This window comes from Trematomus bernacchii, unplaced genomic scaffold (genome assembly GCF_902827165.1).
Source record: "Trematomus bernacchii unplaced genomic scaffold, fTreBer1.1, whole genome shotgun sequence".
NCBI classification, from domain to species: domain Eukaryota; kingdom Metazoa; phylum Chordata; class Actinopteri; order Perciformes; family Nototheniidae; genus Trematomus; species Trematomus bernacchii.
The window spans coordinates 4,218,734-4,362,912 of record NW_022987409.1 but is presented as its reverse complement, the minus strand read 5'-3'; the positions used below and the strand labels follow the sequence as shown (position 1 = coordinate 4,362,912).

At 39.2% G+C, this 144,179-nt stretch overlaps 1 protein-coding gene across 1 annotated transcript; it reads left to right on the top strand.

Annotated features, from left to right (window-relative positions):
• Positions 1 to 95,015: 95,015 nt before the first annotated feature.
• On the top strand, positions 95,016 to 142,649 carry tnmd (tenomodulin). Its single transcript, XM_034138671.1, has 7 exons — positions 95,016 to 95,130; positions 97,950 to 98,084; positions 121,486 to 121,626; positions 127,850 to 127,957; positions 135,063 to 135,222; positions 137,011 to 137,105; positions 141,161 to 142,649. The coding sequence occupies exons 1-7, from the start codon at positions 95,083 to 95,085 to the stop codon at positions 141,368 to 141,370; spliced, it is 897 nt and encodes a 298-aa protein (XP_033994562.1). The 5' UTR covers positions 95,016 to 95,082; the 3' UTR covers positions 141,371 to 142,649.
• The last annotated feature ends 1,530 nt before the right edge of the window (positions 142,650 to 144,179 follow it).

Genomic DNA, 144,179 nt, shown 5'->3' with positions numbered 1-144,179 from the left:
CATGTGCAGCGGAATATTCCACTGCAGTTTTTGAAGCTTTACAAAAACTTTGACACAAGAATATAAGTTACCAAATACATTAAACATTATGTTTATCTGCTCTTCAAAGGGGCACAAACTTTGCATGTCCAGCTTAGTACTTTACTACCTACAATGGTTACTACACAATCAGTCCCTGAAGGGGTCTTTTTTTGTGACAGTGGTTGGCATTGCTGTCCATACTGTTGACATTTTGAGAATAGTATAAAATCATATACAATTGTTGTTGCACTACTTTGTTGATAAACAAAAATATGCATTCATTTAGGCTGTGTCTACTTTAGGTATCACTATGTGCCAATGTTTCCCTTAAATATTCATCAGGAAGTTGCTATACCTCTTAAGAAAGCTCACTGGGGATCCCTCTGACCCGGGATACCCCCCTTCATAATGTATTCTTTTGATTGATGTCTCTGTAAATAAGCAGGGACACATTGTATCCTTCAGGGAAAGTGCCTTTGACTACAATGAGTTTTTCTTATTTGAAATTGATAGGGACGGCGTGAAAGGAACAAAGTTATGAAAAGTTTAAGGAAGTGGAGGAACAAAAAGTGAGCACAGCTGCCCTTCAATTGGCCATTGTTAGATCATATCGCTGCTCATTTGCATAAAGTTGAACTCAAGTCAACTTTCTGCTGCCGACAAGTCACGGAGATGTTTCTGCCGCCTGTCTGTCGCTGCACTCTCTGTTGCTCCTTGTTCTCCAGCACTCATTTAAAATGAATGGGTCCCCCTGTATATGTCTTCAGTTGTGTCTCTGAGTGTAAGCATCAAGTGAGACAGACTAAGAGAGATCCATAAATATGAAATGTTGTTTGACTCACTGTAAACATGTGCCGGTTTGTTCTTTTTTATCAGTAAAATCAACCATAATGCACTTCTGTTATCTCATACAGTAGGTGTCTGTATCGCTCCCATTGTACATGGTTGTTTTTGTTCTGTCACTGTTGCGTCTTATTGAGGGTGTAATTGCATTAGGGATTTCTTGAATTTCAACTGTTGTTTCTCAGCACTCTGCTGAGTGTAGACCTATAACTGTAATCTCAGTAGGAATTTGGAACAGGCGTGCAGTGGTTAATAATTCAGCTCGGAGCTGGAGGCTTGCATTGAGGTGAACTATGCAGCAGTCTTGTTAAACATTCATGTTCTCAGCTGTGCCTCGCCCCTGGAAGGCATTTGACCGCTAGAGCGATAACTCAAAAGGTAAAGGCTTCTCATAGATATTAATATCAATTTGATGTCTGCGGTGTCAGATCTGCCCCTACTCAACAATAAGGCCACTGTTGGTTGCTTTTTTTTTGCTCTCCCTGTTGCAGAGAAAGTGGCTGTTTGTACATTTACATTTGTTTGTGTTGTATGTTGTTAGTATGTGACAATGCCCATGTGTCCTGATAGTTTGCCAATACATTGTTGAAGAACTGTGGGACATTTGCCAAATCACTACAAAGCACACACATCAAATATAACAGTGTAGATAATAATAACAACGTTTGACACCACAAGCTAATGCACTTCAAGCACAGCATGATTTGTACAATATCTCAGCTGGTGAGGCGGGGTTCAGCAGGTAATATTTTAAAAAGCAGATGCCCCTCACTCATGTGTGAAGAAACATAAATGGGGAATAGAGAAGTTTAGCTCTCATCTTGGTCAAATACAATGAGAAATCAGCAGGGTGGCAATACAGACACTGTTTGACTGGAATAAATGCAGACTGCATATTCACCAGTGACAGCTGCTGCACATAATTTCAAGGTGGAGCGTTTGTCAAACGTTTGTTTCTAAACAAAAACAACAGAACAATTTATTCTTTTGGTTTATACAAGGGAGAACTTATGTTAATACATTAAAGTACGGGTACATCTATTTTAATAATGGATGCCAGTTGAAGAGATTAAAGACCATTTTTTTCTTCAGCCTTTTAGATATAGTGCAGAATTGTTGAACTGTGTCTCCTTCACTGCAACCCAGAGCATGCTCATCAATCATGCTCACAGTACAACAACACAAATTAGTTCTTTTTGGGTGGCAGTGATTTATTAGAACGGCAGCTGGATATGCAAGACTAAATAGTTTTTCTGCACTTTCATAATTCATTTAATTCTCCAAACAATAATTTGTTGGCAGGTCAGGGTTGTGCTAAGGGTTTGAATTTTTCAAAGTGGTAGCTGATGTGATGGTTTTTTCACTCCCAGACTAAAGAAACTGAGCCTGTGGCTACTGGTCACAACTGGTGGACAATTTGAAAAAGTACAGACAATACGTACAGACAAATAATTATGTCCCAAAACAACAGCTATGTCTGCACACCAGCATGCAGCGACCACATTTTGATCTTTTGTCACACGTACATCAGATAGGTTTTTGACACATACAGCGTCTGCTCCCGGAACAGATATGTATAAATAATGTATGAAACAAGATACAAAGCATGTATCTGTTAGACATTTGCACTTCCTAAAATTAGTGTTGTTATTCGCCAGAATCAAAAGCCCTATTAGTAGCTCTACCCTTCCTGAGCTTTGGTTTAATTTGCTGTTGTTTAGATCAATGATTTGTATAACAATTATAGTTTAATACTTTTTTCAGCTAAATATGTTTAAGGGAAACCTAATTGGTGCCCAGATACTTTTCAGTGGCAACTTATTTCTGTAACGAAGTAAGTGCTGCATTCGCACAGAAGCTGTAGGGAGGAGTTTGGGTGGATGGTGGGTGTAGAAAGCGATGGATTTTAACACCAGAGGACAGGGTTTGCAACTTAAGCCTCACATGTGATTATGAGTGAGCAACAAAAGCACATAAGTTAGGGATTCAGTTTAATATAAATAAAATAAACAGGTTGTCTCGAATGATTAAGGCCACTTTTCCAATTTTTCACATTATATGTTTCTGCACACAACTAAAAACCTTTTGCAGGTTGTATCAGGCGTTATTTCATCCACATGGCCAACCATGAACTGTTATGTCTCCATTTTGTGTGCCACTAGAGACCTTTTTTTTACCTCCTCTTCCTCTTCCTCCTCTCCTGTCTTTATTTAATAAAAATGTCCCAAAATAAATAGGTATAATAGAGGAAAACATATTTCTTCATTATGTTATTAAAACATATATAGCATTGAATCCCTCTCATGTTGTATTTTCTGCTGCAAGTAATACATTTAATTTCTCAAAGACATGGTTGTGTTAGGGAGAAAAGGGTCTCTCTCTCTGGTTTCTTCAGATTAACAACAAACAACAGACAGAGCCACTTCTTCAGATGACCCTCCAAGTTCAGACCCAGTCTCCAACTCCTTGTTCTAACCCCAGCTGACCCTCCAGTATGGATCTCCATCTCCGTGGCAGGCACTACAGATGGCAATGTGTGCTCATATGGTAAGCTTACATCTGAAATGCACTCATATGAAGGTTATTTTGAGTGTGGGATTTGAGGTAAAATAAGATATATGACAGATATTCTCTAGTAATAGTATATATTTTTCTTCCCGGTCTGAAAAATATACAAAAGTACAAAGCACAGTGAATAATCCTACTCACTATTACCAATATTTAGTCTATGTAAAACTATGTTTGGAGCAGATGTATGTCTCCAGTAGGAGCAAACGGGCACAGTGGGGAAGTACTGAGAGATGGGACTAATGTTGTGTTGCTTTTTCTTTTCATGGGACTTATTGCCAATTTGAGGATAATATACACCATCACCAGCCTTTTCCTTTAAATGCATTAGATATCTGGCAGCACAGAAAATACTAATAGATTTGATATAAAGTATGGAAAAATTCAGAATGCTGCATATATTCTGCACGAGCTGTGCCTTGTTCCAGCTCCCTGTGTCTAGAAATACTTTACTAGGACTTTCAGCACCAGGGACAATTGGAATTTGTTTTATTATAATAGACGTTATTATCATTAAACCGTATAATGGCCCATAGTTAGTCATTAACTTTATTCGCAATCCTTTTAGAAAAGGGTTTATAGAGGGAAGGAATATGATTGAATCTATAATAGAGAATATAAAACCACAACCACTCATCATCATCGTTATGAACGTAGACCGTAGAGCTACGTTTACCTGTTATAAAGTTATTAATATATGAACCTTTTATCATATGGGGATACAACATAAATGAATGACGCTGTTGCAGCATAAATGCCTTTGATATATAATTCAACATGTTCACTCTCCCATCTCAAACGCATAGTCCTGACGTGCTGGTTCACTATAAGTCTTGGCCTTATAGCAGAATCAAAGCATTTCATCACCAATCTATACTTTAAACATAGAAATATGTTACATGTCTCGAAATAAGTGCATATTTGCATGTTTGATGAATGTAAGTGGTAGAAGTTTCACCATCTTTCTTGTAAAGACGCGTTTAGGTGTGGGTGGAACCATGTGATGCAATTGCCCAGAAGCCTGCATTTTTACCAAGGCTGTCAAATCCAGATATGTAAACATATAAGACTTCACGCAGCGACAAGGGCACAAGGGGAGAGATCTATCATGTAGATGACACCCAAGGATTGTCTTTAAGCTTTCCTGTTGTTGCACACATAAATTAACACAAGCCAAACTGGGATCAGTCAATTATGCTGGGGGCGGTGATTAGTGTTTGAACACAAACGTTTTGGAGGGCGGATTACCAGCCTGTCAGCCCAGAGACCCCAACCTTCAACTCTACAAGGTGAAATTCTTGACTTGAGGAAAAGGTTCAATTGAAACTCTGTGCATGTCTTAAGATCAATACATTCAATCTAGATTCCTTTTAAAATGACTTTCCTGTTGTCAAATTGAATCATCTAATATTATGATCACATTTCGTGGTGAGGCCTGGGATTTAAAAGGTGAAGTACCGTTGACATTTGTTAAAAACGAAATGTTCCACATGGAATTGGGTATTGTTTCTGTAACGCCATATCATGTCCGTTAAGAACATCTTCTGTGAAGTTGTTTTTAAAGCTGAAACAATATGTTATATGTTGGTTGAATTACTTAAAGGTCCCCTATTATACTGTTTTTCATCAATATATAATAGGTCTCAGATATATACAAAACATGTCTCTGAAGTGTCGGCTCAAAATACCAAACAGATCATTGCAGCATCCCATAATCCCCTCTGTTTCAGACCCGTTTCAAAAGTGCTGATTCTCTGTCTGTTACTTTAGATGAAAATAAGGAGCCCCTCCCCACGCCCCTCTGAGAGATAATTGGTTAAAAAAGAAGACAATGGTGCTCTAGGAGGAGATTCAGGTGATAAGGTGGGGGGGCTTACCTTGGTTGGTGATTGGCTAATGGTTACACAAGCCAAAAAAACATTGTGACATCATAAAGTGGCCAAAATCTGATCAGCTCATTTTCTGATCAGATTTTTAATTTTCAGATATAAATGGATCAGGATAAAAAGTGAATATTTTTACCTGAAACTTTTGGAATCTCTTTACACAGAGGGGACACATGTTTATGGATAAAAGACAAGAAAAAGTGGATTTTGCACAATAGGTGACCTTTAAAACTAATGGCAACAACATTGAAAATCTGAGAAATTCAATTGTTATCTGGTTTCAGATTCTCAAATGTGAGGATTTCCTGCTTTTTCCTGTTTTTTATATCATTATAAACTTAACACTTTGGAATTTGAATTAATGGTTGAACAAAGCTAATCATTGAAGAGGTTACATTCAGGTGTTGTAATGATCGTTCCTCACTGTTTTCTGATGTTCTCAATATTCAACTAATACAGTAATCAACTAATCAGAAACAGTGGATATAGTATTTAGGTACAGCCGTAATAGTAACATTAAGTAAGGACCATCATTATTATTTCTACTATAATGACCCTCTGAATTTAATCCAAATATTTGGTCAGTATTTTAAAGGATTATACAATTGACGATACTAATGAAGGTATTGCAAAAACAAGGTAAGGAAATTAAGCCATTCACCATATTTTTGCTACGTTTTTTAGTTTATATAATCTTATCCTAATACTAATAATACTTGATATTGATGACATGTGTGTTCAACTTCTAACATATTCATCTGACTGTGTCCATTTCATTTTCTTAAAAACCTGAAATATGGCTTGTATTCTATCATGGTACTTATCAGTGATTGGTAAGCTTGGCAGGCTTTAAATAAGACTTGCTGTTGTGAAACTGAGGGACTATTGGGTTTACACATCCTCTGCATGGTGTCATTTTTGCCATTTGGTGAATGTGGGCAGTGTAATTTTCACACTCCCTCATGTCTTAGCTTTACTTTATAGAAGTGGCTATAAGTGGAAGCTGTCCACATACAGTATGCTAATGATTTCCTTTGTTTCATTCAAGTCATGGATAAGCATTGATTATGATAAAGGTTAGTTTCTGTGGCAGATGGTGCAATAAAACACATTTATTTGCCGATACAGAACACCATCATGCCTTCTCTCTTTCATGTATGTGCTCTCTCTCCTAATTTTATCCCCCTTCTCACCCTTCCTCTTCCTCTTCATCCCTCTACAGTCATCTAAAGCTGTTTATCTTTCTTTAATCTACTGTATCTGTTCTTCAATTGCCTTGCTCATTCCCCCTCTCCCACTAACTGATGCAAGGCGAGGTAACTCATGAGGGAATTAACAGGTAAAATGTATGCTCTTTATGCCAAGCACTGCACTGCTGCATCACGCCCTTCCCTGCAAAAAACCCGCCCAATATCTATTTCACAGTGTGCAAACAGGAAGTTTATATAATTAACTTTCAAAGACACTGCTGAACCAACCCTACATTATAGAGGAGATGGGGAGCTAAGCGCCTTTCCCCCATAACTCCAGGGGATTAAGGTAATGACACAGAAAGACAGGAGTAGACAGGTGGCCTGCAAGAAGTCTCCTCCTATTTCATACAGTAATGAAATTGAATTATAAAGCTCTACTAATCTCTTCCACAAAGGTTCAGAAGATATTCCCTCACCTGCAGGTGTGCCGGAGCCCCACAATCAGCACAAGTTATAAAGTCAGATTTACATTTCTTGTTACAGACTCACTCCCGACATCAGTGCATGAGACTGCCGTAGCACAAACCGTGATTATGTGTGATTTTCTCTTTAAATATATATTCTACATCTAATGAAACGTTCTCTTGGATAGAACTAGATTTGTATAGAAATAAAAAGGCTCCATCAATACTCGAGTAGCATTAAATTGCTCCATTTTGTACATGGGTTTAGATTACAAATGCTGGGCAGAACTAAACCAACATTTCTAAGTAGATCGTGATAGCTCGACATGGCAGTTGCGCCATGATTATATCCCCTAGCAACAGGTGATGGGGGCTTTGAACAGCCTTTACACGATAGCCTTCTGTGCAGTAAATCATAACCATTACATTCACAAACACAGAGCTGCATTTTGTACATTTCACACTTTCACCTTTATATTTCCCTACGGTGAGTATCAGCTGCAAGCTCTATATTTAGATCAATGCGATGGCACTCAATGATGGGAGCTGATTACTATCAAAACCTGTGGAAGAGAGGTGGAAAGAGACAGGAGTGCACACACACACAGTACACACACACACACACACACACCAGCCTGTGGATGCGGGCTGCATTATTTGGTATGGAGGAGCCCCTCAGCATGTGTATGCTCATCCAGTGAGACAGCTATGGGCATCTCCAGCCTGCCTATGCCTACGTTCCTCCTAGGCTCTCTAAGCCTGCCCCATTCATCATCCTCCAACAGCCCTGCTCTAATTGGGCTGCATCCCCACCTGCTGTCACTCACCACCTCCTCCACATCGAGCCGGAAGAGATACAGATGTACCTGGTCCGGCTCAACCCTGTCGCAGCCTCTGCATTTGAATTGCATATGTGGGCAGCTGAGCCCCAGCAGCTTCACCGAGCTGATCCCAGGCGCTGCTCTGTCCTTTTCTCCCTGCTGGTACCTGCCTGTCCCTCTCTCCACAGTGGAAGCCTGGTAATGATGTGGCCCATCAGTTTAACTGGAGACGAGGCTACAGCGCTCTGGGCCTCGAGTTAACTCTGTGCCACAATATTGCAGTGACATTAAACATTCCTCTCCTCCGTGGGTTCATGTCTCTTAAAAGTTTTGTGCGGCCTAATTTCATAATATATCACGTCTTATCCGAGTGGAGCCTGCCACTTCAGATAAGAATTGCAGATACCCTTTAGCTGCCAAGCAGAGCCAGAAGACATCTAATGAGCCTTTGAGATTTCCCTGCTAAACCTACCATAAAATGCCTGGCGCGCATGGAGACAAGGCTTCAATTTGTCTGAAAGGAATTCCACGGTTTCAAGTTCCAGCATAATAGACAAGACAGCAACCCAAAGTCTCATTTGCTCAATTTGATTTTATTAATAAATAAAGGATTACCACTTTTGTTCAACGGAAGATTGGGTTAAGATTTGTAAGGGCTTGGCTTCGTCTAGTTGGGCTAACCAAGAGGGAGATTTGCATTTGTTCACTCGGTTCCTTTAAGTAATTCTGCATTCTGTATACTTTAAGTCCTTTGTCAAACATTGCAAATACCCTTGTCTAACCCCATTAGTGGCTGACAGAAGCAAGGGGGGGAATTTTATGAGTACAGTCCATATGGTCCATTGTAAAAACGACTGGCAGATGCCAAATGCTTGAGTTGGCTCAATAACTTTTCAACATGTATTTCTAGGTGTTCTGAAAACTGTCAAGATATTGTTTCCTGCTCAGGGTTACCACGAAAAACTCAATGACAAAAGAGACCTCTCCAACACTGTCTCTTTGAATAACAGACTTATTCATGACCTTTTTTCAATGGCGTTGTTACGGAAAATATAATTACTGCCTGGATAACGTTCACAGGCAAAAATCTTGTTTAGAGATTCAACTGGAATAATGTATGTGGTTAAGTTTAAGCAAAAAAGTATATATTCTGTGATTGGTTTGTAAGCGCATTCAAAATTGGCACATACAGTAAAAAGAAACAAAATGTAATGGCTAAAAAGGAAAACATATAATGGAAACTGATACATACTTGTGTATAGCTTGATTACCAGTGTCTATGTGTAGGGTTACAACTTACGTTCCTCAAATAATACGTGAAACAAACATTTTCCACATGCCACATTTTCATAAAATGTTCTACATGGATTTACATATGTTTGAGTTCTGGCTGTGGCTACTTTTAAAAACTTTAACTTTTAATGGTTTAATTGCACCCAACTGATGAACCAACTCCTCGAGCACTTGACTAATTGCTGTGAGTGTCATAAACAGATATCATGAGGAAAACAAATTAAATTCGTAGGCGAACATTCTACTGATATGTTCAGTATAAATATTTTGCAACTAGGCAGATATAATTAAAGTTAATTAAAAATGTTTATTAATTACAAAAATGGTGATAGTGTGTGACATTTCCATCAAAACATATTTGCTGATTAGTACTTTATAAACATATTTGTTATTATATTAAACAGGATTGCACAGGCTGTTTCTGAATTCTACTTTCAACATCCACTTCTGACAACCATCCAACAAAAAGGAGAGATGCTCCACTAATGAAGTGTTACTCAAGAGTGGAGGCTTGAGCAGATGGGGCCAGAACTTGTATTCCTCTCTGAATAGTATACCAACTAACAGGTATGTTTGTTCTTTTTCAAAACTACGAGCTTACATGTTGACTATCAAATGAGAACCAATTAAATGTGATGTGAAATATGTTGGTGACAATCACATCTATCCAAGAATTCAGCTTTTTTTGAATAAATACAAAGCAAATTGACAGGCTTTAAAAAAAAAAGTTCACTGAAAAAGCTGAAATATCGCTCCTATATTCAAACAACACACACTTTGTCATGCAACCATATGCTGCTGCCAGATCCTGTCCTGTAACTTTTGAGACGGGGAAAGTTTGAAATGTCAATTTTTATGTTTCAGACTACATAAACAAGAATACTTGGCTGCTTCCTGGAGACAACATTACGGTTTAAGTGATCTAACCATAATGAGGCGTCAGCTGTGCAGACAAAACACAGGATGTTGACTTTGATTGTAAAAACAGGAGCAGTCACTTGGAGTTGCTTTGTCTTGATGGAGAGCGCTCTGTGCACCGGGTACATGATGAATCAAACAGTAAACTGAGTGTCTGTACCGAAGTTGTGGTATTTCCAATTAGTTTAGTGTCTACTTGCGTGACGTAGTTTAGTTGAAATTCAGATACAAGTGTGCAAGTACCTTTTAAGATTATGTGGAAGATATTCAAGGCATATGTCGATGAATATTCTTATTTAATAACACAAGCTTGTTTTTATTTTATTTTCTCATAAAAAAACAAAGGCAGTAATTAATTAGGAGCTGTGTATTAACTAACAAACAACAGAAAAACACTTTCTGTGTGGGGAGGGAGTAGAACAATTAAGTAATTAATTTGAGAGCTTTATAGAAGCTATTAAAACAAAATAGACTATACAAAAATATGATATTATTTGACAGACTGCTTATATATATATAGAGTATATTTCGAAATGACTTCTTCAACAATAGTTTTTCTGTTGAAAACATCCTTTCATTCTCATAAAAGAAATCATGAATTTGTTAAATAAAATAAGATTTTCCATTATAAAGGAAGTGACAACCATCTGTCAAGGTCCTGCCAAATCTGACGGGTGTTTGGATGAGAATAAAACAGATTTGTAAATGTTTCTGTCTTTCCCTAACACAGAATACTAAGCTTGACCTCAAAATTAAACATTTCTCTTGGCCAGTTTATATATTTAAAATAAGCTTTATTATGCTTCTTCTTCATTGTTGCTCTTTAAATATCACGACAGGTCTTTCATGACCATAGCATTGTAATTATCATTGCACTTTTCACATGGGAAATGGAATCCATTAATTGTGATCCTTTATTCCTCCTGTCTGAACCCTAAACTACTCCTAATTATATAGTACCATATGTGATGAATGTGTGCATCAGAAAGAAAGACATAACATGAAGTTGTATTCAGACTGACCCCAACACATCATGAACCTACTGTTTTATCTGTAAGTTGGCAATTGTTGGTTAGACTAGCGTAATGGTGCGTTTCAACCGGCAGCTCGACTGGCGTCTGCGTTCTTATGTACATTTATCTGAAACTATGCCTTCCAGAGTAATAGTGTGGGATAAGTGTACTGTTTGCCATTTAGATGATTACAGAGTGGCACGTAAATACACATGTATATTTACTGTGTATAATGTCAAAATGCTCACATTTACATCATTTGATGTCATTACTGGTTCAACTAAAGCTGCCTATGTGTGAAAGGTATTTCTTTCTGATATTTCTCATTTCACTTTGTACTGCCACCCTCTGTTTTTGGTTTTTTTTATAAAGGAAAAATCACACCTTTTCCTTTTTTTTAATTCTCATAATGCCTCTGCTGCAGCACCTCTTTTCACCCTCTGTCTGAAAGCAGAGCTTGCAGTCTTGCTCTGATTGGTCAACCGCTAAGAGATGTCCAGCCCCTTAGCCTATTAGGTATTGAATATTCACCAAGACCATGGTATAGTATAATTGACCACATCTATGTACCTTTGCGTGTCTGTGTATTATTATTATTACAGATCATATATAATCAAGTCATGCCTAGATTAACTTAATTATGCCTGTAGGAAACTCATTTGGTCAGTAGTGTAAACATGTAAACAAAGACGGTAAACAGTATACACAAAATCAGCAAACACGAAGCAAAACAACATCTCTAGATGATCAATTGTTCGATGATGCATCCTCATCATCTGCCTCTCCCCCTACCCATACACATGAAAGATAAACAGCTGTGCAAGTCTACCCCCGCACATACACACACACACACAGATAAAGCAGTAGTGCAAACTAAAACCATAATCATATGAATAAATTAATGTGTAACAATTACACATGAGACAGTAATACAAAATACCAACATCACACATGACGCAGATTCAGAGCCAGCTGTCAAACACATTACCAGGAAGAAAGGATTGGTAAACCTTGCTTTGGTTTTGTGTTGCAGGATTCAGTACCTTTGACTCAGCTCAAATGTTTGATGTTGGGGATGAGTGGGTCACTGGAGCAGATGTATTAGACCAAAACACTTGCTGCTACCTTACCCTCCCACTGCTTGCTTTGAAGCCAAAAGCTGGAAGTACTTTGTTGCAGCATGTGATAAAACATCTGCTTTGATATTCCCTCAGTCATAATTCAATGATTATTTTTAATATAATCAGTTTTGGTTGTCTCTTTTTTTTCCCCGCTTTAATTATGATGTTTGGTTTGGTGCTGTCCCCTGAGGAATAAAATACTACCGTGTCAGTTCTGAGTTATTATGCAATGCAAAAATGAGTAGGGGTCAGCCACCACTGGGAAATTGGACCCTAGAATAAACTCTTCTATTTGAAGGGCCGGTCACTCTGAGGGCTAGGGTTGAATGTGCGGAGATATGCTAATGAGGACATGCTTTGATTGGGCCACCCACGTCAGTGACTCCAGCTGACAAAGGTGCACAAGCCTGCATCCGCCAGCCTCATTAAAGCCCTGTCCAATTATAGAATAATAATTGATCGTCTGCTTTGTGTGTTTCTGCCCTCTCTCCTTGTCTCCAAAGTATGCTCGAGGTCAATTTAAAATGCATCAAAGCTGTTACATGGTTAAATCCCCACAGACAGTTGCTGGCCTTCCTTGGCTTTTTGTTTAGCTCATACCAGCACCTGCGTACTAAGTGTTGTCCCTGTTTTCCAGATTATCACGGCTTCCCCTCACGAATCATGATGCTCGTGGGATTTCTTAGGATATAATATGGAGGACATCTATTTGAATACATGTGTAATGCAGAGCAGGTGAACCATTACAATTCCGTTCCTGTAAATAGAGCTGTAGAATTAATAGGGTTTCCCATTTACTATAAATTATTATACAGAATGAACCTATAAATTCACTCATATAATGAGTATACTTTGTGTTTTCAAAGTATGTTAGCGCATTTGTTTAAACACAGAGACCTGTATGAGCGGTTCTCAGACAGTCAACCATGCTGAAATCATTATTAAAGCAAATATTTCCTTCCCGAAACACCCCTCTGCAGGTCTGTTGTTTCAAACTGGGAGATATGATTTGTTGTTTTCTTTCAGATGAGACAGGGTGGCATGGGATCCTGAACTCTCCAGCGCAGATATAGAGGAATAAACATCGAGGCGTGCTTGTCACAGCCACCGACAACCATCAGGACGTCGAAACAACACGGGCACAAACACGCCGATGCCTTCAGATCTCCGTATTTAGATATGTGCAGAGTGTGTGCGAGCGCAGGAGGCGCAGACTTCCAACACACTCACAGAACCCAGGCTCCCACATCAACAGGGACCGAGTTCAACCGATTTTTGAGTCAATCAGTAGCAGAGGTCTAATTTGTCTCTCAATTCGATCTCTCCTGCTGCATTGCCCCCGCCGTCATGATTTGTATGCCAACTAGGATGGCTCCGCTGCTGCCCCATTATGAATAGAGACACTGCCTTGTGTGGTCTCATTATTAAATAAGTAAGGGGATGGAGGAGACAGACAAACGTTTTTAAGCCTTGGCGGAGAAGACGCCATGGCCATTAGAGGTTGAGCATTAACAACAGCAAGAAACAACATAAACCGGAGGGGGAGGGGCAGAGGAAGCGAGGGAAGGAGCTGGAAGAGGAAGAAGATCTGTAATTATGGTAATATTGCCACCTTGTTATTATAGCCTGTACTGCATGAGGTCTGGCATTAAGAATGGCTCTATCAAATACACAGAGTCAATGATACAGTCAGATATTTTTGTAGGCTTTATGTAGCTCTCTTTTTTGTTTCGGCAGCCTTTTAATCAGACTTTGTCATTGGGTATTATTGTAATTGATTGCTGCATCAAAACAAAAGAATGATAAATGTGAGTGGAAATATCATAACTGGACTTCATAACAGCCTGGGCCTCCTCAGTGGCAGGCCTGACTGCATTAAATGCAATATGAATTGTCCCTTTATTGATGTCATTCATTACAGTGATGAAAGCTCTTGGTAATTATCAATTTTGTTTAAGCACATCTGAGAGCTTTGTGTGGCACACTAATGGATGCCACCGGTGAAGCCAGTCATTCAGATATGTGTCAACGAGTCATTAAGCCGCCTTTGAGGGAAGTCAGCAATCTGATCCATCATGACAATAATGAGATGAAGATGAACCCATTAATTTCACTCTCCTAAGCACTGTGCATGGCTCATGGATAACAGTCACTTTCTGCTTCTCTTTGACTTGCCACCGTCTTTGTTACATCTTCACATGGGTCTTTTCAATGACCTTTTTTGAAGTCCAAGCACATCATCAAACCACTTTGTTTTTACAACCCTCTCCATTTCTTGTTTCTTTTTGCCCCTCCCTTGCAGGACAAACAAATGGATACATCTCCAGCCAACGTGGCACCAAAGCTTATCCCCTCTTAGAGCAGCAGACAAGTCATGTCAGAGCTTATTCGTAAAGCACATTTGCACACAGTTCATTCATTATGCTTCACAAAAACAATTGCATTCAAAGAAATTGAACTAGTAAGGAAACAAATGCGTTTGTCAATAAATAAAAACATTTACCGTCTCTGGTTTTGCAATTTTTGTTGAATAAATAAATGTTTGAAATCTGACACTGCGGTTCTCGCTCCCCTGCATAAGCGTAGGACACGAGAGAATGAGAGTGGTTTGACAAAGGTAATTTGTTTTTCTGTGTTCATCTTTATCTCAAGGGATTTCAAGCATCTAAAATGAAATAAACTGCCTTAAATTGCTTTGTTTTGATATGAAAATTCTTTCTAGGGTTTGACGGTTCTTGATTTTGCATACTTCACAAACTACCTGACCTTAAACGCTACCTTAATATGCCATTGTTCATTTAGCCTTAAAAATACTGTATCCACCTGTGACCTCAAGCAGCTCCAGCAGTTTCCATTTCCTCAATCTGCACTTCATCATGAAACTGGCTGATCATAACCAGCACTTAATGATTCATGAACAGAGAAGACTAATGGAGTACTTTACACGTTGTAATCGAACGAGGCCATTATGGTGGAACTAGCTGCTTACTGGGGACTTTGATCAAAAAGGGACTTGGATAGGATCATGCGATGCCTCCAATGGTGAGAGATGGCACAGACATCAAGCTTTTGGACTGCGACTCACATTAGCATGTCTTTGAAAAGAGGGTGCATGCTGGTACACAATTACTCCCAGGACCCAAGGTCATACAACTGATGAGGTTTTTTTCCAAAGGAGACTCTTCAACATGCCAAAGGCTTTTTAAAAAGCACAAACATACTCGTTTCACAAGATAAGAGCTCTCTGAAATTCTGTAGCTTTGGTCAAGGTATGGATGTGTTTAGGGATGGCATAAAGAAACAAACGTGGTCACAACTGATTTTTTCTGCCCTAGCATCCACGCTGTCCTCCTTGCTTTTTCAGCCCACACAATTACACAACTTTACCTTTGCATTGAAAAAACAGAAACGTGTGATTTCAACACCCAATGCTATCATGTCCTCTTATGGAGGACAGTCATTATTTGCTCTATAACAATAAAATCATTTTGGGAATTACAATGTGTTTAACTGCTGTCTTAAAAAAACTGTCAAAAATAATTATTACCAGTGACATTTTTAAGATTAGCCATATTTAATAGCGTAAATATTTAATTCATTTGTTTTTTCTAATTTCACATATCGATCATGATCACCGACTGCAGTAATGAAAGCTAGATTTAGTTGGATGAGCTATCAAATCATTACCAAATGACAATTTTATATGAATTAAACTATTTGTAATTTGCATCAAAATCTGAAATAGCAATGGTAAAAAAAAAGCTGCTTCTCTGCAATTCTCTCCTGACAGATATATTGTACTGTACACAGTGTAGTCACATAACCACTCTTTACTAGCATGCCATGTATTCCCTTCAGTCTAGTTGACTAACAAGTGTGGGAGGAAATACTAGAAAACAATGCAAACTTCGCACATGCCATGCATCTTGCATATATGTAGTTCCAAAGAGGCACAGCGGCTCCTATAAATCTATAATAATGCCATCATACAGACACAAACAAACACACAAAAATTGCTTCACCTCTCCCTGTATCTCACACTGTCTCGTACTTATTCTAGCTTTGCAGCCACTTCTTAGTTGCCAGCATTTGTTGGAAGGGAAGAAGTGTTGACAATTGTCTTCTCCTGCCTTGTCACCAAATAACTTTGTAACACTTCACTGCCAGCTTAATTCTCAGACATCCCTGTCAAGGAATGACATTTAATTTTCACACCTCTTCTCCTGCTATTCTTTCTTTCATGAATTGTATCTTCGAGTACATCCCCCGGTGCATTGGCTGTCTTGCAGTATCGATATGTCTGACAGTATGGGAGTCTTTAACTCAGATGAAAACTCCTAATATCTTTGCTTTCTTCTGCCTGCAATGTTTTATTACAAAGGTAAGTTATCAACTAAATACAAGGTAACATCTACAAAGCTACAGTATATCATCAAACCCATATATATCTAGCTACATCGGTTTCTCTCTCAGGATATTATTAAATCACAAACTAATGCCTGTGTCTTATTGGTTTTGGACTATCTAAAAAAATCCACCTTTTTTTATTTCTATCGGCTTTAAAACATAATATATTTTTGCTTTATCGCAATTACTGTCATGCTTTACTATGACAACATTTGACCCATCAAAATCTTATAAAATGTGTAAAATCTAAAGCCTAATTTACCAGTTTTTGCTCTGTTACATAATTTTAAATGTTTTGAGTGAAAGAACTTTATCCCATTTTCTGGCTGTGTCACATAGCATGAGACGCACACTTCCCCATTTCTTCCTTAGCCCAGTAAATTAAAATGCTGCTCCACTTCTTAGTTTTCATAAGATTAGAGAGAGTGCATGTCCTGGTCTGCCGTTTTATCCTCCCCATTACATGTACGATGAGAGCTTAACTTCCTAAGGGTTTCCATTTTAGCTGGGGATCAATAGCCAAGTGCTCGTTGGCTGAAGTGACTTTGGTCCTCAGTATTCAGTCTTCGGAGTAAGCCGTAGTCAGAAAACACAGAAAAATGAGCTTAGAAAAACTGTACCCGTCTACCTCAACTCCAGTTCCTTCCTGCAACTTTCACGCTGTTATGACAGGTCCTTTTCATGGTTTAAGTAGGTGACTGACCGAAACTGCCCCTGGTTCATTATCAAGAGGCCTAGAATTTGAGATTATAGGTGATTACACTCATCCATCCCCTTTCCTGCAAAAAAACTGAAATCTGTTTAATCCCCCTCTCTGGTGCAGCTTCGCAGGGCTCTCAGGGACGGCTGGCATGCATCACAGGCCTAAAAAAAGCCCCGAACATACGGAACCAGGAGGAGCCCTGGCCCTGGCTGGCGGGGATGAAGGCCAGTTGGCCGGTGAACAAGAGGTGCTGGGTCTGATCGGGCAGAGGGAGACGCCACTTGGCCGCAGATCACAGCTGTCAGTGGGGACATCGTTGGCCCGCCGGCCTGCGTGGGGAGCTCTCATGGAAAGTGTGAGGGGGGGGGAAGCTGGGAGTTCAGTGCTGACCTAAGACTTTGAGCTGCAGTCACTACACAGCGGCCCTCTACATCCTGCCACATCCTCTGCATCTCCGACAGCTTTGACTGACAGCTCACAGCGCTGCGTGTTCACTGCACTCTCACTCTCCTACGCTTTCCGATGGATTATCAATGCCAACACGCTGATTTGCAGGCAGGGTCATTCACAGATAATTTGAAACCTATTATCTTTTTATTCAAACAATGTTTTCCAACGTTTTTTTGTAATAAAACTGTATACACATATCCCTTTTGTGTAGACCTGTTAGAGAGGCTAACAGAGGGAATCCACCCACATCACAAGTTTTTTGATACTCGTTTTTTAACCAGTCCTTTCAATCCATGTGTGAATTTATGGAATGGGAGCCTGGTGAGTCGACTCCCATTTAAAGTTTGAATTGATGGACCATATTGATCACCTAGAGAGTTTTGTCCTCATTAAAGGCTCCCGCTTAGGTCAAGTTCACACCTCTCTCTTCAGAGTTCTAACAATTCTAACAGGACGTTCATTTCTTTCACAGAGCTTTTTAAGAGCCATGAGACACAAAGTTGTTCTTGTTTTTCCAATTTCATAGATGCCTGTAGACACAGAAATCAGAAGCATAAGAGGACACTATGGAAGAGTGGTGTAATACAAATCATTGCCAGCGGTGTTAGGTTCCCGTAAATAAGATTGAAGTTGTTTTTATGTCATTTTAAAGAAATAAGTAAGGGGTGTAAGACTATGACATTTTAAATCTTCATCTTATTGGGACTTGCCTTTGTCCTGGCTTAGTAGAAAGAGCTGCAAGTATATTTATTATATTATATTAATTTCCACTCTTATTCTGTAACATAACCTTTGTATAATTTTGGAAAAGCATTTTGAGAGCAAAATTAGGAGGTTAGACATATGAGGACTTTGTCTTCTTGTAATCAATGTAAGTTTAATAATAGGTGCTCTGTGAACAATTTCCTCATAAACACATCAGGTTTGTAGATAAGATATACAAATCTTATCCATTGCCACCGCCAAAAAACAATAGAGCCTATCTGCCAACTCGGTGCCGGTTACACCACATCGTGATATCGCTGAGGAAACTATGTTATGTTTAAGTTTCATTTTTAAACTGTGGCAGGGTAAAAACGATTATTGTGTGTCCCTATAGTATAGGTAATTAATGTGAAACAATTATTAAATACTGGTTAGAGTCCTTACGAGCTCAAACATGTGTTCTTTACAAGAAAAAATAAATAAAACTTTTTGCAGCACAGCTCTCTTTCCTATTCCATTAATAATCCAGCAACCCCTCAGATTTATAGTGTAACCCCTCGGAGGAGTCCTAAACTTCAGGTTTGGTGCCAATTTAGCCAATTTAAAAAGTAACCATAACTTTCTCTGGTTTAATTCAAGTGATGATACCACAACTACAGCCATGTGTACATGTTTAGAGGAATACCACAGAATTCTGTTATGTTGCATTGGCATATAGACAGAAAAGCTTACACCCATTGTTTTCGCCAAGAGAGCAACAGTAAATCCACAAAGTATCACCTGCTCTGAAGACAGAACTGAAGCTGAATCATCCCAGCCTATACCCTCTAAAGAACACAGTACAAGACAAAAGGGAAATAAATCTGACAAAACAAATAAAGACATATTTGTGTTTGTGCAACAGCTCTACTTGTTTTGTCCTCCTGCATAGGCAAAAGCTTGCTCCATTTTATTTCCATTCTAGCTTTAAAGCAAAGTTTCAGCTGGGTAGATCATCTAATATCCAAATACTACCTAATCAATTAAATGAAATCATCAGATTTTTTTCCCTTGTATTAATCTGCATCAGTGTTCAAAGTGCCTGTTTAACAAACTCTTTCACAGGAATCAATGTTGAGATGTTTCATGCTGCTGTTCTCTTAGTCACGCTCCAGACAGCAATCATCCATGAGTTCACAGGTGTTATTAATGAAATGATACAGTGCATATCAGTGTATTTGATACTAAGATACGTGCAGTCTGCTTACTAAGACTCTGGAGAAGTGCTTCATAGATAACAAAGGGACTTAATGATCTTCCCTGATCTGCAGCGCTGAAGACAAAGATTAACACGACGTTTGTCCTCACCTAATTGTCTTGTTTTTCTGGCACGACAGCAGATGATCAAGAAATAGAGGTGACCGACAAAAGTCCCTTTGTACCTCAGCGTCTGAAACAACGTCTGAACAACTTCTCTCCTCTCAGTGCTGTCCCCACCTGTCAGTGCGACACAGAGTTAAAGTCAGGTAAGGACTCTTGCTGCAGGGTGTCACAAACACAACACGACGAGGCCAGACCACACCGCCGGGAGGAGGAACAGCCCTCTGACCAAAAGCGGTGCTCATGATTCATTCATTACATCGTTAACAGTTTCCAGAGTGTCAACAGCTTGTCTTTGAAGTGATAATCTTAACATTGAGGGTGTCCTTGAATTTCTTCTCTCCATTAAAATGCTTAATGGGGAATGATTTCTATAATTCAGCAAGGCGGAGTTTCCCTGAGCCTCCTGTTAGTTAAACCACGTCTAATAAATCTTTGGGGAAAAGACAGAAAATATGGGAAGCTCCCAGAGAGCTTTGGGCATTTCTCCCTCAATTTGCATTTGATAGTTGTCTCACACTGTTTCCCAGGAACTTGTGTTTTGATAGTTGAAGCTAATTATCTACTGCCTCTAATAGTACTGAATATGATAGGCTATTTTATTATCATAAAACAAAGTATATGGAGTATATAAATAATTCATGTTTTGTTTTTATCCATTTGTCATCATTACACAGTGTTGCAAAACAATCCATAATTTCCATTGCTTGCTTTTTTTTTTAAACAGTTTGTGCAATAATGCTTTGCATCAGTTTAAAGAAAACTGATCCACTCAACAATATAAGATACATAGGAAAGATGCATACTGTCCAACCCAAAAAAACAAAGCATTTATTGTTTAGTTTTAAAGTGTTTTTGATTGAAGAAAACATAATGTTTGTTAGCTTTAAAGGTGGGGTAGGTAAGTTTGAGAAACCGGCTCGAGATACACTTTTTGTTATATTCCATGGAATGCTCTTAACATCCCGATAGCAATGAATATCTTAAGTGCTTTGACAAAAAATACATAAAAAAATGTCATCTGTGGAAGCCGTAGTACTGTAAAAAGCACACCAATCATTTGAGCCGGCCCGGCTAAAATAACTGGATGGCCTACCTGCCTGTCAGCCTTCCATCTGTGCACAAACTTATCTCGTGCCCTCATTGGTCATGTGCGCGTTCGTGTGTGTTGGAGGAGGGGCTCTGTAAGGAAGTGGCAGATTTTCTCCGGTTGTGTATTTTCAAATTCTAGCGATCTCGAGCCGGTTTCTCAAACTTACCTACCCTACCTTTAAGGGGTATCAGAATATACTGACAGTTTTTCTAATCACATGATATCACCTTGCTAACAGTATTGCAATATATGAAATGTAAAACCCCCATGGTTCTCAACTGGTTAGGCCTCGGGACCCACTTTTTACTTGGTCAATACATCGTGACCCAACATTTTGAAGCACTCAAATCTATTCAACAAAAAATCGTGCTGTAATATATACGCTTTTCAGAATACAATATTAATAAAAGTGAAGTACAGTGCATATATCCCTTCACAGAACTAAAGTATGCTTTTAAAAAAGGTTTAATGAGATAATGGAATCAAAGCTGAACTATATAAAAAGGCACACATGCTGAAAACCCAACCCCAGCAGGGGGGTCTGGGGGGATTCCAGGAGATTTTTAGAAATACTAACATAAACTACGCATTCTGGTACACTCTGAGAAGAAAATAAATAAATCTATTACTACCCGACATATTAATAATATTTTATGCCATTGTTTGTTTTTCACTTAGTTCTGACAGCTTGCTGAGAGAAGAGTAAAGAGGAGATTGTGTGTGACTTACTTTAAATTGTGGGTAAGGGTAGATAGCTCCCATTGTTCTGTGACCTGTCAATCATCAAACCGGGGGTCATATTTCATTATGTGTTCATTTTTATCTGAAGTTGTACCCATGGATGTATAAAGAATAGTTCTACCTCAGTTATTCTCCGTAGGGACTTCCGGCAACAATCTTGATTCTGATTGGCCAGAAGACTCGAAAAAACATCAGCAGAGATGTTTTATTGAGAAGATGATCACTACGTGACAGAAGTTTTCAAAACCATTTATGGTCTCCGGTACTTCCAGTCCAACGCCTACTGCATGCACAGCGTTAGAAAATCGGTCCTTCAAAATAAAAGTTTGCATTTTTTCTCAAAAAAAAAAAAAAATCCAATTTTTTTTTCCAACTTCTTTTTCTTCAATCACACATCCGCGACCCACTTGAAACGGGTCCGCGACCCACTTTTGGGTCGCGACCCACCAGTTGAGAACTACTGCGTTAGATGATGCATCATGTTATATACAGTATGTCATAAATCTTGTAAAATGTTTCCAGATGTTTGCTAATACCACTAGGAGCAACGGAGGAAACAATATCATGTGATTTACCAAGAACTAGAGAGTGGGTGGATCAACCAAACATTATACTTGACATTTTACAGCTGTTTGCCTTCTATTTCCTGTACTGGCAGTCAACATTGGTTTATATTCACAATAACCTTAACAATAGAATACATATATTGGCATTTTCCTAGTCAGAAAAAAGCTGTCTTTGTGCTTAAACCAATAAAACGTTAACCATTGCTTTGTTACACTACATTTTTCTCTTTTCTTTTTCATTTAATCGTTTATTTGAACCGGGACAGTGCACATTGATGAACACTTTAAAACAAAATAATGCTTACAAGTGTAAATGACCCGGATTTTAGCTTTGAGCTAATTTCCATCCGTAGTCCCGTCACATACAACATATAAGAACATGACATTTATATACATAGCAAAAATAAATACATGATATGCAGGAAGAGCATGAGCAGCATACAAGCATTTACCACATGGCAGTACAATGTAGCAGCTATGATATATAAAGTGCAAGAGAAGATAAAAGTGCTACATCAAGTGCAAGAGGAGATACCCCTGTGTTAAAGTGCATTTAGCGGTGATTACACGTCTGTTTGTTTCTCAACCATTCTTTAAGTTGTCCTTTAAAACTATTGAGAGTGGGACAATCCCGTATCTCAGTTGGAAGGCTATTCCAGAACGAGCTGCCTTTAATGGAGAGGACATTTTGTCCAAAAGTTGTCCGTCTACGGTGGACTTCACAGTCTCCTCTGGTTTCTGACCTAGTGCAGCATCCAGTGTGTTTACTGTGGATGAATTCCCCTAAGGGAGGGGGGGCATTCCATGTCAACATTTATAAAAAGAAGACGTATTTTTAAAAGACTTGAAATTGTCAAAACTCAAGGAATTGTGTTTTTCAAGGATGGTACAGTGGTGGTATGAATGCGGCTTTCTGTCAAACACCTTGATAGCTCTCTTGTACAGCTGTTCTATTGGCTTAAGGTTTGTGGCACAAGCAAACGACCAGTTTGTCAAACAGTATTCAATGTGGAATAGAATCATACAGAGGAGGTATGACTTTGCAGCATTGACAGTTAAGAAAGGTCTAATTTGTTTAAAATGTTGCAAGTTGAATTTAATGGTATTACTTACTTTCTTAATATGTTTCTTAAAAGTCAAGTTCGAGTCCAGTATGACTCCAAGATACTTGAAGTGGGGGACTAGTTCTATTTCTACTCCGTTTAAAAACACATTGGATCCTTCGATTTTGACTGGTCGTTTACTGAACATCATGCATACTGTTTTCTTTGCATTTAACTGTAAGCAAATGTTGTTCAGCCAGTGTTGAACTTTGTCCAAAGCATTTGAGAGACAGGATGAGATCATTTCAGTGTTTTTCCCCATGTACAAAGATGACCGCATCATCGGCATACATTTGCACATTCATCTCACAAACTATTTTTCATGTAATTACGATTTGTAAGGATTTCGTACCTATTTTCTTTCACACTGACAAAGGATGTTTTTCTGCAGATAAGGGGTGTCAGTTCAGAAAACACTTATAATACTTGTTGTTCTGGAGCACAAGGACAAACAACAGATTTTGTCTTTTTTTGGAGAGAAAGAAAAGACATAAAACCAAAATTAAGTTTTTTTTAAAGTACAAATTGGCCGATCAAATGAGGTGTGAGAGCAGGGAAACAATGTGCCAGAACTATTCTAATTAATAAATCTCTCTCTAATTAGATCAAGTTTCAGGACAGAAAAAGTATTACACAACTGTTATATTTCTAGCAAAAAGATGAAGACAAAGGACAGAAAACACTATATCGCTTCCAACTAATGAACAGTCAACAGCAATTAATGTTTAACCAGCCCTTTCCAGTCTGAGAAGAACAACCACACACAACAAGATCAAGTTAAACCTGTTTACAACGACAAGTACACAGAGCTTAGTTATTTATTATCAAAGTCGATAGTGTGCGCCTTACAGTGAGAGGATGTGAATAAAAACAGGAACATATCAGATCAGTGTTGATTCAACTCTGGTAATGAATTTGTTTTGCAGTTTATCTGTAGTTGTGGTGTTGTTGAGTATCACTTAATCATAATGATAGGCTATAGTTTGTCAGCACAGCATATATGAGGTCTAAAAAATACTTCAATTGTAGCACTCCTATACAATAACAGATCTATAGCATTTTTCAGCAAATATGGAAATTCGGTTCAAGAATAAAACCATCACAGAGCAGTGGTGAGACCAGACACCAGAACAAATCCCAGAAGAAACAGAGCTACTACTACAATGAACCGTCGACTGATAATCATGTTTTAAACAAAGGAAATATTAAACAAGTCATGTTACTAAATATTATTGTTAATTTCAGAACAAAGCCTGTTAGCCGAATCAAAAGAAGATGAATACAATGGGAACATCCAGCTTAAAATATACCACATCAAGGACATCTTTTAATACCAGCACAGTTTATTTCAACTCTTCACCCTAAAATACTAATATAACACACTGTTGTTTGTCGAATGATTAAAGGCATCCAAGAGCAGTGGCAACGATCCCCCACTGAAAGCGTAATCCAAGCTCATTTCAAGCTTATGTTCTAAGAGGGGACTTTAAACACAGGCATATGGTGATGGCTTTATATCATATTTAGTGATCCCAGCAGGGGGTATAATCAATAGAAGGACATGATCTGTACAAGTCTGTTTCTGCATGAAATCCAAAAATACAGCTGTTCTGCTCGTAGAAGAGTCAACTCTGCTGTCCCTGCTTTGAATTATTGAGAATAAAGCACATTAAGCAACTGTCATACTATAGCTTTTAATCATTTTGTTTGGGTTTGTGCTCAGATCAGTAAGAATACAAAAACTGCCCTGCATGAAATATATAGTATTGAATGCATTTCTAAGTGACATGATGAAGGGGAAGGCTGATAGTGATCTTTTATTGTCCCCAGTTTTCTCAGAGAGATGGTCCCCACAGGACATGGTGTATGTTTAGTTTAGCTGGAGGTAGGCGTTGATTCAGAGAGCGAGATAAGCTCTGCTCTTCATAACTGGGCCATTTAGTCCCTGGTGACCCAGCCTCTCTGCCTTTGGCAAACACATAATTTTATTGTGACCCCAGCCGGCAGCCAAACAGTCAGCCTATAAGCCATCAGTAATGAAAAGCACTAATTCCAGCCTAGTGAGCACAAACGGAGAAGCCAAATTCAAATTCATGTGCTGTACTTCTTCCTTGCACTCCATGTAAACCCATCCATCCATTCATTGCAGCCAGACCACCCCTAGCTTATAGCATCCTCAATTTACTCAACAAGCACCGCAGCCCCTCAAGGTTTGTCTCAGCTAAAACAATTAAATGGCTCCGACTGTCGTAGCAAAAAGGGGGTTAAAATGATTCAGGCGTTTTCTCTCCTGTCCAACAAAATGATTTCCTTAATAAACATATGCAAAGTTTGGAACTTTTTTCCGTTGACAGCGCATGATGCTTCAACGGTTCTTACACACCAAACATGTCATTCAAATATTGTATGTGACAATTTGATCAATTACTCTGCATCTCATTGAACCGAGAAATTCTGCATTTGGATTTTGGCCCACAGCTGGAGATTAAAAAGTGAATCTGCAATTCCCCTGTTTAGCGATGACACGTTTAAAAAGGTATTATGCACCCCCAGGAGTCGCTGCATGTATTAAAGTGTGTATTCTCAGACGGCTGCGTTTGTGGAGGCTAGACACGCCGGCAGGGCTTCACAGCGCACGTCTTGGTGATTCCAACAGCTGTTTCTATGAGCCCAGGGAGAGAGTGTGTCAAGTAGGATGCCTTCTGCTGTCACAAGTTCCTCAAGGTGTTTATTAAAAAAATGTTAATGCCTTCAGCATAACACACACATCCCAGCTCGACCCTTGTGACAAGGATCTGGCAGTACCCAACTGTTTCCACTTGTGGACCAGTTTTTGTACGCGGACACAGCAGGAGGTGTTGGTGGGCAGCGTGCTTCACTGAGGTCCCCGAGGCCACAGGGGATTCACTTTAGATGTCTTAGTAGCTATATCGCTCGGAAATATTGATTAGGCTTTTTCTAAATTAAAAGGGAGGGCACATCCAATATTCCCTTTGACATTAGTGGACACACACACATGCTGTCTACAAACACAGACTCCCTAGCTTCTGTCCCGCGTGTTTCTTCACATTCCAGTATATAATGTTTTAGTTATTGCAAAGTTATTGTGTTTAATTCATGTTGACTATAAAAGTCAAAATAAATCTTGAAATGATATCTCAGCCTGCTGAGCCCACGGACAGACACTAAATTAGCCATGTCAAGTGGAAGGCCAAGTTAAAGGGTATTTTAGTAATTTATGAATTTTATGGACCTCTATAGGCAACCTAGGAATTGCATCAGCATCGTTGGTCTTTTCCTGAGCTTAAAAGTCACATTTTCCTTTAGAAAACTCCTCTGACCAAAATGTCAAGGCAGGAGGCAATACATCACTTTCTTTTCTCTCATACAGACTTCTTGAAATAAATCTCAGCTTGAAATAAATAACAACATTATTTCCAAATGTTTTATAATGCTAAATGAGTTATTATTGAAGTTGATTGACGGATCTCAGAAAGAGGTTAATCTTTCAAATCCCCAGGCTTCTCTACACAAGCAACATTTTGTCTGTAGCTTTATTTTAGGGTGTAAATTACCTTTAAAGTGGACCTATCATGCTATATTTGAATAATATATTGTAGGACCATACCTATATAAAACATGTCTGTGAAGTTTTTTTTTCAAAATACCAAACAGATCATGCATTTTAGCCATGCCTCATTTCGCTCTATTTGCTCTTTTCCAGCCCTGTTTTTTGCAAGGGCTGATTCTGTGAGAAGTCTTCTTCGCTGCTTTTGTGGCAGACTACATCGCCACTTACAGGCCTGGCATATGTACTACAGCGTCTCCAGCGCTTTCACGGCAATGGTCGTGGCCCAACCCCCCATTCCCCTGATAGGTGGAGAGTTGCCGATATAGGCGGAGCTCCCTGTTTCTGACGTCAGAACAATTTCAAATCTGTATCAGCTCCGTTGCAGCCCCGTTTTTAGAGATTTGGGTATGGAGGAAAAGAGTGAGGGTTGTGTTTTCTGACACTTGGTGAGTTCCCTGACACACCGGGGACACATATTCATGTCTAAAAGACGTACAAAAGTGCATTTTGCATGATAGGTCCCCTTTAAGTAACAGAAAATAGCAAGCGTTTACGATTGTTTATCCCTCCACTGCAATTCTTAGCCACAGTGTTAGTTGTCTTTAATCTTTTGCAAATATTGCTCATACTTTGCTCCCTTTCATGCAGTAGATTGGCGTGAAAATGGTGTGTTCAGGTTATGATGGTGAGAGGAGGATTTTGCTTTGAGTAAGGCTGAGGGCAAGTGGTGAATACGACTTCCTGCTAATGACCAGCGACCATACAAAATGTAAAGAAGCTGCGTTTGAACAGAGAGGAGGTTTGAGGTGTTAGACTCAGTTCTTTCTTGAAAAGTAGTCCAAATCTAAAATGAAACCGTTTTGAAGTCCTTTTCTCTGAACACTAAAGTCACTCACATTAACACAAATTAAGTGTTTGTGTATGAGGTTTTATAATCATTACACAAAGCCTTCCACCTAAGATTGGCAGTCTCTTTAGTAATTATGATGAAAATGTTAATAACGTGTGAAAATGTATGTTCCTTAATCTATCTTCCAACTCTTTGGGTGAAATCTGACTCTGATCTGAGTATAGTTAAAACCACATATTCTACCACTATATGCACGAGATTGAACCTACGATTCAATATTAAATATTATGCAGATGAACATGAGGCATCGCCACAAGCAAAATCACATCATCTAATTCGAAGGGCTGGGTGACAAGGTACTTGACATGATCTTGTCCCCGTAGGCTCTGTAACAGCTTACCTGAGGGCAAGAAAAAAAACTGTTTCCGACAGACAAAATTAAACTGCTTCTCTCTGACTTATATTATTGCATCGCATGAAAACTGCTTCCAAAGATTTCGTTTCTGACTGACAGACAGCACCTAGAGCCTTATTGTGCCAATTATGGTTGCTTAAAGAACCGTTTTGTTACGACCTTTTCACTATTTGACAATGTCTTTGCTCTAAATTAAATCAAATTGGTGTTGTGACTGTTGTGTTTCCATATAAACGTAATAATATGAATGAAAACTATTTTGATTAGCTGATTAGCCCTCAAAGAGAAGAATATATCCTCCTCCATATAATGGCAAGGCTTTCTTTGGGTTAATACTATATTATTGAGAGGAAGAAACAAAAACACACCCACGCCACACAGACTATAAAGAGGCTCAGCGATGCCAACCCCCAGCCGTCACCTGCTTTAACGGTGTCATTACTGTGACATCTGTAAATGCACAACATTTCAACTAATGAGGCCAGAGAAGAGGCTACTGTGTTGTCAGTCTCACCATGGTTGCCATGATAGGCTCTATAGTGCACGGCATGTTCACAAAGTAGCAAACATCATGTCACAGGAAACATGGATGCCTCATTCAACACTGTCTGACTATCAGCGGCGGGCTGAGAGCTATATTCATCAACCCTCCGTTAATTAATGCCTGCTTGATTGAATGCGAGAAGGGGCGCGCGGGAGAGATAATGCTCACCTACAGGTACAACGCTGGCTCCACTCAAAGATATGATGATTAATTCATTCTCGTCTTCCGCTGTTGAAATTCAAATCAGACACGCTGTATTTTTTGTGTCAAATGCTTGGCGAACAAAACAGTCATTTTAATAGCAATTAGAACCCCGTCACATTTACGTCATTTGGACAGCGGGAAGATGCAACCTCCCGCAAAAAGGATTGGAAATAGACAAACACGTTCATATGATGTCCCTGACTTTGGGCACTTTGATTGTAACAGATTGGTGAGGAAAGGGGCTATATGAAACTGGGTCTCTGGAACACCGGCTTTGAGGTTAGGGTTAAATGGGATTGCTCCCTTTGAATCATTTTGATGACCCACCGCAGCTGAGTCTGCAGGTTGTCCTGCTCACTTTGAAGCGTATTATGTGCCTGAGATTGAGCAGAACTCGGGGCTTATCGCACACGCGCGCACACACACACGCATATACAGCACAAACACGTACACACACACTGCATCTCAGGCACAGGCTGGATGATGGGTGTCGGTTTAGGCAGCTCTCTAGAGGAAGGAGGAACTATGTTAAACAAATTAAGTCCTTTAGGGGTTGAGGTTACTGGAAAACAAGTGACATTTCTATTTAAAGAATACAAATAACAGTTCCCCCCTTTTCTAAAGAAGAAAACATATTAATTGACTAGGATTGTTTAATCTAATGTGTCTGCAGATCTGCAGTATATGACTAGTAGCACCTTAGTAACTAGTAAATCTCTGATTCAGCAGGATTCCTTTTTATACATTTTTCATCAGTTTTTCAAGATTTGTTGTGCAGTGCAGAATACAGGAGGACCAATGGCACTTGACATGAGACAGAATATGATGAGCGGAGTATAAATCTTCTCAAAAGTGCCTGCAAAATAGCCAAGAGAGCTTTTCTGTTTGTTATCAATACCTTTCTTATGTCTTGATATAAAAAAAACTCAATATACCTTTTTTTCATTTGGTCCTATTTCTGTTTTCTCAGTCTCTTTTCATTCAAGTCATATAGCAAAAAAATAGTTATTAGCCATTTTTTTATTAACAGAAATACATCAAACAAACTTGTCCATCTATCCTTTTTAACCAGAACTTTTATTCTCTTTTTCAATGTTACAGACATTCATTGAATTCTCCACTTCATGAGTTTGACATTTCCAAAGCACCAGCCATTACACTGTTAAACACAAGAAAAAACAAGTCACACTATCAGCCTGCCAGACACACACATACACACACCACCCATGTTTGTAGCTGTTTAGCACCACATGAGCTCCATCTGCACTCAAAGCCTGCATTGGTGACATGTGGCCTGTCCATTATTGCTCTATTAAAAGCTGTGTGCATGTCAATGGGTCTCACGCTGTTCCATAGCAAATATGCATCTTGTACTCCGGCAGAGAGATTAAAAACATCAAGCACAGCGACTTCTTTTAATGTCAGTCTCCCTTTGATACTTGGCACATGCATTTGGGGCGTGATTGAGATAAGATCTTACACAAAGTAAGTGTAAGATGATACTGTATAAAGAGATTGGTGCCCCTGACATTTAACTGTGTTGGCGTAATAATTATTTATAAAGAAGTTTGCACTTACTGCCTGTCCTCGTTATTATTTGTATTCATGTCTGGATGTCAACAACATCCCCCGAATGTCTTTACAAAGATTTAGTTTCATCTTTTGTTTCGATTCCACCCAACCCTGACCTATGTGTTATGCTCCAAAACTAATCTACCTACCTGCATTCACTTGTGGATTAAAAAACGCGGTACAACTTTACAATAAGACTACCCTTATAAAGGGTTTACCAATAGTTTGTAATTCATTTATTAACTAGGTTGTGAACACTTTATAAATCATTAATAAGCTTTTATAAGACATGAGATAAACAGGGCACCTGTGACCGGTTGCTTGCCAAATAGTGAACCCACATTAACTGTACTGCTAAGTATTATATTGGCTACTTAGCTTACTTTGTTTACTTCGTCTTCTTCATCAGACAGCATTCTTGGTATCTGTTGTTCACTGAGTTGATTCTCGCTAAGTAGCCAATATAAGGCTTAGTCATCTTGCCAAATAGTGAGCCTGTGTTGATGTATGAAAACTATGTTAGAACTGGTTTATAAATGGTTCTTAATGAGTAATAAAGTGTTTACAACCTAATTCATGACCTAATTATAAACCCTTTATGAATCCTTTATAAGGGTAGTCTTATTGTGAAGTGGTACCAAAAACTCAGACATAAGCGTGCAGTCTGCCACATACTGCCACATTCTTACATAAACGGCCACATAGAATAACAGACATGCAGCACCTTTATTTTCTCTCTCTCTGTTTACTACCCCCCCCCCCCCCCCCGGGATGTCCATCTATTTTTTGCTTAGCCTACTGCTACCTGAGGTGCGGCTGAAAGGTGGTAATGGAGGGCTGACTGAGGCCTGTCACTTCATGCTCTTTCACCCCGGGGACTGTGAGTGGGAAAGTAATGGCCAAGCCTGCCAGATGTAGCAGTCACTTTTAATCAAGTGCACGGCTGTCACTCTGGCTGTATTGATCCCTGTGAAGTCCCCAGGCAGCCTGCAATCGGACCAGTTTCTACACCACAACAACTTTCCCCTCGCCTTTCAAACAACTCCCCATGTGGTGGCATCTTGGCCAAGTTAATCATAACCCAGCTCCGCCGTGAAAAACAGAGAGCAAAGATAACTAGATGAGGCAGGGTCATTGCCCTCACCATTTTACTGTGTGTCCCTTGCACACCATCTCCCAGTGCATGTTGGGATTTCATGTGAGACCGATATTTGCATGTAGTTCGGTGACTCTCACTATGTTGGCGCATCCATGCGTGGTTTCTGTATCTAAAGACAGCATGCATATTACTATTGGAGGCATTACGCATCAGGGTGCTTGAGTAAATCCACCATCATATTGTTTGGATGCGAGGTATGCCTGAAACATCACCAAGGTTAAGTAGCAAGTGAAGCCATATTTGTCTCATCTTCACCTCACTCAACAGGACTATTGTGGGACTCTGCACATGTTGGGATGTGGCACCTGGCTCTCTCCCTGCTTTTTTTCCCCAGAGATCTGTTGCAAGGCTCTGGTTTTATTGTTCATTTGCTGAGGCCACAGGGGCTGACTATTACTGGGTCATAACTCGGCAGGATGATGAGGGATGAATTCTAATGTGGATCCATCACCAATAGGGATGGGAGGGAGGTGGAAGGAATGAGAGTTGGAGGACTCATGGAGGATATGGGAATAAAGTATGTCATGATCACACACTTGTATGCAAACACAGAAACACACATAAACTCAGAGGTATGCAGATGCATGCACTGTCCTGTCTGCTGGAAATGTAAGCCATGTTTGTGCATAATAACTGTTCAAATTTATATTACAGTCACATTTTCTCACTTTTCAGTTTCTATCTTCTTCTTTTCTTGCTACATTGAATTGAATCTAACTTTTATACTATCACACAATGAAGGTGCACACAGAGGATGGAGGTCACTTTTCTTATCTGTGCAACACTTTGCTGTTTTTCACTCTTCACCAAAACTCCATTTGTGTGCAAGGATAAAGACTGGCTGAAAAAGAGAGGAGGGAAAGCAGTGGCAGAATAATCTGCTTCACCATCCAGACACATGGTTGACTCCATGTGGTAAACCTCACTGACAGATGCTTAGAGTAAGAGTAAAAGGAAAGGTGTTAGGCAATGACATGTGAAATAGAGGGCAGACTGTGGAGCCCCCTGCATTGCAGATGTACTCCACTGCACCATAGTGGACAGACAACACTGAACAAGGCAGGCAGCAAAGTGAAGACCCACTGTTTGAGAGAATTGGTAAAGGAGGAATTTTTTGTACACTTTTCAAGCTTTCCGCATGGAGAAACATGTAAGTATAACGGAAAATGTACGGTAGATGTTGAATAGCAGAAAAAGGCTAATAGTTATGTTAAATAAAGCTGGAGTCAAATAAATCTGAGTAGTAGCTGCCTTAAAGCATTTCTCATACTGATGTAAATGTTCTCTGCTGCTGCCAAAGAGTTTATAGTGACCAAATTATGATTATTTCATTTCTGTCATATAATAGGTTTCTGCAACAGTATCAGTTATTCCCTGACTTGTAAAGGATTCAGGTTGTAGATGTTTGGTTCAGTTTAGATTAAACTTTAATGATTCCTTTGAGAAAACTGGGTTGCTGCAACTGAGGGAGATCAAGATATATCTAATAATAATAATGCAAATAATACAACGGAGAGTACTGGGGATAATTAAAGAAGTTGCCACCAGTGAAACATGCTGATTATAACACAGTAAAAACCGTAGATTGTTTACTATGACAGGTTTACAGGTTGAAGTGGACGTTAAAGTGTGTACTGATACTTATTCTCTTTGTTGGAGAATAAAAGCCCTAAGGTACAGTATGTCCAAGTGTACAAATATGCATATGCAATATTCCCTTAGTCGCTGTCATCACATTCGAGATAGAGGAGCAAAGAGTAAGTCTGACTAGACATCTGTTATTCCATCTATACAGTTTGTAGCCAATGTTTTCAGCCATCAGATTTGTTCCCCTTTCTTTCCTTTATCAGAACATCTTGTTATGTAAAGCACATCGCAGGAAAATGCTATCGTCTGCAAGCGCGGGCATAATGCGAGCCATCATGGGTGACATAGGGAGAATGCAGGAGGAGTGGGGTCTGTCTTTGGGATTTGCAACCGAAGTATCAACCCTTGCTTTCTTACAGGACATTGGTGCAGAATCCCTCTCAATCCCCTTCACTATGGAAAAAAAGATTTTGCACTGCGGCTCGCATCAAGTCTGCAGGAAAAACCAAGACAAAGACATTGCTCCTCCAGTCCCTTCTGTCTTTTCTGCAGGAAACAGACCGATGGCTCTATTAAAGCAGCGGCACCATACATCCTGGGTAAAAAAGCTGTCAGATTTGTAACTTTCAAATGACATATCTATTAGAAGCTAATAAAACCCCTGAGCTAAGTTGAGCCAGTCGGCACATATGAAGGCTACAATTCAGCAGAAGGATAAGATGTTGAGGTAAAAGAGAGAAGGATATTTCTCTGCTTTTGTTTGCCTGTTCGGCCCCTGTCAAGTTAGACAATGCAGTTCCCTGAGAGCCTAATCGATGCTGCAAATGTCAAAGACTAGCTATGGTTGCATGAGGCCAAAACATGACTCTCAGAGTGGTGTTGTTATCTGCTGGCCAAAGACTTTGACAGCTGATGCCCAGTCCTGGGGTAAGAGCCAACATCTACAGAGGCTTTATCTTGTGTAGTCTTCTCATCCACTCAATGCCAATGATCCACCCTAATCTAAGAGGTGTTGTTAATCAGGACAATCTCTCTGTGCCGCTGCCTCTCTGTGAGCCGCTTGTATGATAAGAGCTTTGTCAACAAGTAGCAGGTATGTTAACTTAGCATGTTGTTGGGCAAGTATCAGATTTACAGTTTTAAAGCCTGTAATTACTGCTTAGACACAATTACTTTCATCTAATGTGTTTGCTCTTTGAAACATTCATCATATTGATTCGTTTACATGTGATGGAATGTGCACACACACACACACACACCCACGCACCAAGAGCCATTGTAATTCAGGGAGCATCTACAGTGGAGATTGCAGTGTTATGTCATTAAGACAGCCCCCCCAAGGGTACCATTATTCTACAGATGCACAGTAAAATACGCCACACACCGACATACACACACAAAACACACACACACATTCAGTATACCTTAATTGGCCGTAGTCTCACAGGAGAGTTGTATTTTCTTTTTAATGCATTGTGTATTGAAGACCAAAACTGAACTCCCAAGGCTTCACTGTTGTGACGTATTTTTCGATATATCAAGGCAGATTTTATCACTGCAATAAAAGTAGATTGGTCACAGTACTCTGTCTTACCCAAAGCAAATAAAATTTGAGTAGTCTTGAAATTATAACGGGACTATATAAATTAAAACAATCAATGTATTGATTAGCCATTATACAATGGCGGCAGACATGGGCATAAAACGTTTAATGTGCTAAAGAACGAGCACATGACTGAAATGAACATGGACAATTTTCTGTGAATCCGCCAGACAAGTTTTTATGCATTAGATCTAAGTTTGCAATTTAGTTTTCCTATTTAAAATGAGCCTCAATGGGCTCTATCCTTAGACGCTCTGTCTAATAAATAAAGCAAATTTCAAAAAAGGTTACCACTACTATGTTGAAAAAGACACCGCTTGGGTGACCACTGGGTCAACAAAATATTTGAGAGTGTTTCAGATTAGGCTGAAGTTGTGCTTACATTTCTCCACTTATCTGACAATGAACTTGGCAGAGTAAGACATGGTATGACACACATTCGAAAGCCATTCGTCATTTAACATGCAAATGCCAGGAAATATACCTTAAACCTTGAGCACAGATCAATCGTCTCAGTACAGAGAGAACGTTTTGATAAGCATAGTGAACGTTTAGAGAGCAATGGTGGAGTGTACAGTTTTTATGATGTACACCAGACCCTGGAGCTTTCATTCACTGTCTACCAAAGAATGAACTTTGCTGTGTCCACAGCACACACCACATCCAGTTACAAGCTAAGACACAGAATAAATAAATAAAGATGCCAACTTCCCTTAATCACCGAATGCGTCTTATTAACTTGTGGCTCAAACATGTACATTGTGCTAGAATTTCTCCAAGGTTCCCTATAAGACTAGCCACCTTGATGCACACTGCTCTTTCTTCTGTAAACGTACCCTAGGTAGCGTTGGTAGGCGTTGTGCAAGGTCTGTGATATTTACATATTCATAACTTCCAGCTCCAGGGTTTATTTTTACTTTAATGTGTAAAACGTATGTTATTTGAGTACATGGATATATTTTAACATATATTTATTTATTACAAAATGAAAAGGACCTCATACCGTATCTTCCTGCATGTGAAAAATGTATTTCCAGGTAGCGTTCAGCAACCACGCCTCAGGATTACCAAATACAACAAAACAACATCCATTCTCTTCTATCTATCCCAGACTCAGTGCCGAGTGGAGAAACAACCAGACCATTGCTATCCATCTCTTCCTGTACTGGAGGGCCTCTAGGTGATAAATTCAACTCTTACCATAGCCCATTGGCAAGACACCAAGCACATGTTGTCCCAGAACAAATGCTTTTAAAGTGTATATTGTTCAGATTTCACTGCCATGTTCCGTTATTGATACGTGCTTCAATCAGTCGAGAGCTGCATTACCATCTGTCATTTCTTCCCGCCACAACGTTTCTTTCCTTAGGCTGGCTGACTGTTCCCAGAAACTGAACATTTCCAAGGACGCTAAATTATCCAAGTCTAATTTGTCCCTTTAAGAAATAGTTAGGCCCAGTACTACTCCAGTAACACTTCCAAACTTGTAGTTTTACATTTCAGTTTTGTGTTGAAGATCCCAACAAGAGATAACATTACATTTGTCCAGCTTTGCTTGCTGATAGGTGGGTTTAACTGCCTTTGGACAGAGCAAGGCTATTTGTTTCCCCATGTTCACAATCTTTATGCTAGGCTAATTGGCTGCAGCTTTATATGGATCATACCAATGATAAAGAATTATATATTTAGTCATCTAACGCTTGGAAAGAAAGCAGATAGGCTACCTTTATTTCTTTAAGAAGTATTCCTTTAAATGTGGGGGAATCCACCGGGGGCAGTACAAAAACTCAATTCAAGGTTACTGTGTTGGATTTTGACCAGTCTTTTTTATGGCAAACATACATAAACTATACAATCATATTATTATCAGGGCTTTTTCTACACAGTTTTTGTTGATGCTTGTCATAAATGCCACTGGGTCCAATTGCGGTAAAATCTCAGGAAATCATGAAGGTTCAACAGAAACTCTTCAGCTCGGCCTCCAGCAACCAGCCTATTGTCAATAGACTCAGCTTTACTGCTGCCCTCGACCTGCAGATGGCGGCTCCTTCTCCGGCTCGTGTGCTACTGATACACAAGCTCCTACTGCAGGTCAAACCATCAAGATTTCTCTTGATTTAATTTAAATCAGAGGTGCCAATAACAAGCCTTAAGAAAACTGAAAAAAACAGCCAGTCTTCCCGCTGGTCGTCTTGTATATTATGTAGGTCATAGAGACATCAGTATTAAATGGGGGTTGTTTTATTCCAAGAAAATGTATTTAACACATATTTCTTGGATTGGTGAGCCTTATTTTGGAAACCACAGGATAACTTAAATCTCCCTATCAAAACTATCATTATATATAAATATAATGGCACTGTTCTAGCGGTAAACACTTAAGAAAGAACATGTCAAGCTATGTGCTGCATCAGAAACAATGCGCGGCGTGTTTTGGGAGTAATATGCTGTGTGTTTACATTAGCAAGCATGCTAACACTCAAGAGCTAGCCATGGAGCTAACGCTGTAGGCTACTGGAGAGAATATGTGTAACGTAATGTCCTTGTGGTAAACCCTGCGAGAGAGAAAGGTTTGAGCTCCACACTGTTTCAGAAATCAAGCTTGGTTAGTGGTTAGGAGCATAACATGGCATTTAATCACTGCAGTGTTTAGCTGAGCTTCTCCCGGTAGCAGGGGAAAGCTGCGTGACGCTACAAAGGGGCGTGGTTAGCAGCAGAATCAGACTGTTTGCAACAGGGCTGCAAAAGAGGGGTATGAGCAGTATGAGGCATGGCTACAATGGGTGATCTGTTTGGTATTTCAAGCATAAAACTTCACAGACATGTTTTGTATAGGTATGGTCCGACAATATATATTTCCAATATAGCATAATAGGTCCACTTTAAGTATGCTCAACCACCCATACACCTTAACAAATAAGTGTGTCTAGCTGTGAATGCACTAAATGCACCTAACATCTGCCTCATGTCTTTACGAACAGACAATCCCCCTTGTCCATCATACATCAACCTCTCAGGAGACCTGTGGCCACCTGTGACACACACAGACACACACACACACACAAAGAGACACACACTCTTCCTGCTGCACCCTTCCACCACATGAATAATGCATCCTCAGACAGTCGGCAGTGAGCTAATGAGTCAATTGCTTAGAGAGCCTGGAGAGACACCGGTGTGCTGTGATGGTTATACCAAGCCCTCCCCTCGCTTGGGTTGTACGCAACACCAGATGTCCAAGGTGCGGGTTGATGAATTATGGGTCATCCCCCTCGCCCCTCTTCTGCAGTGTCACCACATTAGGAGGCAAGAGCATGTAGTTTGGCCCAAGTGGTTGTGTGTGTGTGTGTGTGTGTGTGTGTGTGTGTGTGTGTGTGTGTGTGTGTGTGTGTGTGTGTGTGTGTGTGTGTGTATGTGTGTGTGTGTGTGTGTGTGTGTGTGTGTGTGTGTGTGTGTCTTTGCTCAAGGATGGAGAACCGTTTATATGCACTGTCTACGGAAAGGTTGGGATCATTTAACTTTGATGCTTTCTCTCTGCAGAGGGGAGATTTCCCTCTGCAACCACAGCTTATGTTCTGTAAGCATTTGTACTGCAAAGCATCTGAGGCAAACACAGTTGTGCTGGTGATATAATACGGACTGAAGTACAATGTGCGTCTGAGCATGCAAAGGAGGGGGATACAAGTATGAAACATGCTTATGAAAGCATATTTAAATGAGTGTTTACGCATGCATGTGCGAACAACCGCTTGACTGTGAATATGTGATCATCTTAATGTTGTGCTTTGGTGCAATGCATTTTTCTCTCATGTTTGATGAATTTATCTTTTCATTTTGCATAAAGCATTAGCAGTTTTTTCACATCATTATCATGTGTGAAAGCAAGTATGACCTTACATTGGGCCTGTGATACTGACAGCTACACTGTGACTCATTCTGTCTTCAAATAGAATTTGAAAAGCAATATCATCCATCTATGATCCCATGATGAGCATGCCAAAAAACAAAGTGCAGTGCAGCGAACAGTGAGGGGATTTAAAGTGTGACCAAAGCTTCCCAAGCGACACTATTGAAGTCACAAGCTCTAGTGACAATTCTAGCCAATTCAATCCCCAAGTCCACTCAGCCACTTTACCAGTCTCTCAGAGTAGAGAGAACTTCTTCCAATGTCAGAGTGAAACACTGTGTAAAGAGCAAGATTTCATTAATAATCCTTTCAAAGTGAAATGTCTGCCTTTGCAGTTTTCGTGTGATCCGGCTGACAGTTAGGGCAGACTGCGAGGCCAAGTTGTAATTGGGGTTTCTTGAGCCAGCACATAATGCTGCAAGAAACTGTTTAACATGCTTAAACTTAGTCAAGTACTGTTATCATTCTGCAGGGAAAATATATAGCCATTCAATACATGCTTCATTGGCCAACTACCGTGGGTTTCCGTCAAGATTTGTATTCATTGTGTTGCTTGCGTGGTTTTTGTTCATACTTACTGTAGCTGTACAACAACAACAAGGCAGAGCTTCAATATAAAAAGAGTCCAGAATGTGCAGGTCTTTGGATTTATTCTAAATGTATTTGTGATTTGTCAAATCTGCATTGTTTAGAAAGCATGGGCAATAAATCCAATTACATTGTAAAAGCACCAGTAAATGGCATTGACGGGGGTGCTTTGAGCCTAAGCACGACCAGTATGTCTAATGGGAATACCACACTCTAACAATTAGTGGATAATCTCGCCTGTAAATATGCTTTGCGCCAAACTGTCTGGCTCCTCCTGACAGATCGTTATTAGCATGAGTTGCCAGGAAGATGTGCATGTTGATTACCAACTGCTGCATCTATCTCGCTCAAAACATTTACATCAGCTGATCACAATTCAGAGCAGTCACTTACATTTAGATGAGCCTTGACACATTTTAAATATTTCTTGATGGATAACGCTACTAATATTAGCACTGCTACCAAAATAATCAAGCACAGGCCTTGGTTTTCCATAAGTAATATAAATGTGCTTACAGAGATCCCCTTGTGTACCCTCTACAATGCCAAAGTGGCACAAATTAATTTACAAAACTCTAAGGGTTTTCTACATCCCACAGACTCAGTATTTGAAGTGATAGTTCCTCGTCAATAGAGATTTACTATCACTCATGATTTCATTATGTATGCAACAGTCATTCACAACTCTCACAATCAGCCTGGCCTTTATCTGTCTGTTTACTTTGATTTTTGTAAATGGAGTTCTTGATGCTCCACCACCCTTCACTCAGAGCCAAATCAATAGTAGTTAACATCATGTGATTCATAGCTCCACTCAGGGGCGTCGCCAGGGATTTTGGGCCCCATGAAAAGATACCACATTGGTTACTTAAACATTTTTTTCTTAATGTTCTAAAATAGTTTGGGCCCCTGTCAGTCACGGGCCCTTAGAATCGTCCTAACTTTTCACCCCCTTACGGCGCCCCTGGCTCCACTGTTGAAATGTTTAACAGAGATAATTAATAATTTTGAGCTTTTTATTTGTACTCAAACCAGTACAGAGGGTCTGCCAGTTTGCACACAGTCAGATACAAGTATTGCTAATAATCATTATGACTAATCACTTTAATGCTGCTCCAATTAAAAGCAAAATACCAATGCAAGTTGCAAGTAATTTTTTCAAACATGAACCAGGTATTCTGGACAGGAAAATGTAAACTGTTAGATATAGAATATAGTAATTAAAGTAACACTCACTGAAGGGCTTATACTCCTTGGCAATAATGTGAGAATATGAGAAGTATATAATAATATGACCAGACTTATCCTTACAGTACATGTCAAGGTCAGTTGTGCAAGGATCACTGTCCTGTATTTGGCACACTAATCCAATGGAGGCTGTTCCTCTGCTCTTCTCCTCATCGTCACTCCTCGTACAGTAGTAATAGTACCTTTTGCTCCAGTTCTGACAACTACTGAACTGGTATTAAAAAATCATCCCACCACACTAGAACTACTCTGGATACAAGTGCAGATGGAGAATTATGTATTTATTTGTATGCTCCATTTACCTTTCCAGGTTGGTTATTCTCCATCCTGCCAAAACTATTTTTTTTATCCAAAGCTTGTTACTCAAACCAGACATTTACACTTACTATATGTGTAACATATTATTTGTTTGTGCAAAAATGCGGTTCAGAATCTAGTTCATTTATTTTAAGGAGTAAAGCAGGTAATAATGAAAAAATATATAGTAATGTAAAATTATAATAATGTTTTCCAAATTGTACGTTGCACAGATTGATCAACCACCGGGCAACAATGTATCTTGGAACAGCTATGACCACATTTTTTACCAGTTAAATTAACAAACTTGCTCTATGATGGTTTAACTTTGCAGAAACAGCTGCACTATGAATAAAGTCACAGCCACACACTCACACACAACAGGCTGGAAAGGAACAGCTGGATCATCCAGTACAGCTACAAACACAAACATCATGTTGGTGGCATAGAAGTTCCTCAGCGTGAGAGAAGAAGAGATAAAGCTTTCAATCGGTACCAAATTCAAGAACAAGGGTTTGACAACAAGTAGGTACTGTAACTGGTGCAGTTTTGGAGACAAAAAAAAAATAAGTTATTGTTTAGTGTATGAACGGTTACAAAATAATATTTGCGTATGCTGTCAATTCTACTTCTTCAAAAGACAATGGCTATTGGTGCATCTCTACATCTTAGTTTAGCAGGAAAGCTCAGTTACATTTGCCAAATACAGAGTACAACTGAGGCTGATGTAGGAATGTCATTAGTGTTACAGGTGTTCGTTTATAATCTAATGTTTTGGACACATTCAAATTTGGACCTGATGAAAGTGCCAGATAAAAAATCAGGGGATCACCAAAGTAATGACAGTTCACCCAGAGGGGAGATAAATGCTTGTGCAAAATGTAATGTTTGTGCATCAAATACTTATCAGGACAATTCACACAAAGCCACAGATGTCAACCTCATGGTGGCGCTAGAGCAGGGACGCGGGAAGGGGGGGTGCTGAGGGGGCTGCAGCACCCCCATCTGTTGGCGGAGAGTTGTAACTGCAACGCCAAAAAGTTCACTAAACAAATCAATACAAAGGTTTTATTTTGAGTTACTATTTTTGAGTTAGCATTTTAGTGTAAGCAGTCTATACAAAGCCTCACTTTATAAGAGAAAGTGATAATGCGGTGCGCTTCTTCTGTTGCTCTGCTATAGAAAAGTAGCTCGTCAGTGCAGACAAGATCAGGGATGGGAGTTTTGTGAAAGCAACTGGCGAAAGGCAGGCGAAACATTTAGGGAGCATGAGAAGTCCCAGGCCGTCAACAAACTGGCAGCATTAAAACGAACACCGATGAATGCGCTGCTCTCACAAGCTGTTGCTAAAGACCAAATGACTGCATTTAATATGACGTTATTATACAGGGCCGCCCCTCCCTACACGCAGATCATGCAGAGCCCTCGCGGATGGGGCCTCATTTTGCAGAGGGAGCCTCCTCTGAAGCGCAAACGCGACGCACCTAGTGTAGCGCGCCACAGTTTTCACAGAGGCTCCACTAGCCCCCCCCCCCCCCCCCCGGACCCGCACGTCGCACCCCCAACTCTGGCTTAACTCGAGCGCAGGGAAGTCAGACGATCACTGAAGTCAGAAGGCACATTCCTTTGAGGGTTATTAATGTTTAAACAAAAGACGACACCTTTGTAAATACTGTTATGGCATCACAGCAATCCAAACAGATCCTTCTATGAACAAGCAACTGAGAAATTGACTGTCATGTTTGTTGCACTATATGAATACGAGCAATACTCACACTGGAATACAGTGGAAATGTTCAGGGAGAATCAAGTGGAAATGTTTTGCAATAAATGTGCACAATACCACAAAGAAAGAGAGGTTTATAAGGATGATTGCAGTAGCTCTATCATGATGCCACTGGAACTACAGTGACAGAGTTAAAAGGTTATTTAAATGAGGGGTTCATAAATGTTAAAATGGAAAACTATCCTTCAGTCAGTAAATGTTTAATTCAACTTCCTGAACAGCCTTTTCTTGTAGGATTCAGAGTCATCAGATGATTCTGGTTCAATACTTTTGCCTCTTGCAGTAGAGTTTTTGTCATATTTAATGACATGAAAAACGGCTTTAACCAGAAAAGGGGTGAGTGTTCCAAAACTCCCAGCAGATTTCTCTCTGATATGCCCACATGCTGTGGCAGCCAGCTGAATCATTCATGATCAAATACAGTTTTTTTTGTAAACAAATGCACATTGCGATTCTATTTGTCATGTTGTCAGTACATTTCTTGAATAACCATCTATTCATTCATATTCCACGATAAGCATTCATTGTCGCCGTGTTTTTTTATTGGACTTCAAAGCAGTCGCTTCACCACAGTGTTGCTGCACTTTGATGTGAATCACCACGTTCACAAACAGACCAACAGAGGTTTATTGCCAAAGTCCAGAGAAGCAACCAAAAATTATTATTTAAAAAAATAACACAGAATTTATGCCAGTGGCAAAGCCTATGGAGATTATAATATCTACATCATAATTAAATATCAAACATGTCATCGTCAAAACCAATGTAAACCGCTTTAGATTTACTGTATCTCAAATATTTTACTCAAAAATGTTTGGGTTTTAAAGACGCAACCATTTCATATTAAAAGTCTCTCTTGTATTACTTTTATAACTACAAGACTGAGTGTAATTTCTTTCAGCACATTCAAAAACATAAATCTTCAAAATAAAAATAAAAATAAAGTTGGTTTTAGTGTCGTGCTTTAGACGACTACTTCATGTTTGATCAAAAGGTTTAATCTCTAAAATATGTACAAGTAAAGTAAACTAAAACACACACTACCTGATGTTTTGCAGAGTTTACATATGATCTAGCAATACACATTAAATATTTATATTATTTTTGAGAAAAGATCAAAAGAGATCAAAATGAGTTCCTTTTATTTCTCAGTCTCTGTCTGTTTGATCAAGTTGTGAGTTGCCACAGCCATCACACACACACAGTTGGTGATGATAGAGAAAAGTGTCTCAGATGAAAGGGGAAGTTTGCTAATGTTTTATTGCTTAACATTTTATTTAGCTTTCCCTGAAAAGCACAATGTAATTTGGTAATAATAGAGGACATGTTCCAACACCACTAAACATGGTCTCAAAGCAGTGTTTCAGGGGAATTTCTTTGAAATAACTGCTACTATTTTAATGTCAAGAAAAACTGCAATTAAGTAAATAATGGATTGTCAGAAGATTCCTTCTCACAAGTAATATAAAAATGCAATAAAAGACAAATTATTCATGTCTGCATGTTCAGCCGACCTGCTAACTAAAAGACGTATTATATTAAGAGGAAATTACTGTTATTGGAAATATTAATGATAGCTATACTGTTTAAACACGGTGTTAAATTCCAATTAACATATTTCATTGTCCTTTCCATAATTTATCAGTAACTATAGGAAATTAATAGGAAATAATTGCACAAGTATAAAGTGTTACACATATCATTCTTGTATTTATAAGAAGGATGCACATTTAAAAACAGGTGAACCAGCCTCCTAATATGTCTTTGCTTCTCTGTCGGGTTTTATTGTCTGCCCAGCAACGCCTTAACTGAGTGCAGAAGTACTCTCTTCACACTGAAAATCTTTAACAATTTCATATGAATGCATTTTCTGTGTGCTACTCAGAAGTGCCGGTTGATATAACACTGCTGAATCCAGCCAATGTGAAAGCTTTCACTCATTTTTTTCCTGTCCATTATGGCCCACTAAATCCTGAGGTATGCAGCAGGCATGTTCTTTTAGAAAGCAACAGCAGCATGTGGTGAAGGTCTTCTTTTCAGTGAGCATGACGCACAATACATTGCTTAACAGACAAACAAAACACTGGCATTTAAACCCAAACTTTATCAACAGAAACTCAGAAATGATCATCGCCAACCCTTTTTAATTAGGACTCTATGCTCTGGAAAGTAAAAAGCATAAACAAAAGAAAAACAACAAATTAACAAATTGGTAATGCAAAAAAAGTTTGAAGGAGAAGTTTTTTCACCCTGTATTACTTGTGCTTGAATAATTTGTATTCATGTTTATTCAAAAGCAATTATTCCAAGCAATGGAAATGATTTGTTCGAACAAGTATGGTTTTAGTAGCCTTTATCTATATATATATATATATATATATATAATTGCTAAACAAACAATATGCCCTCTTAATAACAGAGCAAATATGTATCATTTATTTAACTCTAGCCATCATCATTTAAATCCAGATCTGCTCCTGCGGTGTTCACCTTCTGAACTTGTTTTCCCTCTCAGCACCCTTTACCTCCAGTTATATGATTGGCCTCAATCCAAGATCTCAAACATATTCACTACAAGATTTACACCTCACTTTACTGTGCCTTATTTCCTGACAGGAAGCAGTTTATAAACCGTTAGAAATGTCTGTAAATCAAATTATAAGCCATACTACCTGCCTGCCATCACTCGCAGTGATTATTATCAGCAAGGTTAGACGGACATCAAACTACCCAAGGACTGAAAACAGGCTGATGTTGTTGGCCCATCAGGTGCTGTCATGGTATGGAAAGCACTGATACTGAAGGACTTGTCAATAGTGCACAAAGCATGGACAGCCACAGCCACATACAGATACATTGCCTATCATCTTCTTAGCTGGTTCTCCAATAAAATGATCATAACCCATATTTTTTATAAGTGATAATGTCTATGAAGTGTTCAATGCTGTCAACTGCAAGTTTAGTACATGTGGAGAAAACTCAGGGTTAGACGATTGGACGAATACAATGGCTATCACGAATTGGTGTACATTGGTTGTTATATTTGTGAGATCTTTTGGGCAATTTGTGTCATTATATTTCTTCAACTTTAATGAGCAGCAGCCACAAATATCAGCAATTGCTGCCTATTTGCCTGACAGTTGCTGATTTGGAAAATGTTAACATATCGCCTAGTCCTATAATGTTTCCAGCAATTATATATTAAAGCCTTTGTCATCTCAGGATTTTCTCATACTCCTCCACAAGTCTCTGTACCTCCAGGTAACCTGCAGTTTCCCCTGGTGGGAGCAGCACATCTGAGGCCATAGGAACATGGACACAGGATGACCCTCAACATAGCACGGTTACTGTTTCAGACCTGTACTGTACGCCTCAGCAGTCTCTGCCACATCTGTAGAGTCAATTTGCAGAGCCTTTGTTTGGATAGGGCATGATCCATGATACAAACACCGAGACTCTCAGACTGGCAAAACCAGGTCTTTTCCTCCTCATATTGAGCCAGACCACACTGGGCGAAGTCCTTTTGATATCTCATCAAGGTCATATGCTGCCAACTCACTGGCCTGATTGGCCTGGAAGGCAGGCAGTCTTTTGGGGGGGAATGAGGAGTTCCTGCACATGCACACTTGGCTCATGAACAAGGTGTGGAGCTTACCCACATTCTTTGCTGTGGCTTTAGCGAGAAGAAAGACCAATTTTGGCAGAAGGCCCCTTTGACTAAGTCTTCCCAGAGGGTTCAAAAGGGAGCAGACAAAGCGCTTCTAGCACTCAAAATGTGGCTTCAGTACAAATCCCGCAGAGGAACGCATAAGGCTTCTAACACCAAGTCCCCTTTAGAAACCAGATAAGAAGTCTGAAAGACCTTACAGTTCGGTTTCACACTCAACCATGTGGTCCATGATGGTGGCCACATGTACCTTGGAGGCACAGGCTGATCTATTGCCATCCAACAGAGTGCAGAAACTGCAATATGATTATCAAACTCTCAGGAGCAGGTCCAGCTATTTAGAGGCAACAGGCACCGCCATGGAGAGTCTGGGTCTGGATGAGAGGTGGCCGCCTTTGTGTGGGAGCAGGTTTTTTTCTTTTGGGGATGTACAGTTCTGAGGCAACAAGCATGTGTAATATAGGAAATCCTCCCTGGCCAGCAACAGTCACTGCGTCAGTCTGTAATGTAATCAGGAAGCTATACGGCCTCTTACAGACCATTGCAAGCATAAACACTTTGATCCGGTTAGCAAGACGTACAACTGCGCCGGCACAATGTGTCACTCTTAAAATGATTTTTTTTTTTTAAACGTACAGAGTAGCCGAGTTGCTAATTACTCTGAGGCACAAATCAAAGTTCAAGCATCACTCATTATCTTCTAAGAAAACTTTAAGAAATGCATCTCATATCTATAGTGTTATAAAGATCACTATGACTACGAAATGCAGTCGTATTGTTGATGCTTCTTTTCTGCTGCAGCAAACAAAGCCCACTGAATACGGCCTGCATACATACATTCAGCAAACTCTGCTTGATGACAGTAAATATTGTTTAATGTAATGCCCTGTCTTCAGCTTTCTTTTTGGACATCTTTAGAGAAACTATCCTTATCACCGCTAGATGACATTGAATATTACACACTAGACCTTTAATGTCTAGTTTAGAGTAACTCTAGATCTACAGGAAAGATAATGTGTGATGTCAAAGTAAAATAGGATGATTTATTATTGCACCTATAATACTGTACATGAAAAAGCAATTAGCCTACTTATAAAATACTCATAATTAGCTGTAGCTGCCTCTGGTTGATGCAACTTGACCCCAGATTCTGTATTAAGGTGCAGAGAAGACAATGTACACTATACTGTACAGGAAGTATTAACAGACATGTGTAAAAAGCATTACATGTGCATGCACAGATTGTATTCAGAGATGGGAGTGCAGTAATGGAATAGTATACCATTAAATAGTGATGCTGAGTACTGGCAATGCGTGCGGGTAGAATAGCCAAAGTATAAGGTATGAGCAAACACTGCAGTAGTGTAGGAATGTGTAACAACACTGATTAATAATAAATCAAGTAGAATACACACAAACTAAAGAGCAATTACTCCATACTTTCTTTTAACTTTTTAAAGAATTATTATATTTCTTTTCAATCTTTCCCTTTTATTCTTAGTTTTCAGCATTCTTTGTTTTTGTTTCACTGTACAAAAGGCACTCAGCTACCGGGAGTGAAGCTCTCCAACACGCAGGGTCAAGGCTGACTCAACGACTGAACCCAAAAAGCTATTAAACCAAACCTTTTCAACATCATCAGATTCAAAGCTGATTTAACTGCTGTGTAAACGGAGAGGGAGTGAGACTGCAAGAGTGTCTCCAACACAACAGCACGACATTGTACAAATTATTTATATTGATGTACATTCTGTCCTTTTATGGACATGTATTTCTTTAACATGTGATATTTTTCTATTTATGAACCCCCACATAATCAGAGCTGTGTTCTCAGTTGTTGTTGTTGATGTTAACAAGCCATCAAACTGTCACCTTTGACAGTGATTTGATGAAACGGTTACTTATTTCGAGTATCAGTGCAGCAAAAAGCATGATGTAGGTTTTGTTCCAAGGAGTAACTTCTTTTTAAATGCCGTTATACAACTTTGTGATAGGAGATTTACTGCCACATGATCTAATTTAGTACAGAGGAACATTATGTGCAGTTTTTGCTCATGTTGTGCCTGCTTTCCTTTTCTACCAGCAGGGTGAAAACACTTGAGATATATTTCTGGCTTTTAAGCTATCAGTGTTAGCCAACAAAATGAGAAGTAATCACAACTTTGAAAAAGACGATGATGGTTTTGTGATAACATTTAATCATCTGTAGAGCTATATATTGCTTCATTTTAGAACATGACATCAATGGGCTAAAACACATTTACAGATGATTAAGGCAATATTAGTTTTGATGTATCAACAATACTTTGCTCCAAACCTCTTTTTGGTTTTATGAAGTCCATTCAACATTGCAAAACAAATATCTTCACAGTATGAGCACAGAATAATAAAATGAAACTGTTTTTGGTGTATTTTATGAATATGATTGTCTCAAAAACACCAACAGTGAAGTACAGTAAATGCACAACATTACCATTTTATATATTTAACAAGGGCCACCCTTAAAGTCAGCTAAACTATTTTTGAGGCATACACCACTACAACCTACTCTTACCGCAGTCCAGAGTGATTGATTATTCGCCTGACAGCGCTGTCAGGCAGGAGAGATGCTCCATGGAGCACTAGATTTTATAATTGCACTATGACCAAAATGAACAGGTACAATCTAAAACCTGAGCCTTACAGGACAAATATGAAACTCAGGTTGGTTGTTATAGGAGTTTAGAGTTAGGTTGTGCTAAGATGTAATGTAGCTGGACAACAGAATAATATAGGAAACATAATCAAAGAGTATTGTGTTAAAATCTTAGTGACAATTTGTGAATTAGTAAGTATTTAATGTACCACAAGGACATGACAAAACTTAAATTACCTCACTGTTGGAGATACTCATATTTGTAATAATTGCTGTTTTGTTTATAGTAAGTTGTTCATTTTTTGGTCATTATTTTATATAATTTAAGTAGTTGTTAATGCTTTTATTTTCGAGGTGACATCAGGCATTGGACGCCAAGGTATATATTTGGTGAAGGAGTGATTGGGCGCTGAAAAGGTAAATGGGAGAGGACGTAAAAGCAGTTGTTCTTTGTACAGTTTGAAAAAAAATACATAAAATGATTGCCTGGACAATGGATGTATGATTCGCCACCTTGTGCCTTGGCGGCAGTTTGATTGGAGTCTTTCTTTAGTTCGAGGACAAATAGCTGCTATAATTCACTTCACCTAGGCTTAGTATTTGTGTAGTGCCATGTTGTGTGGCTTCATTTCGCTGTCAATACAATTCAGAACACAGCAAGTATACATGGACAGAAATGTACCTAATCACACCATCTACTTTGGGTAATACACTGGCTAGGGGTAAGTACAGTACTTCAAAGTGCCCCACTTTAAAGTATCTGAACTATTGGTTTAACTTCCAGGCACCCAGAGCAAAGTCTCCAAATCAGAAAGAGCAAATCACTTTTAAAAAGGTCTCAAACTTTAGTTCACTTTTGTGAATATGTACAGCTAACAAGAAGGAATGCTACACAGAGTCATGTACCGTGAAGCTGCATAAGTTTAAAAACGACTGTCTGCAACTACTTGGGTAGAGAGGTCGTCACAAGATATTAGTTCTTGAGCCTGACTCCCCCACTTCTCTTAGCATTTCTCTCCAAGGACTAAATCCTTTTTTGCCTTGGTCTAATTTATTACTGCACTAACTCTGTCCCAATGCATCACCCAAATGAGAGTTTTATTTTTTATTTTCCCTGCATTTAAAAAACGAGAGCTGTGATGCAGCGTGGCAGAACCTTTTATGGAGCCAGCAGAGGTGACATGTTTCTCCTCGAGCAAAGAGCAAGATTTTTCAAGTTGGCTGTAAACATTCGGCACATTATAACGCTTTAATGTATGCTAAGCCGTGTCTTTATGAAGGCGGTATTAATGGGTGGGGTCGGTGTAACTGCCTTAAACAAGGGATTAGCCTGTCGCTGATGAGTCGGGGCTATGTGATGGGATTATTTACATTGCTCTGGTGGCAGGGCGCAGGTGTCATTAGAAATACAAATCCCCTAATACATTTCTGAAATGGGGAGAGTTGTTCAGAAGTAAGGGGTGGATTGCAGGGAGCGTTGCCTGGAACAATGCTTGTGTCATCTGCAGCCTCACAGCATTTGCAGCATTAATCTGGCTGTGTTGAAGTTGAGAATCAAAAAGTGTTTGCTTCACCTTGTCACCAGAGTGTTTCTTGATTGGCTCAAAGAGTGAATTAACAATGCCTTAATCAGAGGAAATAACAGCCTAGGCTTCAGATGCTGAGACTGGCTGAAGCACCTGAGTTACAAACACTCGCTGGATGTAAATAGAGTAATCCGATCAAAGGACCCCGAGTTCCTTTCCTGTTCTCATAATTCCTTCCTTTTAGCCAGGCGCTGGCTTAGCATCACCTCCCTTGGTAAATGCATATATTAACATTCCTTTAATCCTCACAGAGGGGTGAAGATAACACATGGACACTTTACAGAGTGCACTCATCCCTTCCTCAAGATTAGACATCATTGCATTGACTAATTATTTCCTGTCCATCCAGTAATTAGATATAATTGAGTAACCTTTAGGAGATAAGCATATTTATTGGGTGCATTATCAGCTCATATTACACCAATTAACTAATCCGTTACCGCTGCTCTCAGATGGTGCTTTCATTATTCTCTATTAACATCAACATCCCTCTTAAAACAGTTTTTTTGTAAGTGAAAAATAGAAATACTCTACTTTTTAAAACATCTATGTATACTGTACATGTATGACAAGTCTATTCAAAATGGCAATCTGTATAACTAAAGTGATGTCTTAAATGTTGACCAATAAACAAAAACTATATCCAGTCAAAAATTATAATCAAGAATATGCAGTTTACAATTATATATATACAACAATTATTTATATATTTAAACAAATGTCAACTACTCAGTGAATTGTCTAAATAGTTGGGCCTTCATTATCCGTCAACAATATGGATTCATTAAGAATTTCAGCTCTGAACATGTATTCTGCATAATATAATTTATTAATTCCTTCATAATCATTATTATTATTAATCATTACTTATATTCAGCTTAAATTGTACTATTAGTAAATGCTATCAATACATTGGGTATCACAAATGCTCATAAAAAGTAATTACATATTCATTAAGACTGTTTATTTAGTGAAATAACACATTTCCCTCTAGAATGTTTTTATTTGTACATATCTTTGACCAGCTTTAATTTGAGTGGAGAAGGCTTTGGGACATGATGGTGACTTTCCGTCATCTTTAAAACGCAGCTGTTTCATGTTGACATTAAGTGCTCTTAGTTTCCTCTTAAGGAAATCATGGATTATTAAACTGTGACTAACTAAATGGTTATGGCATGCAGAAAATCATCATGGGGCGAAAAAAGTGTCTTTCAAAAAAAGTGATTTAGTGAGCACACAAACTCCAGCAACAACTCCGGGCTCTTGTTGTCTTTCTGCTCGAGGTTCTGCTGCATTTCTTCACTGCTCTCAGAGCGATGGGGCTCATAACTCAGAAAGGCACAGAAGGAAAATAAATACACTTCGCAGGGGTGAATGGTACCTCATGTACTGTGGAAAATAGAAGGTGGGAAATCAGGGTGTTTGGCAGGTAATTTAGCACTTTGTATACAGTGTCAAACTTCACTGTGAGAATGGCTCAGATGTCAGAGTTGTGAGGATGTTTCCTCTGCAGCTCATGTCTTATTAACTTCGACTCTGCAGCTTCGGGACATTTTTGTCATTTGCACCAGTTGATTTAGATCAAGCCATCGCTGATCAGAGCAACAACATTTACCCATTAGAGTCTCGATGATCAGACTGAGCTGCAAATCCTGCAGACCCAGCTCAGAGATCTTTCAGAATTCCAGATTCATGTTTCGGAGAATAAATGTGATTTCTCCTTTCTCGTAGCAAATATCAACTAAATTATCCGCAAAAGCTTCTATTAATCAAAGGTCCACTGAGCGCTAATGCAAATGAGGGGTTTAATTAAGCTCTACTTTGATAAGTGGGACAACCTGCTAATTAATCAAAACTGACAGAGGGTCTTTCACCGTCCACGAAAATAATGTGGTACAAGTCGACATGTATTGTTGAATTGCACAATTAATGTATTACATGTCCTGGTTAACTGTGATTAGATTTACCTGGTAAACATTTAGCAAACTGAATACGGCAATTAAAATAAGATGAATAATGAATGAAAAAGGTGATTTAGTTAAAACCTGCAAAGACATTTTGATGGATCATAAAATTGCAGAGATAATGGTAATATGATACATTTCACGTCATTAGTAATCAACACAAAGTAGCTGCAGGATAATTAGCATTAAATCGAACCAATTTAAAATGATAATTGCAAAGGGATCATTGAGGACAAGGAAATCTACAATACCATGTTGCCATGCCGTTAAATCGGGAGATGCTTACTTCACATATTGCTCTAAATCGCTCAGACAGGAATAGCTACTTTCACTGACACACTGATTCGAGAATATATCCAAATCTCAGTTGTCATCATTTCGTCAATTACAGTAAGAGTAGCAGAGGAAAATCGTTTTGTGCTGTCAGACTATATAGAGGGATGGTTCCTGTTATTTATATGAATGAAATCCGACTTGCAAAAGATACACCACAACTGGAAAATCATCCATGCAGAACTGTGGTCAAATCGACAAAGTGTATATTCAGCAGTCACAAAAAACATGGAGCTTCACCGCCTTCTTCAGTTCAACAGCAGCAGAAACATGCTTGTTGTGCTCGTTTGTTTATAATTGTGTTTTCCTAATCAAGAATCGTAATTCTCGAGTGCTTTTAGTTTTTTGCTCATTATAAGCTTTTCATTTGTCTTCAGCTTCCATTTGTTAGCATATGCCCCTTAGGGCATAAAGGCATTATATTGTGTGTCAGAATTTTGTCTCAACCCCTAACATAACAGTTTTCTTTACAAATAAGTATTGGCTGTAATGCGTGTTTTCTCACCTGAGACAAAGTGACATCATGAAGCACTTATCATGCAGCGTTTTACTGTGAAGCTGTATTTTTCTTTTCATTATCCTAGCAAATCAAGTGTTGATTCAATATGATGGCAGCAGAATAATACGATAAAATAAACACAGAGGGAATCTACATGTGTTTGTTTGGTTTAATCAGAAAAAGAATACGATTTATATCAGCCATCTGATCAAGCTATAGCGAGGTAATACAGGCGACAGAAAGCTACTGATCCTGTGCATTTCTACAAAAGCTGCTGACTGAAAAGAGGTGGGTTGAAATAATCTGAATAGTCTGAATGACTTTCAAAATGTAAACCAAGGTGTATGTCTGTCAGTGTGGTAATCAGCAGTCCAACTAAATATGATATCCTCATTAATGTGCAAATAATCATAATGCAGTGTGGCATTCATCTTCTCTGTAGGTTTATTATGTGTGAGTCAGTCATTGCAAATAGCACTCAAGATCAAATAACACCTGATAATGCTTGGAGGGAGGCACAATTCAAGACCATGAACATCAACAGCAACACTAGACTGGTAAACTTTTTTCTCATCTCATCACTGAGTTTCAAATTAGATCTTTCCTGTAATACATGAACTCCGCTATTCAGAGAAGATTGTTTTCAAAGTTGCGTAAAGCAGGACTTAATGGCCTTCCTACCTTGTGAGTGAAAGTAGTAATGTAAGACGGAGGTGTGGTGCAGTGGGTTGTCCGTAGGTGTTCGGATCAGATGGTCACAGGTTCAAAACCCCCTGCAGTCAGCATGTTGTTGTGTCCCTGGCCAAGACACTTCACCCCAAATTGCTCCTGTGGGGATTCTCCACAGTATTGAGTATGTAAGTCACTTTGGATAAAAGCGTCTAACAAGTGTCAAGTGTCTTTGGGTTTTAGAAAAGCGCTATAAAAATAAAATGTATTATTATTATTATTACATATAAAACATCTCAGATTTAACAATACAAAAAGACTCAATTAAAATAAAAGTTGTTCAGTGCAGTCGCATTGTTATTAACCAATAAGATAGCTTTAGAATAATTACGTTTTATCTATGCAAACACAAAACGTATAGATACAAACAGAAAGAAGGGTTTTTCCTGGCTTCAAATCAGATGGAAAACCTCAAAGGGATAGTTTGTTGGTAAATAGTGTTTTTTCATGAAAGTTTCAGAGCTGGAGTTGTGACCAAAATGTACCGCAGCCTAGTGATTCTCTTTTTGAAATACTGCTGGATAGTTTAGAGAAACAGTCAAGCAAAATAAATTATAATTATTTAGCATTTAGAAAGGTAAAAGGTTTACAATCTGTAGTAAGATGTGATAGAAAAGTCATCCAAGTCATTGACCTACAGTTATTATTGTCTTTTGTTCAATTATTAACATTCTTGTGATTTGCCCTTTAGTGCTAACTGTTCAAAAGATCATTTGATGCATTTTCCAATCTTACATTTAACGACGACACAACAGATGTTGTTAATGATGGCAGACAGGTATTTCGGAAGTGAGCTGAACTTTTGACCACAGTTTGATGGAGGCACTCTTTCAAGCTTTTATCTTATAAGTTTCAATTCAGGCTTCTTGTGTTGCTGTTAGATGTTCACTAATAAATAAGAAAATATACTTGCAAGATCACCCTTTAGCAGCTAAATGCATGGCAGAGTATCATGATGCTTCAAGATGTTGTTTTGTTGACCATTTATAATTGGTTTTCAATATGACCATAACGAAAAGTATTAAAATGCACGTGTTTGTGTGTGCCACCAATTACCCTTTAAAAAAAAGACCAAAGAAAAGTGGTTACCTTTGAGGGCCGGTGTTTGAACTGCATTAGAGAAAGAAAAACCGTCTGCAGTTGCTTTGATAAAAAGCTTTTGACTGCAGTCTCAGCTTTTGATGAGAAAAGGTAAGTACACATGTTGTTTGATAAATTGCAATGCCAGAGAGGGGTTTGCTTCATAAAAGGTTTCGAGTAAAGTGTGTCTGACCCGAGACAATGGCAATGGCAAAGATTCACCAAGTAAAAGGATTATAATATATATGACTATAAAAAACTGCAGTGTGTAACGCCTGGCCACATGCTACACCGATACTGCTCTCTAGTTAAATCCATCATTAGCTGCCGTCCTAATTTATGGAACAGCATATTAAATATCTATTCAAAATTCCCCTTATCACAACTAGGAATGTAACTCGGCTCTGTTTCTTATGTAAGTGTACTGAATATATTTAGTAAATACCCTATAGAGACGCTTTTGGCAGGTCATGAGACAACAGTCTACAGAAAGATAGACACCTGCACAGTGTGGCTGTAACATCTATGAATAGATTCACACAGGGAAATATCTGGTCTAAAAACAAATGTCTTTGCAGAAGGGACCGCAATGTATTTACAGGATGTTACCTTCAATATTGTAGCTTACTTACATTTGCATTTAGCTATAATTTCCTCAAATTAAATCGCCAAACATACATATCAACACTTTGTAATAAATATATGCCTCACCAAAGCTGATAAAGACAATTCTTGTGTATATTATAATCCTTTGTATACATAGATGTCAAACTAAACAATTAACCACCACAGTAACACTACACACTGTACCCATTTGTCATATTTATCTGTATCTAGAAATAAATTGAGATTTCCTCTTTTTTGGGCACTTTTTTGCTATCAACTCGACCCTCATTCAATTCATCTGATATCTAAAAGGCTGTATAGACACGGACAGACAGCATATGTGCTCAGTGGACCTTTGAGATTAACAACATTTTTAGAGAAAGGAGACAGGCACACTCATGAATTCGTCCTTCCCCTCCTCTGCTCTTCACTCTTCTTGATATTGTAGCTGTGCGAGGCAGTTGCCATAGAAACCTAACTTTATTATCTACCCTTTATAACTACCATTTACTACCTTGTGGGAAATATCTTTGTCGACTTATATTCCAATTATTTTTGTATGAATACTAAGTTGGCGCTTGAATAACAAGTTGTTAGAGAGCAGTATCACAAATTCTCATAAAACTACAAATTAAAAAAGGTGTGTGTAAGGGGAAAGATGCGTGTTTCTTCGTCTCCTATTCCCTTGAGAGTTTATCATTTTGATTCTACCATATTGTACCTTTTTTGTAATTTGATTGAGCTTCTCGCTTCACTGAGCACTGAAGAGCCTTTCCTTGCTTTCCGAACAATGCAACCATCCTTCACCTGTAGCAACACATAGGAAAGTGTGAAGAAACAACATCAAGATAAATCCACCAACTACAGTATGCTGGTGAAATGTGTTATTTCTTTCTCATAATCCAACTGGCTCAATCAGCAGCTACACGTTTATCTATCGAGAACGGTGGCCATGAAGGACAACAAAATCCTATACAGCATTGAAAGCAGCGGAGTATGGCGCAGTGGGTTGTGCGTAGGTGTTCGGATCAGGGGGTCACAGGTTCAAACCCCACTGCATGTCGTTGTGTACCTGGGCAAGACACTTCACCCCAAATTGCTCCTGTGGGGATTGTCCACAGTATTTGAGTATGTAAGTTGCTTTGGATAAAAGCGTCTAACAAGTAACATGTAATGAAAGCACAGTGATAAGAATGCATTCCAATCTAGAAATACTGCAAATAATCAAAACACAAACAGCATTAGTGTGCAGAGAGGGATAAAAATAATCTGACCTAGCAGCAGCAGCAGAAATGTTTCCCATTAAGGCTCATTGACAGGCAGTGAGGAGAAGGAAGAGAGGGGAGACAGTTGTGGACGTCCCAAGAGGGCAGCAGAAGGCTTCCGACTTCTGAAATGTAACAGCTGCCATGTTATCTCCAGGCAGCACCGCTCAACTATTTTCCATCTACTAACTACAACACTGTGACCTAGGACTGGGTGAAAAAGCCAAAAAAAGCTGTCACCATAAAAGGGATTCTTTTATATCGTGATATAATTTATCTCAACATGGCATGTGTTGGGTGAATAGTTCAAAAAACACGATGGAGCCTATTTCTGTATACTCCAGTTTGAATTAAAAACGTCATTAATGAAAAAAGTTAGTATTTTCTCATTTATTTAGGAACTAGTGCAAACAGAACTTAAGAGTTAAGTCAAATTTGAGAAATAATGTATAGATATTGTTGTCTTCTTAAAGCGTGAAAAAAATCTAAATATTTAAGATCAGATTTTTGGACAAATTTTAGTTAGTATGTGCTTGTTATTATCAATTTAGACAAGGTAAGTCTCAACATCTCAATATATGATTAATTTTGATATGAAGGGAGGATAAATGATCATATGGAATTATTTCCCATCCCCATTGTTATTATGATGATAATATTTAAGTGCTGGGAACCACGGGAGAATATTGAGTTCATCATCTCAGGAGTATTGTGCGAGGGAACATGAGGGAGATCTCCGAGCAGGTGTGTGTTGGGAGTCCAAATACTTTCATTGGAAATTGATGGCTCAGCGAGAGACAGGCTGGGTTTTGATCAAAGAGCAGCTACTGACATCTCAACATATGCCGGATGAATTATTAAAAGTACAAGTGACCCCTTGTGAAGAAATAAATTGCTGCTCCTCCCGCATCAGCATATGCAATATGTCAGCTCTGGAAGCAAAGTGGAGGATATTTTTTATTACCCTAAATCAAAATGGCAGCCTGTCACTCCAAGTGGATGTGCCATGGAAGGCTGCAGCTTGGCTCTACATCTGTAAAGACCGTGCTCACTTTCCAGGAGAAGAGAAGCGTTTCAGCAGAGAGCGTTAGTGTTGGAGCATCAAACACATCAGTATTAGAGACGGGACGCACAAAACTTAAGTGATTGAAACAAAGTAAATTATTAAATGATGGTTGGATTGATAAACTGTGAATCAAATAACAAGGCTGATGAAAAAATAATTGAAATTATAAGTGTGTTCTTAAATGTGTCTGGTTTTAATAAAGACGGCAAAACTAACAGATTCAACCAGACAAAAACAGACGTGATTTGATAAACATCATTCATCACAACTGAAGACTTTATTGCTCAAGTTTGCACTGAGATTGTTTATCGTTTCTGAAATCAGATCTGATTTAAAATATTATTGGTGAGCCCACCTGTAGACTAGTCATTCTGTTTAAATGACTAACCTGAAGCAACATTAATCAACACAAATACATTTCTCTAGTTTGTGCTCCACTTTTATTGTGTTTTTCAAAGAACATGGAGCCTGGCAGCAAATCACAAAGGGGAATGAGACGGTGATAGCTATAATAAAGTATGAAGTCACAGGTCACTGAGGTGATATACATGTACAGTATGGTCTACGTTTTAGTGAAGGCCTTGAATGATAAATGCTCTGCAGAGTTATAATGAATGTATACTTTGATAGAGCTTTTTTTTTAAATTAACTCATTCCTGACTTTCTCAAAACACATTACCGGCCAGCTCTATTTTGTTAAGAAGCTTATATATGTAATCATAACTTTACTAACTTTTTTTATCATTTAATTTGTGAGCTACACTCTTCATACGTTCTGCCAAGTTTCACGAGAAGAGAGAAAATAAATGCTGCAAGTGATAAATACATAAAGGGACCCTATTATGCTCGTTTAAAGGTTCACATTTGTAAATGTGTGTGGGAGAGAATGTCCCTCTGGTGTGAACTTTCGGATTTTAGCCTTTGCAGACCATTAACATGCACAGAAACCTAAATAACACACAACAGGAAAGACAAAACCCCAAAAAGCCGAATAGATTCATCTTTTTGTTCACAAACATTTAGATTCCTGAACTTGTAAGTCACACTTGGTAATTCTGCATATTCAACTTTACTCTGTTCTTTTGTAGCAATTATCTTACAGACGGTTTATTCAATTTGTATGGTTTAGAATATAAATTACATCCACCTTAAAACATGAAACTGTAGTTAAATGAGATGTGGTGTAGAAGATACTCATGCCTTGTTCTGCATATCTGCATGCTCCTCACAGCAATGTGCATAATGAAAGCGGAAAATGGCAAACAAACCTAATTATTTAGGAGCAGTGGGAAGTCACAGCTCAACACAGGGGACCACCTCCAGATCTCAGGCCAGTTTCTTGGCAAGAGTATTCCCAAATACCAACCATGCACGTCTTAGGGGTGGGAGGAGGACACAGTTTGAGTGGAGCACGAGTTACACACTCAACACACACACACACACTCAGGATCTTCTTGCTGTGCGGCGACAGTGAGCTCTGTGCCGCCCGAACCACGTCTGTTTATTTATACCCTCGCCCTGTGAGTGTGACTTCATGTGGAGTGAAGTTCAGGAAGGGGAGGACTGGTTTGGACAAGGGCCAGAGATAGAAACACAGGAGAGGAGAGGAGTGAGAGAGAGAGAGAGACTTGGCAATTTCACAGTGATCATTTAAACGTTCAGACAATCAGAGCTTTAATTCTGGAATGGAAGAGGTGTGTGTGCTGCTGATTAGCTTTCACATTCACACCTGAGGGTGTCCTCAACAGCCGCAGTGTCCACAATTAGTCAGTGGGCAGGTCCACTGGAACACCTCGCAGTGGCTGTTGTGGGGGGGTTAAGTAGCACTGTTGACTTTTCCCACTCATTTAGCATTTTCTCAGCCTGTGTGAAAATACAAATTCACAACCTTTAGTTATAAATCCACTTCAAATAAGTGCTTGACTAACTATTCAGGTATGATTCATGCTACAGAATGTATTGTTTTTCTGGGATTAGTTCTCTCTGAAGGGTATTGCAGGTCAATGATGATTATTTATCTTGATGAGATTGGCGTGTAATCGTTGCATTTTCTCTGATTTGCTCAGTAAATAAATGTCTGAAACTTGATGCTGAGCTTTAACACACTGTGACAACTCTAGCAGTAGACCTCCAGCACAGGCACAGAAGTGCACTAGACAATAATTTATGCTAAATGAAAAAATTACCATATGTCTGCCATAAGAGCAGTGGTGAATCCTGAGCTTGCTCACAGAGGGAATTGATTGGCCTTCTGTTGTTAATCAGCAGTTGTTTTAGAGGTTGTGTCAGATGGCACGGATTCTGGCTTCCTGCTGGATAAAATATGGGCGGTTGCATTTAAAGATGGCTTCATAATCCAAACCAAGTGATCCTAGCAAGTAGATCAAAGGCAGCAGCTGGTACGGGGTGTGCAGGATCACCCACTCCCTGTCTCTGGAGCTGCTTCTGATTGGGGCGGAACAACTAAAAGATGCCTGACAATACTTCAGAGGGAGCTGCCAGGAGCGCACCTGTCTCTGTGGAGTCAGGCCGACTGCTCTTAGGCTCAGACAGTAGACTTACCAAGATATGAGTTTAAGTGGGTGCAATTTGTAGCCTTGACTGCCATTAGTCTATCTGAAGACTCCATCACAAACGATGTGACTCCACTCATCAAATCAGTTTCACTGGTTTTGAAACCGGTGTGAGAATTGTTCACTTCTGCAACCTCTCCCTAGGCCTCTGTGGGAGGGAGGGCACTTCAACAAATAGACGTGCCATAAATTGCGAAGAGAAAAGGTCTGACAGATGAACAGATGGGTTCAGTTTATTACTCTCTCTGCCGTCCACCTTCAGCTGATGAAGTGAGGTGAGGAGTGAGAAAAGAGGTGCAGGGAAATGATCTGTGTCGATGCATTAGACCAAATTGCTCCTTCACCTGAACATACCAATGAGAAACAATGGCGTGGACAATGTCAGAGCAATTAGAAATCCTGTGTTTAGAGGTTATATCTATTCCTGCATCTTATCTCTCCTGAGTGCAGCACCCAGCAGCAGAGGCTCAGACACAAGGCAATATTCAGTGTAATTGATATTAGCAGTCTTATTAAACCAAAGGACTGAAAAACAAACAAATATCTTTGCACGGTCCAAAATACAAAAAAAAATTGACACAGAAGTGCAAATAGCACTCGGGGTTATGGAGCGCAAATTATTTGGATAAATAGCAGCTGTTTGCAGTTTAATTATATCATTCCCTCAATTTCCAGCCTGTGCCAGTTTGCCTTTTCAGAAAAAAATGTAAGAAGTTTTATATTTAAACATGAAAGTAATGTTATTGTTGGTGCAGTTTATTTATATTGGATAATTGGGTACTTTCTATTAAGCACTGGTTCTTAAGTAACACAATGCTGCTTGTGCACAGTGTCAAGACTTATGGTAAATATATTTAATAGATATGTTCACTATCGTCAAGCATTTCTTTAAAAATGAAAATAAACCTGCATACAAATAACAACAACCAATTAATTGATGCTATTTGTCTTTCTAAAAAAGTGATGTTTTGTGTTTCATTTCTCTGGAGCTCACAAATGCAGTATAACAAAATTGGCAATTTTTTCACCATTGCATTTCAGAAAAATGATTGGCCCAACAATGGGAAAATAGATCAGTGTTAGTGATAGCTCAATGAAATGAAATTGAAGTATTGCATGCAATCTAAAAGAGGACACTGATCATCGCGAATATGGTAAGCACCTTAGGTTAAAACTCCAGAGCAACGTCAATGTTGTAAAGTTTGCATACAATGGTTAGCAGAGGCTGTTATAAAAAAGGACATGATGCTAATGATAATAAACGTGATTGACGGCGAGAGATTCTCTGAACTACTGAACTACGTTGAGCCAGGCTATTGTATCCCATCAAAATGTACTATTACTGGCCACATTAAGAAAATGAACAACACGGGAAAGACGAGCCCAGGGCACAGTTACTTTTAGCAGACAAGTTGGTTAGCTAGAGAGAGTTACATTAAAGCCATCTAATGACGTACATTCCCATCAGGGAGCTGAGACCAGCCCGTGAGTCATTTGAGTTGAGTGCATACCGTAGTAGTTGATTGCCTTGCTCAAGGGCACCTCAACATTAGCTGGTGAAAAAGGGAGAGCACTACTTGCTCATTATCCCTTTCAAGGTGCTGGGGGTGTCGGGGTATTTAAACCAATAACCTTCCAATCATGGGTCTATTTTCTATTTGCTTTAGGGTACTACTGCAACCAGAAATCTCAGTGCAATTATCAGGTCATGAAGACGTGTCTCGGAGAGTTTTGAATGAGAACAAAATACGGTTAATTTCTCTACTTTGTCAGATCATTCAAGGAGGCTATCAGGCGGTGAAGGCAATATGCTTGTCTCAGAGAACAGCTGATCGCTTTTGACAAGGGGAACGTCTTCTCTGAAGCTGAAGAAAAGGGTCATCATTAGTCTTAATGGATCGTAAAAAACAGGAGGTGCTAAAAGGACCGTTTAACTTAGCAACAGGTTGAAGATTTTCTACCTGTTTGAAGTCGCTAAACTGCCTCTGGGGGATATTAAGATGAAACGTAAACAGAGTGGAATACAAAATGTGCCTGTGGACTGAGAGAAAAATGTATCATCATCGGTTATCTTACACACAGTTTGATTTAATTCACCATTATATATGTTTTCCAATGCATACATGTTTTTCACTAAGGAAGAATGCAATAGTGTATAAGGTAGATCAAGGTAAATGTCCCAACATCATGTCAAGAAAAATGAATTCGGAAAAAAGTCCATTATCTTCCTCACTTCAAAATAGAAACATGTAGTTTATTCTCAACAAAGATCAATGCAGTCATGTGAAAATGTGTCTGTGAGTGATGAAGGTGGTTATGGGAAGATGAAACAGAAGGTGTTAATGTCAAGTGTAAACAAAGAAGGGTGAATATCTGAAGGTGTCCACAACAACATTGTCTGTCGTAGCTCAGCAGTTGGTTATGACTGATTTATAGCAGACTGATAAGAGGGATCCAGAGCGGCGGAGCGGAGTCCCACATTCAGCGTGCTTTGTGTTTTCTCCACTCTATCAGCAAACATGTCAATTCTCCTCGCCACTTATCACCTTCACAGTGAATTAAAAGCTTGTTTGTCGAATTCAAGACTTCAACAGCATTTTATAATTTCTATAGCAAGCTGTCACTTCCACAAACAAGGTCAACAACTACGATAACGCTCAGTATAAGTAACAGGACAATGAAACAGTCTGCTGGCACAGTGTGTCAGTCGCAGAGCGGCTCCATGTAACAGCTAAAGCCCCTGTTGTAGTGAATATTTAATATGAATAATCTTCGCCTCTTGTATAATTATACCATAAGACCTTTCCAAACAGTGGGAACACGCATGATCTTCCCGTTGAAGCATTTCAAGCCTTGAATTATTTCTCTCTCATTACCACGGCAGATTGATATAATCACATGCTCTTCTTAATATTCAGTTTACTGCCGTATATATCTGCATGTCGTTGGGTAATGTAATAAGAGTCCTTGGATTCACTTAGCTGGGAGGATAACTCAATTTTGTAACTTAATATTGTCTCTGCGCTCACGCACAGCAGGGTCTCATAAAAAAAACCTACTTTTTCTACATTAAAAGCGCACATTTTCTTCGAGCACACGTATAATGAGCCTGTTATTAAATTTGTTGGTTTAATGACAAGACTAGGCAATGACGTAGTATCTTCAAATTCACATGTGGCACGTATAATGGTAATTGCTACATTACATCCCGCATTGCCATCATTAAACACAAGATTCCTGGTGCCAAAGATCATTTATTGGCATTTATTTGTGGCTTTGTTGAGTTAAAAATATTGTTTGATCCAACTGCAGGGTATGTCACTCAGCACTAATGAATAATGGTCTATGGATATTAAATGAAACTCATAAGATTGTTTATTCATTTGGGTGACATTTACCTAAATGCCACATATCTGCGCAGTCCCTTCTCTGAGACGTGCTGTATGTAAATGTAATTTCCGTATCACTGTACAATTGTCTGGAAAATATCACTAAACAGAAGACTTTCTCAATTACCAGGGTTTTCTCTTGCCACCGTGGAATTCTTCATGAGCAGGCATTGTGTTTATTTTCTTTTGTGAGAATATTTATCTGTGTATGACAAGCTCAAAATGTAGTTTTTAACAATATGTTGCTTGTACAAACACTAACACTTAACTTTCACTCTTCTTATAGCAAAAAATAAACATTTAATTAACATTTCTCTGCTCTGTGCATTTCAGTTGTAAGCTGAAGCTAAAAGGACATTAATATTTATTTTTGGTACAGTGTTGTACAGTGTAACAATTATAATATCTAATTTGTATTCCTTATTATTACTAACTAAACTATGTTTTACCATATTTCACAGATTATTTGTTTGTACATCAGCTTCCTTAGTTTAGGAATACAATAAATGCTTATCTGCCCTACACCTTATAGTTTGTACAGATGACCTATTAATGATAATTTTACCGTTTCAGAATTGTGTGACCTAAAGAAGCAAAACTAGAAAGAAAATAATGTTTTTTTGACCACTTATGATGAGCCACCAACAGAAATCAACAAAAGAGGCACACAAACAGCTCTATATTGAGCATATATATAAAAATATTGATCACCTTACACTAACATTTTCTTACTAACATTAACTCATTTATTTTCCCCAAATTGTCGCATTTGAGGCAATCACACAAACACTCAGCGGGCTCAGCTGATGTGCTGTGCTTCACCACCCGACGGCTTAATACATTTTTATTTTGCTCCAACCCCTAGCCAAGCGAATAATGCGTGGTTAAATGAAGTAATCATTTTTACTGGAGACATCACTCACGGGAAGATAGCAGGTAGGTATATCACTTCCCACCATATGGTCATGGCTGTCAAGCGCCGGCCAATCAGAGAGCAACAATTTGCCACAGAGTTCCATGTTGTGATTAAATAGTTCCAAGGACGGCTCCGGCACACAGGAAGCGCTTTGACCAAACTGATACTCATCTCCGGCTACAGATTGGAAGTGGTGGTGGCACAGCTATGTGGCTCTCTCTGTCTGAATTTGTTATGTTATTCTTTTCCATTTTCCCCCACAGGCTCACTGTGCAATAGACTTATTTTGGTCTCATGAATATAGAAAAGTTCAACTTGACTCTCAACTCAAATCATGAAAAATACAGAAAGGAGCGAGGTATGAATATATTTCTGAGATGGTAAATTACAGAGAAGTGGGCTGTGAATAATGAAGTCCTAGAAAATATAGGCTATTATACAAGCTCAGTTACAGGTCTTTAATGTAATAAAAATAGATCAAATCAGTGACCGTTTCTTACATGTCTTATATGTTGCTTGTATAATACTGGTTGTGTTGGTGTTCCATGCAACTGCATTGCATGTTATGAAAAAAATAATGGCATGAATAGAGAAAAGCTGTATCTTTTATCTTCAGACTGGCAAGAAACTAGTCTCTTTTCTTGTTGTAATATTCAAACGAAAAAGTTACAGAAATGATGTAGCCCCCACACACTTCATAGAGAGAATTCAATGCACTGGTATTAAAAGAAAGAATACAGATTAGTTGAAAAAGCAGTGACATTGAAAAAGTTATTTTGAAAAGAGAATGCTTTTAAGTATTTACCTTGATAGCCTTACATAATGCCTTGAAAAAGAAAAACATAGTTTGGTGGGCTTTCAGTTATTTCTACTCTTTCCAGCTTATTTTTACCAATTTCAATTTTTTTAAATATGTGTTGGTAGTCTATACTAGATAAATACAATTTAATCAAATGTTATTCGCAAGAAACCATTGTACCTTATTAGCAAACAAAACGCATGTCCAAATATATACTTTTTAAATATGTCTACCCTACACTGAAATAGACCCTAAATTATCAATACTATTGTAGAATTCTCTGTTATGTAAAATCGGTGCATTTAAAATTATCCTTGAGCCAAAGTACATAAGAATAACCAGCAAAATGAACCAAAAGAGTACAATGCCCCCTTTCAGAGTATGACATTTGTTTTAAGGGTCCTCAAAAAGTTTTTGTTTTATCTTATTCACAGCATATAATAGTTTGTACACACAAGTTGTTATTGTTATGTGCCACTATAGTCAGGATTTATTTCCTGGGACTCCGGGGGTTTTGTATGTAAACTTTAAAAAGGTAAAAAGAACCAATAGCAGCTAAATACTGTAAATGCAGTAATGTAAAAAGTACAACCTTTACCCTCAAATGTAATCGAGAGAAGTCTAAAGTAGCATAAATTGTGTTAATTACAAGTATCTCTATATTGCCCTTCTGTTCAGTAGAAGGGTAAATTGCTTACAGTTTCATCTACATTTTTAGCATAAGCAGCACAGTTGTTACTCAACAACTCTCATAACTCTTTGCACAACACAGCTTGAAAGCAAAGCAAGGACGAAGACATTCTCATAAGGCCTGGCACACAGGCCCGAATCACAAATCACAGACCCTCAACAGCTGACTAAACAAGCAATAATGTATTATTGGGGACATTTTTTATTTTAATAAAAGTCGTGGCAGACTCTGTCCCCCAAGTCACAGCATGCAACATATTAACCAGACAAACAAAGTGCAAAGAAAGTGCACATAATGTAACATCAACGACCACACTTCAAGGAGATCAATACAGCCACAAAGAGAAATTCAACAAGCCAGAGCAGCAAACTGACAGACATTCAGAGGGTGTACTCTACTCACTTTGTTTGACATTGACGCTGTTTCTCCATTCTTTTTATGGAGGTCGAGTGGTCGATCTATGTCTTATAATATCCATCTGCACATGTTGACAGAAGAAGAACTCATCTCCTCCCTCCATGCTGCTGCTAGCTGCTAACTATTCTTACAACACTGTTGGGATTATTTCATAGCAACACTGGGAAAAAAGCTAACTCTCTTCTTAAGTGATGTTGTTACCGGCTTATTGTATGTTTTAAAGTCAAGTATGATTTGACTGGTTTCACAATTCAATTTGTTTGATACTTCGCTCCTACAGTACTTCCTTTAATCAACTGGTGACGTGGACGTGACTGCAGTACCGTGTTTGACCACAGGGTTCGTTATAGCACTGTATACACTATTTTTAATAAATGACAAAATAAAGAATGTTGAGAGTTTATTCATCCTGGCTTGTCACTTATTTGTTTTTTTGGTGCATATCATAAGTGGTAGTTTTATGCAGAAATGTGCAAACTTGTCCAAAGAAAGAGTAAAGTATGAAGAATAAAAATACATGCAAAGGACAAGAGATATAGACTCATAGATGTGCCATTTTTATAACATTTATTTTAACATGAAGTGTCTTGAATTGGGCTTAACACTAAATGGATACTTTCAATGGTGGAAGGTGGATTCAGATTTAGTGATACAAGCATTAGCAAAAACAGTGTACTCCAGTCAGGCATTTACATTTTACTTGAAAATGTATTAATAGTACCAAAAAATGTAATAACTCACAAAACACAATGATTATTTAACACTAAATAATATATCTTAAAGCTGGTTAAGCTGATACAACTACTTAATATACGGCCATGTATCTTAATAAAAAATAACATGTCATCATTTATTTGTTAATTATATTTTATATTAATAATCGGAACCGGCAAAGTAAAAAGAGATTAAAGCTGTAAATGCAGTGCAGTAAAAAGTATGATAGTAGCCTCAGAAATATAGTGGGAGCAGGTATAAAGTCATAGAAAATAAAAATATTCATGGTCAAATATGCTACCTCCAAATTGCAATCAGTTACTTTCACTACTGGATACTGTAGACCCCTCAGGTTTTATGTATATTTCCAAGATGTATTATAAACCAGACACCTTATTTCTCATGCTAGATAATGATTGGTTGCTTTATGCAAATGTGTTTTATTGTTTGCAACGTGCAATAGCAATTATTTTTAAATGGATGCACTTGTTTTTGTGTTACTGAAGTGCCATCTGCACGGCATATCTGACACTGATGAATGCTGGACCTTTCTCCTGTCATCTTTCTTTTTACCACCCATGCACAGTTAATAAAATGGTTCATGTATGCTTTCATGTTTTAACATTTCTCAAGTCCACATTGAAATGTCAGAGTCATGAAGCAAACCTACAGTAAGTACACTTGTCGAAGGAGAAGGGCACTGCAGCCACAATATTAATACTTGGAAATATCTCTTTCCCCGAATACAACATTAATAGTGTCAAGGTTTCCTGTTTTTGAAAAACATGTTTATTAAATATTTTTGTGTTATAAAGCTTAACTATTGCTTTTAGAGACATCAAAAGTTTCAAAACATCGGCTCGGATTGGTTATCTTGATGACCTGTAGTTGCCTGAGACTATTTGATGCTAGCAATGTGATTTTATTCTCAAGCTTTAACAACAAAGTAACTCTGGGTAGCATACTGATGGTGGCCTCGTAAGTACTTCATCTTGAAAGGCATTCCAGGTATTTCATTTGAAATTATAAAAATGGAAATTATATCCATATTTTCCAGCAGCCGCTGTCTTTATGTCAAGCTATAAATGATGTGAGGTCAGTCCCAAGAACGATTTAGTGCGATGCTACGCACAGTAAATGATAATCATTGAGTTAGTGCACGATTTACATTATAAGAGCACATCAAATACGACAGAATGAAAAACACTGGCTGGTATTATCATTCTGTGAAATCCAGGGCTGAGATAAGTGATGTATACTAAACTGTACCCACAATGTGTGCTTGTTACCCCCCCCCCCCTCCCCAAATCCATCTACTGGATTTAGATAAACGCCTCTGACACTAAGTGAAATGATTAAAGCATTATTGGGGTATCCAGAGTGATTTTAACCTCAGAAAATACCTTGTTAATGTTTTGGACCAGATAAGTAGCATTAGCCTGAGACAGCTTAAGAGTTCACACCCATGCATATTATTGGAAATCAGTTTCAAGATTATAGTGGCCGAGAGGGAAAATAGGGATACTGTATATCTTATCTATGAACCTCGGGTGTTTAATGGGCTGCCTATAGGATTATCGCTAGCTTCAGCAGATGTTCATTTCCAAAACATATGTCAAGGCTTAAGCCTGATGTAAACACAACCAGTGGACAGAGTTTATCAGTTTTGGAACAGGCTCCATATTTACAGCCCCTAAGCAGTTAGGCCTCTCCAACCACTGCCCCCTCACTGAGGCAGAGCAGTGGTGAGGGTGTCAATACTGATGTCAAATGCATTTTAACAAACAAACCTTGTCCATAGGGGTGTCAATGTATGCCAGTTTGATGATAAGTGTGATATTTTTTTTAATTGAATATAAATAACACACAAATGAATACAACGTGTTGAAATCAAGCAACGGGTGCTGAGAAATTGGGCTAATGCCGAACTGGTTAAAGCTGCAGTTCCTCGCATGGCCTATTTTCAGAAACCTATTAGTGGCATAACAGATACGAGTCCATCATTTTAGCTGTTAGCAGAAAAAAAGCATGGCTTTTTCTTTATCAGTTAATCTGGTTGCTTTTCCAGTATCTACAGGTGTAATTGATTGTGTTCTTTTTTGTACACACTTTTTCTCTTCCCCTCATATTTGGAGGGACATTTTTAGCCCAAACAAAAGCGCAAAACACATTTTCCACTTTTACAATCTATTGAAAATCTGATTTTGTCAAAAAGCCCAGTTCATACTCCTGATTTAAAGATAACATTGATTTAAGGATGTGAAAAAGTATTTGTGGCTCTGCATTGAATGGGTAAACCGTTGTCACGCAACAGCCTACTCCATTTCAATCAGGAGAGACGGTTTTGATGTAAGAATACATATTTATTGCAAAGATACACAAATTAATGTAATGGTGATTTTGGCGATTAGGCCCCGTTGTGCAGGAAGTATAATTCGGGAGGGTAGAACCGATTCGATGAAACCCCCCTGGCGTCTAGACACTGGTGGTGGTGAATAGACGGGAGGCGTGTGGCGCAGTGGATAGAGCCTTGGTATGGGGATCAGATGGTCACAGGTTCAAACCCCACTGCAGTCAGCATGTCGTTGTGTCCCTGGGCAAGACACTTCACCCCAAATTGCTCCTGTGGGGATTGTCCACAGCATTGAGTATGTAAGTCGCTTTGGATAAAAGCATCTAACAAGTAACATAATAGTAATGTAATGTAATGGTTGGGTTTGGTCTGAAGAGGAGTGGTTTAGCTTAACCTATTTGTGCTTTTTACAAATAGAAAGATCATAATTTCAATAGTGGAAAATCTGGCTTGATAATAAAACATAAAAAATAAAAAATTATAGTTGATGCAGGCACAATAGACAGTGGCAATATGTGAGTAAAGCTCATGAAAATACACCCAAGTGAGGTTTAATGAGATGTCTCTGTGGCTAAAATAATATTTATTTTGAAAACAAATTATTCTCTCACTGTCTGCTTTTAACTGAGACTTTCCTATGATGTTGTCTCTTTAGCTGCGCAAGGTTCATTGACTTTGCTAACAGTGTAAGTTCAAGCAACATGTTAACCACAATTTTCATACAATGAGCTACAGTAACACTAGTAACAAGCTGGTACTATTCACACTGAAATGCATCGGAAATAAATAATTTTCACAAAGGCTTTTTCGCTTAAGACTGTTGTTGATGTAGCTTTAGATTATACTCTGTCGATGCCACTTTTGTTACTTTCTCTATCAGCCTGGAGACATAGTTCTCTATATATATTATTTCACCTGATAAACTCAGGCAATGATTATACTATAGTTTAACAACAGTTCAAGGGTGTTTCCTTTTTTAGACAACTGCATGCTTCCGACATAACCACTTTATCATAATAAGTGCAGATGTACATACAAACAAACAGACATTTTAACCATCAAAATGACATTGCCCCTCTACATACTGTACGTGTATATTAGCGTCTGCAACACCAAGGTCAATAGTACTGCAGCCTTTCAAGCAAAATAAAAGCACTGTTCAGCTGATTGAGAGATGAAAAATGTGTGCTGTGGTGTAGCTAACTTCTTTACAGAAATGCCTTCCAGCTCCATTTTCCATCATGATATTTTTCACCTGTTGTGTATTATACAGTGACATTGGCACTGAGTTTCTCAATGGACTAAGTGGGTAGGTTTTATTAAAGGCACAAAAAGTATGAACAAATTCAATGCAACACAGCATGCCCTATTTCGCATCAGATCAAGGCCTTTATATTTATTTTTGTGAGTCGTGATATTTTTCGTTTTTCATGATCAGAAGTTTTAATTGTTTGTCTTTCCGAAAAGGACTGGACATCACATCAGATTCTTTACAAGGCTGAGAAACAGAAATACACATGGAATACAAACAAGGTTTCACAATTATAAGTCTAAGCTGTGTTTAGACAACACTGAGACTGAGACTAACAAAAACAAAATTCAAAAAGGATAAAAAAACTAATTATTAAAGGTGATGTTATTTGGCTACTTGGTATTATATTTGTCCATGGACCTGGATGGTGAGTCCTAAAGAAAGGCCACAATATCCAGTGAAAGGATTCCACCTTGGCCAGGGTGCCTTCAATTCTGTGAAAATAATCTTCCTCCCCATAAAGAGATGTCTGAACCCGGTCAAACATTGTGATATCATAAACTTTTCTTATCGCCAGTCCCAAATCAACAATGAGTTGATCCCAATAACGAGTATTGCTTGTGCAGCCAAAGCCTGATACAGCTCCTCTGTGCCATCGAGCCCCATTCTTGTCCATGTACTATAAAAAAAACAAACATCAACGAGCCACAGTGTTACACAGGGTGACATGTTCCTTCATTACACTCAACATGGCCGCTGTAGTTTATTTAGAGTCAGTCGTGGCTGCAAGAAATACTCACTAGAGCGCCAACTGTGTAATACTGTTATTTATTGGCCAATAAAAGTCCCCTATTCAGGCTGCATTGGACAAACAATGTTAGGAAATTAGCCTTTTTCTCTCTTGGTTTTTCAAGAATGACATCTTCAGTAGTAACCAAAGCACTAAGAGACACAGAAAAGCTCATCATTAAGTATTATTCTAGTATTTGAATGCACACTTTCCTTCCAAACACATTGCATAGGAATGAATTTGAACTTAACACTATTCCCAAGCATGTCAAATATTGAGAGCCTGGTGGCCTGACTGATAAATAATATAAACAGAAAAAAAGTCCTCGGAGAGTATTCAGGTGCATATTGAGAGATATGAGTCAGGTCAATTTCAATTCAGAGATTTTGAGAAGCATGCAAAGGTCCTGAAGTTGTCAGGGCCAATGTAAAATGATCGGTACCACTTTACAATAAGACTACCCTTATAAAGGATTCATAAAAGGTTTATCATTATTAGGTTATGAATTAGGTTGTAAACATTTTATTAATCATTAAGAACCATTTATAAACCAGTTTTAACATAGTTTTCATACATCAACACAGGCTCACTATTTGGCAAGATGACTAAGCCTTATATTGGCTACTTAGCGAGAATCAACTCAGTGAACAACAGATACCAAGGACGCTGGCTGATGAAGAAGACGAAGTAGCCAATATAAGACGTAGCAGTACAGATAAATGTGGCCTCACTATTTGGCAAGCAACCGGTCACAGGTGCCCTGTTTATCTCATGTCTTATAAAAGCTTATTAATGATTTATAAAGTGTTCACAACCTAATTAATAAATGAATTATAAACTATTCGTAAACCCTTTATAAGGGTATAATCTTATTGTAAAGTGGTACCAAATGATCCCACACTGAGGAGATAAAAAAAACTCAATAACGGCAGTATGATCGTGAAAGAGATCTTTTGTCCAATAGAGTTTACTTCAGATCACGGCTCCAACACAAAGCAAGGAGGATATCTTTTAGTCACTTGTCTTCTTGGTGTTATCACAGAGCTTCATCCAGCCCTTTTTCAATCTGTCCGTTAGCAGAGCATATGTCTCTGTCAGGTTCTTACACATCATACAATTATTTCTCAACACCTTCAAGATTCTGCTACTTTGTGGATTTTGTGTCATTAAGACCCATGGGGCTGCAGGTTTTCATTCTACCTAAATGCTTCGTCACCTGACTCACTAATTAGTATTTATTATCCTGACAAGATGTGCAGCCTTGAGTTTGGAGGGAAAACCTGTGAACAGATTGTATACGGTGAAACACAGACTGACGGATAAAGAATACATAATATTACTTTCTTTTCTTCGTCTCATTTCTCTTTCTTCTATGTTCTTGCCTTAGAAAAATTGTTAAGCTAACTTAAGTGTACAGTATTACCAGCTAACACTTTGACTAGAACAAAGGTAGTTTCTCATTTACATCCATAACAGTGTTGTGATATACAATTAAGAAACATGAATATTTAAGATGAGATAAGCACATTTCAAATGAGATATTTAAATATTCTATATAAGAGAGACAGAGAGCAAGGTCAACAAACAGAGTAGATAGAAATGCGTTTTTCTTCATAAACAGGTCTTTGTTCTTAAGGACACTTGGATTATAATGTAATTTCTATGTCTGAGTTAAGTAAGGATGAAAAGACATTACAAATAGCATGGTGTTGCAATTCAATACCAGCTGCTGTTCAGAGCCAATCAGCAAGTATAGCTGGATGATTACTCAAATCCACGGAAGTGTGGAATTGGACAAATTGGAGTGCCTTTTCACCCGGCTCAGTGCTTCTTATAGTGTCAGGCTAAAATTGAACTACTCCAAGGCTAATTGCGTAACAACTTTGAGTGCCTGCAACTAAGAGTTATGCAGAGAATATAATGTTACTATGGACAAAGACACATAATGACAATCAATTCCAGAGCGAAAAGTAATATGGAGCTGCTTTCGAATTCAAATCAAAAGGAGCTCTTGAGGAGGCCGTGGCTGAGGACTTCCATATGAGCCCTTTTAGCTATTTTCTATTACAACATTTCATTAGCAAATGAAAATCCTTCATCAAGATCTATTGTTTGTCAAATATGACCTTACAATATAAAAAGAAGTCCTCATTGTCGGTTTAAGGAGGGAGAAAGATACAGAACAGTACACATTTGTATATATTTTATTCTGAAGAACAGTTTAGAAATGGGGATGGCAGTAGCACAAATCATTTATCACACAAGTAACAAGGTTCTGAAATCTGACATGACCATTAAGCATTCACTCAGATCAGACTAATGAAAGGTTGCCGATATTTAAACAAAAAGTTACCCTCTGTTTAACCTCTGTGAATCTATTTTCTTTTGGATGTAATATATTTGTTTATCTCTTCAGTGAAACATTGGACAATTTACGCAATTTCTAGCAGTGTGGAAAGAGCGGTGTCCTAAGCTTTATCCAGGTGTCCTTCATTTAGCATTGTGCAGTACCTTACCTACCGTAGCTCCTTATTTAAAAATACATTTAGAAATCACCACAAACATTTCGTAACCCATAACATTTTAAGAATATCTTAATCGGATATGAGAGCACAAATGATCTACAGATCAACTTAGACACAATATTAGTTTTCCTTTTAAGCTAAAATTGACTTTTATGATTTCAAATGTCAACTGTATGCTTTGATTAAAGTATCATATCCAAATACTACAGCAATATAACAAGACAATGCATCATTAAACCCATTGTGTTTTACCTTCAGTCCATATTTTTTAGAAAAACAAAACAAACAATAACATAGCTGTCTCCCCAATGTGGAGGCAGCCATGTTATCAGTCACCTAATGAAACAAATCAGCGGTTAAACATGTAAAAAAACAATGCTTCAACTACACATTTGAAAAGATCTACGAATCAAGCTAATGAAAATAATTGCAGACAGGTTGAAAGGTGCCCAATTATTTGCATTGAGATATCTGTGAGGATAAAGGCCTGAAGATATGAATCATTTCAATCTGACACTCTTCATTTGTGTGTCAGTTGCCCTGCAGGGTAATGGCCTGATAATCCGTTTTCTGAACTCTGCTGTAAAAGAGTTAAATATGCATTTGATAATAATTGTAATCAGATTTTAAAAATACATTTGTACATGGTTGGGAATGCATGCAAAAACATACACACAACACACTGCTGGTTGCCAAGCAATACCAACTTCATGTCTTGCAGCTGTAATTTTCTTATGTGAATTTGCAGTAATGGGACACACTGGTTGTAGGACCTATTTGCATCATCTTAAGGTTAATGTACTGCAGGTAATATGACTTTGCTTTTCACCTGTGGGTATTTTCCTTCAAACCCCAGCAGGCAATTGCTTTTTACCAGACCTTATACATCCAGCCCCTCAAAAGCGATGCAGTCATATCTAATCATTGACTGGCATTTCTATAGAGTGATATTATATTTGCCTTCTCTGCTTGGCCAGTATATTATTAAAGCAAGTCTCCCAGAAGACCACTTCGGCCACAAGGTTTCTATGGTAACCACCATTGTACCGATACCTTTTATGAGTTCTGCGGACATCACCCCCTAATTACTTTGAGAGAACAAATCCTCATTGCAAATATATCCAGCTTTGTTTCTGGTCATTAGAGGGAAGGTAAAAAAAAAAAGCAGCGAACAGTCAAAGGTGTAAGTATCACAAAACGCAGTGTGCCCTGTGGTTGTGCTCCAGAGTGAGATCAGAAGTGATGCAACTAGAAAGAAAACTTCTCGGGATAACAAGTGTTGGGCTTTAAACCCCCCCTCAGATAGTCAATATTACATGAAGGATCATCGCAATGATGCAGCAGAGATGATGAGTGTCCTGTGCGACAACCTCATGAAGCAGAGGCCAAAGTCTGCTCCAGTTCAGTTTATATAGCTTCTGCTTCACATAAAACCCTGCTGCACTTCGGGGGGAAAATATTTCCTCATCTTCGTCACACCCTGACCTAGAAAACCAAACGGATGGCCATGATTGATTCCACCAGGCACCTGTTCCACATTCAAACATGACGCTTACACACACTCCACATTATTTTGCCACCTGAACTGATCATTTGGACGTTGCATTCATACTTCACATGTGTCTTAGTGACAATAACATGTGCAATGTTATTCATTAAAAGTCTGCTGGCCTGGTGGTTTATGAATTAGTCTGATGATCTTCTTCTGTATTATTCTATATTTTGCAACAAGTCCCATGAAAAGACCAAGAAATACAATTAGATTAACTAAGAAATATGTTAGTCCTACTTTGCTTCTAAAGCTTGATGTAGCTTTATCTTCTGTGCTACATTATTTTAGTTTTTTACATAAGCATTAAATGCACCTGTTTGAGTAACAGTTGACGATTCAATGGCATGGTGCAAACTGTGTTTTTTACATTTGCTTTATAACTCTTGTTTGTCTAGATGGACGCTGTGTCTTTCAATTGTAATCCACCATTCCCAGGACTACAATTCCCTTGATGCTTGACACAAGCTCAACTGATTGACACAAGTGTTCTGTATTGAGCTAATCAAGTGATGTGCCTTAAACCTTTTGTACTGCTGCATTCACTTATTTCCCGTTTTTAAATTGAAGAAGTTCCCTGGTGGCTTAACCAATAAACAAGGTCTTTTACCAGATTTGAGTGTGTTTCTCCATTAATTATGAGTGACAGCTTACTACAAAAACTACAACGGTAAGCTGCTTTAGGAAATTATCTTTGCATCTTGTGAGATTCCAAGCACAGGTGTTTTACCGGTTTTAAAAAAGCATGATGTCTTCAATGAGGATGGGATCTTCTGGGTTATGCTAACAATAGTGTGATAAAAGAATAATAGGGTGAGTCCAATCGCCAAAGCAGATGCATACTGTAGGACCTCAATATCTCCTTGATTCTAGTTTTTTGTCATACCTATATCTCTCTCCCTTCCTTTAATATCTGTCTCATCTACTGTCACTATAAAGTGATTTAACAAGGTCAAATGCAAAATCTAAATGGTGTAGTATCAGAACAAGAACGAACGTAATAAAAACTATGGGTGTGAAAAAAAGATAGTAAAACATAATAATACTTAAAGTCCATCCTAGAACGAGACATTCATGTATGGCCAGCTACGTTTTCCCAGAACCTGAAGTCCCAAAAGGAAAAAACTGAACCTGAGCTGTGACAGGACTGAACTGTGATGCTAATTTCCAATATAAGCTGTTGTATGTTATATCCAGGACAGCAGAGGTCACAACTCTCCACATTTTTCTGTTAGCAAGGGAAGCCAATGGTTAACCTCCGCTGAGTCTCAATTTGGCTGCCGACAGCGGGCTACAAAGTTCTGCTGAAATCTGCTGACTGTGCTGAACTCAGTAATGACTATTTTGCAGGACTTCCGAGTGTGAGACGATGGCCTGTCCCATTGGAAGATGTCTCTGACTGGTTCTCAACTGTTCACAGAAATTACCTCACAGTCCCACAGACCCACATAAAAAGAGGTGCCAATCTCACCATCAGAGCATGTTTTTAATTAAGATTTTCATGACGGTGGAGCAATTGATCCTCATGGTGTTAAACCCAGCATTTCTTCAGTTCTTCCAGAATGTGAGAAACCCAACAATCGGCATCTTTTAATTAACTCCAAATCAGTCTGAACTGTTAACGTTTGCAGGTGTTTTCATGTTTATTTACTGTGACACACTGAAGTTTGGTTGGGAGCTGAGATCAAGCTGAGATCAGGTCTGACGAGCGATATCTCCTGTCCCTCCTCCGGCAGGTGTTGACGTACGCACAGCTGTCTCTGCAGCTGGGCCTTGGTGGTTGTAATGAGGGAAGACAACACTCTCGATGTTCCCATCACGCGGAAAGTCAATCACAAACCATCATTGCTACTTAGACTTTCTGAACACATGTACAGCATGTAAAACCTGAGACAGGAGAATAAAGAGGGAGGTGTGAACGTATGGCTGCATGAATAATCAAGGTGTATGCTGTTACAGAAATGTAAGAAATAACAGTGGTAGCGGGATCATTTTGAATGTACTCTCAGATATATATGTTGATGTGTTTTCCTGATTCACTCTCAGCACTCAAGGCTGACACTCGCAGATACCAGCCTCTCTAATGCTCTGCTTTTTTACATCAAAAAGCAGCAAATGCAAAAATGTGACTCACTGCTTAAATCTTTATGTTGTCAAAGCCAGATAAAGCGCATGTACAGAAAAAAAATACCTGACCTTGGAAGATCCGGTGTGTAGAAGGGGGATCTATCAGCAGAAATGAAAAATACTATTCATAATCATTTTTGGGATTTGAAAAGGTTTTTAGGTTTTGTTTGAATGAGCCCTTCATATCTAAATAAGGAGCAGAGTGTGCCATGTTGCACCCTTAAACTGTGAACAAACTTCACCGCTGGATGCAACTAAATCCTCACACCTTTAGCAGAGTCCAATTTAACATTTTTACCATATCTATATCTATGAACATATATGACATTAGCACTTCCTTTTTACAACCTCCCCCTGACATCACAGCAGTAACTACTGTTTAAAAATACCTGTCAGTACTTTGTGTCATACAAACCAATCGAGAATCACTGTCAATTCAGAGGAAGTAGGCAGTAATGAGCCACAATCAGTAACTGATGCAATCAGTCAGCTTTCTGAAGGCTGATTCACTTGGATAAAGGATTTTTTTGTGAATTGATTGGACAGTTCTTTCTGTTTGAACCATGCAGAAATGTGCTGTACATTTTTTATGTACATTATTTCTCCATCTGTATCCAGCACCTTTGAACCCCCTTTAATGTAGGTTTTGTGTTTCGCCATCAGAGAAAATCTGAAAAAAGATACAAGGACAGTGTGTAGGATTTGGTGGTTTCAAGCTTTGCAGTTGCAGTTTGCAAAAAACAACTTTATTAGACTGCGGTAACAAACAGATGAGTGCAAAACTGCGTTACTGCCATTAATATATAAAAGCACCTTCGCCTCACTCCAACCTGATATATGTTGAAGAACGACGGTGGCCTTCAGGGTAGGTAAAAATGATCTCTAAATCAACATAAACATTTTATTTTTAGTTGATTATCAACTAATGAAAACATGTGAATGACTATATTATTCATTTTCTGCTTATACAGTCAAATTAATACTACAGTACTAACCAGTGCTTCAAGAGGTTATAGAAGAAAGCCTGCCTGTTTGCATCATTTTATAAACTGGACTTCAACAAATAAAAATGTTTAGGCACGGCTGTCAACATTCACGGAAAATAAACTAAAATGTTTTCCCTATATATATTTGTTGGTATTGTGTGGAAGGAGGTGTGGGAGCTGAGAACAAAAGTAATGAGAAATGTTTGATATTATTATTAAAATATGGGCTCCCCCTTAGGGAATGATAAATAGTCTGTCCAGATCCGTTCAACCTGCTACCTGGATTTTTAAGGAGCCCAGCCCATCTGCATGCGCAAGTGGACACTTAACTGGCATATAATTACGGACCAAGGATATGGCAACCTTGCCTGGGAGTGAGTATGTGTGGTTGATGCGAGACTTGGGAAAGTCAAACAGCTACTTATGAGTTGAAGGTGCATGCCAGCTGACATGAAAAATCTGGTTTGTTGGCCTAAGGGCAGCGAAGAATGTAGATGGGGGAATCTGGAGGCTTGTGATTACTCCCTGAAGCATGCAGCGCTCTGCATGACGAGCCACCTCCACATGACTCGGACATCCACAGTGACCTCTAGACAATAGCAATACGTTAGGACAGACTCTGTGAAGCTGAGGGACAGAAAGAGGGAGGAGGGAGACGTACTATAACAAGGACATCAGTCAGAAATGTGGACATCTCAATGCTAGATCCACCTCTGTGCAGCCGATCAATTACTGAAAGCCCCAAAGAGTAAACAGTAAGCAAGGAGTAAACCAGCTACCCCTTGAAATAGGGATTTTAGCCCACTTCTTAATACTTTTAATAGCCATTTTCATCATTTTATTTTATTGGCCTGGGCAAATGTATAAGTTTCTTCAGTGTAAAACATGTTGGCTTCTGTAATGCTATAATTCAATTTTACAAAGCAAATCACCAGCCTGTTTAAAAGTCAAACACTAAATTAAACTGCATGAACTGTAAATTATTTCCCTCTATTACCATTTTTTCCGTGCAAAAATCTCTGCCAGCGAACAAATCATTAAATAGTAAATGTGTCCGGGTCTCTGGGCTCAGACATGCCGATATATTTCATAAAGAAGTGCATCAAAACAGACCCTTTGGTTCGTGTGGGTCTTTCATCATTGTTAGAAGTTTTGTCTTCAGTATTGTCCAGCGTGATGGCTTACTTGTGCTCACAGAGGAAATAACTCAAACGAGGAGGTGCAGGGAAACAGGTAGAAAATTGGGTCCCATGAGAGTATTTTAGATGTATTGTGGATTGGGAGTCACTAGATGAGTCAATCCCAATCCAGAGTTTCTGACAAGGTAATGGATGGAAGTGAATTTGCTGTTGCTGCTGCTGTTGCTATAAACCCGGGAAGACAGCGCCAGCCACTTAAAAGGGAGATCGGCTTTATTAACATGTTGTCTCAAAGAAGACTCCATGATTATGTGTATTTAACCGTCACTTTAATCAATTTAATGGTCTGTTGTAAGCAAACAAACACTCCAACTGACATCTGTTGATTATTGACGAGACAACATTAGGAAAACAGAAAACAGGTTGAGGTGTAATTGGCTTTCATGGTGATGTTTAGATTATTTTTGCCTTACTCTGTGAAAAATCAAATCTCCGAAAATAGTGGGGAAAAATAAGTGCTCCAAAGAATATCACCAGTGTCATGCTAATCATGGTCTAATTATATCACAAAGTAATTACACAGCAATTATAGCTCCTATTATTTCAGAACGAGCACATTTAAAAGAAAGAGTACATATGAGTTGATTACAATTATACACCGGGTGATTCAATGAGGAAATGTTATAAAGTAAATTACTTTGTCCATTTGCAAGAAATATAGTTTAATCAGTTGAGTTCCATCTGAGGAAATTCACAGATAAATCGGCAACGTGTTTCTTGTTGCATGTTCCCACTTTACCGCTGCTGTGAGACACTTTCTGCTCCAACAGCAATGTGCAAAGTGCTATTGAAGTGTTTTTCAGATGCTTAGGTACTATACATAGCATTTTGTGAAAGAAAGAAATGCCTTGGCCGAAAATGGGCTTTTCAGTGGTTTCTGCGATGTTTACGGGTCTTTATAATCTGCTGCAGGCGCGTTACGCAGTCAGCTATCAGGGAAGTCATAGCAACGACTACAATGAGGTACGCAGGAAGAGACAAATTAACATCAGAGCTCCACATGTAGTGTTTTCTTTTTTCAGAGTGCTTGTACGATCCCACAGCCTCAGGCAATGTTCTTTATAAACTTGACAAACTGAGGAGGAGGAGGGCAGGACTAACAATGCACTTCCTGCTGAACACCAAGTCTACTTTGACCCTAATTATTTAGCATTTAACAATTAACAAAAGGGTTGTTGCAACTAATGAGTATTCCCACCATGATACTTCTGCATAGATATATATATACAACTGATTTCATATAAATGAGGAAAGCAGCAAAGTCTCACATTAACCTATTATGTTGTGTGCGGGTCTCCCCCTGTGACCCGTTTCAAGTTAAAATTATATAATAACTACGCTCTATTTTTTTTTATCGGAACAAGGCTTCATGATATCCTCCACAACAGCTATATAAACACTACACAACTGATTTTGACCATTTTAGCCAAGTCTGAAGGTCTCTAAAAAAAAAGTGGATCATTTGGTGTTCGGGTCTGGGGAGACCCAGCTGAATTGTTGTGGGTGACTCGGGGTCAAATTTGGCCCAATCAAGATTCATCTTTGACTTTAGACACCCCAGCCCCACCCCCTTTATCCACTGTAACAATATTTGTTCGCAACATGCACCTGGTCTCCCCTCCCTCTGCCCCCCTCCCCCGACGGGAACTCAACCTTTCTCAAAGAATATGTACACTTACACTTGAACCTGAACACACACATGCATGTGTGCAATATGTGGTGTAATGTGTTTTGGGGCCATAACATTTACAGGATTGTACGGTTATGAATGTATAATAAGTTAGTTATGATGTAGTTAAAACAATATTGGATGATAGTAATTTTTTTGTTGTGTTTTGGACTGAAATAAATCATGGGTCAAAATTGACCCGCGAACACCATGAACGGTAACAGCTTTCGAACACAACACAAGGGTTAAGGAAGATGAAACCGCAGGCTATTTGGCATTTTCACCTAAAAAACAAGAAATCAAATATTTCAATCGTAGCGGAGTCATTTTCTGCCCACCAAGTTATTATTATTGGGCTAAATGTTCCAGCTCTAAAAAAAAATCAAAGCACACTATAATGTTATACATGTATAAAATGACATGTCTACGTTTACAATTTGTCAAGAGTATGATTCTAATGATGAATGAGTGGCAAGACTGGCATGCAGCAGAAAATGATCATTTCTTTCTATTAAAATGATGTTTTTATATTAATATGAAAAGCATTTTTGTTCGCTTCAGTGTTGCATCAGGAAAGATGTCGGAGAAGCACTGAATTTTCGGTTGCTCTTTCATCACAAAAGTCTACTATTACTGCTCTGCTGCCATTACAGACACTTCTGAGCTTTATTACCTTCCTGTAATAGCTCTACGAAGGTCATTGTGATCAAATATTCATAAGCAATGTCCATAAAAGTTCAGGTAACACTTGGATGGTCTAATACTGATACTGACAAAATGCCATGGTTGGGTAATGGAGATATGTTACTCTCTCAGTTCTCTATGTATCCCAAAATTCTTGGTATTTAATTATTACCTTTTGGTTAGAGTTTTACTTAAGATAAAGAAAATGTAATGACCTACTATAGCAAGCATTAGACAAGGTTTCTTCTTTCATTCTTTTTACCCGTGTCACCCTTCAGTGAATCTCCTAATGTTGGGTACTAGCTGAACATAGATACAAGAAGAGCCATTATTACATTTTTAGCTGTGTGCGTAATTCAAAGTGATGAGGTGAATTATTCCTCTCCGCCAAATTAAAATGTAGTTGTGTGCAGTCCGTGGCTTCTGCTGATGAAAGGAAGAGAAAAATGACTACATTAAAAATAATTTAGAGCCCTTATTTGAAGAAGGTTTTTCAGAAAGTAAAGGTCCAGTTGAATAGTCCATGGCCAGTCCATAGAGGCGAATAATGATAATTAATACGTGATGAATGGGTCTATTTTGTCCCACTGCTCATGAGCACAAAGATAATGAAGGTTGGCCATCTTTTTGGTGAATTCAATTTATTTTCATGAGTTTTAAAAAGAAGCATTGCCCATATTTTACTAATTCACATAACTACTTTATGTATGCAAATGTCCAGAGATTACATTTTCTTTAATAATTACCAGATATTTCAAATAAAATATGGTTACTAAAACATAGATTGAAAATGTAAATTCTCTGACCACACATGTTAGAGGTCCTATAATGAGTGGCGTGCCAGTGAAATATAATATAATATACAGGTACTGTGGTTTTAATCTGTGTAGAAAATACAGAGCTGGCAGCTTAGTGTGTAAACTCCTTGATGGACAAATACGCTTCTGCAGATGTTTTCAGTCAAAGCTGCAGGGAATCTTTGAACAGATGCTCTCATAAAAACCGTCACAGGAAAACCAGATTCTGCGGTTAAAAGCAGGGACGCAGCGAAACAAATCTAAAGAACAAAAGTGCAGCACTCTTATTACTGAGACCAAACCGTAACAAAAAAAAACACGGAATGTTATAACAATCAAAAATGTTTTACGGATAATTTCTTCTACACAAACAAGTCTCTTGATAGAACATCACTCGAGGGTCAAATTGTCCTTTTAATTTAAATTTAATTAAATTGTATTTTGGATCTATATACTGTATGTATATGTTTCTCCACCAGCACTATATGTGTCTGACAGTTATATTTAAGATTTTATAGACAAAACATATGATGACATTAAGAGCTCAGTATACAGTACAGAATTGAAGACGAATTAGCTTCACATTGAACAATTACAACAGTAAAATGCTGCGTACAGATATAAATGCATGCAGGGGCCATATTTTTGCATTAATATTTTCATTTTTCAGACTTGCTATTTTATTTGCCTTTCCAATGCAGGATTTTTACTTGTAATTAAATATTTTTGCCATGTGGAATCTCTATTTTTAGTCAAATGTTCAACCATTTTTACAGTTACATTAATCCTTGAGGCCCCACAAATATGTTTCTCCCCATTGCGCGTTGCTAAATATTTTGGCATGTTGCTGACGCCAACTGTTGATTAATCGTAATGTGTGAAATCATGGGTGTAAAATGTAGCCCACATGCACATGTGCACATCTGTGTCCTCGTTCATGCAACACCCCACAGTTTGGAAGTTTCGGGGGTCAAGGAGACAAATTGGTCCCCTTTGCTTTTTACTATTGCTGGTAAAAATATAAAATTACTATTTACTTGATCTGCCTGTATAGCACTGAGCCCTTCAATCAAATGCATACTGTATATAGATGCATTTATTTATCTTCATTATTATTGCTATGTTAATGTTTTTGGGAGATTTGTGTTATTTTAAACATGGCTTTTTCCTAGTGCCAGGCTCAGGGGTTTCAGGGGTTAAGTAATACTGGTATAAACAGTCTTAATAATATCTTTGATCTGAAACAAAGAATATTGTATTTCTCACTTTGGAGTTTCACTCACCACCAGAAGAGGCCGTGGATAGATGAAAGGTTTGCTCTGAGTTGAGTTGTTTGTTCCCTTCATGTGTTTACCCGTGCAGTAGCACTTAAGACACTGCTTCATCAACAGAGCTAACATTGTAAATCCATCTCTGCCACTGTTGTTTACTGTTCTCCTTCCTCTTCTCGCTGACATCACTCAACCACATGAGACCTGACCTCAACATTCAACGTTATTTGTTTAAGACAGATCTATTAAAATGACTTTTCACCTCAACAATAACATCCATACTATTCCTTTCTACTGACTTCTCATTTTGAGAGCTGTACTTTTTTTGCAGTATTTTTCTTACTTTCTGTCCGGAAAAATAGATTTTGAGGGGCCACAGCAGGGTGCATGAAGAATTGAATGAATAATATAATGAGTCAACTCTTGGTTTCAACACAAATACTGTTATTCAGCCAATTTATTTTTACTGCATGAGAATGAAAGCCTTTTTTTAGAAGGCGAGGGGTTAATTTTTGTAATGGTCCAGTTTTCAATAGCACTTCTGCAATACCCCAAAGCGAATCAGCATTGTTGCTTGGGAACGACTTCCATCCTCCCATGGAGCCTCTCCACAAAGCTTTCTGCACAATCTGTACTTATTCTGCTTTCGAACACCCTGGAGGGTTAAATGTTCTGTGTGCTGTTCACCTCGTACTATTTTAACTTTTATTTCCATGAGATTTTGAGCATCATTTAGCAAGCAGTTGTTTACTTTCCTCTCTGGAGATCCAGATGTGTCCTCAGCAGGGGATTAAGATTACAGCTAGCGATAGCGGCATATTATAATCCAATTAATGCATGTCGTAAGATTATTTCTGTATACAGTACTCTCTGCCTGTGTTATCTCACGGTGGAGTCTATTGTTCAAAATGAATGATAACAGATTGGTAACAGATTGTTCACATTCACTACATTGTGTGTGTTATCATGTTAGAGCTCAGATAAATCACATTATCTAGTTATTACTACATTGCCTGAATACGAGATGTAGGATCTCAGTTGGAGAGTGTGTGCCTGTTGTCGCAGCCCAACAGGTGTTCTGGTGATATCACAGTAGAAGACGTTTTCACAGATAATTTAATCCCCGTTCACTTCAGTAGCTCAGCGTCAGCTTTCACACATTGTGCCAGCTGTGTCACGTCACTTTATGCTTCAAAAAGATCACTCTGACCAAATGTCACACCTTATAAAGTGTGAGAGTTTAATGGATAAAAACTGTTGCCCTTCCAATGACTGTGTGTGGCCTTTAAAGTTGATTATTTAGGAGGCTAATTGTTTTCATCAGATTTAAAGAGACCCTATTTTGGTCATTTTCAGGTTTCAAAATGGTATTTTGTTCCTCTAAGGTGACATGCTTTATTGTTCAAAAAGGTCTTTATTTTTCTCATACCTGCCTGTGCTGCAGCACCTCTTTCCCCCCTCTGTCTGAAACCAGAGCCCAGTCATTCCTAAATTAAACTTTTAGAGGTGCAGTAACTTACTTTCTGGCATCTTTGTGGCAGAAATAACAAGCTTACATGTTAATTCATCATTTTTGTACACATTCAGTAGTGACAAAGCAACATTATCATTCATTTGCAGTGTGTCCAACATTTACTCTCAATTAAAATGTTGGGTTCCACTTCTGTCTCTTTAGCGGCTAAACGCTCCACAATATTCACTCACTGAACGTGTCAGTCTGTCGTTTCGTCCCGAGTGAGTACAGTAAAACTATATTTGAGAGCTTTTTTGTTCCAGTTTGGGTATTCAGAATAGTTAGCTTAAATATGGTTTAAACCTTCATAAATTGAGGTGAACCATTGAGTCGTGGTATCACTATAGACGACCCCCTTAGTCATTTGATCTGTATGATTTGAGTTTTGCGATGCTAGAACCCAAAGCCTGAACCAGAAAAATGCAGTTGGATCCACATCATTCTTAATGAATGTATCCATGCAATGAATGTAAACCCTGTTGATGGTAATTATTTGTCTATGTTATAGATTAAAGGGTTCAACTTTTTCTGCGTAAAGCAAAACTCTATTAAATAAAAATAATAGGGTCAGATTTATAATCAAGATCTATTACTGCTTCCAAATTACACATCAAGTTGAATACAATTAACTACCTATTTACTAATGGTTGTATAATCAATATTCCCCAAATAAATGGGTATTTCATCACATGAGCGAAGAGCCTTTGTACACCATTTAATCCTTTTCGGTGAGGTTTTATCACCTAGGTTGTAATTAGGCGGATGTCTCTCACTAGTTATAAATGAGTGTGTTTGTTTTTTATTTCAGTTTGACTAAATGACATTTTATCTTGAATATTTTCTATGTGCAGCATTCAGGGATTTACAGCTCTTTTCTTCTTTTTTTGAACCTGAAAATCTAAGAGTCATTTGGATTGCAAAAGGGGGGAAAAAAAGCAGAGTAACATTTGTCACTGCGTGTTTATAATGTTGTTCACCAAGATGATTCTTAATAGTCTCTAAAAATCTAAAGCTGACTTACCCTCATTAATTGCGAATGACTACTTGACATACTAAAAGACAAACTATGGGCCCAAAAATATAAATATTATGATAACTAATTCAATATTAATCACTTTCCACTTTCTCATCAACAATACATAACGGGGTAATTGGTTAGGATTTCACAACAGGAACAAACAACAGAAACAAGTTGATATCTGGATGCACTCGACTGTGTGTGCACCGGCAGCCGGCCGTGACGAGCAAAATTTCCAGTACTGAGCAGAACTGCGCCCATAATAAGTCTACAGAATAATAGGAGCGTAATAAGTGAAGCATATCTTCTGCCCTATATAGAGAATTGTCCTCTCCCTCTGCACTAAACAAAGCTTGTGAGGCCTGCGGCTAATCACTGCCCTTTACCTGTTGTCATTCATCTAGAGGAGTCAATTGGTCTGCTTCTGCAGGGTGCAGAGGTAATTACGATTTGGCTATGACTTGCATTTGGCTCTATTGTCTGACTCTGAGGCACACATGCTGGGATATTGGGAACTTGAAGCTCAAAGCTCATTCAGGAGAGTTCCACTTTGACTTCACAACTCAATGTTCCCCCCCGAAAGCTCGTCTGCTAACTAAACAAAGCTCAGTCGAGATGAGTCAAGATCATCACAGAGAGAAATACCTACTGCACCTTTTTTATCTTCCACTCAGAGTTCGTTATTTGTTGAAAAACCATTTGCAATGTATCCTGAGGTGCAGAATATTTTCTCTATCATTGCTTCTCTTTCATTTATGGATGATTTGAAAAGTTGCAAAGCAAGGAGAACAATTTCACAATATTGCTGTCTAGTTGATTTTCACAGATCTGCCCCTCTTCAAACTCAGGATTGTATTAATATTTAATCGCATTATAAATTGGATGAGGAATACAATTATGTAAGTAAATACACCTGTCCCATCAAGCAGGAAATTGAGAAAATCCCCCAGCAATAGCTTTACTCGAAGGTGAGATTTGGGAAATGAATTTAGGAATTGGAAGATTTGCAGCGCCATAATCCATATTCCTATTCATCTGTTCTTCCTCAGAGAAACTCCATAGAGAAGGTACATACTCCTGTTTAGAGTCCCATACTTTGATATAAATTGATATGTACTTTGAAATGAGCAAATTGTGTTTTTGAGATGAACTTCGGGATATGTTTATGAATAAAATGTGTAAAATATTTATATTTCTGACTGTTACAGTTCATTCACAGAAAGGTGAAGACAGCACGAGCTTCTACCGAGACATGAAAATCCTTAAAAAATGAAAAACACTTTGCACAACTCTTCCCTAAAATAGTAATCCATAAACTATCTTTGGCAAAATTGAGGGGGAGATTTAGAGAAGGAGCACCTTAAAGTGGCTATAAAATCTTAGCTATTACAATTTTAAGAGGGAGGCGATGTGAATTTCTGAATTGGGAAATGTAATCCCAAGAGCGAATTAAATGAGCAACTTCAAGCCTTTCTTTGAGCCTGCACTTTATTGCATTTGTTCTCAAAGAAAAAGGCAGCGAATTCACTTAAAACCTGTTTTTTTCTACAACGACTACAGATAGTCTTTTAATGAGTTAAAGTTATCTAGATATATAACAAGGTGGAAGTGATTTACATTTGCACACTGTTTGAAAAAAGAGGTTGAAAAGGCAGTATTTGCTGCTTTTTACTGAAAAAAGAACCCATTGGGTTAATTGTTTTTTCTGAAAAGTTGTTTGTAATGTTTGTTTTGTATTTATTTGTCTTGTATCCATTACGATCAAATGTGTGTTTTGTTTTTTTGTTTTTTAAAGGTATCCTAAAAAAATAATGGTATCCTGCAAAGAAAGGGTATTTTGTGATTTATTAATCAAATGACAGATAAATGAGGTGCATATCAGAGAGAAAATCCTAGCTGGATGTTAGTCATGCAACCAGGGCCGCCGGCAAGGCAGGCAACTGCTTGACAGCAACTGCTTGGGGCCCCGGACCAGAAGGGGGCCCCCATTGAAGGTAGATTAAGAAGGTCCACAGCAACGACAACATGAAACACCCTTTAATTAACTGCAACGACATGTCGCGAAACCCCCTCAAGGCGGCCCCATGCATAGTGTGCCGGAAAATGCTGCTTCTTATCTTTCCTATCTTTCAACATTTCATTGCCTTGCTCCGCTCCGGGGGGGGGGGGCTGGCTGTCGGCTGTGCGTGGTGAGGAAAAGCTGGTTCGAGGGGCCCCCAGTGAATGTTTGCCTAGGGCCCCCACAGACTCTAGAATCGGCACTGCATGCAACTAATTATTATTTTTATTTGAAATTAAAGGTAGGGTAGGTAAGTTTGAGAAACCGGCTCGAGATCGCTAGAATTTGAAAATACACAACCGGAGAAAATCTGCCACTTCCTTATAGAGCCCCTCCTCCAACACACACGAACGCGCACATGACCAATGAGGGCAAGAGATACGTTTGTGCACAGATGGAAGGCTGACAGGCAGGTAGGCCATCCAGTTATTTTAGCCGGGCCGGCTAAAATGATTGGTCGTGCTTTTTACAGTACTACGGCTTCCACAGATGACATTTTTTTATGGATTTTTTGTCAAAGCACTTAAGATATTCATTGCTATCGGGATGTTAAGAGCATTCCATGGAATATAACAAAAAGTGTATCTCGAGCCGGTTTCTCAAACTTACCTACCCCACCTTTAAAAGAGTGAAAACCATCAAAAAGAGAAGTCTTTAGATGTCCTGTTTTATCAGTGCCAGACCAAAAGATATTAACTTTGACGTGACAGAAAAGTATTACAGTACATCTCCATATGTTCAAGAGTCTCAAACAGCATTTTCTGCCATTTTTTTATTAAAATGTTTGTCAATCAGCTACTTATTGCTAGAACATTAGGTGAATTAAAAAAGGTGTGCAGAAGAAGAGATGTTTAATGGACTCAATTTTACCACTTTACAATAAATACTGAAAATGAACCTGAACTGTAGACGCGTACAGTCGCATATTTTGACAAGCAATAAAGTCTGCTGCTGCTGCTGCTACTACTTCACTGGGCCTCATGAGTATTTTTGCACTTAAGAATTGGCAGTTGTATATCAGCGTGATGTGTCAGATCCTTGCTGCACTCTGTTGAAGAACCAAGAGGCTCCTGGGAAACCGAGCACTGTGTAAACTTCCTGTGCAGAGGTACACTTCCTTCCTACCGTCACTGGAGCACGGAGGATCCTGAAAGATGACGGATGGAGGCTCTCAGATCTTTCCTCCAGACCAAGTCAGGATCTGTGACTGCCGTTCATCATGAGCCCATTTTTTCCCCCATCGCTACCTCTGTAATAAAAGACTGAGGTGGTGTAAGAGCCAGGAGGTGGATAATCAAATCACCCAGGATTATATGTCACATTTGACCTGTACGAACGAGTTTCTACACTCAAAATTGTGATTCAATCCACAGGGGTGTTGTTCTTTCTGTCTCTGTGTAGCAAAAAAAAAAAAAAAAAAAGAGACAAATAATTCTCTGTCCTGTTTTCCTCCCTCTTTGTACGTCCATCTCTCATGCACATATTCTTTCCGCATCTTATTCTCTTTTTTTGGCTGTGAAAGTCTCCCTTCATGTGGGAAGGGACAGTTAATGAATGTGGATGAGCACGTGGGAAATGTGTGGGTTTTCCACCACATATTTCTCTCTGAGCGACAGAAGCTCGACAAGGCTTTAGAGGCTGGCTTAAGAGTTAAGGAACGCAAACAAGGAACAGCTTTTTTCCAGATGGCCACTGCAAAAGAGAGCAGAATACTCTGCACGTTTTTGGAGCCAGCGTCTGCCTGTATAGTATGACAAGTCAGTTTGAAGAAAACTACTGTTGTCTGAAGGAAATCAGTCTATTTATATATATTTATTTTAAATCACAGGATCCAACTTGGTCTGTTGGATTTGTAATGGGCCTCGCTGTTGGTCACAGTGCTCAATCTGTGTTTACAAAAGTGACAAATACAAAAGACAGAAATTCCTATCAAAGCCATCAGGCCTGAAGCTTGAAGAGGAAAGAGTAAATGTTTATTCTGTGATTCTTCCTGGTTTACTAAGGCTGCTCCCATCAACCTCTGCTCTAATCTGTGAGTATCTGGTATGCACTCCAAACTAAATTGCTGTTTATTCTATTCTGCAGGTGTGAAAGCCTGCCGCTGAATGCTATCGGGGGAATGAGGGTCCCAGGATGCTCCACTCTGCTGCTGACACAACACTATTCCTGAAAGACCCGTCGCTTGATTTACCCAAGCAAAATGTCACGGTAATTGTGAAGATTTATATCAATGGGAAAGAGCTGACGAGGTCCCACAGCTATCAGATCTGACAGACTTAATATGTGCTCAAATGTTGCTTGGCACACTAAAGGCTTGCAGGTTGACCAATTTCACCCGGAACGCTCCACCTCCGATGGTATTGACCGAGCCGTCGTTTTTCACTTCTGGAAATCGAGTGTGAAGTGGAACTTTTAGCTCGTGAAATTGTGTTTTTAATAAACGGGAAATCACCACAAAAACTTTCTTTATCAGCTTTTGCTTTTGTGTGCTATCTCTGGAAAAAAGACTGACAGGTGGTTTTCATAAATAGGCCAAACACAGGTGGGCTTCATCCTTCACTCCCCATCACATCACATGTTAAAATAAAAAAGTGATCGTGTGTTTTGGTGATGGCTGGTAATAAAGTTGAGTGACACTTAACAAAAGTACCCAAGATACTCATTAGGTTTTAAAGGAGGTAATAAGTAGCTCTTCCATACATTTCAGACTATATAGATTATGACAAATACCTTGAGAACAGAACTTTTTTTGTTTGATTATTATGTAGATTACATATTGATATATAATTTAGAAATGTCCATAGAGTTAACTCTTAATCAACAGCCAAATATCTGCTTGTTTCTTATTACTTGAACCTCAGTGGCTATTTTTGAGGAGTGCCATTAATTCCTTGTACTTATTTATACTGAGAGGTTCAATGGGAGCAGTTCACTTTACCTATTTTGTGAAGCGTTACCAGTTTGTGATAACACTAAAAATCCTATCCAGTATGATACATGGTAAATGGACTGCATTTTGTATAGCACCATTCTTTAGGACTACACAAAGCATTTTAAATATACCAGTCATAATTCACACCAGTTCATACAGAGGCAGCGGCTGTCATCCAAGGTAATACCTGCCTCAGTAAGCTTACATTCAAACACACTCACACACCGTTGGCCAAGCCATCCGGAGCAACTCGGGGTTAAGTATCTTACCCAAGGAAACCAACGAACCCAAAACCTATCGATTGAAAAAATACCGCATCATCATGGATAATGAATCTATGATGAATGGTCCATCAAGTCACTCGATAAGAGAAATTGTTGTTGAATTGTTCATTGTTCCCTATCAACAGGCATGAGTTTTTTGAACATATGTGTGCTCCTTCAGTTTGATCTATATGGGAGGGTGGTGCATTTACACTTAAGTGTCACCAAATGACTGTAACCATACATTATAGACCATCTTAAATTACATGTTGCAATGCCAGGAATAAGACCGTAATCTGTAAATAGGTAAAAGAGGGACATTTAATTCATTTTAGAGGTTTCCGCTAGATCATGTACTTCCATTGCCAATGTTTAGTGGGGATGCAGGAAGTGGTGTTTCCTATATGTAGTATGGGGCAGGGGGAAAAAAGGGTGTGACGGCCGGCAGAAGGTGGTTGTGTTGAACGTCAGACTTTCGTGAGGAGTTTGTATTCTCTGGCATCCTAAAGTATTTCACCGTAGCCCGATTGTTGCATAGCCTTAAACAATTTGATTCAGTTGCTTATCTCTAATAATCAATCAATCAATGTTTATTTATATAGCCCAATATCACAAATGTTACATTTGTCTCAGTGGACTTCACAGTTTGTACAGAATATCAGTATGACAATACGACACCCTCTGTCCTTAGACCCTCACATCGTACAAGGGAAAACTTCCAAAAAAGGAAAAACCCCACAGTTTAAAGGGGAAATGGGAGAAACCTCAGGGAGAGCAACAGAGGAGGGATCCCTGTCCCAGGACGGACAGACGTGCAATAGATGCCGTGTGTAAATCGAAAAGATAATACATTTACAACATAGGTAGACCAAATGTTTGGAAATGCATGTGTCTATGCATGTGTCTATAATAAGAAGATGAATCCACGAGGATGTCATTCTAATAATGACAGAACCATCCTTTTTAAAACAATGACAAGTGCAAAGATCATGTTGGCTTTGAACAAAATCCAGAAACATCCATTATTTATGTTCTTGTCAACAACAGAGTAGGGAAATGATGACCCTGACTGGTGTGTCTTGAGGTGTGTTAGTGATATGAACACCACAGAAGGTAATTTACAGAAAACAGCTGGATATCATGATGGGTCTGGTCTGAATCATACATCATTATCATAATCTCTTTCTCCCACTCTCTTCTGTCTGACTTTTTTCAGCACATCATTAAAATATTACATTACAAAGTGCAGAGTAGTCGGCTGGAAACAAACCTTGACTAACATTATTACTTTTACTAATATGTTTACAGGTAAAGAGACCATCTGAACCTGAATAGTATGAAGCTAAAAAATACAAACAGAAATATGACGTTTCCATCACAGTTCTGACCTAAGGTAAAAGTAACTTCAGGTGCGATCACACCTTCCCTGACATTTCCAAAAAGTATTAATAGTACAAAGTTCTGAGGGGGCAAATATGTTAGTGTCATCAAAGGTATTATTTAACCCCTGCATTGTTTAAAATTAACAAAATGACAGGCAATGAAGTCTCAGCTTTTACAAACAGAAACATAGACAAAAAAACATTGCTGAGTTTAAACATTTTGAGTTTTTGTATTTTTTGGTTGCCCTTGAAAGTAGCTTTGCATTATCTGTTTGTTACGGGCAACAGCTCTTACAACAAGATGCCTTAAAGTCTCCGCCCCACTCAAAAATGTATGTTTTAATACACTAAGTTGTATATTTATGTACCCGAACGAGATGGTATGAAGTGCTTTGTGACATTACAACAAGTTTGGAAAGAAATTATGTGGGAATAAACTAAGTGAAGTAGGAGATATCTACCATCCAGAATTTACATTATTAAAATTAATTGCATATATTTCGTTTTTAACGAGAGTAGAAGATATCATTTTAAGTGTTTTTCAATTAAAAATAAAGCACCATAATCATGGATTAAAGTATTTTTATGTGCTAAAGCAAGCCCTAAACATCTGTCCTCAGATAACACTCTTTGGCTCATCCCTTTGTTTACTCCTGTGTGTGCACAAGTGCAAATTATTTTCATTTTATAAGGCTGCTTCCTTCGTTATGCCGCTCTTCAGTCATCTTGGCTCTTGTTTGCTGTACCTGTTTGTTGCTGAGTGTGCAGACTGACAGACTGGGGAACAAAAGCAGAGAGCAGGCACTTGAACTGTTTTTGATACTTCACAAAAATATAACTGAAAACATCGACATCTGCACTATGTGGGTACGATGTACTACTGTACGAATCACTACTGTATTTTTTATACAAGTATAGTTTGCCATTTATTCAACAGAGGGTTTATCTTTCAGTGAATCCACTCATGGCTTGCTACCTTTGAAATGGTAGCAGAACGGAGGGGAGACATCTGCCTTGCTTTTAATGGCTATCACAAATGTTTCAGAAATTCCACTCCACCTGAAACTTCCCTCCCCTTCAGCACACTCCCAAATTACAGCACTGGTATGAAGCTTGGACTCTCAGCCACGCAGAGTATTTTCCCTAGCTAAGAAGTCGGAAAGATTCCTCCTGTGCTCTTGCATCATGGACGCAAGCAGTAAATCCAGCAGTCAACAGATTCTGTGGAAAGATGTGAGTCCATTTTTTTCTTTTTAAGTTTGATATATTGCACTTATATTGATAGCAAAAGACCTATGTAAAATAAATTCCAAACTTTTAGTGTCTTTATGAATACTGTGCATCATTTTAAATTACCACAGAGTTAGAAAAATGGGAGCACCCTTACACTTTTACAGCTCTATCAATTAAATGTAGGTGGCAGCAGGAGTAAAAGTGGGGAATCCTGTGATATTTGAGTGTAAGCTAAAAGTTAAATATGTCAGAAGTTAGATTTTTTTTAATCAAAAAGGAGCTGCTGCTTGATCTCTTGCTCATTGAGCTGAAGATCCTCAAAAGTAATTCATTTTGGCTTTTCACCTTGGCTTTCTCTCTTCTTTATTTCTTTCCATTATATTCAGTCTCACTTGAATTATTGTATTTGCTTTGTATAAAGAATATTCTTGCTTCTTAAATGCAAACCACAGCATTCAAATATACACTATGATTTTTATTTTTATTTGAGAATTTATTATTAAGAAGAAAGGGGGAGGAGGAGGGACTTTTGGCTGTGAACTTTTTCCACCACTCATATTTCACGTGTTGCATAACTTCTTATGTAATAGGGGTAACTGTCTGCAAAGCACAGTGTTATTATCTTTTATATATAAAATGTGTGAAAAGCAAGCTCTTGTTCTGTCCATCAAAGAAAAGGCAGTGTTGTATCAGGTACTCAACATAACCACAGTCTAGATGACTGATGGAGAATGATGATGATGATGATGAAGAATTTAACTGTGGCTGCAAATGTCAGAATCGTTTTCACAGGATTTCAAATACTTATATGAGCGTATCTCAGTGTGATAAACCACCGCTTCTGCTTGGCGGATATGTAGGCTGCGTTCCTATTTCTGTAGTTTTCTCGAGGAGGTGCCCCCGCCCTGCATGATAACAGCAGGCACTTTTCCTCACAAAGCCTGAGAGGAATTGCCAGGCTGATTCTGAACTCCTAAACCTTTAAACACTAGTTGGCGAATTGTGTGCACTCAGACTGCTCACTCCGTCTCCATCCTTGCCTTTATTTCTGTCCGTCTGTCTGTCTCTCAATCCCACCTTCTTCCTCTGAGTATTCAAAATTCAAAGCGCAGGCAGAGAGAGAGGTTTGTCCTCCAGTTACGTTTCCACTGCTTATGCAACGTGCCACAGGAGAGCAGAGGGTTTCAGCCACAGTTTTTTTTCTTTTTTTCCCCTTTACTCTGAAAAATTCACAATGATAGGAATTTCTGGCTTTCTGATTGTAGCACTCTGTTTTTCCATCAAGTCTTAGGAATTTAAAACACTTTATGCGCCTCACGCTTTTGTTGCTACTGTCTCTGATATTTCAAAAATGTGGAATTCATTAATGGAAAAAGTTTATTTTTGTTGGGGTCTTTGTAGAATAACGTGTCCTCTGTTCTTCCTTAAAGTCCTACTGCTAATGTATTTACCAATCAGAAACTAAATCCACAAAGCACATATGAGAATTCCTCCTGTACGCAACGCCACATATATTGTAATTTATGAATTCTTAAAAGGCTATGTGGAATTATTTGGATTGGGACTATTTGGGATATTTTAACAGTATCCCAAATTATACCAAAGTCCAAAGTCGGGAAAAGCTATCTAGCTATTATTAAAAAATTATTCCTACATATTATTTTAGGAAGTCAGCCATTTAAAGTACTGCTCAATCTACTGCAGCTTAACTACTTTAACAGCCTCGGCCACAATAGAAAAACCAAAGCTGCTTAATTATCGTTTTAAGAGACACGAAGATAAGCAACACCAATTTTGCTAATTGAGCTTGGTTCCGTTTTTTATTTTACATATCTGCTTTTCTGTTGTCCTCCGAGACCATCAAAAGGGGTCCAGCGTGAATGAGAAGCTTTTATTTCTCCCTGCTGGAGCTCTGCTGGAACAAAAGCCTGTCTTTATTCATTTGTGGCCTTGAGCCTCGGGAATAGACTACAGAGTTTTCATTTAAAGAAAAGTTTAATAAACGTAACCTCTCTGTGGCAGTAGTACAGTCTGTTCTTTAGTGGTCTTGGCATGGGGATGGTTATTTTTGTCATTAGTCTTCTCGTTGGTCTATCGACTTTGCACGAGAGAAAACACTACCAATGAACTCTATTTAGATAAAAAGTAAAACAATACTGAAAATAAAATAAATATGAATTAGAAGTTCAGACATAAAAATGCACATTTAAATCAATACTTGGACTTTTGGAAAATGTTCTTATTGGCTACACATCGTAGGTATTTAAACAATTGGGAGAGAAGTAAGCCTCGACTCCCAAGGTGCATTTCAGCAAACATTCAATTATGTGGCTTTCATTTCTGTTAAGCCCTCCGCTTATGGGAATCAACCTACTGTATGGTCATCAATTTTTTAATCTAATTAAACCAAAGCAGGCTGTAAGGTGTAATTCTAAGTATTTTGGCCATACTGAAGCTTTGGATTAAATACTATGGGTTTAGGAAAATATGAAGTTTGAGTTAAGATAACTACGGAAGTATTGTTTCTAAAGTGCGGAAGTTACGTGACAAATAAATCAACGCTGACTTCTGGTTTCACAAAGGACACAAATTGGTTTCTCCTGGGTCAAATCTCCAGTTTTTAGACCCTCCCAAACACCTCTCCTCCCTATGTGGATTGTGTCTCTCTTCCTTCTCTACATGAACTATGTATTCAAAAGGGATTGCATACATATCAAATTTGAAATATGGGATATGTACAAATTCCGTTTTTATAGTATAGCTACAAGAACCAGCCTGATTTATATGCCATATATAATATCAAACCCTATTGTTTGCAGGTTGAGGCGGGAAAGGAGAAGAAGGCCAAGTACCACACGTACCAGCGCGTGGCTCTGGTTCTGGCTCTGGTCTTCCTCGTTTTGGGTCTCTGTATTTTCAGCCTGAGATATCTGTGGAGCCCCAGTCTGGGGAAGGTAAGTCCAAATATCACCTCATTGTTCACCAGTCATCAGTCTTATTGCCACTGTCTGTCGTAAGTGTGGTCCTCAGATGAAAGACACATCAGTAAATCATACAGGCTCCCTCAAGGAAAAGAAATATGCGAGTAAGGAAAATGGATAGCCACACAAAGAGCCAAAGGCAGCCTCTGCAGCCTGTATTGTATTCTGCCAGATTAAAAGATGTGTGGGCTACGGAAAGACAGCTGTGTGTTGCTCTGCTCATGTTCTGGCTGTCAGATCTGTAATTTCATGAAATCTTGGACCAAACCACAAGCCGCTTTTTTACCGCCGCAAATGTCTGCCTGTTGTATTTATCTACTTCCTGCAGTGCACACATTGTAAACATCTCCTCACAATGATGGATCCTGATAACTCAAAACTGACCCTAATTGCTGTTGACCAGAGTGGCTGCAGGAGGACTGAAACCTCTTGGCAATGTAATTGGGATAAACTCTTGTCCCTGGAAATTCATCTTGTAAAATCCAATTCAATCACACATGATGCAGAGCATTTTCACTCCGCTCCTTTCCCCTGATTTTCCCAAGGGGCAAAATAAAAAAGCTAATTTACCCAAGGCAGGAGGAAAAATACATCAAGGATTTCACATCCAGAAATGAGAAGCTCTATACATTCTGAGCACAGTTGCAAATAAGAAGATTATGACAATGAGATGAGGGTTCAAATTGAGAACGTAAACTTCAACCTGGATGCATAAGCCTGCTTTGTGAGTACTGCTAATGCCAACAGGGGAACAGAGGAGAACACACATACAGGATGTCGCTTGCTGTTATACCAACATCTTTGTAAATGCTAATAAACATGAATTCAGAACACCCTCTTCCATTATTTCACTCTTTCTACTTCCATCGAGATACAAACTTCAAGTGCGTTCAGCCTTTTATACGCTCAGGTTAGCCAAGGTTCAACTGCACTCCCTGTGTATCCTCCATTGTCCACGTTCTCTCCTTTCAACATAGATATGAATCACCTACAAGCCATCTCCTTTGTCCTTGTTAAATATTTCATGCCGGAGGTAGAGTGGTCATTATTTCCACTTTAATAAGCTGTGATCATTCTCACGTGGCTTAAAATGCGTTGATGGCAGAGGTTGCCCAGGCGATGAATATCAAACCTGCGGACCCTGGGTTTTGCTTTAATGGGGTCTTGAGGGGGAGGCTGGTTCTCTGGCCTCCTGCTCAGTGAGTGAGAAGGAGACACTTCAAAGGACAATCACCTGTCTGTCAGATGGAAAAAGAAGCTTCCTCAGACACAGCAGGCGAGTAAAATGCAGCTTTGTATGCTCAGTAAAAGCATCAGGAGACTCTGAAGGTAAAGAGACGGACTGATAGATGTAGATGGATGGATGGATGAGTTCTCCTGCATCAACATGGCAGCCAGCACCTTGTTGTAAACAGGTATTGGGTGCAATGCAGCAGGACACTTGACTCACCAGCTAATCCTGAGCAGTGTCTGGCACCTACATGTATAGACTCTGGGCAGCGGAGCGCAGTGTCTGAAGCCAAAGGGAGGGTACATCATTTATTTTAGGAAACAGTTGAGTGGGGGTTGTTTCCCGTTTGAGCGAGCATTTTGGTTACAACTCAACAAATACAATTCAACTAAAGTCTAAGGCTTCACCAGAGACCTTACACATATGGAAAACATTAGTTTGTATACAACTCTCAGAGACCTGTGCATGTGACCATGGTTATAATGGCTTTAATTATTTCCACAGCTCAAGGCTGCCTGGAAATATGGTCCTACTGTATCAAGATTAACCAGAGTCCACATGGCAGGGTCCTTGGATAGGAGGTTTTATCTTATCTAAAGTCAAATCAACTGCCCAACTACCAGAGGCAAATGTCTTGTGCCTAAGTAAAAGTAGAAATACAAAAGTAGCATCAAAAATACCTCAAGTACTAAAAAACGAATTATCCACATTTGCCCATTTAAGAAAAATACATGTATATGTTGTTATTATAATCAATCAATACATTCACGTATTTATCACAGCTGGTAAAGGTGGAACATGTTATAATAACTTTGTGAATTTACTCCAGAAGTAGCTAAAGTCTTATTTACTGTAAGTGTAACTAAAGGTAATAATTAAATGTAGTGGAGTATAAGTACACTTTTCACTTCTGAATTGTAGTGGGGTAGAAGTACAAAGTAGTAAAAAAATGTTAAAACTCAAGTAAAGAAACATTTCCTTAAACATTTTTTTAAAAACAGTACTTCAGTAAATGTACTTTACACCACGGAGAGCTATAGTTGACTGGAAAAAAAAAGTATAACATATACATCTGTATGAACAATGTATGGCTAATGTAAAATGTATTTGTCACATTTGAAGGGAAAATTGAACGGATTTGTGAATGGTAAATGGACTGCATTAAGGTAGCCCTTTTCCAGCCTTACGACCACTCAAAGCACTTTTACATATATACATATACAGTAAGTCAGCATTCACCCTTTCACACGCACCTACTGATGTTCATTTAAGTATATTTTGATGCCAATACTTTTTGTACTTACTTTAATAAATTGCACTGTGGTATTCATTATTTTCCTCTAAAATGTGTCGGGACTGCATCCACCGCTGTCTGCTGCTCTACCGTTTTGGCTCCCATCAACATCGTCTGCAGCTGTTTTCACTAAAAACCTCTGATAAACTCACTGTACACTACAGACAGAAGGTTATCTGTTGAACATAGAGGAACATTTAGCAGCTGAAGTGCCAGATATTTCCCTCAGGAGCTGCTAACCGAAACAGAGCTTAAAAGGTGAGTGACATTAGGACTGACATCTGAAGGTGGACATCAAACGCAGGGTTAAGAAACATATGGAGTTTTGAAGCCGTTGTGTCTTCCCACAGTGAATCATGTTGGCATGCTTCTGTCGGTATGCACTAATTTCTCATTGGAATTAATTGAAAAAAGCCAAGTGGACCCAAAGAATGTACGCCATATAGTCAGCACACACCATGCTTAAGGATAATCATTGAAAAAAGGAAAAGCGTGAAATGTACAAAAAGAGTTTGCAGAGAAAGTTGTGGTTTCCTCTCATTCTGAACACCTGAGACTGAGAGGTGCAAACTAGCTTTAAGAGTCACATCCTTCTCCCTGTGAACAAATGAAAGAGTTGCAGGAGGAAGTAGTCACTAGAAGGTGGTGTTGAACAGTATGGTGCTCCACTGCCAGGTTAAATACAAGGGCTTGGACCTTTTCAAGTGATGGATCAAAACTGACAAATCCAAGAATCCGCAGCTTTGAAGATCACAAGCTAAGAAAACCCTGTCTCTGCCTTAGATGTTTTTACTATAAACATTGATTACAAAGTGTGTTCTGCTCCAAAAAAATCACTTCTTGTGACCCTTAAATCACTTCCTGCATTTTAATGACTGCTTAAAACTCTTTTGTGCTCAGTAAATAGTGTACTTTATGTTGTTGCACTTAAAAACAATTGCTACTTCCTTTCAAACTAAAAGCCAACACGTACCATCATGTATCACGTATTACGTATCGCTTTGACCTCAGCATATCGAATTAGAAGTGTAAACCACAGTCGGACTGCAGCCACAAACACTTGTCGTATATTCTCGTCATACAGTTTACTGAAAGCAACGTGACCCTGTGCACCCGGCTTTGTGCAAATAACCGCAGAATGGTAATTTGCTCTGTGCATTGTATTTCAATATGGCATGATAACCACTTGGGATCTTCTTTTAATTACCTGAAAACATATGTTGTTACACAGGCTCTGGGAAGATAGTGTGCCATCATTGCCTGTGTGTCTGCCTCTTTGTATGTATGTGTGTGTGTTGGAGGGCGTGGTTGTGGTTGTGCCCATGTGATTGTGTACGCATCAGTGTGCATTGTGTGTTTTTGTGTGTAGATAAGGTGCCTCTGCATTCTCTTTTGGCTTACGGCAAATTTCTGTTTACCATGTGCTCGTTATTGTTCTGGGCCACAAGTCGCACTGGGGGATTTTGCCTCCTTGTAAATGAATCCTCAGTTATTACCAGTTTACATCTGCAACTCCCTGAAAAATTGAATCTGGCTGGTGGATCCAAAAGAAAGGTGAGAGAAAGTTGCAAGACTATTTTTAAAAACCGTGAAGAATGAAATCCAGATGTGGATGTCTGCTGTGTGTAATGTCTGTAGCGCACAGCATCCAAAATGAAATGCTCATATCATTAGATTTGATATATTTGGTCCTATTTTTAATTCATGAACCACTTTGAGCGAGATTATCTGCAGACCAGCAGCCAGGCACAGAGTAATTGTGGACCTGTGTAAACCTTTTTTTCCTGTTGAACATTGAAGAGCTCACAGGTGTTGTTGGTCTGTACGGCAAATCTGCCCGAGAAATACATGAATGTCAGACCGGAGGAAAGTGCTCCATTATTCAAGCTGAAATTGCATTGCTCACCTTGATGCCTTTCCCTCTCTGCTCCCAAGGTAGCTGCTGAGTTGTCGCTCCTGATGGCCTCTTAAATGCCTCACTGTCAGGACCGGCTTCTTTAATGAACAGTGCTGCGCCTGCTGCTTTCACACTGGACACAGGTGTACGGCTTTTCAAGGCCGAGCGCCCCTTTGTTTATTTATTGCTCGTAGGCGGTGTATGCCCAACAGTCCCCTCAGTGTCCAGATGTCAACATGCAACAGGAAGGGGGGAGACACAAGATTTGATCATGATATGATTCTGTTGTCTCTTTCTTCTTAGTTTGTCTACAGGAAAAGAAAAAAAGACTATCTTCTCTTTAAACTCTGTTTGTTTACTCAGTCTCGTATGGGGGAATTATTATTCTGGTGAGGCAACAAGGTTTATCTTAACAGCTGGTTTGGCAAGACCTTTTGGGAGGCCTGCCCCTCAGTCTGGTAATCTTTTCAGATTTTACACGTCAGGCTCATTCATCCATTAGCAGGACAGTGTCCACTTGTGTTTTTCCCTGGCTGGTAAATTAGGCCGCTGCAGGCTCCCTCCTAAGATGATGCATTATGCCGTCTACTCGGGGAGCAGGGAGGAAGAGGGAGGGGTTGCAGACTGGGAAGAACAAAAAGAGAGTTGTTTTAAATTGTTGCCAGTGGAGTGCCTGAGGTAGGAAGGCTTCATGGCGGCTGTGGCACATTGCCTTCTTCTGCGACTGCTACAGAGAGCGTGACAGCGCTGCAAAGCCCACCGGGAGTTATTTATTGTGCCGTACAACACTTTAGTGCGTCTGTGATTTTTCTTTTTAGAAGCTAGAATAATATTAGTGTAGGAAAGATCAGCATCTTAATTGCCAGTACTTCATTTTGCCAATTCACCAGCAGCTCATGTGAAGCATGTTGTATGTACAGTGCGGTGGGTAAACAGACACAAATGCTCGCCTTTTTTTTCTCCCCCCAGACTTTTCTCTTTTCCTTTCTCTCCTCTCTGTCTCACCAGTGTGACTGCCAAGAAAGACTCCTCTGCTCTGTTGTACAATGTAGAATGTGATTGAGCTTTCACATCCACTTTCACTCTCCCAGTAAGTCTGCAACGCTTATAGCCTCCGAGTGCATTCACAGCTACAATGCTACGGCAGAGAAGTGAACAGCACTATGGAAAAACTCCGTTCATCTGTCCTTTGGTAACATATTGCAGATCAGAAATGTCGCCCTTATGTTGGAATACGCTCAAATGGATCAGGATCTTTTGAAACGAGTAAAACTCTAATCTGAAAAATGGGTATGTCAGAGTGCTCGGCTAAATATCTGTCAGCAATTAAAAGGTTGTATTGACTTTTTTGCGGGTTTGCACCATTAGTCACCTTGCTCAATATGCGAGGAGAGAAGCTGCATCTAAATCATCCCTTTAGGTCTGGTGCTCGGTCGCACACTTCATGATAAAAACCTTAGCTGATTAGTCTTTTTTATGTGAGAAAATGAAGACTTGTAACAGCTCGAAAAGTTGGAATGTTAGCTAATTATAATGACATGCATCCGGACCGGCAAGGCTTATTAGGGCTGCTTTATTGGTGAAATAAACATGAAAGATCAGCAAAAATAACATACTTTTAAAAGGAGATCTTTCACCCAGTGAAACTTCAAGTGTTTACTCCGGAAATGAGAAAAGTAAGCCAGACAGCTTAGTTTTTAGAGCAGTAATGAACATCATTAATGATTAGGTATTCATTCCAGATGTTGTCAATCCATACTAATCCATATGAATCCATCACCATAATAAACCAGAAGAATCCATTCAGTGGAGAGCAGATCCTGGCCATGTGTTTCTTGGCCGGGACTCCAGACAAACTTTTTCCACCACCATCCTTAAAAACCATAACCGACCCAAAGTAAATATGCTTTATTATAACTTTTAATGATTTATGTTAAGAGCTTTGTGATCACTAGGCATGCAGTGTCTTTTTTACAGCCAACGCTTTAACCAAATTGTGAATAATAACACTACTGATTTCTGCATTGCATTGAGTCATCGGTAATGTTGGTTTTACGTGTGCTTTTCCCGCTACGACTAGTCAAAGATATCTTAATCATTTAGGAAAAGGGACAAACTAGAGTGGGGAAATAATAGACTTTAAAGATCCATGCAAGCTGGATCTATATGTAAAGCAAACCAAGATGTTAAGTACAATCATTGCCTGTCAAGAAAGGAGAAAATGTTGAAACTCATTAAGCATACACGTCAGTCAAATCCAAAGTATGAATAAGCCTATGTCTATGAATTAACTGATTTGTTAACAAAGAGCATACAATACATTGAAACAGAGCTGAGATGTAGAGGGCAGTAATCAAGTGGTGAAGGAGAGTGAATGTGTGTGGGAAGTGGATGTGTGGATGTGTGGGAAGAGCATTTCCCCGAGGGCCAAAGGCTGGAGCTTTCATAGTGACCGGCCTCTGTGCTACAAGCAGAGGTGGGAGAAGTACTCAGATCTTATACTTGAGTAATAGTAGAAGTAGCAGAGTGTAGGAATACTGTGTTACAAGTAAAAGTCCTGCATTACAAATGTTACTCAAGTAAAAGTACAAAAGTATTGGCATCAAAATATACTTAAAATACTAAAAGTAAAAATAGTCATTATGCAACATATAATATGTGGTCATGTTTTTCTGAAGGTCTACTTGTCCAAGGAGCCACTTAATATTCCGAATGCATCATATTTCGGATGCTCTTCAGTACAGTGTAGGGTGTTTTTCATACTGTGTGGTGAATGTGTAGATATCTGGCACTCCACACCACGAGTATGATTGATGGCAGCTGCTGCTCTGCTGCTGTGACTCATTTTCCAAGAAAATAAAAAAATACTTCAGTTTGTCATCTGACGGTGATAAAGCTTGTCAAGATCTTTTCCTGGGTGTTCTTGGTGGCAGCGGGGCTGACCCACTGACCTGCATGAGCAGCTACAGCGTGGACAGATGAAATGGAAATGTACAAATCATTTGTAATTCGAGGAGGAGGATGGTCCTTTACATTTCTACTGCTACTCCCCCCTCAATAGGCAGGGAAGCGTCGTTTGGAAACACAGCTTTCTTCTAAGCATTTACACGAGGCGCCACAGACTCCTTAAAGTACAGAGTGTCCTCTGGGCTTTTGTCTCTTGCTGAGATAATATGGGGCTCATTAGCTGTCTGGCAGGAACAAATAATAGCCTGGGCGAAATGTTGCGGGGTTTAATTAACAACATTGCTGTCATAAACTACATATTAATATCAAAATGAATTCCTGCTGAGAAACAGATTTTACCCTGTCCATCAGGACTGGAGTGTAAACATCCTAACACTTATACACTTATACGGTGCATCTTTACACGTTTGCAGTTCCAAACTTGCATAACATTAATCACTGGATAATAAACTGCAAGTAATTTAAATAGTGTTAGGGAATAAACCCTAATGTATATCTGTATTTGATGATATAATAATACATGCAGCACATTTCAGATATGTATAACTTAAGGTGCAGGTAGCTAGAGGTGGTAATTGAAGTTTCAGGTACATTATAAAATTGCAAAGAGAATGAATTCATTAATAATTGAAAGAATTTGTTATATCTTAATTAGACCTCTGAGCCTGAATTTCGTATGACCGCCTCCTTATGCGACGGTGAGAAAGGTAGTGCTTTATTCTCTCAAAGAAAGTGTGATAATCATCCAGGCAGGGATTTGCTTTCAGAATAATATAATGAGAACCTATATAAACATATAGGGTGAGATCTGACCTTATCATGTTTATATAGAGACATGTGATTAAGGAAATGTAGTTCTTGTGTAGGCAAGAACCCTTTTAGACACATACAGTAATTATTATGGTTATTAATTATTCATGGACTCTAATAGTTGCAAAAACCACTCTAATCTCTAATTAAATAGTCAATGAGTGTGAGTTTCGAACACTTGTGTTAATGGAATTGACATTAGCTAATAATTCTATGTTGATAGAAAGAGAGGAAAAAGGCTGTTCATTAATTTTATTCTAAGAGAAAAAATCATATTGGCTACTGCTTTCATTTTCTACCCCCGGACCAGTGGCAAAAATACTGCAAAGAATTCATTTGCTATTTCAAAGTGCTCAATTTGCAAGTCTTTCATTAGTGGCTGACCATGATGGACCATAGGTTTCATTATAACTACAAAAACTGAAAAACCAAGTCACATAATGACACTCTTCCTTTTCTAATAGCATGAGACAATGTGAGGCTGTAACGACAGACCCAGAGCATTGGGAGCATAATGTGTTGTGTTCTCCCATTGGGCCTTCAAAGTATTTTTCAGTGTTATTAAAAAGAAGGGCAGAGCAGCACTGACATGCAACCCACACAGGGGCCATGGCAACAGACCAAGAGCTTCTCATCAGTACCAATAGACCCAGTGTTATAGCCCAGTGTCTCTGCATAGGGCTATCACTCCCTCCTTTATTGTGTCTTCAAGGCAGAGGCATGGTGTAAACAATGTTTGAACAATTATGAGCCTGTACGTCTCCCAGAAGCTCTGTAAGGGATTGTTCCAACGGTCTACCTTGTTACAGGCATCGCAGGCTTGTGTTATATGTGTTCAGGCGCAGATGAAGTAGTGCTGTGGATATCAGCTTTGTTATGATAAAAGAAGAGGCGATGGCGCTCTTGTTGTAGTGATTTTGACTTTGATCCTCCCGACTAAACCGTAGATGTCTGCAGAAGCTGCCGTTATTGGTGTTCGCAGCAGACACAGTATCTTGGCATTTTTGCAGTAAGCTGAATGGAGAGCGGCTTTTATTGCTTTCCACGCACAATTTTTTAATGCATAAGTTGGCACGCAGATAAATGCACTACAGGCACTGCTGATAAATAACAAGGCGACTATCTATTGTCATCTCTTGGTGTATTGCCAGTGAATTTAAATGTGTCACATCCCCAATATTGAGTGAACCTGAACAAATGGAAAACATTTTTGCCCTTCTGAACCACAAGAAGTTCTCCCATCATTGACTTTTAACATAATGCTACTTGGACTTTAAGTTTCTTTCTTTAGTCACTTGAAAGACTTTCCAGTTGCTGTTAATGCCGTTCATCTGGCCAAAAGTATTGCCTTGCGTCTAAATTATCCAAATTGCAGCCTTACAGCTCTCACAAGCTGTTTCTTAAATGCCACTTAGCTGCTGGATCCCAGAGTGTGCTCTTGTTGATTTATTAGGAGGTGGCGTGGCTGGAAACCAGCAGAGCGACAAGGAGACGTTTCCACGATAGAGGTCGTTCACCTTGTGACTGTCTGCCCCACACTTCAGAAGCCCGCAGTCTCTGCTCGCAGCCTTTGGCCGTCTGAAGTCTGTTTCAGATTGTGAAACAAAAATAAGCCACAGGATTCATTCAGCACTCCTGACAAGCAGCAGATTGTTCCTCAGCTCTGCAGAGCGGTTACCAGGCAGGCAAGGCACAAAGGGAGGCTGCAGCACGGAGCCATACAATGACAGGAGGAAGAAAGAAATGGCACAACAGAGTCGAAGCTCAGGCCTTTGTGTCATTTAACTTCAATTCATTTTTTTACTACTGGTTGATGATACTGTGGAAGTTGTATCTATTTCATGTTGGCTTACGGCATTAAAAGGGATGTTACATCATTTGTCATGTCCTAAGAAAGGTGGTTTAACACCATCCTTAAAGGCCTTGTCAAGTCTCTCTGTTCTCCGTACTGTTGGCAGGTGAAGATAAAAAATATATTTACTTGGAGGCCCCTTTTTTCTCTGAGTTTTAGAGGTAAAGAGAAAAAAGCAGCTATTTCCTCTTTCTAGTTTGTCTGGGGTTTAGCTGAAACGTGTTAAGCAGAAGTTAGACAGATCTTTGACAGGGAACAAAATGTTGAAAGAAGATCAAACTTTGGTAAATTTATCTCGGCAACATTTCATTTTATGCTCAGGCTAATGTCACATTTGCATGCGCACACAAGAATCTGAAGAATTCAGAACAAGAAAAACCTCGTGGTATATTTATAAGATTGTGTGTTATGGATTTTGTCCTGAAAATAAAGATAAAAAGGTAAGAATGTACTTTTTAAGCAAAAAGTCTGGGGAAATGTCATATTCCCCAAGCTGTTGTATAAAGAATATACAGCCCTTTGTTATTTTCACTTTGATTTTTATTAAGATCATAGAAACAAACAACAATGTGTCCCAGTCCCTGAGTTTGTCTCACAATAGTGTGTTGACCAAAAGTACTAAACAGCTCCCAAAGTTCCCCCTGCACCGTCCCTCCTGAACGCAGCTCTATTATGGGCACAATAGCACGTATCAAGGTGATTTATTGCCAGAGAAAGCTCAAGTTGTTTAAAATGACTGGTGTGATTAGTCATATGTGCTTCAGAGCTGAAAAAGGGTGCACAGTGCTCCTGTAAATTAACAGCAGCTGCAGACTGTAGTCGACCACAGCAAGGTGGTCAAACGTGGTAAGCGGCAGAGTCGCCGGGGGACAAGGAGAGAAAGTGGGTCATTACATCCCTTTCAGGTATGAGTAGGTTGACAGAAGAGAAAGGGTAGGCTACGTTGAAGATTCATAGGCTCTGTGATGAATGGATTTCAGCAAGGAAAATAAAACAGGAGAAGTATGATAGTCTGTGAGTTCTGCCAAAATTCCACTTGAGTTACTGCACAAATATGCTCCATATATTCCCAGCAGCCCTCAGATATATCCACGCTCCATTATTCCTGACAGAAAGGTGCTCCTGGAAGAACCTTTTTATTTGGTAACTGTTTTTCTCTTTTTAAAGAAGTATTATTTCCTCTCCTCTCCACTTTTCAAGCCAATAAAGAGATCCACAGAAACAATTACATAACGGTTGCTGTCTTCACATTGAATCAACAGAGGAAAGCCAAGAAAATTATTTTATATTATTCATTTGAGGCTTTTTACAGAAAACAGATGGCAGTCAAATTAAAAGACTGATCCCCTTCTGATGTCTCTGTGTTACGTGTTGGAGCTAGTGCTAGGAGGTGATTAGCTTAGCATAAAGACTCAAAGCAGCGGCAACAGCTAGCCTGGCTCTCTGCACAATTAGGCAAATAAATCTCATATAGTATCTGATTGATTTGATCCTGACACAGACATAAATGTTAAGAAAATGTGTTGTGATTTATGCAGTTGCTGTAGCTTTTCTAGATGGCTTAGAACAGTTTATCCAGGCAAGCGGATCCAGTTTGTTTTGTTCCCCAGAGACTATTAGTACCTCTAGCTGTATAGTTTAGAGAATATTAAAGATTCAGGACAAAACTGACACAAAAGAGAGACTCAGAGAAAAAAAGTCACAATAACAAATCTGCATTCAACATCAGCACCACGGACAGTGCTTATATGATTCATCAACACAGCACAGCTTTCATAGATTTCTATTTTGAAAATCTTACTCAGGTATAGGATCAATTAATCATTCAGACTACAATAGACTAAGCAACTAAAAACCACTCTGCCGATCTCTGCTGCTAGGGGATAACAGATATAAGGATATAAAGAGAAGCTTTTTGGTAATTTCCTAACAAACTCCCGCATTAAATCGCTTCAGAAATTATCCATAACCCGCCTTACAACTCAGATTTGATACTTTTACAGTAAATAAACTAGATATAACATGTTTTCTTGTGAGGTAAAGGAGTTGATAGTGGTTAAAGAAATAGACTAGGTTAGCTGTTTCCTGCTCCTTTCAGTCTCTATGCTAAGCTAAGCTAACAACCCAGTCTCACGGCATTTCGTGTTATAGTCACGAAATGTATTTAATCTATTGATTCGTGTTCAACAACACGATCTTCGCATTTTTTTCGTGTCACATAGAACGATTTTAAATGCAATGTATTTCTATTGGTAGTATGTTTCGTGCCTGCACCACGTCTTTTTGTCCGGTCGGGTCTTGGAATACCAGAAGCTGTGTGGTTCATAAAAACATGTTCTTACTCAATATCTTACCCTAACCCTATCCCTTTTATTTTAAATTGTATAATGTCGGAGTTTTTTTGCCGTCCGCGAGGAAAAGAAATGGGGCTCAGAGCCTCAGAATACTGAAATCTGTATTTTTTGTCATCTTTTTTTCCTTCTAACTTCTAAAACATTGCTTTTAAAATCGTTCTGTGTGGCACGAAAAAAATGGCGAAATCGTGTTGGTGAACACGAATCAATAGATTAATTTCGTGACTATAACACGAAATGCCGTGAAACTGTGTTGAAGCTAACAGTCTCCTAGCTAAAATATTATAAGAAGATTGATGCTCATATTTGTTGTCATATTTGAGGATCAATCCTCTTGTTCATCCGTTATCAAGGAAGCAACAAATGGCGCGTTTCCACTACAGCGCGGAGCACGGTTTAAGAGGGCTGTGACGTCAGCGGCCCGTCTTTGGTTGCGTTTCCACTTGGCCTAGTACCGGCCGGCGGGTCCTAATTCACAGTTTTTCTGGCCTCAGAAAATCGTGGGTCTAGGGCCAGAGACAACGAGGCTGAGTCGGGCTGAGTATGCTAAACCAGAGAGAGAATCGCTGGCAAGGGGGCTACAACTACAACAAGATGGACATATTTGACAGTGATTTAATTGTAATACACGTTTCAAAATGATGCCGAAGTAACAACATACTGATACCGGTTAGTAAAAACCATGAATTAATGCTTTGTCAAGTCTGCAGACAGACGGCAGGCGAAAAACCTTTTAAAATGCGTGTTTTCTAAATGGAGATTGGCTAAGCTAACGCAATATATGCTCCGACCGTCCACACTCACAACAACGGCCTATACAGACATAAATAAAGCAGCGACTGTATTCACCATGACACAGGCAGTCTGTGGTTTGTACTTGTTTAACTTTTGTCTAGTTTCTGAACAGATATGAGGAGCTGTGAGCTCTGAGTGCTAACAGCTAACGGCTGTGTTGTTTTTCTGGGGTTCTCATTGAAGATGACGTCACGGCTCCACCTACACTGCGTTACTATAGATACTACCCCAGTTCCTAAACTGTAATGGAAATGCGCCATAAAGTGAGCCAGTCCTAACGAGGCCTAGCCATACCGAGCGAGGCCGTGTAGTGGAAATGCGCCAAAAGTGAGAGCCTTTTCTCAAACTGTTTTGCTGTTCCTTTCAAATCTTTAAAAAACGGAATTTCTATATATCTTGCGGTACTAGACGTCTGCGCTACCCGACACCTATCTGATACCAATCTGATTAAGGGCAGAGACTCAAACCCATTACTGTGTGAAGCTCAAGCATTTCCACCTCCACTATCCCCACATAAACAGCTTTTTTCGTGGTGGTTGTCGATAAACTTAGAGTAATATAGTTTTCCAGTCTGCTGCACATTAAAGGAAAAAACCCACTCTCGGATACTCTTACATTGTTAAGCATCATCAGTTAGTGACGTGTATTGCACTTCAGGAGTGTTAGATGTGATGAAATGTCATAATTCACTCTTTCGTAAATGCACTCTTTAAACCTATGGCTGCAATTGTGTGGTAATTGAACAACAGTGCAAACTGGTAGACGTAGAAAGAAGCTTTTGCTCTTTGCTCCGGAGAAACTGTCTCAAAATGTGACTCTTACCACTGATGCTTCAGTGTTTAAACTGCACTGCTGCTCTGTGAGAAATATCTGAGAGCGGCATCTTAACATCTATACTGTGTTTGGGAATTATCTGCTAAAAGGAGAAAAATATACTGTATTACTACACTATTTAAAATTGGCTCAGAAGGGAGGTATATTGCTGCTAGCTGTTTGTTTGAGCAGTGTTAATGTGATTTAGGAGGACAGCTCCATTAAGCTTTTGCAATTTGACACATTCTAGCTTATTCTTTGCAAGGCTAATGACCTTAGCATTTTCCTTAACCGGCCTTTGGCATTGGCAGCTGTAAAACATTTTAACATCAAATTGATGCTTAAAGTAATTGCTTGGGTGAATTCCCAAAAGCACTTTAACCCTTCACGGCAATCTAGTTTTTGATTTCCATTTAATGCTCCATACTCCACATACCCACATAATGATTTCTGTGTAACCTCCAAAACATTTAAGATACCACAGAAATGCAAGAGTGAAGCTCAGATGCAACAACATGATTCAATTCATCAAAATACAGTTTCATTATGTTTCATGCCATGTGGAGGGAGCAGGCTTCAGTGGACTTTTGTGCTTTTGAGTTTGTCGGAGCTATTGAAAGAACTTCCTGCCGATAAGAAGAGGGCAACGTTTCTTAATTGCTTGCATGCAGTTACTTACCTCCGCATATAACAAAACCACAGAAAAAAACTGGTGCTAATTACAATGCAGAACGGTTTGAGTGCCTTACAGACGTGTATATTTAGCGCAAAGGTCTGACTAGTCCTCTCATTACGGACGGGGCCCAGGCATACAGCTTCCAAACTAAAGTTAAAACTGCATGTTTTGCTTTTATATTTAGAAGATTCCTCTGCCAAGAAAGCCTGGTGTGGTTATTGATCTGCATGGAAGCATATTTTAAGTGAGTAAAAATTGAAATTAACAGAGAATAACATTTAATTTAACACTTGTCTTTTCTGTGACATTCGGGGGTTTCACTAAACTAACTGGTGTGAAACTGTCAGCAACCATGACTGACAGTTTCACACAAGTTCTCTAAAGTAAAATAATCGAGCTGTAATAAAGAGGTAAGGGCGTTTATTAAGCCTCTTGTTGCCAACAGGCATTTTTATGCCCATAGAACTTTCAGACATTCACCGTCGATATAAACGGTTATGTCCTATTCAGCATAACGTTAAAAAAACACAAGAATCAGGTCTACAATTGGAAAGAGCTATTGTGCGATTGACTGCATCATTACCAGATCAATAGGAATTCAAAGCTATCTTTATATAACCTGCTGAAAGCTAAAGAAAAGAGAAATATATGTGGGGGTTTTTTCAGTGAAGGAAGCGATATATCCTAGGGATTTAAACATGTCATACAGAGGTGGTCGGGGTCAAGGTAGAAGAACAGTCACAGTGTAATAAAAATGTCTTACTTTAGAGCTGCAGGGTAAACAATAAACAACAGAGAGCAAGCGGAAAGATGGTAAAGTTAATTATGTTTTAGTCGGAAGGAAAATGTATGAGAAGGGAAACGGCAAATGTCTAGCACACTTTGTAATGTTTCAATAAACATTGTGGAAAATCGTTCTGCTTTTGTGCAAGTAAAATTGCATTTTGGTTGTTTATGTAAACATTTTCAGGCTTCAATGATTGTTATTGTACATTCAGTACACATGTATTCAAAAACACAAATTGACAAGTAGTGTCATCATATACTGTAAATGGGTGCCGTACAGCCACATACTGTATTTCCAATATTTGCAACATGTTGCATGGTGTTTCTGTTTGCTGTCAGGTTGTTCAGTGAGATTGATTTTGTGCGCTGGCAGAGGCTCATTTTACCCTGTACCAACTAAGTTGATGACGAATTAGTGACTGACCAGTATTTTCCAAATTGAATTTTCTGAGCTGGCGCCTGTCCAGAACCAGCTGCCTGTATTCAGCAGCCTTCGCCAAACAGCAGCCTGCATGTGTTTGGCAACCGGAGAGCATTCCCACTTCATTTATCCAAATTCTCCAGGCCTTGGTAGTTGACAGGCTTGGTAATCAGTGTCCATAAACATAGTCCCTGTGGTCTCGAGACACCACACTATCAAATCCCCCACTCTATCTCTTCCTCTCAGATTCTCTATACAAAAAATCTGTTAAAAAATCACCTTGCCAGGGAAACACATCCACAAATATGCATACCATACAGTGTCTGACAGGGAATATTGAGAACATGTGTTGAAATGTGTGAAGGCCATCTGCACTGCTGCTCCTGGGTGGGAAATCTATACCAGCTGTAATTATTCCCCTTGTGGATCCTCATTTTCGAGTAATATCTCCATAGGAACCTGCTCCTACTCTCGCCTCTGCCTAATGTATAACGTTTCCAACAATTCCCCACACAGGTTTGTTTTCATTAACAGTAACTTTCTTGTGCTTCTGGCGAAACTTCATAATGTGTGTGTGTAATTGTCATTATCCTAGAAGAGGATTAATTGTCCCGGCAGAAGCTGTGTTCACTTTTATTTATAAAGGTTACACCTCTGCAGTGGCAATATGAAAAGTGTCTAACAAAGATGTTCCATTTTACCTCTGAGAAAAACGGAAAAAAAGAATAAAAAAACAACCATGCCAACTAGAGTGCAACCGGAGTATTTGGGAGTCATTAGTTGTTGTCATGTGACGGCGCATGTGAATATACTTGTGCTCAGAAAAATGCATGCTGGTTGAGGACAATGAGAGACAAGGGAAACACAGAAGACAGCTTCCTCTGCAACACTGGTGCGAAAGCTGATTCTCAATGCCTTGCTGATTTGAGTTTGAGCACTCCAATGATTTATTTTAAACCTGCATGGGACACAAACCTCATTAAAAAAAAAGTGCGTTGTATTCTCATTTTTGGGGCGATTCACAAAAAAGACACTTTACACTGTAGCTGGAATTCAATTGAAAATATTTGATGATAATAAAACTTCACAGGTGTAAATCCTGGAGAATAAAGGCTTCACCAGCCTGACATTACAAAAACAACAATGCAACATTGGGTGTGCTACAGCAGAGAGGATCGAGAGACGTCAAACTGTGTGACTCAGCACCCCGACTATCTGCAGTTTCATTGTCAGCGCAACTCTCCTTTAAAAGAACACTTTAGGAAATGTCAGCTTCCTCCGATCAATTTAAATGTTACAGCCGCTCTCGAGCCAGTTGAAGGCACAGTCTGTGATTCACATGTGATCTAACGGGACAACACACCACTAATAATTCAAAAACAAAGGCTCTAATAAGCTATCAGGCAGAATCTCTTGAGAAACGGACTATTAAGCTAAATCTTAAGCACAGGCACACTCGGTCACTGAGTATGCGAGAATTATGTCAATTATATCTATTTTTATTGTCGGAAGAAATTACAGACTCGACTTCACAGTAGAAATGTTGACTTTGAAAAGCTCATTTGCTATAATAATTGTTTAGGTTCAAGTATGTCATAACAGTTTGAAAGTGAGTCACCATGCAGTATAACGCTGAGGAATTTAAAACGGAAGAAGCTAAATGGACTTTAGCCTTCAATCATTGTATTTTTAATCCTTTGCTTTTCCTACTGCAACATGTCAATATGTCTTCTATCTGGACATTAGCAGGTATGTTTTATATATTTTGATTTAAAAAAAAATCAATGGCTCAACAGAATTGACTCAAGTGTAAATAAATCAGCAGTTTTGACTCAACAGTTATTAGTTATAGTTATAATGCTAACCAATGCTAATAGTCTCAGTTTGGAGGCTGGTAGTGGTCAGAGCTTCAGCTAGCAACAATTAACATTCAATCTTCTACAAACAGTGAAGCATGTTGATTTTATAATGAAGGTAACTCTGTGCTTAAGATGGAAAGATAGTGTGTTCAGTAAAATGTTAATGAGGTCACTGATCATTTGTCCTACTTTAAACTAAGACCTTGATCTCCCCCTAATCTTAACCAAGTGCTGTGGTTGCTTTCGGTAAATCTAACAGATTCAATATATATACAGTGAATATTGTACTGAATGCTTTGTCAGTGAACACTTTGTTTACAGTATCAACATTTGGGGAATTGGCAGAAACAACGATTAAATGTTGTTGTCATCGTTTAAACAGTGAACATATTGATTAGGAATTTATGTTTTTTGTATCACAAATCACAAGCAGTATACATTTTAGGATGTATTCATTTTCTTGACATTTTATTTTATGAAATTAACTAAATACGGTATAATATGAGAATTATTTTTAACACGTGTTGTCAAAAGAATTTGAAGCCACACGTCTCTAGGCGTTTTGAAACCAGCGAGGACTTAAAAAAGGACTGAAGCTGAAAGGACACGCTGTTCTAAGCTGCTGCCCACCTCGATCTATCACAGGCCTGCCGATGGCTCCCAGGGGGCCCATGCACTGTGCAGCCCTCGCACCCCCCCCCCCACCACCACCTTCCTCCCTCCCAGCCCTCCGCCTCCCCCCCCCCCATCACCTCCCCCGCCGTGAGTGACAGGCATCCAGTTCCGCCTGACTGGAGCCTCTATCTCCTCACCCTCAAGGACAACTAAGAGGACATATTGTCATCTCTCACATTCCCACGGCCGCCTCCTCAATAGATGCACATATGGACACACTGTCTCTCTCTCTCTCTCCACACACACACACACGCACACACACACACACACACACACACACACACACATTACCAACTGCGACCCACTCACCTGAAACAACATCTACGTGACCTTTGCTTAATGTCCTCGGGTGCCTTGCCAAAACCTGCTCACACAAACAACCCCGGCCGTGCCTGCCGCTTCTCATTGGCTGTGAGTCTGTGTTTGAAAGCATCTAGGTGGAGGTTGTTAGGAACCACTTCAGACAGAAACCTCCAACAGAGGAAATAAACAAGGCATTGTCTGTGCAGATCGCCTCACACTTCTGAGCTTTAATGTTTTCCGAGCTGTGAAGATCTGAATTCTTCATCTCGTACTGTACCACAGTGTGGCGGCGGCGTGTGATGTGAGAAAGGACCGGCTGTTCCAGAGGGATATCGGACAGATTTTCAAATAAATAACAACACTTGGTTTGCAGAAGTGTTTCCGAGCAATCAATGTGTATTCCAGTAAGATTGTTTGCTGTGTAACCTTTAAGTGGTCTGATACATTGTTCAGTTTTGTACAACAACATCCGTGTACATCAATGTATTGTTGTTTCTGCTTTGCTGTCTGATAACCAGCAGTTATGCTGTTATTCCTGAAAAGTGTTTTTGCACTCAGACATAATCTTAGAAGATGCTTTGCTGTTGGGAAAACAAATTGTTGCTTAAAGCTGTAAGACCTTCACATGTTGACAGGAAACTTAAGACATTTTGAGAATATTGAATCCCAAAAGAAATCTTAAAATGGGATTTCAGAGCTGTGGAGTCTTTTGATGAAAAGCCAGAAAAATAACATAAAAGAGTTTCTTCTAAAATATTGATTTTAGAAGATAAGCTAAGTTCCAAATGTAGTACTATTTTATAAAGGAGTTTGTGGAATAGATATCAACTATATCCTATTCACAAATGTTTCACTGCATGTAGTCAAGTCTGTAACAATCACAATTTATGGTATTTTCACATTAAAAATGAAATGAATAACAAGGCCAAATATCCTTATTAATTGACTTCCAGATCACGTCGGCTCTATGGATATTTGTTTGCATTTTCCAGTTCATCAGCCTCCAACTTTACAACTCTAAGCTGATTTGAGAAAACAGAACAGCTGACGCCAGTAACTAGCTGGTGAAACTTATTAGACATCAAGCGGCTAAAGAGTCAGATATTTCATGAGACGTTTGTGGAGAAACGTGAATATTTAATTAACAATCATTAGGTGTTTAAAAAAAATCATGCACATTTCAAATAAATATGTTTCCATATCTGCAACATGCCTAAAATGTTTCCTAAAACCTTTCCCAGCAACTTTATAATGGGCAGTAATGATCATGCTGGGCTTATAGATCGTTGCAATGCAATGCAATTTGCTAGCATATTAGCAGTACATTTCGGAATCTATAATTTAAACAAGTTTTGGCAATGGAAAATAAACAGGTATCAGAAACTGACTTCAAATGATCTAGCTCCATCAAATGTTGTGTTATCATTGGTTATATACATCAAGAACGCAAAATAGAATATATAAAAAATAATGATTTTAGGAAATAAATCCAATCTTTAGCAGGTGCGATGTTTTAAAGCGTAATGACTGGTAAGGCACAACATATGCAGATTATTTATTATGTAGATAAAACTCAAGACCACTACTTCAGTGATTTCCACAGCATGATCCAGTCTGTGAATGGAGTCTGCTTTGTGGTCATAGAAATCAGGAAAGTGCAGCTGTGAACAAAGGACTAAGCTTAACCTCCAATCATATCCATTCAGGTATAATGTGCAACCATATAGGTTTATTACAAACTTAATTGTAAACCATTTTCTTTAAATGGTCAATTCCTTGACGTAAGTGTGTCTAATTGAGCCGATTCATGGACTTTTATTCAGGATCTTCTGGTCAGACTTCATGCATGGTGTGTTTTCAAATACACTCTTGCCCACTGCAGCTTAAATGTCAGAGCGGTTTCAGAGTTTCCACTGTATTGTTATTAAAGTTGCAATATATCGGCCTTGCAAAGTCTTAATACAGAGAGTGTAGCTTCTCCTTTGTGCTGGCCTTTTTATTGGCCTGTTCAGTGTCATTTGGAAAGCTAATTTACTTTCACACTATTATTTTTTAGGTTTAGGCCAAGTGACAGTTTCTGTGAATTGCTATTTAGAGAAGGTACAAGATAAGTACATTTTGTGAAACTAGCCCTATTTAAATCTCCCATTGCGTATTTTTCAAACATAAACTTGGGATGCAAATAATGAGTCAGCACAAAAACAAATTTATAACAATCATCATTATTACAGCGAGGCAAAATGTTGTGTTTGTTTTTAAATCTTCCCCTTATTGCAGCATAAATCACGCCGCAAGCTTCCCAATGTGCTGAAGCTCCTATAAGTATCGCAGGAGGCCAAACACGGGCTATTCATTTCTATTTTCAGAATGCCAATTATGGTGCACAGCAGCAGCTTTGGATATTGAACCAGCTGAAGTCAAACTGTTGTAATACATTATTATCTATTTCAACCTGGTGCAGTGGGGAGATTCTCACCGTTGGATTTTCATCAAAAGTGATAGCCTGCTGAAAATGTAATTCACTGTTTTAGTATAAATCAATAAGTCTCCAGAATCTATTCCCCCATTCCACCTTTATGTTAATATAAAAGAAATGCTCAAATAGAACTTTAATTCACCACACAGACTTTCAGACTGTTTAATAGCCCCAATTTTATCCATAACTGCTCAATTGACACTTACATTTCAAGCCCATCTTAATTTGGCTTCTCCTGACGATTTTAAGTTCTACCTCTCTTTGGAGCCAAGGCTACTCCGACCCGTGTTAATGGAGATTTATAGGCTTGTGCCATTCTAACAGTGGTCTTCTATTAAGAATGATATCCCATTTGACCATTATTACTCTGTTCTCCGACTACAAAGAAGAAAAGTAATTTCTGTATGTGCTGCAGTGTATTCAAAGGTCTTGGATACTGCGTATAAGCAAGAAAAGACAAAAGACGTTAAATACTGAACATGTGGAAGAGTGTAAAGCTAATTATGTGTTAGAGTGTTAGAGTACATTCAGATGTTTCTGATGAGGGATATAAATCCTGATGGACTCCCATCCGAGTGTATTCATTAATCATGCGTCTCATTGGCCAGGCTCTGATTTGCCACTGAGACAGATGAAGATGAACTCAGCAATATATTTCTCATCATAACACAACCCTCACATAAATATTAATAGCATATTTTCAGCTGGTGGGCATGAATCATTTTTCAGACAGGGAATTTTAAGAACCATCCATGCATGTCCGAGAACAGCAAGCAGTCGAGATAAACAACACTTCAAGGCAACATTGGAGAGAAGAAACTGTAAAGGACTCCAAAGGTCTTTCTTTTACTTACTTGAGGCTCCTTCAATCAATACATTATTCTATTTAACTCTACAGCTTGTCAACACAAATATTTTAATTGCACAAGTGACTGATGTGAGTTTCTGAATGCAGCAGTTTGGATGTCAGTTAGATCTTGTATTAGAGCAACAATATTTCCAAGTTACCCTGTCAACACTGGAGTGGCTGTGATATTTCCGATGATGGATGTTGCTTTTATAATTGGCTATTATGGTGGGTTAAAGGAAATATCCTGCCTTCAATACTTCAAAGCTGGTATAATCAATATTTGAGATGACTATTTGTGGTGTTAAGAGGGCTTTCATAGGGACAAACACAAAAATAACAAACCAACTCGGCAGTAACTGCAGCCCTGCAGACCTTTTAGCACCTTCAGCTCAATGTTTTGGTTTTAGAGGACATTATGCTCATTTCAAGGTTGACATTTCTATTGTGTGCCTCTACTGTGAAATGTTTAGATGCTTTAATGTTCAAAAAGCTCTTTATTTTTCTCATACTGCCTGTGCTGCAGCACCTCTTTTCACCCTCTGTCTGAAACCAGAGCCCAGTCTGCTCTGATTGGTTAGCAGGCCGGCTCTGTTGTGATTATTCAACCCTCTAAGAGATGTCCCGCCCCTTAGCCTATCACGTACAATGTGTTGGAGCGCTAGCCAATGGAAAATGCGAATGTTACATAGTGATGTCACTATGATCTGGAGGCGTTTCAGGGAACTTTGGTGTTTAACCCTTTGCAGACCATTGACGTGCACACTAAAGCTTTTTATACTTCCGATAAACTCACACATACAAGTACCAAACAGACGGACTAAAAGGAAATTACTGCAAATTACTGTATTTTTTTCACTTGAATGTGTCTTAAAGTCTTTGTAAATTGATAGTTCATCCAACCATGGAAACGGCTGTTAAAACCAGAGCCATTTAAAATCTACAAACAAGCGTGAATCGCTTAACTGCAACCATGAAGACACAACACAATCACACCCACACATTTGACCTTCATGCCAAATGTCAGCCTTCTAGGCCGAAATGTTTAGCTGCCAAAGGGTGGGAACATTTTTGTGTTTCCACCGACCTAAAAACCCACTGGTCGCAGATACAAATTTGAGATATAGAAAGGCTATCTTTATACTTCTCTGCAGAGTAGGTACATGATGAACAATTGTGACATTTTGAGTGGAAGCCAAAGAAAGTGGCCCTCTTGTTATGCTTTCTCTGACCTTTTACTATTCTTTGGTACAAAACTATGATATATCCAATGACAAATGCTGCCCAGTCACAGAAGGCTTTCTTTGTGTCATTGCAGGTGTACGACCACCAGTTCAAGGCAGTGGTGGATGGCCTGGAGAGAGACGGTGTGATGGAGATTGACCCGGGTCAGCGCATTGAGATCTTCAGAATGGGAAATGGCAGCAAGGAAGTACTTGAGGTGCACGACTTCAAAAATGTAAGTAAAAGGTTTAACAAAGCCGAGAAAGCTGTTGCTCCCTGTTAAAAACCTGATGCTGTAATTGTTTCTTCTCTTGAGCGGAGGAGGGATTATGATGTTCGCATCCTGCCCTTTTCAAAGAGGTGGTTAACATTTATCCTTTTTTTAATCATGTTTTCTTTTTCAATAATATGTTCTGCTCTTCTTTGATGCTTATTGAAAACAGGTGTGACAAACCTTTGAAAAATCTGAAAAACAAAATAATGGAAATGATACTCCACTGTGCGGTGTACACAGGGATCAGAAATACATTATAAAATATGCCTGCTAAATCACTGCTTGTACTCCTAGAGATTATGTGTTTGAGTGCACACAGCAGCACAGGAAAAAAGTGTTTTACAAAAAGACAGTTTTCTTCCTGATCATTTTATACAGTATACTTCTTTGCACTGCAGAGACAAACACATTAAAAGCCCATCTCTATTTGTTTCTCACACCTTTTTGTACTGCACATTTGTCTTCAGAAGACCTCATTACCTTACTTTTCATTCCTAAGTCCTCTCAAGTGTGCAGGAGGTTGCACATGACGCCCCTCTGAAAAGGCAGCGTACTGTTTGACTGGTTAATGAATATCCGCAGTTGCATCATTATTTACTGTGAAATGTTTGGTCACACGGCTGAACTCATCCCAAAGAAACACATACATCGAGTTATTGCTTTTTTAACAATGGTCTTTGTGAATGTAAAATGGTTCTATAGTATGGAAATCCAGCACAGCACTGGAAAACGTTAACATCAGCAATCAATCTCTCCATTCTCTCTTTCGTCCTCCAAGTGTGTGTGTGTGTGTGTGTGTGTGTGTGTGTGTGTGTGTGTGTGTGTGTCCTACTCACCCACACATGGATAAACACATGTGCCTGTTGCTTGTTCCACTTCCTGTTAGTGAAGCACAGTCCCCGCAGAGATTTGTTTGATTCAGTGCTTCACCATGAAAGCCTAAGAAACAAGCGAGTGAGCAGGGTAATTCAAAACCTTAGAGATTTTTGGTTAAAGGGGAAGGAAACCTACACAGAAACAATAGGTTGTACTAACTGGTAGCTTGTGTGCGGATGTTAGAATATAGCAACACAAACCACCTCTAAAACAATCTCCATCAAGCCTGAGGGCTGTGTGAGGAATTGAAAATGAGGGGATTATACCACCAGGACCGAGGACCACACAGGCGAAATCCACTCGCTATTGTTTCAGGCCAATACAAAGTCATTTTAAGGCGGGAGAAATGGAAAAGACATCCTAAGAGAGAATCATGGGGTCATTCTAGTAAAACAATCTCATAATAAATATTCTTGACAAGTGAACAAAAGCACATTCAGGAAAATTGACCTTAAACTCATTCTGCTCAATAAAATGACAAACTACTTTATGTTACAGCACAAACTAATGTAATCATTTTCAATTTGCATGAAGGGAAAGCAATGATGAGATCAGAAAACAGTAGCTACAGATACAGGGGCATTTTGGGTTAAGCTTCAGCTAAGTTTGTGTCATGGTTAGAGAAGAAAATGTGGGTTTGTTTTTTCTATACGTTAAACTAATTCACCATGACATAACTTTCTGGAGCTGTATTTCCCTCAGTTGGTACTCGAAGGGTCTAGTTGCATTATTCAGATGGACGCACAGAATTCAGATTTGGTGTACTAAAGTTCTTAAAGGCCATGACCATACCTCATCTTGATCCGGCCAATTCTTTATTTCAGATACATTATCAATATTTTCAGACTCGTGTGTGCTAAAGAGGTTTAAGAATTTTACATTTCTGCTGTAAGGTGCTCAAAACCGTTCAATGGCCATCACACGCCCCAATGTAGAGTTTCTGCAATAAGCACATGTGAATAGGTGGAGTACAGGTATGGAAAAGTGATCAAATTCACACATTTTGCCACAAAAGGATATAAACAGTGACGCCAAAAATATATTGATAGGGATTGGAGATAAAGAATGTAACAAATGATACATATCTTGAAACACACAAACGTAATAAAACAATGCCACTGAAATAATTTAATAAAAAGGCTCCCATGAACATAAATTATTGGCACAATCCAACACGATTGTGGCTGAAAAAAACGCGTTATCACATGCCTAAAAAAACGCAACGTAGCAGCAGGCTATGGGCTGCAAGAGGCCCGCCCATTAACAAACCACACAAGTTATAACTGGCTATCTAATGTTAAACATGTAGAGAAAGCAAACCATCAACAGATAGGATCAAAAAGCTATTTATAATCAAGTTTCTTTTTTATACCCCATTGATGTTTCTTCCTTATGAGAAAAGTGTTACGTGTTGTGTTTGACACAGACCGTTCTCTTTGTCTATTTAATTTTATATATTTTTTGATCATGCGTTTCTTATGCACCATGTCTGTGAAGTACTAGAAAATTGCCTTGTTGGAATGTGCAATATAAATGAACTGTGTTCCTTACCTGCTGGTGCACGAGGGTGCTTTGAGGCCTGCACCTATATTACCAGGTGTTTCAAATATTCTGTCTCTCTGTTGCATCTTATATCTAAACCTGCTTATCCTTAGTGGGATCACAGAGCCTATAGCCCCCAGACCAAAGGCCAAGAGGAATACATTGCCGATGCTAATAATACCACAGACATGTAGGATAACCCTATCATATTCACTATTTCACCTACAGACAGCTTGAGTCACACCTAATCCGTAAACCAGAGGACCCCTGCCTTTTTGCTTTACTGCACATAATGCTAGCTTTTAGAGATCTTTACAAAACAGATTGTTACTCAGCACAGAAAGTGTTGTTCGCATTTCTTCTTTTCTTTCTTTTGCTTGCCACAAGGCCTACTACAGCATCTGTCTGCTTCAAAACACACATATCAGCCACCAGACACCCAGCACAGAAATTGCCGGCTAAACAGATTCAGTTAAGGTGGATCCTTCACCTGTCGTCAGTCATCTCGTTTTAGTTTCTTACCTTCAGATGGTTTCCCGCCTAAAGCTCGAACCAGCATCCATAAATTAACACAGGTGTTGGAAGAAACAGCTGGTGACTGCAGCCAATCTGTAATAAATAATATTAATGTCAGAGTTTTATTTCTCAACAGATTGAGTTTCCTTTTTTAATTTTCTTAATATGTCCTTTTAGCCATTAAATATCTTAAGAGAATGGGAGGAGAAGTGCTGATGGTGTTGGGTTTATTTACACCCTGAGACTAATTAGAGAAATGTGAAACAGGTGAGCAGGTGGGTGGGGGGGGGGGGTCAGGTGATGGGAGTGGCAGGAGAGAGGTTACTACAGGACATGAGGGAGGGGCTGGTGAGGAAGTCATGTGACTGAGACAGGAGGGTCTGAGGGCATCTGTTGGACAGGTAGAGAAATGGCAATGAATAGGGAGTTGGAATGAGGCTGCAAATAGGGACAGAGAGGAAAAACACAACTGAAGCAGAGACCTTGAGACACTGAAAATATTACAGTTTTACAAGTAGACCTATCTAACAGTTGTCTTTGGAGTCTCACATAATCTTAACAACTCTATTCTTCAAAGAAGTCCACAACCAAAAGTCATGAATTTTGACTGAGCACAAAAGAAAAATGTGGTTGTTGCCCACCACAAAAAAATAGCACGCTAATAAAAGATAGCTAGCTCATAAAATACCTAGCATGCATGTCAAGATAAAAGGAGAAAGCTAACAAAAAAACAGTATATAAAAGAGAACCTGCAGGCTAACTTGAAGCAAACTAAAAATGGCCAACTAACCCAAACACTAGCAAGCTAAAAGCAAGCAATAAAACAACAAAGCCAAACAGTGTATCCTATAACTGTTTAAAAGTCATATACTGTAGAAGACTTGTACATGGCTGATAAAATGTGAAAACGACTGTTAGAAGGAAACATGCAAAAATAATAAAATGTTGGCTATACTAAATAGGCAAAGTTTTGTCAAACCAGCTTTTTTAAATGAATTCTATCAACTAGACTTATTATAAAACTTCTTTGTTACAAATCCTTCCCTTAAAATAAAATGCTTCTGTAGGTGTAGTCTGTAACCATTTGTGCTGCCTTTCATATCATCTTTAGCCATGAAGATTTGGCTGTCAGAGGGAAATAAAAAAAAGTTTTAAAAAGTTAACCTTTTCTTTCTGCAGCTGTTCACTGCATTTCAAATCGTATGGGAGCTAAACAAAAGCCCTTCAGCGTTTCATCTGGTCAAAAATGTTGAAATGGATCATGCAAAAAAAACTACCGAGGGTGTAGAGAACAGCCTACAGATTTTGGAGCTCCACACTGATGTCCAGAAAGGGCAGTGTTACAAACATTCATTGAACAGTGATTTAGGAAAACAAATTGAAGATTTATGAAGCTAAAACTACAGTTATAAACAGTGGCTCAGTCAGTAGGGGCTTGGACTGGGAGCCGTAGGGTCGCTGGTTCAAGTCCCCGACCAGACCTAAATATGGAGTGTGGACTTCTACTTGGAGAGGTCCCAGTTCACCTCCTGCCCTGCCGTGGTGCCCTTGAGCAAGGCACCGGACACCCCCCTTCCCCCCCCACTCCCATTGCTCCCCGGGCGCTGTACAATAGCTGCCCACTGCTCCTAGTACTAGACTCCTTGTACTAGGATGGGTTAAAAGCAGAGGCCAAATTTCGCTGTGTGTGCTGTGTGCTCTGCATGTGTGACCATTAAAGAGGGTTTCATCCCTCCCTATTCTATTCTATATTCTATTTTAAACAGGCAAGACATTATACATCAGTTATTTACGTTTAAAGTGAAATTATTCTTTTTTTGTGTTTTAAAGCACACAGAAATTATATTTTTTAGGTAGAAAATGTCCCCTTGTGTTGATTATGTCCCCTACCACAGTAATACCTGCTGACACTACTTGACTTCTTCCTTCACAGGAGCTGAATGATGCATGCAGAAACATGTTCTCCATCTTCATGAATAGATTAGCATCTTGCACATGGATGCTCCAAGTGGATATTTTATCATTGTGTGTTTAAATTACATAATTTGTCAATTTCTCATCTGTGTGTTAATGTGTCTGTCTTCATTTTCTGAATGACCAACCCCAGTAATCACTGTATCTCATCACAACATTGCCCTCTCCTCTTCTGCTGCAGCTCACCAACACAGAAGACCCAAATTAAACAGAGACTCATCACAATAAAGCCTGGCATAAACATCATGCTTTTGTGCTGGAGACCATTATTGCTCCATCCTTTTCCCGCACAGAAGAAATTACACGCGGTAGATTATGACAGCCATCACTTTGTATCATGTCATGTGCGGCTGGTATCTGGTTTTCAGAGTGACAGCACCACAGAATATGTAGAAAAAGCACCCACATGGTCAAGTTAACCGATTCAAAGGAGATGTCAAAGCAATCACTGTGTTACTGTAATTAAATTTAGATTGAATCAAGTCCATTTTCATGGTACGGCTCATACAATTTTCAGTTGATACAATTCTAAAGCAGCCGTGGCAGATGTAGATCCTGCCGTCTGTTCTAATACAGTGTGCTGAATGAGCAGCTCCACTCTGCAGAAAATAAATTGGATACAATCTAAGATACTGAGAGTCTTTCAGAGTTATTCCGGCTGAATATCTTAGATTAACACAGAATGGCAGCGGGAGAGAATTAACAGATCTTTCTTGCCTTTTGAGGCTCTGTGAGGCTCTGTGTGTCAGAGTGAATAGAGCCACAGTCCACATGGTGGAGGATCATCAGTGGAGCTGAAGAGAGTGACTCCACGCTCGACTGCACAGATTAAGAGAGTGACAGGGACCTATGACTGACTAATTCAATGGGGGCACTCTCTGTAGAAAACACTTCATTCTCAACAATGTCATTTTGCTCTCCTGTGCGATATATATACTGCTATCTGCTACGAACTACTATTCATCCTCGCAGGAACACCCCCGCCTTTTTACTTCAATTCAGCCTGAAAGCAAGAGCTGTGTAGCAAAGGCCAGGCAGTCATCAATTGCATACTGTGCTAAAAGAAAAAGGAAAAAGATCAAAACACACCTCTTCTCACTCATTAGGTTTTAACTGCTTTGACTTATTTAAGAGCTTTGATAATCAGCAGAAAGAGGAGCATTTTAAAACGGTTGCCCCAGTGCTTATGAGATATCCACATCACAGAAAGCTAATTAATGATACATATATCTGAATTTCTGAGTATCCTTTCGTTTCTTTTTCCTTTTTTTCAAAGGGAATCACTGGGATCCGGTTTGCTGAACATCAGAGGTGCTACATCAGGACCCAAACCAGGAAACTACCCACAGTGGCAGAGGTGGAGGCCGGGGACACGGAGCTACTGGTATGCCTCCTGCCTTTTCTGTCTGTACTGTCAGACTCTCTGTAGTGCAACAGAGGCTGTCATGCATATTGTAGGGAGATAACCAGAGTAGAGCTCTGTGAGGAGCACCACACAAATCCTCCGTCTGTCCACCTTATCCTATCTCCCCCACCCTCCTTCAGAAGAGTAAACTGTGGTTTGTGGTGCTGTGAAACCGTCAGAGAGCTGCCCACAAACCCAAGGCATCTTTGTGGTTCACATCAAATGGTGTTTGCTGTCAATCTTGAGCCAAAATAAATGTTTAATCATCTCTTCCAAAAGCTCTACCCAAATAGCCTAAAGGGGGAAGGGTGCAGGGTGAGAGGTAAGCCATTAAAACAGTATTTTTTAAAAGACGGTTACTTTGTAATATTGACGACGCTCCCTCTCCAAGTACAGAGTGATTCTTTTGGTGCTTATCGTTGTGAACTTCAGCAAAAAATGGATGGAGGAAATTCAATCAATCAAATTCTCAATTTTTGTCAGTGTCACAGTGCAATACACTCAGTGGGCTGTGTGTTCAAAGAGAAAATCCCTCTCTCAAATGTCTCCACTGCTTGCATGCTCTCATTTACATTTCACATTGTAGCTGGGAAGAAGTAGTTGGCAAATATCTGACGCTCCTCGCTCACTGCTTCACTTTAAAAACAGAATAAGGCAATTGTCAGCCCAGTCTCAGTTTTTAACTTTAAGAACACAAGCTGTTACACCAAAAACCAAACAGTGTTTTGCTATGTTTTTCCTCTTATCTTCATAATGTCTGATCCATGCTTACAAATACTAATTGCCCAGGCAGCACCATATGTCCATGCCATTTCGGTCTTTTTTTTGTGCGCTGTGAAGCATAATTGGCTTAATTCACAGCTCCAAAGTGAATAATTGAAGGCCAGGAAAGTGAGTAGGGTTTTCACCAGCTAAGACAGACCTGACTTTGATGTACATGAGTAAACAGATTATTAAACACCATGTTCAATACAATAGTGTTCAAGTGTTTTTATGCTGTGGTTTACATAAGGGTGTTCTGATCAATCACTATGAATAGTCTTACACAGTGTTGCCGTATGAGATGACACTAAAGTACAATTAGTAAGGAGCCTTAAATAGACTAAGAAGTGATAACCAGGCAGCCCAGAAGATACCCTGTCTCCTAGAAACTACGCTTACATACTACTAATTCGTTGTATTGAGTGGGGAATACATAATTGCTGCCTGGATTTTATTCATAGGCAATATTTGAGTGTCTATGCCGCATGCTAGTTTGAGGGAGGAGGTTAAGGTGGATTGTGGGCGTACAAAGTAAAGGACTTTGATACTGGAGATGAGGATTTGCATCCCAAATCCTGTATGTTTAGGCTTAGGCAACAAAAATAATGTTTTTCTAATTATTCAGTTGCAAGAAGCAGATTTTGTTTTGAAAAAATAAGAATATTGCAGGAAAACAACTTTGTAATGATTTAGAAAAAACTGCAAATCTGAGTGTTGAGTTGAATAAATTAACCGGCAGAACAGGTGAATAAGGTGGTGGCAGAGTATCATCACTCCAGCCAGAAAGAAAAAAAAACTTTGGAAATAAGCCAATATCTTTACTGCAATACTAATAAGTTAAATGGGGAACATGTGAGCAGGTGGGAGGGGATGGTCAGGTGATGGAAATGGCGGGAAAGGAGTTATTACTGCAGGCAGGAGGGAGGGAGTGACTGGATCTTGAATGACAGGAGAGTTATGGCAGAGAAATCAGAGGAATAACATAATGAACACCAGGAACTGGCTGAATTTGTGGCGACGTATTTCACATTATGGGAGGGAGGCTGTGGCGTAGTGGATTAGTACGATCTTCAAATCAGAGGATAGCAAGTTCGAGTCCCACTGCAGTCAGCATGTCGCTGTGTCCCTGGGCAAGACACTTCACCCCAAATTGCTCCTGTGGGGATTGCCCACAGTATTGAGTATGTAAGTCGCTTTGGATAAAAGCGTCTAACAAGTGACATGACATGTATTATATATGTTTATATGTTTGATCTTTGACATGTTGGCTGTTACAAAGCAATATTTTTTTAATGTGGAATTCTCAAAAGGACTTTTGGGTCAGATGACCTTGATATTGAGGATCTTGTATCTGTGCGGTGAATTTTAAACTACAGTCAAAAGCCGGTGAGCTTAGCGTAAAGACTGAAAACCAAGCTCTCTACAAAGGTAAAAGAAATCTGTTTACCAGCATCTCTAAACCTCACTTATTAATAAATAACAGCAATACCAATGATCTGCTAAACTAATGAATAAATGAGGTAAACAACACACTTCACTGGATGTATAAAGATAAATAAACTGCACATCATTTGATAGACACAACAGTGGAAAAGCGATCAAAGAAACCGAATGAACGCCATAAATTATCCTCTACCATTTTTGTCAATAAAGAAGGTATGTTTTATTTATGTCAAACACTATATTGAACAAGAGAAATATACTAAATATCATATTTAGGTAATAAACAGTGACCTTAGCCTGACCTCACCAAGCTCTGTTATCACATTAGACAGCGACCCCTGATCCGTCCTCCTTGAACATCCTCCCACGTGCGACCCCCGAGGATAGCAGCACAAGTTTTCCCTTTAGGTGGTGAAACCCCAGCTCAGAGGGGTTATAGCCAAGCAGTAATGGTTCCTAGCTTAACCCAGCCACAGGCTTTAGGAAAGATGGCTCAGAGCAGCCGTGGCAGGCTTTAGTGCCGAGGTGAAAAACAATGGAAAAAATTGCGGGAAAACTGCAAGCTGCTGATAAGGAAATTCAGCCCCTGCGAGGGAGAACCAGGTGACAAACATGAATTGTTTGCCAGGATTTTTTCCTCCCTTTTCAATTTGCCTCCTCTATGAAACGTCTGAGGGAGTAATCCCTGAGCTTCATTCCAGTTTCTCCAGTCTGACACAGAAATCGCCATCCACCTCCCTCACACCCCTCAACATTGTCAACTGATGCTGCTTGCTCCATTAAACAGCCACTTAATATGGATGACCAAAGCTCACCCAGCATCCCAAAACCTCCCACTCAGACAGCAACTGCAAACAGAAAAACAGCAGAGGATGTGAATAAAGTCCTGCAAGGTCCTACGGTTTGCTTTTTCTCATATCTGTCTGCATGAAAATGTAAGATTGATTCGTAACAGCGATACCAGTGGGACTATTTTGCAACAAAATTTTAAAAACAGTTCAGTTCCTGCAGATGGGGACATACTCAATCAAGGCTCAGTATGGGCAAACTAGTGTTTTGCATGAAGACATTTGTCCACTAGCCTTTTTAAGATATGTTAAAGCTTCAAAATTGCAAATCACATCGGGCATTTACTGATGTATGTCTTGGACATACCTGACAAGCCTGGGTTTAACCACAAACTTCATTTCAGGCATCTAACCAAAAAACCCAAAAGGCCTTTAGCCTTTCTCTCAAGGCAGGCTTTCAGTGTCCTGTGTGGTCTGAGAGAGGGTGAGTCTTTACCTCTGTGGGGACTGTGTTGATTCTCCTGAACCAGTGGTCTTCTTGCCAGTGGAAAGAGTGGTGTTTCCTGCTTGGTCTTCTATTCAAACTGTCTGCTGCGTCTGCTGGTAGGAAGCTGAGTGAATGAATGCCTCCCCTGACTACCAAATTGGCTGCAAATGTGACCAAAGCCATGTGCCAAGTGGCTGCAACACCAGAAATGGATTAACACGCTCTCTCTCTCCCCGCCCACAACCTGAATTTGCAGACCGCCCCTCGTGCTGGATTGGCTTGACTGTTTCCTCTGGTTTGCCACACCTCAGAGAAAGGTTAAATATAACTGGACAAGGACAAACAGATACAAAACTACAGCTTCCTTCGTTTTGTACTCCCACTCAGTCTGTTCCTTTAACCTCTTAAGGACGACGGTCCCCCCAGTGGACCCCCCCCACCGTTTTTTTTCGAGACTGTGTCTCAGGGCTTCTTAACATTTATGAAACTATTAATGTGTAGCACCAGATTAACGGGAAGAATCTCAGCTAACTGAAGATATGAACCATTTTTACCAAAACAAAACACAAGGGTAATACCACGCCTCTGAATTAGCACTAAGCGAAAAAATGCTAACGCACTTAGCACAGAACTCAAGATAAAGATACCCTTATTACTTATCATAACTGCACATACAATATATCCGATTAAAGCTGAGACTCCACAGATTATATAGGTATAGTATCATCACTGAGCGATCCGAACTCGCGACAGGGGAAGCAAACACAGACATCACAACACGTACCTTTACGGAGCTTTTACGGGAGATCGTCTCACCGTAGCTGTCAATCTGATCAAAAGACGTGTTCAATGGCATTAAAACGAGAAAAAACGCGGCTGAATCGGTTGATCCATAGGTTAATAATGTATCTGTCGCTTTGAAAAAAATATTTATAATCCATAATTAAATTTTTATGTAAAAATCGGAGAGAAAAAGTTAGCTGCTAATGGTAGCCAACAGAGTGTATGCAGATTCCGGTTTTGGCCACGCGTCACTCTCACTCCTTATTTGTTAACGTGTTGGGGTGTGTAGAACTTTCCCTCGATTCCATTGGCTCTAGCGGTTATAAAGAGATTTCATTCATCAAAATCGAGCAAGGGGGGCCAGAGATATGGAAAATCCACCCAAATGACCCCAGAAGTGGGTTTCTTTTGCTAAATCTCTCTAAAAAGGTCAAATTTCACTTGTTTTGCATCAATCTTGATACAGGGTACTTATTATATGTTGTACTTTGGATTCCTAAAGCTTTTAGTCTACTAACCCATCATCCAAGGGTAGTTTTCACTATAAGTAAAAAATAATTTTTGGACGGACACTATAATTTACAGTTTTTTACTATGTTCAATCTGAATTTTCTTTAAAATAAAAAACATCTATATTGATTCTGACTTTTCTACATCCAACTCACAGGTTTATCATTACTTTGAGAAAAAAGATGATTAATTTAACCCTTTTAGAAGGGAAGATATGGTCATTTGTTCTGGGAATGTCATTTTCGAGCCTGAGACCTGAAAAACAGGCTCAGGGTGGAACAGGTTAAAGGTCAGCACTGTCAGACAATTATTTGAATGTCAAAGTGAACCAAAATTAAACTCAAAGAAAAAAGAACACAGATTAACAAAATTCAAGCAAAAGGCTAAAAAAAATAAGCATTACCTTTTAGCAAATGCCAGCACTCTTTTTTGCTTAAGTGTCGACTTAAATTTCCCACATGGTACTCTGAATAATGAAACCACCTGCTTGTGTTTTGTACAGTATATGAAAGCTCTTGGTAGTCATAGGAAAAATTATGTTGATCTGGCCAACACAGCACCCCTTGAAACAGTATATCATCTAGACAGTGTCCCCCCCCCCCCCCCCTCCATTTTGGGCACAGTGGCAGGAGAGGGTAAATTCATTAACTCCAGCGCAACTTGTGTATAATTAAGTTGTGCATTGTGGGCGGAGAGCAAACATGCACCAGCAGGAGCAGGCCACAAATAACAAATTACCATAATTCCCAAGGTCCAATAGTTTAAATAAGTAGTTTGTGTCCTAATAATATAGCATTTTGTCAATATGAAAAGGGAAAAGCCTTTCAAAAGTGTGTATAAACTGGAAGGCTGTAATCATGTTGTCTTTGTGCTTGTCAACTGGCATTTAGAAATCCCAGCCCCATGCTAAAATGCTGACCTTTACCACTTCCCCCAGGCCCGTTCCTGCAACTTATTGGAAGTCGTTTTTCAACTGTGAAGTCAAAGTCATGTTGTGAGCCCCGTGTCGTGACCTCCATTTATTTCCAGAGAAGACTCACTTGGCTTCAGTGGTTAGGAGGTCCAATTAGAGAGTTGCTGCTTGTGTTCTGAGAGTTTGATTTTAATTTCTGCAAGCCACAGGAACAGTGAGTGCAACAACTCATTGCCAGACCCCCCCTCTGCGTGCCGACCCAACCCGGCTACACCCGTCCTCTGAGTCGTCATTAGTTTACTGGTCGGAGCCTGAAAGTGGAGGAAAGTGTGTCAAAAGCTTGGGCTAAACACTCCTCACGCCCAAACACAATCTAAAGGAATGTGCTCGAGTCTTTTCCCCCCTCTCTGCGGGTCACAACTGTGTCGCTCCATGACAAACACAAGCGGCATAGAAAGCGAAAATGTAAATCAAGCTGGAGTGACAGGGGTGAAAATGAGGGAGGGGGCACGACCTAATATAAATGATTTTGCTCCTCTACAGCCTCAGGATTCTACGTCAAGCTTAACTAATGTGCAATTAAGCTTTAGACTGGGAGAAAATCACCTTGTAAAAACATTTGTCAAGTGAACTGTTTTTCTGTTCTGGGTTGCTAATTAACAAGGGAATGGGAAGAGGGGTTTGTTTGTGTGTGTATTTACATATACATGAAGAAAATAAATATCTGCACTGTTAGGGCAGAGCATTAGCGAATCCCCTTCATATGTCTCTATTAGACATCACTGACATAGTCCCTATCATTAAGCAATAATAGTTTACTTTACAGCTCATGAACTACAGTATCAACAAATTAAGCCCTCTGATAGCGCCGGGTGCCAAGCGAAGCATTGTGGGAGAGGGGAGGAGGGAAGGGGGGATGGGGGAGGAAAATGCAAAGCTTTATTGTGTCTGTCACATTAAACGATATTGCAGCCACACTCAGAGTAATGAAGACCACTTCTAAAGTCATTTAAAAGTCAAATCATCACTGTCTGTGAATTTCAATGATGTATAATAGAAAGAGCGTGCCGCAGGCTCGAGAACAGGGCGAGGGAGAGAAAGAGGAGGGAGTCAGGGCGAGGGGGAGGCAGGAGTCACGAAGCTGCCGCCCTCTCAGCGGACAGAAAGGTGATAGATAAAAACGACGAGGCCGGAGCTGCTGCGAGGCTCAAGGGAGGGAGAGTGCAAATGCGGAAATGTATTTTGTGCGGGGCCTCGACATTTTAACAGGCTCTGACATGCAATATTCTATGTATGTATGTATGTGGTGTGTGTGTGTGTGTGTGTGTGTGTGTGTGTGTGTGTGTGTGTGTGTGTGTGTGTGTGTGTGTGTGTGTGTGTGTGTGTGTTTTCTCGCAGGTGGATGAGACAGAGGCCATGGATATGAAGGTGGAAGACTCCCAAGTGTGGGTTCCAGCCGAGGAGCCCATCGTTAACCCGGCCTTCCTCTTCGGCTCCAAGATCTGGGAGATTTGCCAGGAACTGCCCATCCACTGGATCCATCCCTCCCCTCTGAGCGGTGAGAGCAAGGGCCATCGCTGCCTCTAAATGCAGGCGATGAACACTTTCGCTGCAGGGCATCCCCACAGACCATCTGCGGGTCCTTAGGGACCGCATGAGCATCCAGCCTGGGCTTCTGTGTGTTTACAGAAAGTTATAAGAGCGATGGTCAGTGTTGGAAGAATCTCACAGATCCTTAACCTAAAGCAAGAGTAGGTTTTAAAATATTACTTTCTTTTGCTGGTGGCCTTCCCAAAATTGAAGCAAAAGTATCCATAAAAGAGTGGAAAATAGTCCATTATAAGTCAAAATCGATTAATTAGAATAAAGAGATGTTAGTAGACTAATACATGAACCAAAGTATCAAAGCTTAAACACAATCATTATGAAGAACAATCACTTTCAGAGTGTTTTAATATTTTAATATATCATTGTGTAAGCAGCATTTTAATATTGTAGCTGGTGTAAGTGGATCTGACTTTGAAGGGTTTGTATGATGATTATATTTTGTTCTGTAGAATGTATAAAATATACGTGAGTCCTTTTTTTTTGCATCTCTGGATCATTTCAACCAGATGGACTGATCTGAGTAGCAACTCATTTATTTCATCAGTCTTTCGAAGATTTTGAAGAAAAAATGTAAGGTGAAGTCACGATATCAATGGAGATAATATTGACAGGATGTGTAAAATCAAAACTTGGAGATATCATTTAAGACTATAAGCTTTCTCACATAGCTTTAAAAAATGTCCTAAAGTATTATATCTGAACAAACAAAATATGTTGGCACTTGTTGAGCTTCTTGTATGTCTAGTTACTGCAGTGGTGGGGGGCAACACATATTCAACTTCTCTACTGTATATAATATTCACTTTATATACTAAGAGAGCGGTACAATATAAATAATTTAGATTCAAGGAAACATACCAACCAAAGAGTAAAAGAACACATTTAAATATTTTGCAAATGTTTTTCATCTATTATTCATCAAAGAAAAGCCGAAATAATTGACAATATGATGCATAATAGTCATATAGTATGTGCACAGTGTCCAATAAATAGTTTTGTTAAACCTTGGCACCTTAGTAGACCCTTTTTGTATCTCAGGTAAGATTTTTCTATTCTTCCGTATTTTTCAATCATTGAATTTCCATTTTGTTGTCACACATTGGATTTTATATATTTCTTTGTAGCAAAATGAATGAAAAAAATGTACCGCATTGCACAAAACATATAAAAAACAGTCAAATTCTATTGAACAGATGGAATACACCACAATGGCAGAGCTTGTCGAATCCTTTAAGGAGGTAAGACTTTAAATAAAAGATCAATCACTTGTAAGATGAACAAGATTGTAGTGTGTGCAGTATATTCAAAGTAACTTCAACAATCTAATGATTTTAAGAAAAGAATATGATATAGAAAATGAAAATACTTTGAAAAGTAAAATACAACTGCCTCAAAACTGTGCTTAACAAAATGTCCATAGTGAAATTCCCTCGCTGTTGATGGTCATCTGGAGATTTGTTTTTTTTGTTCCTCAAAAGGATTTGAAGGCTTTACTAATTAGGATCCGGGGAAATTGATTTGTGATGTGTGTGTTAGTATCACAACAGCAACAACAAAACATTGTTAGACAGAAGCATGAAAAAGCTTTGAATGAGTTCCAGCGTTTTTCTTCTGAATGTCAAGCCACTGGGAAAATAGAGTGCACGAGCCAACATTTAATCTAAGAGCTTTACTTAAAAAACAGTAGGAAAACTGTTGCAAGCACATAAACATCTCCTCTCTTCATACTGTCTGGCAGATGCTGAGATGGGAAATGAGGACGCACCTGACGCAGAGGTCACAGGTCAGCGCTTCGCCCGTGACGTCCTGGACCACCCTGCCGTGAACGACTATGTAAGTGTGCCTCTGTGCCGGGACCATGAGATACAGTAGAGTCACTTCAATCAGCTCCAGCTCTGCCTCGACTCTTTCTGCATTTAAATAGCTCACTAATTGATGTTAAAACTGACTTTGTGCACCAGAGGGCACGGCAATTGCTCTATATATCTGTTTAAGTAAGGCCAGTTCATTGAAGACTCCCTTAATGTCTCTCCATTAATTGAGAGGAATATCCAGGCTTTCAAAGGCAGAAACTTGTGCCTTACAGCAACCGTTAGCTCATCTTCTCACTTCCTTCTTGCTGAGGCACTACAAAGAAGCACTCTCAAGGTCACTCATTGCTCCACAGATAAAGTACATTTATTAATACCGCTTTAATTATCAAAGCGTATAAAATGTCTGGAAAGGCCAAGTGGCATATTTTGGCGTACTGCATCTCAATAGAGAATGTTTAATCATCCCTGACGCTGAGGGGAAATCATTTAAAGCAGTATATTACAAAGGAATTATGCACTCATACTGACACCAGAAAATTGCAGTTAAACACTAAAGATATCAGGGACATATACAGGTGCAAAGATATACACACACACACACACACACACACACACACACATTCAGCATTTACAGGTGAATAGCCACTAAAGCCAAATTCAAGGAGAATAAGTCGGCTCTGTATCCTTCTCTGAGCTGTGAGAAACGGTGAGAGACACGCAGAGAAGTGAGACGTCCTATAAAGTTGACATTTATCAGGCTGTCCCAGAAACACCTCCCGCTCAACTCCTCAATTTCCCCCCCAGCCTTCCCTGTCTTCCCCTTCATCGTCTGCGGCAGGAGATGCAGTGCTATGCAATTAAAACATACCAGGGGATGAAAAACTCTGCTTTCCTTTTGAAACGTTCTGGCACTATCAGCTGAGTAATGCATACCAGTGCAATCCTTTCCAGCAGCACATCCAGGCTCTGTTTGTGGGTCCGGCGATAACAAAGGCCTTTGTGGCCAAGCAAAGGGCAGGCAGCAGTCTGTAATTGGGAGTCTGAACCTTCGCTCATACCGGTGGGATGCCACATGTGCTAGCCAAACCTTGTGGCTGTGGATAAAAGTGTTAGCCAGAACTCATGTAAATGTCCACACAGTCAGAAAACCACCAAGCACACACACAAACACAGTCTCCTGCGCACACTTGTTCTACCCCACACCCTTTCATCTATCATACTCACACAAAATACTATGCGTTCACTTTTTTCTGCTTCTGGATTTCAGAGCCAAGTCTCCCCACAGTTCAGGTTTCTTACGCAGAATAAGCGTTTGAGTCCTTGTGGCATATGTTGACAGATATATGAAGCCGACCTTTGCCACGGCTGCCATGTCAGAGTGTATTGTCCATCAGAGGTGGCCCTGGAAATTTCAAACTGAATAACTGCCATCTGACAAGGCTGAGGCGATGGTATCACAGTCCTTGACCCATAAAGTAAGAAATGGCTTCCAATAAGAGTTGACCTCACAAACATACACGTGTAAACATGTTTCATGGGTGTTTCTGCCTGTGTTTGTAATGTGTTGAATTCACATTAAGGATCGTGAATGGATGGCTATTCCTGCTGAACAGAGGTGCAAATAGATGAAATAATTAAAATCTGTGAATGTAGGACCTCTTTGCGCCTTCTGAGAAATCTTTACACTGAAGCTAAAGCCCATTATCGGCCCTGAAAACCAGCAGTGTTTACTGAAATACATAACTATGTCTGTATTCAATTACATCCCATTTCACTGTCATTCCACCTCACTGTAGAGCACAGTGAGATGAGAATCTGAGATCAGGGACAAGCGGTGAAGCATTTGTATATGTTCCACTGTCCTGTGCTTCTACATAAAAAACCCTTTGGAATACAAAGCAGGGTCTGAAACAGAAATGTTATCTCTGCTGTTTTGATCCCAGGATGAATGTGACGAGCTCAGCCATGAGATTTAAAGCCACATCCAGACACACGCTTCAAGCTCATGAAGAGCGGTGATCAGTGTGTGTGAAATAACACCAACAAGTGTGCAGATTAGAGGAGTCGTGCTTTGATTCATTACATCTTTTTTGAAAGACTGACGCCGTTTTCTACTCTGCAGGCTCATTCATATCCAGCGCCCCGTATTATGCACAGAGGTGCCTCTGTGTGTGCGTTTGCATTTGTATACGTGAGCCCGAGTGTGTGATGAAATCAGATGCAGCACGGGGGTAATGGCTTTTACTCTTCATTAATGCTGCTTGTTTTTGAGTGACTGCCTCAGATTTCCCAAGGTGAACCATTCTTATCACCGCAGCATCCCACAAGAGCTGGCAACTCAAAGCCAGAGTGATTAATATGTACCCTCCGTTTTAAAAGGATAGCTCTGATTAATTGTCTTTAAGCTACAATGATGCCCATTGGCTGTTTGTTTTGATAAACGCGGCATAATTTGAATACAATATTTCCTTCATTTTCCGAGCCGGAGCTCTAGATTTCGTAACCCCCCAGTTTGGGCTGCGAGGAGCAGATAAGATTATCGTTGGTCCATTGACAGCTTTCGTGTTGTTTCCATAACAGATTGTTGCCTGGAGGCTGATGACCTGAAACTTGACTGATACAATAAATCATTAAAAGCCTACCTGCACTTGTCATGCTAATAAATCAAACCCAGCTATCCTAGATATAATTTGTCGCACCCTTCTTTGTGTTTTTAGGATGTCTCACGAGTGTGTAATTTCACTCAATTTATCACAGCTTGCATTAAATGCATAGTGTACTTTTTGGATCATGCTGATGTTGAATTTATTGCTATGTTTTGATAGTTGCTAAAGAAAATAAACCAATAAAATGCATGAAAAACCACTCGGATTGACTGCCCACTGTCTTGCAGAGTAGAATAAAGTAAACTCCTAATTCCAGCACTTAATGTAGCTGAGGACTGAAGGGACTGGAGTTGCTCCTGCGGGTCCTGTCCTCTTAAACAATTCCCACACATTTTCTTTTCCCAACAGTGGATGTGTTTTGTTCTGCCCTATTGCACGAAGCTGAGTCACTGCAAGCACTTGCAAAGAATTATGCTAGTTTTGTTCTGAATGAGAAGTCATCGACTCCTGGATCCAAGCAGTTTAACGAGACAGCGCCGGATTGTCTCTGCGGATTCATTTACTAAAAGAGATTGAAATGTGGTCAAATGCATACTGAGGGCAGTTGCTGCCTCAACTTGCGCGGTGAGTTAAGTGGCACTTCTCCGAACCCCATTTGGAGTTGCTCTTGATCAAAGGCATGGCACTCAGCCCCCACGAGTCTACGGGGGCATGAACCAACCGGCACAATGGAAAAATCCAAGGGCCATTAATTCTACCCAATTTACCTTTCGTTTGGGTTTCATTTGGCTCCTCTATAAATTCAGAGGCAGCCAGCAAGAGCAAATGAAAGAATCCTTGTTAGGCGATCATTACTCTGCTAATTGCTTTAGGAATGTGCCATGCACTTAAAGTCAAGGTCAGGGGGAGGGCGCCAAGACGTGGGGAGCTCTAATTTGAATGCTCTATTGGAGGAGGGGCAGCCATTTTGGAGCAGAGTGTGGTCCTCGGTCGAGGGAGTGAAGAGGTCAGAGATGAAAGAAATAGTGTAATTATACTGGTAACTACCAGCGTAAGAGTCTCTTTGATTGAAGATAGCGCTGATAGAGCGGCTGTGAATGCTGGATTCAGAGACGGGGCGTTGTGAAGTCGTGCTACCTCTGGTATAATAGAAAGGTCAAGGGTATTATATCATGTTTTATGCTCCTGCAGCTTAAATCAAGCTCGCTCACTCTCCCCTGCTATCTTGATCTCTTTGTCACAGTCATCAAGCATGGCACAACTTTGCATTTTCACAGACATCAATTCTGATCTTTTCCCTCTTGTTTGGTTTTTACATATATTCTGCTGACCTACAAGCGAAGCGCGCTCATATATTCCCACCATCCCCTCCTCCTCTTCTTCTTCTTCTTCTTCTCTTGCCCTTGCCTTTGGGAGTGGACTGGCATTTGTCATCATGTGTGTGATTGTAACCCTGTGTCCTCTGCAGAGAGAAGTGGGAATCGAGCTGGATAACCGTCTGGACGACGAGGGCTTCTGCTGCCAGCACTGTCGCCGTGGTTACCGCTACTGCCAGCGCTACCACGAGCCCCTGGGAGGCTTCAACCCGTGGCCGTATTACTACCAAGGAGGGAGGGTCATCTGTCATATCGTCATGCCGTGCAACTGGTGGATCGCCCGCATGCTGGGAAGGGTCTGAGGAGGGCGCTTTGATTTAAACTGTTGTTAGTGCAAAATCCCCCCTTTTTGATAAATATTACATTTCACTTGTGAGAGCAAACCACACAATTATTATCCAATATGAAAGTTGGCCCACTGAGCTTTAGTCAGTTTAAACAGTCTAAATGTCATTTGAAACGTTTTGATTCTGTCTTACAGCTGTCTAATTTTCTGTGCTTATCTACCCATTAAGTATTCTCTCTGTTTGATTCTGTCGAGTGGGTGCAATTTAGTTTGGAAGATGTCACCAGAAACGAATCTGCTCGCAATGAAATACTTCAGCACTGTCTGTTCTGACTTTGTCATGCAGTCTTTTTTTTTTAACTTTTAGATTAAAAATACTTGTTCTGCTAATACTGTAATGTGAGAAAATCTACATGCAGAATATTAATATGTGCAAAAGTCAGAGTAGTGCCATTTATCTAAATATATGTTTTGTCTCAGTTGTTTGTCATCCGCTTTTTCATTATTGCTTAAGCAGATACAAGCCTTCCCATATTAACATGAAACCAGAACAACATATGCTAATCAAAGTGATACAAATGTGGGAAAAAAACAAATAAGCAAACAAAAAGAAACACTTAACGGAATTAAAGGAAGCCTTTCTTGCTGGCTTTATAACAAGTGTGTTTTAAGATCATGTTAAACTAAGGAGGTACAGTATAATTGTAGATGCACAGGCCTCAGCTGTCTGTGTGATGTGTTTGCTGTTTTTCTTCTGCTCCATTGTTTTCCCTCTTGTTGCAATCCACAAAATGCTTTAAATAGTGCGACTCTTCAAACATTTTTCTTCTTTGCCGAGGCGATTTTAATCTGCAACACCACGTCTCAATCTGTCGATCTGAAATAACTCTCATCTGCAAGAAACAGATAAGCGAGTAAGATAGGCATATACAATTGATGTTCTGTCATCAGAATAACAAGGTGCATAAATGCCCAAGAGTATTCAAGCGATGTGAGATATTCAAAAGTTAAACAGAGAGACAAAAATGGAGCACTCATGTTGTCATGGTTTGCTTTGAAGCCTTCTGTGTCTTTCTGTCTCTTTCCTGTTTTTTTCCCAATTAAAATTTCATTGAATGAATAATCTGAGTTGTCCTATCATATGAAACAATATGATGTGAAAGCTGAAGTGAAGATGTATGCAATCCCTACAATACACAGACCTCCTTCCATGTTCTCCATTAGTCCCATTGCTCATTAGTAAGAAATACTTAGCCTCAATTTGAGAAGAAAAAACTAGACGCTGGAGTCTCTCTTGTGTATCTGATTGTTTACACACTGAAAAAAAGGACTTTTTGGCTTTGTAAATATTACTTTGATTATATGTTTAAATTCTACAATACATTAGTATTTCAGTAATTTTACTCCAAATGTCTCCTTTTATTTAATGTGTTACTTGTGTTTCTATGTAATTTTGAATCTTCATTTTGATAAGTGAATTTTAACAATAGCACCAAGTAAATATTACCTAAATTATTGTATTGACTGTACAACCTGTTAAAGCTATTAAAATGTACATGGGAAATGCAAGTTAACTGTGGGTGACGTCATAGGAGAGTATTTCCCGCACGTTGCCCCCGCAGACATGCACGGCCAGTCTACTCAGAAGGTTGACATTTGAGTGGAACTTGAAGACTGCTTGGTCAACCATTTCATTTGAATATTCATCGATGTGGAGTCATGTGAGTATGTTTATGTGCTTGGTTAACTTGTTATATTCCTATTAGCTTGTCAGCTGAAGTCAGTATTTGGTTATTAAAAATGTAAGGCTAAGTTAGCTAACATTAGCTGGTTAACTAGCTCATTATCGTGCTAGCAAACTTAGCCCGGTTTCATGCAAGTTGCACACATCAGATATAATATATTTTTTTTAATGGCTTATTTGAAGCTTCAAAGTTGTCGGCTACGACAACATTCGCCGTTTATAATGGAAACTATGGCGCACTTTTAAAAATTTGAATAGTTTTTTATTTCGGGAGAGGGGGGTGTTCATGGCTCCAGCTCGACAAAAGAAATACTCAACAGTATGTGCGACGCTACGTGATGCGGTCAGTTTCACTGCAGCCTAGAGAAGGACAAAGTGGTCATGGAATATTATATTTGCAATTAAATATGAACAGCGCGATTTAAAAGGTAAGTGTGTGTGTGTTTGCCTCGATGGATTCACTGTTGGCGCTTTTCCAGTGCAGCACTTAGCACAGTTTGGTTTGACCCGGCCCGTAACAACATACTGATACCGGTTAGTAAAAACCATGAATTAATGCTTTGACAAGTCTGCGTTTTGTACTTGTTTCACTTTTGTCTAGTTTCTGAACAAATATGAGGAGCTGTGAGCTCTGAGTGCTAACAGCTAACGGCTGATGTTCCGGTGTGAACGCGGCTATTGAAGATTCCTGCAGTACAGGAAGTGACGATCCTGAACACGTTTTTTTCCCGGCCCCCCGAAGGACTCATCACGGAGGTGATGAGTCCGCTCACCATGCACTTTGGGTCGGCCTTGGTCAAGCCCTTTTGACCCCCCCAGCCTGGTTCTCGTAAAAGCCATTTTTCGCTCAAATGATACCATGGAGGAATGTAACGGGAGTTGACAGGGGACTCTCCCCGCCTCACGAGTGCCTATTTTCGGACACTTTTTTTCACATTTTCCCCGGTTCTATTCATTTTTATTTTGTTGGCTATTTCACCCGGTTCCTTCTAACTGGGACACTGCCCGGTCCGGGTGTCCCCCCCACGGCCAGTGTCCAGCCCCCCCTCCCACTCATCCATATATTAACAGATTTTGACAT

Bases quoted from the DNA above. Each gene is read 5' to 3' on its own strand.
- tnmd (XM_034138671.1), top strand. From the start codon at position 95,083: ATGGACGCAAGCAGTAAATCCAGCAGTCAACAGATTCTGTGGAAAGAT. The intron at 95,131-97,949 runs GTGAGTCCATTT...TATTGTTTGCAG, and splicing joins AACAGATTCTGTGGAAAGAT to GTTGAGGCGGGAAAGGAGAA. The intron at 121,627-127,849 runs GTAAGTAAAAGG...TTTTTTTCAAAG, and splicing joins AGGTGCACGACTTCAAAAAT to GGAATCACTGGGATCCGGTT.